The sequence below is a fragment of the Salvelinus namaycush genome, chromosome 23 (genome assembly GCF_016432855.1).
Source record: "Salvelinus namaycush isolate Seneca chromosome 23, SaNama_1.0, whole genome shotgun sequence".
NCBI classification, from domain to species: domain Eukaryota; kingdom Metazoa; phylum Chordata; class Actinopteri; order Salmoniformes; family Salmonidae; genus Salvelinus; species Salvelinus namaycush.
Window position 1 is genome coordinate 23,776,813 of NC_052329.1, and position 121,896 is coordinate 23,898,708.

At 42.5% G+C, this 121,896-nt stretch overlaps 2 protein-coding genes across 2 annotated transcripts; one reads left to right on the forward strand and one right to left on the reverse strand.

Annotated features, from left to right (window-relative positions):
• The first annotated feature begins 8,240 nt into the window (after positions 1 to 8,240).
• galnt17 (polypeptide N-acetylgalactosaminyltransferase 17) lies at positions 8,241 to 33,537 on the forward strand. The gene is made up of 11 exons (XM_038961772.1): positions 8,241 to 8,478; positions 8,814 to 8,997; positions 11,568 to 11,734; positions 15,861 to 16,035; positions 16,823 to 17,020; positions 17,224 to 17,341; positions 17,702 to 17,887; positions 18,364 to 18,501; positions 18,686 to 18,781; positions 19,611 to 19,772; positions 33,403 to 33,537. Exons 1-11 carry the CDS (start codon positions 8,241 to 8,243, stop codon positions 33,535 to 33,537), a joined length of 1,797 nt encoding a protein of 598 aa, XP_038817700.1.
• An 8,208-nt stretch (positions 33,538 to 41,745) lies between these two features.
• Positions 41,746 to 115,755, reverse strand: LOC120018002 (calcium-binding protein 8). Its single transcript, XM_038960951.1, has 7 exons — positions 115,733 to 115,755; positions 115,307 to 115,318; positions 111,852 to 111,976; positions 101,220 to 101,363; positions 90,642 to 90,754; positions 45,269 to 45,425; positions 41,746 to 41,873 (listed from the first exon to the last, which is right to left on the reverse strand). The coding sequence occupies exons 3-7, from the start codon at positions 111,967 to 111,969 to the stop codon at positions 41,746 to 41,748; spliced, it is 660 nt and encodes a 219-aa protein (XP_038816879.1). The 5' UTR covers positions 111,970 to 111,976; positions 115,307 to 115,318; positions 115,733 to 115,755.
• Between the last annotated feature and the right edge of the window lie 6,141 nt (positions 115,756 to 121,896).

Below are 121,896 nucleotides of genomic sequence, written 5' to 3' on the forward strand. Positions count from 1 at the left end.
CCACACTATCTTTAAAATCTTGTTCCTCAGTCATGTTGATGTCTTTTTATGAAGTGACTGTGGATTCGACTTTTCTGGACCCCTCTTCCTGACAGCTAAAGGTCCCGAAGCTTCTGCTCATGCAGGATTGTCTACTTTATGAATGATCTTTGCTCTACTCATAGATAACATGCTACTCTGGCGAAGGGTGCTTCTTTAATAATAAAGATCAAAGCTGAATCAATTTTTGCCAAAAAACATAATGAGGGTATTTTACATAACATAACTGAATATAATAGCATAGTATAACATTACTGTGAGATTTTAGGATTGTGTGAATGGTCATATTTCTCTCTCATGCGGCCAAAATTCAACAGTGAGTGCCACTAGGCTATGTGCTTTGATTGAAACTGAACACAGGTAGGCTATCCTACAGTTTGTTAACACCATCTGCAGTGGTTATAATTCAAAATAGAGGTCTGTGCGGTACTGATTTCTTCATACTGCTCCCGCCTGCTCCCGCAGATTTTCATACTACACCTGCCGCTCTAGCTGGCTTTTTGTCTTATTTCCACCTGCTCCCGCAAGAACTGGTTCCGAACCCAACTGCAGTCCCACAAATGTTATTTAAAAAAAGCCAGTGATGCACCTGCTTGGCAGCCATAGTCACAGCAATTTTGAGCCTTATAGGTAATATCAGAATTTGCAAAAATAACCTAATAAATAGGTTAAATTACCAGAGAATCTCACGTGACCTATTATATTAGGCTAACGTAACAGTATTGCTGGGCTATATTAGCCAATATATTAGCCTATATTAGCCAATATTAGCCTATATTAGACATAGTTTGAAGAGAGCGGCGTTGGAGCGAGAGCGGACTCGTGCACTTTCTATCTTTTCTACCTTTTAGGAGCGGGACGATATATGGTGATCAATATTTATTTCCAGGCAATGTAGTAAACTATAGCCCTTATCATATTTAGGAAATTAATGTCCTTGAAAAGATAACTGCCCCGTGCTTCTTCACCTATGCATGTAGCCTACTCTATTTAATTGATACCAAATGCACACCTGATTTCACACACCCAACTAGGAGAGGCGAGGTAGGCTACTGAACTTGAGCAGCACGAACTTGAGCAGCACGAACTTGAGCAGCACGAATGATGAGACCTGGACACTTGCACTTTCTCTTGAGCTACATTTTGAATATAGGGTCTAGCCTACCTTTTAGGAGCCGGACAATTTGCAGGCAGAGACAAATAAATGGCGCCACTCTAGCTCACAATGGTATGCCCATGTTGCGCCTTTTTCTTTTCAATTATGATATTTTTTTGGATTGCACCTTGACTCACGTCGGTTGAGTGCCCGCCACTTCTTTCCATCGTCAATATTTATTTACAGACACTAGTAGCCTAAACTAAATATCAAATAAAATGTTATTCGTCACATACACATATTTGGCAGATGTTATTGCAGGTGTAGCGAAATGCTTGTGTTCCTACTACAGTGCAGTAGTATCTAACAATTCACAACAATACACAAAAAAAGTAAAAGTAATGGAATTAAGAAATATATAAATATTAGGACGAGCAATGTCGGAAAGGCATTGACTAAAATACAGTAGGATAGATTACATTATTTACATATGAGATTGAGTAAAGCAGTATGTAAACATTATGAAAGTGACAAGTGTTCTATTATTAAAGTGACCAGTGATTCCATGTCTATGTATATAGGGCAGCAGCCTCTAAGATGCAGGGTTGAGTAGCTGGGTGGTAGCCGGCAGTGGTAAATAAAGTACCAAATTGTCATACTTGAGTAAAAGTAAAGATACCTTAATAGAAAATGACTCAATTAAAAGTGAAAGTTACCCAGTAAAATACTACTTGAGTAAAAGTCTAAAAGTATTTGGTTTTAAATATACTTAAGTATCAAAAGTACATGTAATTGCGGAACTATACTTAAGTATCAAAAGTAAAAGTATAAATCATTTCAAATTCCTTATATTAAGCAAAGCAGCTGGCCACATTTTCTATTTTTTTTAAATTAATTTACAGATAGCCAGAGGCCTTGTAGGCATCTCAAAAAGGCAAGTATTAGTGGTCTAGTGTTTTTCCTAAGCGAGTACTACAGTCAATGTGTTGATAGAACTTTGGTAGCGTTTTCCTCAAATTTGCTTTGTTAAAATCCCCAGCTACAATAAATGCGACCTCAAGATATGTGGTTTCCAGTTTACATAAAGTCCAGTGAAGTTCCTTGATGGACGCCGTGGTATCGGCTTGAGGGGGAATATACACGGCTGTGACTATAACCGAAGAGACTTCTCCTGGGAGGTAATACAGTCGGCATTTCATTGTGAGGTATTCTAGGTCGGTTAACAAAAGGACTTGAGTTTCTGTATGTTATCACAATCACACCATGAGCAGTTAATCATGAAACATACACCCCACCTTTCTCCTTCACGGAGAGTTCTTTATTCCTGTCTGCGCGATGAACTGAGAAACCAGCTGGCTGTATGGACAGGGACAGTATATCCCGAGAGAGCCATCATTCCGTGAAATAGAGGATGTTACAGTCCCTCATGTCTCTCTGGAAGGAGATCCTCGCCCTGAGCTCATCTACTTTATTGTCCAGAGACTGAATATTAGCGAGTAAAATACTCGGAAGCGGTAGATGGTGTGCCCGCCTCCTGAGTCGGACTGAAGTCCACTACGAATACCTCTGCTCCGCCGGCACCGTCTTGGAGCAGCCTCTGGGATAAGTTAAATTGCCCTGGGGGGTACGAACAAAGGATCCAATTTGGGAAAGTCGTATTCCTGGTAGTAATGCTGGTGAGTTAGCGCTGCTCTGATATCCAAAAGTTATTTCCGGCGGCATGTAATAACACAAAAACGTTCTAGGCTAATAATGTAAGAAATAACACACAAAAAACTAGAAGCAGAGCTGCCATTTCTGGCGGCGCCATCTTGCCATTTCAACCATAGCCTAATCATATTTGAGTTAATTTCTTTGTAAAGATAACTGCCATGTGATTCTTTGCCTATGCATAGGTAGGCCGTCATTGTAAATAAGAATTTGTTCTTAACTCACTTGCCTATTTAAATAAAGGTTACATACAAATAAATAAATAAAATAGGCTATAGCCTATAGAAAAGGAAAGGTAGACTAGAACTTGAAGCAGTGAATGCTGATAGTGTGTGAATAATGCGACAAAGATGTGCTTTTAATACAATAGGTAGACTAATGCATACAAAGCAGAAAGACAACCGTTTCCAAATAATCTGTGGGGGGGAAAAATGTATCCCAAAATTGTCTGTCTGGTTGAGAGAATGCCAAGAGTGTGCAAAGCTGTCAGCAATGGGTGGCTACTTTGAAGAATCTCAAATATAAAATATATTTGTCACGACTCCTACCGAAGGTGGCTCCCCTTCCTGGTCGGGTGGCGCTCAGCGGTCGTCGTCACCGGCCTACTAGCTGCCACTGATTTTTTCCTCCCCCTCCTTGTTTGTTTATTGGTTACACCTGTTTGTAGTTAGGTTGATTAGTGGGGCTTTATTGCGGGATTGTTTTGTGTGCTGTTTGTACATGCTTGTATGTCACGGTTCGTGTACGTTATATTTTTGGAACTATTAGTTCCCCTTGTGTGTTGGGGCATTTGGTTGTAGTGGCGTCGTGTTCACCTCTGTGGTGATTAAAGTTACGCACTCTGAACTCTCTGTCTCCTGCGTCTGACTCCTTCCTCCACTACACCCCGGGCATTACAATATTTAGATTTGTTTAACACTTTTTTGTTCACCACATGATTCCATATGTGTTATTTCATAGTTTTGACGTCTTCACTATTATTCTACAATGTAGAAAATAAAGAAAAACACTTAGATTAGGTGTGTCCATACTTTTGACTGGTACTGTATATCTCAAGAAGATCTAAACGCATCCCCATTAAACTGAGATAAAATGGTTGGTATGCAGATGCTGAATGTACCTTTCACCGCTAAAACTTTAAGATTTATCATTCACAATTTACAGTAGAAATGTGAAGGGAGGTTCTCTACAAGTAGAGCAGATATTGTGTAAAATAGAGAATCCTTGTCACGCCCTGACCACAGTTTGCTGTGTATGTTTCTATGTTTTGTTTGGTCAGGGTGTGATCTGAGTGGGCATTCTATGTTGTTTATCTAGTTTGTCTATTTCTATGTGTTTGGCCTGATATGGTTCTCTCTGATTGGGAGCCATATTTAGGTAGCCTGTTTTGTATTGTGGGTTGTGGGTGATTGTTCCTGTTCGTGTGTTCCTGTGTTTAGTGTTCACTATTTCGGGACTGTTGCGTCTTCGTTCGTTTATTTGTTATTTTGTTTGTTTCACGTATTTCTATTAAAATGGATACTCACCACGCTGCATCTTGGTCCGACATTTCTTACTCCTCAGACGAGGAGGACGAAGACTATCGTTACAGAATCACCCACCACCAAAGGACCAAGCAGCGTGGTAACGGGCAGCAGCAGCAGCAGCGATCGCAGGACTCCTGGACCTGGGAGGAGATTCTGGACGGCAAGGGACCCTGGGCACAGGCTGGAGAATATCGCCGCCCCAAGGCTGAGCTGGAGGCAGCGAAAGCGGAGAGGCGGTGGTATGAGGAAGCAGCACGAAAGCGCAGCTGGAAGCCAGAGAGGCAGCCCCAAAAATTTATTGGGGGGGGGGCACACGGGGTATGTAGCTAAGTCAGGTAGGAGACCTGAGCCAACTCCCCATGCTTACCGTGGAGAGAGATGGTCCGGGCAGACACCGTGTTATGCGGAGATACGCACGGTGTCTCCAGTACGTGTGCATAGCCCGGTGCGGTACATAGCAGCGCCTCGTATCGGCCGGGCTAGAGTGGGCATCGAGCCAGGTGCCATGAAGCCGGCTCTACGCATCTGGTCTCCAGTGCGTCTCCTCGGGCCGGTGTACATGGCACCAGCCCTACGCATGGTGTCTCCAGTACGTGTGCAATGCCCAGTGCGGCCTATTCCACCTCGCCGCACGGGCAAGGCTACGGTGAGCATTCAGCCAGGTAGGGTTGGGCAGGCTCGGTGCTCGAGACCTGTAGTGCGCCTCCGCGGTCCGGTCTATCCGGTGCCTTCTCCACGCACCAGCCCTCCTGTGGCAGCCCCACGCATCAGCTCTCCTGTGGCAGCCCCACGCACCAGCCCTCCGGTGGCGGCACCACGTACCAGGCCTCCAGTTCCTGCTCCCCGCACTCGCCCAGAGGTGCGTGTTCCCAGCCCGGTACCACCAGTTCCGGCACCACGCACCAGGCCTACAGTGGGCCTCCAGGGTCCAGTATGCCCTGTCCCTGCTCCCCGCACTCGCCCAGAGGTGCGTGTCCCCAGCCCGGGTACCACCAGTTCCGGCACCCCGCACCAGGCCTACAGTGCGCCTCGTCTGTCCTGAGCCGCCTGTGCCGCCCGTCTGTCCTGAGCCGCCTGAGCCGCCGTCTGTCCTGAGCCGCCTGAGCCGCCCTTCAGTCCAGAGGCGCCTGAGCCGCCCGTCTGTCCTGAGCCGCCTGAGCCGCCCGTCTGTCCTGAGCCGCCTGAGCCGCCCTTCAGTCCAGAGGCGCCTGAGCCGCCCTTCAGTCCAGAGGCTCCCCTCAGTCCGGAGCAGCCCCTCAGTCCGGAGCCGCTCCTCAGTCCAGAGCTGCCCCTCAGTCCAGAGGTGCTCCTCATTCCAGTGGGGCCCTTTATTAGGGTTCCCAGTTCAAGGTCGGCGGCGAGGGTCGCCGCTCCAAAGAGATCACTGAAGCGGGTAATGACTATGGTGGAGTGGGGTCCACGTCCCGCGCCAGAGCCGCCACCGCGGACAGATGCCCACCCAGACCCTCCCCTATAGGTTTAGGTTTTGCGGCCGGAGTCCACACCTTGGGGGTGGGGGGTGGGGGGGTGGGTACTGTCACGCCCTGACCATAGTTTGCTGTGTATGTTTCTATGTTTTGTTTGGTCAGGGTGTGATCTGAGTGGGCATTCTATGTTGTTTGTCTAGTTTGTCTATTTCTATGTGTTTGGCCTGATATGGTTCTCAATCAGAGGCAGGTGTTTATCGTTCTCTCTGATTGGGAGCCATATTTAGGTAGCCTGTTTTGTATTGTGGGTTGTGGGTGATTGTTCCTGTTCGTGTGTTCCTGTGTTTAGTGTTCACTATTTCGGGACTGTTGCGTCTTCGTTCGTTTATTTGTTATTTTGTTTGTTTCACGTATTCCTATTAAAATGGATACTCACCACGCTGCATCTTGGTCCGACATTTTTTACTCCTCAGACGAGGAGGACGAAGACTATCGTTACAATCCTACACATGCACAGAAGCTTCGGGAACTGTAGCTTTTGGGAAAAGGGGTCCAGAAAAATCCAATCTGTAGCTTCTGCTGTCTTTTTAAGCATGCAATAATTACATTTAAAAAGCAGACTAAAAACGATGTCAGTATTCTGATCAGCTTTGTAATTGTAAAATAGTGTCCTGGATGCTGATTGGCTGACAGCCGTGGTATACAGTATCAGACCATATACCATGGGTAAAAAAATACATTTATTTTAACTGCTCTAATTATGTTGGTAACTAGTTTATAATAGCAATAAGTTACCTCAGGGGTTTGTGGTATATGGCCAATATACCACAATATATAAACAATATATGGCCAATATACCACGGCTAATGGCTGTATCCAGGCACTCCATGTTGCTCTTGCAAAGAATAGCCCTTAGCCGTGGTATATTGGCCATATACCACACCCCCCCGGCCTTACTGCTTAATTATAAACTGGGTGGTTTGAGTCCTGAATGCTGATTGTCTGACAGCCGTGGTATATCAGACCATATAGCACGGGTATGACAAAACATTTTATTTTTACTACTCTAATTATGTTGGTAAACAATAGCAATAAGGCACCTCGTGGGTTTGTGGTATATGGCCAATATACCACACCCTATCGGGCCTTATTGCTTAATTATGTCACAGTTTTATGTTATTTCAAATACATTATTTCAACTTGGAACATAGGCTTACTGTTGCCTACAATAATCAGGGGAGGAAATTTTCAGTCAAAATATGATTTGAATGCAGTATAATTGCAGATAATTGGTGTGAGTTAATTCAACCTACCCACCCGCATCAACGATCTGCTTAATTCACTGTGTGACTGTTTGCCACACTCACCAGGAACGTTCAATACGAATCTCTTCCTAGGAATCCCATTCCGTGTTTTCCTGCGCGCCATTATTAAGCGCTATCTAGCGCATAGGAAGAATTTGGCTAAATTAAATAACAGGACATAATAAGAAATCGGCGAAAATAAGGGTACATGGGAAAAACGTTTTGCATTATTTTGAATAGTCAGAATATGAGAAGACACCTCGGATGGAGTTATTTCAGCCGCATTTCTGTGCTGCATATGAGGTGTCTTTCATTGGCGATGCTGCGTCCACTGACCGTTATATTTTAGGCTGACTGGTTGTGTAGCAGTCTACTCGTGCAATACACCACTCAGAACATCTCACAATTATTTTTCCTACACGTGGAGGATCAAAACTACACAGAGAATGCTTAAACATGGGATAGGCCTATGCGTTTTATGTGGTCAGTATTTATCTGCTACGATTTTGAAGATCCGCGGTCAGAGACAGACAGCGGCTCAGTACGCAGTCCTTCTCAATCGCGTCATAGCCCACTTCTGCTGAATGCAAAGAAAGACAGACTTGAGACTCTTTAAATATTTAAGGATATGGACTCTTCAAAACTGAAGATATGCTAGTCTTTTTGTCTAACATCTTCTATGCATGATCTTCTATCAATACATTTTAAACAGAGAAGTCACGGATGAGAGCCCATGACCAGGCTCCAAAATTACCCCGAACGAGGACGCAGCCTAAAAATTGCTCCAATGCGAAATGGTAGGTGGTTAAAGCTTATTAGTGAAATGTTGTAATTAGTCTACGTTATGTTACAAAATGAGCAATCGAAATATGTTTCAGCTTTGTTTCTCTGTCCAGCAGATAGCCTATCAATGCGCACACACAGTTCAATTTGACAATAGCAATTATCTACTGTTGATTTGCAGCACCAGCTTCTCCAGGTGGAATGTCGTCTACGGTATATATATATTTTAAAAATGCCTTCATAAACACAAATCTACATTGAACCTTATTGCGCATCGCAAAGAGGAGGACTCCTGAATTTGTCCTGAATTATTCCAAAAACACTTCTATTTGGATCCCGGACATCAACAACTTTAATGGCTTTTGTGTTCAGACGATGGAGAGTGTTATTGGTGCTGAACGTGATTGCGGTTGCGGGGTTCATGACACTTTGGACCAAGTGCACCCACAACCGAGTGACAAAAACCATCGGTCAGGACGATGTGAAAAGACAATCACGCTCTAACGGCACGACTCAAGGTTTGAGCATCAGTCATGAAGTATTACTAAAGAGACTCGGGTCATTGGAGGACGTGGTCTACAGACAGCTTAATGGTAGGCTATAACTCTAGCACTCTAGCCTACCCACCTAAAAACAATGACTATGGCTCATTGGTTATTTTTTATTTGCTGTAACTCAAAATCTACCATGATTGCTGTTATTTACATAGTCTGAGGCTTAGGATCCATCCAAAATGGCACTCTATAATTAGTGTACTACTACTTTTGACCAGGGCCCACAGGGTAGTGCACTATATAGGGAATAGGGTGCCATTTGGGACATAAGTTTAGTATACAGCTACCTCATTTGTTAAAAGTCAATGATTTTCAAAACAACTAAGCAAACGTGTTATAGCATAGTGACCTTTTCTTGACTGTGTGAACTACAGGTCTGTCCAAGTCCCTGGGGCTAATTGAGGGTTTCGGGGGGCGAGGTAAAGGGGGACTCCCCGCCACCCTAGCCCCAAAAGAAGAGGACGACGCGAAAGTACTGAGGGAGAAGTATGGATACAACGCTTACCTCAGCCAAAAGATATCACTGGATCGGTCCATACCAGACTACCGGCCCAGCAAGTAAGTTTTAGGCACCCTATAGTGCATTCTTTTTGGCCCGTAATGGCACTCTATTCCTTATATAGTACAGCATTACTTTTGACCAGGGTCGCCCTTACTGTAGCTCAGTTGACAACAGTGTTTCAGTACAATAGACCCACTACAATTTTCATGTGCTTTTATGTTTTTCCAAAGACCAATCCAAGCATTAGTGTGTGTGTGTGTGTGCACTTTATATTATTTGATACCCATATCTAGATCTCAGCCATATCTTGGGCTCATGCTCTAATCAGAACTGATAAGCATGGTAGTGTATACTTTGCTGTCTTAGTTGTTTCGCTGCTACTGGGTTGTTGCCATGGTCGGAGAGACTAATGATTAAAGCTATGTCAGCAGATGTTTTTGTTTTGGCACCACTTAGCTTTGTGGTTAAAAATACAATATTCTTAAAACCATCTATTAATATCTCTGTAGCCTAATCCCTCTTTCTTTGTTGTGCTTTTTTGTGGTCTTATTTGTTATGAAGTTGCAGTCTAATGCGCCAATTGACACGTGCACGCACTCTGGACACACGCACACACACACACACACACACACACACACACACACACACACACACACACACACACACACACACACACACACACACACACACACACACACACACACACACACACACACACACACACACACACACACACACAAAAGTAAATGTAATTGCTAAAATACAATTAAGTATCAAAAGTAAAAGTATAAATCATTTCAAATTCATTATATTAAGCAAACCAGACGGCACCATTTTCTTGTTTTTTAAATTTACCGATAGCCAGGGGCACACTCCAACACTTAGACAGAATTTACAAATGAAGCATTTGTGTTTAGTGAGTCCACTAGATCAGAGGCAGTAGGGATGACCAGGGTTGTTCTCTTGATAAGTGTGTGAATTGGACCCTTGTCCTGTCCTGCTAAGCATTCAAAATGTAATGAGTAACTTTTGAGTGTCATGGAAAATGTAGTGAATGTAGTGAAGTAAAACAAAAAGTTGTTAAAACTATAAACAGTAAAGTAAAGTACATATATATATTTTTTTAAACGTAAAACTTCTTCGGGATCGGTGTCCCGTCCACGGGACAGTTGAGCTAACGTAGGCTAATGCGATTAGCATGAGGTTGTAAGTAACAAGAACAATTCCCAGGACATAGACATAACTGATATTGGCGAAAGCTTAAATTCTTGTTAATCTGACTGCACTGTCCAATGTACAGTAGCTATTACAGTGAAAGAATGTCATGCTATTGTTTGAGTATAGTGCACAATTTTTAACATGAAAATTAGGCACATTTGGGCAGTCTTGATACAAAATTTGGACCAGAAATGCAATGGTTCATTGGATCAGTCTAAAATTTTGCACATACACTGCTGCCATTTAGTGGTCAAAATCCAAATTACACCTGGGCTGGAAATAATGCATTTTGGCCTTTCTCTTAAATTTCAAAGATGATGGTACAAAAGAAATACAAGAGAACGGTTGTTTTTTTCTTTGTATTATCTTTTACCAGATCTATTGTGTTATATTCTCCTACATTCCTTTCACAAGTGTTTCCTTTCAAATGGTACCAAGAATATGCATATCCTTGCTTCAGGGCCTGAGCTACAGGCAGTTAGATTTGGGTATGTCATTTTAGGCGAAATTTGAAAAAAAGGGGCGGATCCTTTTTAAGTAGTACTTTAAAGTATTTTTACCTAAGTACTTTACACACACACACACACACACACACACACACACACACACACACACACACACACACACACACACACACACACACACACACACACACACACACACACACACACACACACACACACACACACACACACACACAGTCTTGTACAGCTAACCTTGTGGGGACACACAGTTCAGTCCCATTCAAAATCACATACACACACACACCCACACCAGGGAACCACAGACTCACTTGCACTTGTCATTTAGTTTCTCTGTTTCGAGATCAAAGAGGACCATGATTCATGTTGGGTGTGATATCTCTTTGTGTGGTAACACAGTAGAATGGGAACTTGGTAACAGAACAGTACCGTCTAGCTACCTCCCAGAATGGGAGCCTTCTCTCTATTGGGTATCTCTCTCCATGCCATGCAGCAGAAAGAGCTAGGAGTTAGAGCCCTGAAATGTTGTAACATCGCCCAATCCTTTCCTTACTTACTGCGATGTACCGTATCACAATGTTTTGGGTGTATCTCAGTCGAAAGTGACTGCTGACTAGTTTACACTTGCTGACTTGCTCTCACCTGTCCAATTCTTTAAGACCAGCGCAGATGAGGGAAAGGCAATAACGCGAAGGATAGATACCTACACACTGTCGAAGAGTAAACACTCCAAAACTTATTACTGAACATTGAATGATGGACTCACTGTTTGCCTTTATCTGTTATATATAAGGATGTATTAGTGTTTGATGTAATTAGTGATGATAGCTAATGATGTGCGTGAATGATGTGTGTGTGTGTCTCTCTCTGTGTGTGCGTGTGTTTCTGCATATGTCTTTGTGTGTGAGTGTGTGTGTGGTCTCCAGGTGTAAAAAGGCCAGCTTCCCCAGGGATCTTCCAAACATCTCCCTTATCTTTATCTTTGTCAACGAGGCATTGTCAGTAATCCTCCGCTCGGTCCACTCAGCTGTCAATCACACACCGGCTCACCTCCTCAAAGAGATCATTTTGGTGGACGACTACAGCGATGATGGTGAGGAGAAATATACACGCACTCACGCACGCATGCACGCACACACAAACACACACACACACACACACACACACACATATCTCAAAGAGTGCATTTTGGTGAAGAAATGGAATGAAAACACACACACATCCAATATACACTACCGTTCAAAAGTTTGGGGTCACTTAGAAATGTCCTTGTTTTTGAAAGAAAAGCAATTTTTTTGTCCATTAAAATAACATACAATTGATCAGAAATACAGTGTAGATATTATTCATGTTGTAAATAACTATTGTAGCTGGAAATGGCAGATGTTTAATTTTTACATAGACGTACAGAGGCCTGTTATCAGCAACCATCACTCCTGTGTTCCATTGGCACGTTGTGTTAGGTAATCCAAGTTTATAATTTTAAAAGGCTAGTTGATCAGAAAACCCTTTTGCAATTATGTTAGCACAGTTGAAAAAGGTTGTCCTGATTAAAGAAGCAATAAAACTGGCCTTCTTTAGACTAATTGAGTATCTGGAGCATCAGCATTTGTGGGTTTGATTACAGGCTCAAAATGTCCAGAAACAAATAACTTTCTTTGAAACTCGTCAGCCTATTCTTGTTCTGAGAAATTAAGGCTATTCAATGCGAGAAACTGAAGATCTCGTACAACGCTGTGTACTAGTCCCTTCACAGAACAGCGCAAACTGGCTCTAACCAGAATAGAAGGAGGAGTGGGAGTCCCTGGTGCACAACTGAGCAAGAGGACAAATACATTAGAGTATCTAGTTTGAGAAACAGATGCCTCACAAGTCCTCAACTGGCAGTTTCTTTAAATAGTACCCGCAAAACACCAGTCTCAACGTCAACAGTGAAGTGGCGACTCCGGGATGCTTTTGTTTAAAAAAACAAGGACATTTCTAAGTGACCCCAAACTTTTGAACAGTAGTGTACATTGATACATATTCATATGATGTACAATTTGTTTATGCATTTAATGTAATGATATTATATTCTATGCTTTATAAAGACATCCTTGTCCAACATGCTGTTTTGCTGCACGGACAGAACAGTCAAATCAAGGCAAGAGAACATGTCTGTTTGACAAAATCCATCCAAGGAGGGGGACAGGAAGGGAGGAGAGGGACAGTTGTGAAGAAAGTAAGCAATGGGCAGAGAGAGAGGTGGTTAGAGAGAGGAAGACAGAGACAATGAAAGGTGCAAATAGAAATGAAGAGGGAGAGATGTGGGTAGAAGGAGAGAGTCAAAGGGTGGAAGAGAATTTAGTACAAAGTGAGGGGCAGAGAGGGAAAGAGAAAAAGGAGATATAGACTGGTCAATTTCCCCAACGTTCCTGGCACGGCGGGATGGCATAGGGCCAGCAATCCATCATGGAGGGGGGAAAAGAAGCTATTGCAGTGGTTGAGATGGAGAGGCATGCAAATAAATAACACACACCCTCTTACTGTCTGCATAACTCTTCTCCACTCGGCCACACATCCACTGCACACCCGCCAGCACATTTAGCAGGGTGCAATTGTGGCCTGCAATTCGGGGCATTCCTGCATGTGGGCATTCCTGCATCTGCAGGATCCCCTTTTTATACTTCTATTTGTAAATGTTTAACCTTTCTAGGACACACGTTCCGCTAGCGGAACCCCCCCCACAACATTCCGCTGAAAAGGCGGCGCGGGAAATACAAAAATATTTTTTAGAAATATGTAACTTTCACACATTAACAAGTCCAATACAGCAAATGAAAGATAAACATCTTGTTAATCTACCCATCGTGTCTGATTTCAAAAATGCTTTACAGCGAAAACACAACATATGATTATGTTAGATCACCGCCAAGTCCAAAAAACACAGCCATTTTCCCAGCCAAAGATAGGAGTCACAAAAAGCAGAAATAGAGATAAAATTAATCACTAACCTTTGATGATCTTCATCAGATGACACTCATAGGACATCATGTTACACAATACATGTATGTTTTGTTCGATAATGTGCATATTTATATCCAAAAATCTCAGTTTACATTGGCGCCATGTTCAGAAATGCCTCCAAAATATCCGGAGAAATTGCAGAGAGCCACATCAAATAACGGGAAATACTCATCACAAACTTTGATGAAAGATACGTGTTTTACATAGAATTAAAGATACACTTGTTCTTAATGCAACCGCTGTGTCAGATATTGCACACCATGCAATAATCTGAGACGGCGCTCAGACATAAAAACATTTCTCCGCCATGTTGGAGTCAACAGAAATACGAAATTACATCATAAATAATCCCTTACCTTTGATGATCTTCATCAGAATGCACTCCCAGGAATCCTAGTTCCACAATAAATGGTTGTTTTGTTCGATAATGTCCGGTATTTATGTCCAAGTAGCTACTTTTGCTAGCACGTTTAGTAAACATATCCAAACGCTCGCGCAGGTCCAGGCGAACTCAGACGAAAACTTCAAAAAGTTATATTACAGGTCGAATAAACTGGTCAAACTAAGTAGAGAATCAATCTTCAGGATGTTGTTATCATATATATCCAATAACGTTCCAACCGGAGAATTCCTTCGTGTCTGTAGAAGTAATGGAACGCAAGGCGATATCATGTGGAATGCGTGTGACCAGGAACTGGCAATCTGCCAGACCACTGACTCATTCCCCTCTCATCCGGCCCCACATCACAGTATAAGCTTCATTCAACATTCTACAGACTGTTGACATCTAGTGGAAGGCGTAGGAAATGCAAACAGATCCATATCTTACTGGGATTTAAACAGGCGATGAGTTGAATATCGACCAGCCTCAGAATTTCCACTTCCTGTTAGGAAGTTTGCCTGCCATATGAGTTCTGTTATACTCACAGACATAATTCAAACAGTTTTAGAAACTTCAGAGTGTTTTCTAACCAATAGTAATAATAATATGCATATATTAGCATCTGGGACAGAGTAGGAGGCAATTCAATTTGGGCACGCTATTCATCCAAAGTGAAATTGCTGCCCCCTATCCCTAAAAAGTTAAGCAAGGACAGGCGGGAGGCAGGGGCGCTCCAGTACAGTAGGTGGCATTAATGCACAATAACGTTGGATGCCACCCGTCGATAAACCCCACAGAAGAAGGGGCAGTGGTGACAACCGTAACTTGCTAGCCTTACACCGGTAGACAGTGTCCTTCGCCCCCACCTGTCGGGCACTGTTTTCCCGCAGTTCAGTTAACGACGGCGAGGGCAGGTGTTTGGCAGGTGGGAGCAAAGAACAATGTGTGCTAGCTTAGCCAGCTAGTCCGGTACACAGCAGGCAGGAGGCGGGGGTGACACTGTGTGCTAGCTAACTAGCAAGATAGCACACAGTGTCACTAACTCACAAGCTAGCTAGTTAGCTAGCATACAGTCCCCCCATCCTCCCACCTGCTGTTCTAGCGGTAGGCAGGGGGATACTCCGGTAGAGAGTGTCCTTTGACCCACCTCGGCACTGTTTTCTCAGCAGGCGGGAGGCTGGGGCGACACCGTGTGCTAGCTAACTAGCAAGCTAGCACACAGTGTTTCTAACAAGCTAGCTAGTTAGGGCTCCCGCCTGTTGGGCACTGTTTTCCCGCAGTTCTGTTAATGACAGTGAGGGCAGGTGTTCTGCAGGTGGGAGCAAAGGACACTGTCTGCAAGTGTCACTCCAGCTATCTAGTAAGGAGGACTCTGGGAGATGTGGGTGAAAAAACTCAGATAATACTTTTATTTCCCTTTTGACCCACATTCAAAGTGTCAAGGGCATGAAGATGTCGTGCTGGCTCATGCAGGAACCAATGGGCTGCAGTTGCACACTACTGAGCACATCCACCAGTGTGTGTTTCTGTGAGAGGAGTGGGGGTTCTGAGAGTGTGTCCAGGGGGGAAAAACTGATCAGTTGTGCGAGAGAAAAAAGATAGAGCAGAAGCCATAGCTCAGGAAACACCCAACTCCCCCTGGTGTTGTTGTGAGACTGTTAGAAAGCACTGGAGTGCTGGGGCCCATGAAAACAGATGCATCTCCTCTCTCTCTCTCTCTCTCTCTGTGTGTGCGTGCGTGCCTGTGTGCGTACATGCATGCTGATGTGTCTGCATGCATATGTTTGTCTGTGGGTATAGCTTTGCTTAGTTGTATTTGGTTGTGTCCTAGAACAACTGAAAGGGCCATTGGAGGATTATGTAAACAAGCGTTACCCAGGCCTGGTGAAAATGGTGAGGAACCAGAAGCGTGAGGGACTGATCCGTGCCCGCATCGAGGGCTGGAAGGCAGCCAGTGGTGAGGTGACTGGATTCTTCGATGCCCACGTTGAGTTCACACCCTCCTGGTGAGTGTATGTGTGCGTTTCAACTTGAACTTTGAGTTGTTGAGATCGATGGTTTAACAAACTTTGACTTAAAGGGTGGATCAGAAGGAATACTTGAATTTAGCAGTTGGTCACGCAGCAATGTGAGATTTTCCAGCTGAAGGAATTGCATACTACTACTAACCATCTAGCCATCTAGCATACTGTATCTGCATGACCATATTTGTGATGAAAGTCTAAAGAAGTGAATTTCCATAAGATTTTATGAACTGACGGTTTTAAAAGTATGCCTAGTAATCAAGTACTGTCACAGGGTTGGTATGTTCTTTATGTACATGTAACGGATGTGAAATGGCTAGCTAGTTAGCGGGTACGCGCTAGTAGCGTTTCAATCAGTTACGTCACTTGCTCTGAAACCTAGATGTAGTGTGCCCCTTGCTCTGCAAGGGCCGCGGCTTTTGTGGAGCGATGGGTAACGACGCTTCGTGGGTGACTGTTGTTGATGTGTGCAGAGGGTCCCTGGTTCGCGCCCGTGTCGGGGCGAGGGGACGGTTTAAAGTTATACTGTTACATACACACTAGAGTTGACCAGGGCCCACAGATAAACAGAAGAACTACCCACTACACAGGGAGCTGCTTCTTCATATGGAGTCGCAACCCTTTGAGTCGACTCAAAAATAAGAACTTATAAACCTAACTCAGAAGAACTAGGGGGACTGACTTTGAGGCTTAGGGAGGAAGAGGGGGAGGGAGAAGAGAGAAGGTCTTAAGAAACCTCCGACCCCATCTGTCAATCTCTTTATGTCAGGGCTGAGCCGGTTCTGACCAGAATCAAAGAGGACCACAAGAGGATCATCCTGCCCTCCATCGATAACATCAAGCATGAGACGTTTGAGCTGGAGCGCTATGAGAACTCTGGCCATGGCTACAACTGGGAGCTGTGGTGCATGTACATCAACCCCCCCAAACAGTGGTGGGATGACGGGGACACCTCCGCACCCATTAGGTAGGCTACAAACACACGGGCACGCATATGCACACAGGAACGGGCACGCGTACACACACACACGGCCACGCATATGCACACACACAGGCACACACACGGGCACGCACCTGCACGCGCACACACACAACTAAATAAACACTTGAATTTAGAGAACCCCCATTGACAAAATGAGGAAAACAGAACCCCCCTCTTTCCCCCCGCAGAACTCCTGCAATGATTGGTTGCTCCTTTGTGGTGAACCGGGAGTACTTTGGGCACCTGGGGCTGCTGGACTCTGGCATGGACGTCTACGGAGGGGAGAACATCGAACTGGGGATCAAGGTTTGTGTGGCACCCATTTTTCTGTGAAGGCTGAGCATAATTGGGTCCTGGTCAAAAGTAGTGCACTATAAAGGGAATAGGGTGCCATTTGGGATGCAATCATTCTATGTTAGGGTGGCGAGAGGCAGGGTGACTAGTGTGTGAATAGTGCATTCTGTACCCTGTATTTGTTGTGTGTCTTGTCCTATTTCAGCAAGTACGCAATTGTGGTTCTATGAGTAGAGCTAAGCATTGGGTTATGTTTGTTCATGTGTTTTTCTTCTTGCCTTCTTATTTGTGTTAGTCCTGCAGAACATTTGTTGTGTGTGAAGGTATGTGTTCTGTTCTCATAATATTTTCTCCACCAACATGCACTACCAGGTGTGGCTGTGTGGGGGCAGTATGGAGGTGCTGCCCTGCTCCAGGGTGGCTCACATCGCCAGGATGAAGAAGCCCTATCACAGCAACATAGCCTCCAGCACGCGGCGTAATGCCCTGCGCGTGGCCGAGGTCTGGATGGACCAGTTTAAGTCGCATGTCTACCTGGCTTGGAACATCCCAATGGAGGTGAGTTGCTCCTAAATTCTGATTAAAGTCAGTTTTTTAAAAGTTTTTTTGGGCATATGAAAATGTATGTTCAGATGGAACTCTAGGTCAGGGAGTCAGATGAAGTTGCCCCTAAACACTGATCTATGACCAGTTTTGAGTACATAAATTCAGATAAAACGCCTATTCCCCTACCTAGATTTTCACTAGTCTATTAAAATGTATCTATTCATTATCCTAACTACATTATACAGTATATGTACACCATACGTTTCATTGCTGATGTTACATATTTGTAATTGTGACTGTGTCTCAAATAGCACCCCATTCCCCATATAATGCACTACTTTTGACCAGAGCTCTATGAGGTTAGCCTCACGAGCCACCTGGAATTGCAGCAAACCATTATTGTAAGCTTGCGAGATCAGGATGGCTCGCGAGGCTACTTTGGAGTGCCATTTGGAACACAATCTGTAATCAACCACTCCCTGTTCCAGAACCATGGGATAGACTATGGGGACATCTCTCAGAGGGTAGCATTGAGGAAATCTCTGCAATGTAAGAACTTTGAGTGGTACCTGGACAACGTCTATCCAGAGATGAGGAGGTACAACAACACCGTCTTTTACGGGGAGGTGAGTCTGACTGATGACAGGGTCTACACAAAGTTTTACTAAACACTCATCAAACACTCATAAGATGCTTTTAGCAGCCAAGTAGCTTTCTCCATTCATAAACATTTTCCTACCTGTTCTCTCTGTCTTTTTCTCTTTCCCTCTCTCTCTCTCTCTCGCTCTCTCTCTTGCTCTTTCCCTGTAGATTCGTAGTAGCAAAGCGACCCATCTGTGTATGGACCAGGGAGAGAAGGTGAACCACACAGCCACCCTGCACCCCTGTCACGGAATGGGACCCCAGGTAACCTATTATACTAGGTATATGTCCCAAATGGCACTTTATTCCCTACTTAGTTCACTACTTTTGACCAAAAGTAGTGAACTATAGGAAATAGGGTGCTATTTGGGACACATTCTAGGTTCACCGGAGATGCACTGTGCCTGCAAGCTGTGAGAGCAAAATCAGCAGGGAAACTTTTTTATACCAGAATGCATTTTTTTTTATACCAGAATGTGTTTTTATACCAAATTACATGATGTGGTTCATACACAAACATAGACAAAACGTCAGCAAACTACCAGAATGTAGCCCTTTGCCCCTGTGACATACAAATGTAGCAGATATCATGACTGGTTCTACAGTCAAAACAGTATCAAAATCATATTATGTTAATGCTTTAGAGTTTTTTTAAGATCCACTTTGAATGAGAGCAGATATGATATGATATCATATAACAAATCATTTCAATTAATTTCAAAGAATAGAAACAGAAACAACTTGCTCTACAGGAAACACAATACAACAGACTTTTTAAAAAAATGTCTGAAAAGATTGTGTTAGCATTTGGGAAATACAAATATTTGATAACTTTTTACCATTTAGCCATGTACTACTGTAACTTGTCTCTGTGTCTTCCTCCCAGTTGAGGAGGACACACCTAGTTGTTGTTGATAGCCCTTTACCATCCACCACTTACTTAATTTTGTCTCCCTGTGCCTCTCTCCTACCAGTTGGAACACCAAAGAGGGTCAGGTCTTTCTGGGTGCTCTGGCCAGTACAGGGGAGAACACATATAGTTGTTGATAGCCCTTGACCAGCCATTCACAGTAGTGTCTCCCTGTTCCTTTAGTTGGGTCGGTACACCAAGGAGGGACAGTTTTTCCTCGGTGCTCTGGGCAGTACAGGGGAGGAAACACGCTGTCTGATGGACGACCAGGTCTCCAATTTCCCTCAGCTCCTCAACTGTGACAAAGTCTCCAACACCAGGCTGACCATATGGCACTTCTCTCAGGTCAGACTCATGTTGACATAGTTTTTTATTTTTAACTATGGCTCATTCTTTCCATTTAAGTTGCTCTTATAAGGTGTTACTTACTTACCTATTTACTTACTTACTCGTCTTCGTTTCCTGTAGCGCATAGGGCCGCAACAAGCCCCTGCCATGCCAGACCTGTGTAGGCTAACCCTTGTAGTAACACTGTAACAACACCACAATGTAAGGTCCTGTGCAGGCTAACCCGGTGTAGTAACATTGTAATATAACCACATTGTAAGGTCTTGTGCAGGCTAACCCTTGTAGTAACACTGTAATAACACAACAATGTAAGGTCCTGTGCAGGCTAACCCTGTGTAGTAACACTGTAATATAACCACATTGTAAGGTCCTGTACAGGCTAACCCTGTGTAGTAACGTCACATTGTAAGGTCCTGTGCAGGCTAACCCTGTGTAGTAACACTGTAATAACACCACATTGTACGGTCCTGTGCAGGCTAACCCTGTGTAGTAACACTGTAATAACACCACATTGTAAGGTCCTGGGCAGGCTAACCCTGTGTAGAAACACTGTAATAACATCACATTGTAAGGTCCTGTGCAGGCTAACCCTGTGTAGTAACACTGTAACAACACCTCATTGTATGGTCCTGTGCAGGCTAAACCTGTGTAGTAACACTGTAATAACATCACATTGTATGGTCCTGTGCAGGCTAACCCTGTGCAATAACACTGTAATAACACCACATTGTATGGTCCTGTGCAGGCTAACCCTGTGCAGTAACACTGTAATAACACCACATTGTATGGTCCTGTGCAGGCTAACCCTGTGTAGTAACACTGTAATAACACCACATTGTATGGTCCTGTGCAGGCTAACCCTGTGCAGTAACACTGTAATAACACCACATTGTATGGTCCTGTGCAGGCTAACCCTGTGTAGTGACACTGTAATATAACCACATTGTAAGGTCCTGTGCAGGCTAACCCTGTGTAGTAACACTGTAATAACATCACATTGTATGGTCCTGTGCAGGCTAACCCTGTGTAGTAACACTGTAATAACACCACATTGTATGGTCCTGTGCAGGCTAACCCTGTGTAGTAACACTGTAATATACCCACATTGTATGGTCCTGTGCAGGCTAACCCTGTGTAGTAACACTATAATATACTGTAACCACATTGTAAGGTCCTGTGCAGGCTAACCCTGTGTAGTGACACTGTAATATGACCACATTGTAAGGTCCTGTGCAGGCTAACCCTAAGTAGTAACACTGTAATAACATCACATTGTATGGTCCTGTGCAGGCTAACCCTGTGTAGTGACACTGTAATATAACCACATTGTAAGGTCCTGTGCAGGCTAACCTTGTGTAGTAACACTGTAATAACACCACATTGTATGGTCCTGTGCAGGTTAACCCTGTGTAGTAATACTGTAATATACCCACATTGTATGGTCCTGTGCAGGCTAACCATGTGTAGTAACACTGTAATATACTGTAACCACATTGTAAGGTCCTGTGCAGGCTAACCCTGTGTAGTGACACTGTAATATAACCACATTGTAAGGTCCTGTGCAGGCTAACCCTGTGTAGTAACACTGTAATAACACCACATTGTATGGTCCTGTGCAGGCTAACCCTGTGTAGTAAAACTGTAATATACTGTAACCACATTGTAAGGTCCTGTGCAGGCTAACCCTGTGTAGTAACACTGTAATATACCCACATTGTATGGTCCTGTGCAGGCTAACCCTGTGTAGTAACACTGTAATAACACCACATTGTATGGTCCTGTGCAGGCTAACCCTGTGTAGTAACACTGTAATAACGTCATATTGTAAGGTCCTGTGCACGCTAACCCTGTGTAGTAACACTGTAATAACGTCACATTGTAAGGTCCTGTGCAGGCTAAACCTGTGTAGTAACACTATAATAACGTCACATTTTAAGGTCCTGTGCAGGCCAACCCTGTGTAGCAACACTGTAATAACGTCACATTGTACGGTCATGTACAGGCTAACCCTGTGTAGTAACGTCACATTGTAAGGTCCTGTGCAGGCTAACCCAGTGTAGTAACACTAATATAACCACATTTTAAGGTCCTGTGCAGGCCAACCCTGTGTAGTGACACTGTAATAACATCACATTGTACGGTCCTGTGCAGGCTAAACCTGTGTAGTAACACTGTAATATACTGTAACCACATTGTATGGTCCTGTGCAGGCTAACCCTGTGTAGTAACACTGTAATAACATCACATTGTAAGGTCCTGTGCAGGCTAACCCTGTGTAGTAACACTGTAATAACACCACATTGTATCGTCCTGTGCAGGCTAAACCTGTGTAGTAACACTGTAATAACACCACATTGTATGGTCCTGTGCAGGCTAACCCTGTGTAGTGACACTGTAATATAACCACATTGTAAGGTCCTGTGCAGGCTAACCCTGTGTAGTAACACTGTAATAACACCACATTGTATGGTCCTGTGCAGGCCAACCCTGTGTAGTAACACTGTAATAACATCACATTGTAAGGTCCTGTGCAGGCTAACCCTGTGCAGTAACACTGTAATAACACCACATTGTATTGTTCTGTGCAGGCTAACCCTGTGTAGGAACATTGTAATATACTGTAACCACATTGTAAGGTCCTGTGCAGGCTAACCCTGTGTAGTGACACTGTAATATAACCACAATGTATGGTCCTGTGCAGGCCAACCCTGTGTAGTAACACTGTAATAACATCACCCTGTATGGTCCTGTGCAAGCTAAACCTGTGTAGTAACACTATAATAACACCACATTGTATGGTCCAGTGCAGGCTAACCCTGTGTAGTAACACTGTAATAACGTCACATTGTAAGGTCCTGTGCAGGCTAAACCTGTGTAGTAACACTATAATAACGTCACATTTTAAGGTCCTGTGCAGGCCAACCCTGTGTAGCAACACTGTAATAACGTCACATTGTACGGTCATGTACAGGCTAACCCTGTGTAGTAACGTCACATTGTAAGGTCCTGTGCAGGCTAACCCAGTGTAGTAACACTAATATAACCACATTTTAAGGTCCTGTGCAGGCCAACCCTGTGTAGTGACACTGTAATAACATCACACTGTACGGTCCTGTGCAGGCTAACCCTGTGTAGTAACACTGTAATATACTGTAACCACATTGTATGGTCCTGTGCAGGCTAACCCTGTGTAGTAACACTGTAATAACATCACATTGTAAGGTCCTGTGCAGGCTAACCCTGTGTAGTAACACTGTAATATAATGTAACCACATTGTAAGGTCCTGTGCAGGCTAACCCTGTGTAGTAACACTGTAATAACACCACATCGTATGGTCCTGTGCAGGCTAACCCTGTGTAGTAACACTGTAATATACTGTAACCACATTGTAAGGTCCTGTGCAGGCTAACCCTGTGTAGTAACACTATAATAACATCACATTTTAAGGTCCTGTGCAGGCTAACCAAGTGTAGTAACACTGTAATAACACCACATTGTATGGTCCTGTGCAGGCTAAACCTGTGTAGTAACACTGTAATAACACCACATTGTATGGTCCTGTGCAGGCTAACCCTGTGTAGTGACACTGTAATATAACCACATTGTAAGGTCCTGTGCAGGCTAACCCTGTGTAGTAACACTGTAATAACACCACATTGTATGGTCCTGTGCAGGCCAACCCTGTGTAGTAACACTGTAATAACATCACATTGTAAGGTCCTGTGCAGGCTAACCCTGTGCAGTAACACTGTAATAACACCACATTGTATTGTTCTGTGCAGGCTAACCCTGTGTAGTAACACTGTAATATACTGTAACCACATTGTAATGTCCTGTGCACGCTAACTATGTGTAGTAAAACTGTATAACATCACATTGTAAGGTCCTGTGCAGGCTAACCCTGTGTAGGAACATTGTAATATACTGTAACCACATTGTAAGGTCCTGTGCAGGCTAACCCTGTGCAGTAACACTGTAATAACACCACATTGTATGGTCCTGTGCACGCTAACCCTGTGTATTGACACTGTAATATAACCACAATGTATGGTCCTATGCAGGCCAACCCTGTGTAGTAACACTGTAATAACATCACCCTGTATGGTCCTGTGCAAGCTAACCCGGTTTAGTAACACTATAATAACACCACATTGTATGGTCCTGTGCAGGCTAAACCTGTGTAGTAACTCTGTAATAACACCACATTGTATGGTCCTGTGCAGGCTAACCCTGTGTAGTGACACTGTAATATAACCACATTGTAAGGTCCTGTGCAGGATAACCCTGTGTAGTAACACTGTAATAACACCACATTGTATGGTCCTGTGCAGGCCAACCCTGTGTAGTAACACTGTAATAACATCACATTGTAAGGTCCTGCGCAGGCTAACCCTGTGCAGTAACACTGTAATAACACCACATTGTAAGGTCCTGTGCAGGCTAACCCTGTGTAGGAACATTGTAATATACTGTAACCACATTGTAAGGTCCTGTGCAGGCTAACCCTGTGCAGTAACACTGTAATAACACCACATTGTATGGTCCTGTGCACGCTAACCTTGTGTAGTAACATTGTAATATACTGTAACCACATTGTAAGGTCCTGTGCAGGCTAACCCTGTGTAGTGACACTGTAATATAACCACAATGTATGGTCCTGTGCAGGCCAACCCTGTGTAGTAACACTGTAATAACATCACCCTGTATGGTCCTGTGCAAGCTAACCCTGTGTAGTAACACTATAATAACACCACATTGTATGGTCCTGTGCAGGCTAACCCTGTGTAGTGACACTGTAATATAACCACATTGTAAGGTCCTGTGCAGGATAACCCTGTGTAGTAACACTGTAATAACGTCACATTGTTTGGTCCTGGGCAGGCCAACCCTGTGTAGTAACACTGTAATAACATCACATTGTAAGGTCCTGTGCAGGCTAACCCTGTGCAGTAACACTGTAATAACACCACATTGTATTGTCCTGTGCAGGTTAACCCTGTGTAGTAACACTGTAATATACGGTAACCACATTGTAATGTCCTGTGCAGGCTAACCATGTGTAGTAACACTGTATAACATCACATTGTAAGGTCCTGTGCAGGCTAACCCTGTGTAGGAACATTGTAATATACTGTAACCACATTGTAAGGTCCTGTGCAGGCTAACCCTGTGCAGTAACACTGTAATAACATCACATTGTACGGTCCTGTGCAGGCTAACCCTGTGTAGTAACACTGTAATATACTGTAACCACATTGTAAGGTCCTGTGCAGGCTAACCCTGTGTAGTAACACTATAATAACACCACATTGTATGGTCCTGTGCAGGCTAACCCTGTGTAGTGACACTGTAATATAACCACATTGTAAGGTCCTGTGCAGGCTAACCCTGTGTAGTAACACTGTAATAACACCACATTGTATGGTCCTGTGCAGGCCAACCCTGTGTAGTAACACTGTAATAACACCACATTGTAAGGTCCTGTGCAGGCTAACCATGTGTAGTAACACTGTATAACATCACATTGTAAGGTCCCGTGCAGGCTAACCCTGTGTAGGAACATTGTAATATACTGTAACCACATTGTAAGGTCCTGTGCAGGCTAACCCTGTGCAGTAACACTGTAATAACACCACATTGTATGGTCCTGTGCACGCTAACCCTGTGTAGTAACATTGTAATATACTGTAACCACATTGTAAGGTCCTGTGCAGGCTAACCCTGTGTAGTGACACTGTAATATAACCACAATGTATGGTCCTGTGCAGGCTAACCCTGTGTAGTAACACTATAATAACATCACATTTTAAGGTCCTGTGCAGGCTAACCAAGTGTAGTAACACTGTAATAACACCACATTGTATGGTCCTGTTTAGGCTAAACCTGTGTAGTAACACTGTATAACATCACATTGTAAGGTCCCGTGCAGGCTAACCCTGTGTAGTAACACTGTAATATACTGTAACCACATTGTAAGGTCCTGTGCAGGCCAACCCTGTGTAGTAACACTATAATAACACCACATTGTATGGTCCTGTGCAGGCTAACCCTGTGTAGTGACACTGTAATATAACCACATTGTACGGTCCTGTGCAGGCTAACCCTGTGTAGTAACGCTGTAATAACACCACATTGTATGGTCCTGTGCAGGCCAACCCTGTGTAGTAACACTGTAATAACACCAAATTGTAAGGTCCTGTGCAGGCTAACCATGTGTAGTAACACTGTATAACATCACATTGTAAGGTCCTGTGCAGGCTAACCCTGTGTAGGAACATTGTAATATACTGTAACCACATTGTAAGGTCCTGTGCAGGCTAACCCTGTGTAGTAACACTGTAATAACATCACATTGTAAGGTCCTGTGCAGGCTAACCCTGTGCAGTAACACTGTAATAACACCACATTGTATTGTCCTGTGCAGGCTAACCCTGTGTAGTAACACTGTAATATACTGTAACCACATTGTAATGTCCTGTGCAGGCTAACCATGTGTAGTAACACTGTATAACATCACATTGTAAGGTCCTGTGCAGGCTAACCCTGTGTAGGAACATTGTAATATACTGTAACCACATTGTAAGGTCCTGTGCAGGCTAACCCTGTGTAGTGACACTGTAATATAACCACAATGTATGGTCCTGTGCAGGCCAACCCTGTGTAGTAACACTGTAATAACATCACCCTGTATGGTCCTGTGCAAGCTAACCCTGTGTAGTAACACTATAATAACACCACATTGTATGGTCCTGTGCAGGCTAAACCTGTGTAGTAACTCTGTAATAACACCACATCGTATGGTCCTGTGCAGGCTAACCCTGTGTAGTAACACTGTAATATACTGTAACCACATTGTAAGGTCCTGTGCAGGCCAACCCTGTGTAGTAACACTATAATATAACCACATTGTAAGGTCCTGTGCAGGCTAACCCTGTGTAGTAACGCTGTAATAACCACATTGTATGGTCCTGTGCAGGCCAACCCTGTGTAGTAACACTGTAATAACACCACATTGTAAGGTCCTGTGCAGGCTAACCATGTGTAGTAACACTGTATAACATCACATTGTAAGGTCCTGTGCAGGCTAACCCTGTGTAGGAACATTGTAATATACTGTAACCACATTGTAAGGTCCTGTGCAGGCTAACCCTGTGTAGTAACACTGTAATAACATCACATTGTAAGGTCCTGTGCAGGCTAACCCTGTGCAGTAACACTGTAATAACACCACATTGTATTGTCCTGTGCAGGCTAACCCTGTGTAGTAACACTGTAATATACTGTAACCACATTGTAATGTCCTGTGCAGGCTAACCATGTGTAGTAACACTGTATAACATCACATTGTAAGGTCCTGTGCAGGCTAACCCTGTGTAGGAACATTGTAATATACTGTAACCACATTGTAAGGTCCTGTGCAGGCTAACCCTGTGCAGTAACACTGTAATAACACCACATTGTATGGTCCTGTGCACGCTAACCCTGTGTAGTAACATTGTAATATACTGTAACCACATTGTAAGGTCCTGTGCAGGCTAACCCTGTGTAGTGACACTGTAATATAACCACAATGTATGGTCCTGTGCAGGCCAACCCTGTGTAGTAACACTGTAATAACATCACCCTGTATGGTCCTGTGCAAGCTAACCCTGTGTAGTAACACTATAATAACACCACATTGTATGGTCCTGTGCAGGCTAAACCTGTGTAGTAACTCTGTAATAACACCACATTGTATGGTCGTGTGCAGGCTAAACCTGTGTAGTAACTCTGTAATAACACCACATTGTATGGTCCTGTGCAGGCTAACCCTGTGTAGTGACACTGTAATATAACCACATTGTAAGGTCCTGTGCAGGATAACCCTGTGTAGTAACACTGTAATAACGTCACATTGTTTGGTCCTGGGCAGGCCAACCCTGTGTAGTAACACTGTAATAACATCACATTGTAAGGTCCTGTGCAGGCTAACCCTGTGCAGTAACACTGTAATAACACCACATTGTATTGTCCTGTGCAGGTTAACCCTGTGTAGTAACACTGTAATATACGGTAACCACATTGTAATGTCCTGTGCAGGCTAACCATGTGTAGTAACACTGTATAACATCACATTGTAAGGTCCTGTGCAGGCTAACCCTGTGTAGGAACATTGTAATATACTGTATGTGTAGGTGTAGTAACACTGTAATAACACCACATTGTAAGGTCCTGTGCAGGCTAACCCTGTGTAGTAACACTGTAATATACTGTAACCACATTGTAAGGTCCTGTGCAGGCTAACCCTGTGTAGTAACACTGTAATAACACCACATTGTAAGGTTCCTGTGCAGGCTAACCCTGTGTAGTAACACTGTAATATACTGTAACCACATTGTAAGGTCCTGTGCAGGCTAACCCTGTGCAGTAACACTGTAATGACATCACATTGTAAGGTCCTGTTCAGGCTAACCCTGTGTAGTAACACTGTAATAACACCACATTGTATGGTCCTGTGCAGGCTAACCCTGTGTAGTAACACTGTAATAACACCACATTGTAAGGTCCTGGGCAGGCTAACCCTGTGTAGTAACACTGTAATAACACCATATTGTAAGGTCCTGTGCAAGCTAACCCTGTGCAGTAACACTGTAATAACACCACATTGTAAGGTCCTGTGCAGGCTAACCCTGTGCAATAACACTGTAATATACTGTAACCACATTGTACGGTCCTGTTCAGGCTAACCCTGTGTAGTAACACTGTAATAACATCACATTGTAAGGTCCTGTGCAGGCTAACCCTGTGTAGTAACACTGTAATATACTGTAACCACATTGTAAGGACCCCTGCAGGCTAACCCTGTGCAGTAACACTGTATTGACATCACATTGTAAAGTCCATTTCAGGCTAACCCTGTGTAGTAACACTGTAATAACACCACATCGTATGGTCCTGTGCAGGCTAACCCTGTGTAGTAACACTGTAATATACTGTAACCACATTGTAAGGTCCTGTGCAGGCTAACCCTGTGTAGTAACACTGTAATATACTGTAACCACATTGTACGGTCCTGTGCAGGCTAACCCTGTGTAGTAACACTGTAAAAACATCACATTGTAAGGTCCTGTGCAGGCTAACCCTGTGTAGTAACACTGTAATAACACCACATCGTATGGTCCTGTGCAGGCTAACCATGTGTAGTAACACTGTAATAACACCACATTGTATGGTCCTGTGCAGGCTAACCCTGTGTATTAACACTGTAATATAACCACATTGTAAGGTCCTGTGCAGGCTAACCCTGTGTAGTAACACTGTAATAACACCACATTGTATCGTCCTGTGCAGGCCAACCCTGTGTAGTAACACTGTAATAACATCACATTGTATGGTCCTGTGCAGGCTAACCCTGTGTATTAACACTGTAATATAACCACATTGTAAGGTCCTGTGCAGGCTAACCCTGTGCAGTAACACTGTAATAACACCACATTGTATTGTCCTGTGCAGGCTAACCCTGTGTAGTAACACTGTAATATACTGTAACCACATTGTAATGTCCTGTGCAGGCTAACCATGTGTAGGAACATTGTAATATACTGTAACCACATTGTATGGTCCTGTGCACGCTAACCCTGTGTCGTAACATTGTAATATACTGTAACCACATTGTAAGGTCCTGTGCAGGCTAACCCTGTGTAGTGACACTGTAATATAACCACAATGTATGGTCCTGTGCAGGCCAACCCTGTGTAGTAACACTGTAATAACATCACATTGTAAGGTCCTGTGCAAGCTAACCCTGTGTAGTAACACTATAATAACACCACATTGTATGGTCCTGTGCAGGCTAACCCTGTGTAGTGACACTGTAATATAACCACATTGTAAGGTCCTGTGCAGGCTAACCCTGTGTAGTAACACTGTAACAACATCCCACTGTATGGTCCTGTGCAGGCTAACCCTGTGTAGTGACACTGTAATATAACCACATTGTAAGGTCCTGTGCAGGCTAACCCTGTGTAGTAACACTGTAATAACATCACATTGTAAGGTCCTGTGCAGGCTAACCCTGTGCAGTAACACTGTAATATACTGTAACCACATTGTAAGGTCCTGTGTAGGCTAACCCTGTGTAGTAACACTGTAATAACACCACATTGTATGGTCCTGTGCAGGCTAACCTTGTGTAGTAACACTGTAATATACTGTAACCACATTGTAAGGTCCTGTGCAGGCTAACCCTGTGTAGTAACACTGTAATAACACCACATTGTAAGGTCCTGTGCAGGCTAACCCTGTGTAGTAACACTGTAATATACTGTAACCACATTGTAAGGTCCTGTGCAGGCTAACCCTGTGTAGTAACACTGTAATAACACCACATTGTAAGGTCCTGTGCAGGCTAACCCTGTGTAGTAACACTGTAATATACTGTAACCACATTGTAAGGTCCTGTGCAGGCTAACCCTGTGCAGTAACACTGTAATGACATCACATTGTAAGGTCCTGTTCAGGCTAACCCTGTGTAGTAACACTGTAATAACACCACATTGTATGGTCCTGTGCAGGCTAACCCTGTGTAGTAACACTGTAATAACACCACATTGTAAGGTCCTGGGCAGGCTAACCCTGTGTAGTAACACTGTAATAACACCATATTGTAAGGTCCTGTGCAAGCTAACCCTGTGCAGTAACACTGTAATAACACCACATTGTAAGGTCCTGTGCAGGCTAACCCTGTGCAATAACACTGTAATATACTGTAACCACATTGTACGGTCCTGTTCAGGCTAACCCTGTGTAGTAACACTGTAATAACATCACATTGTAAGGTCCTGTGCAGGCTAACCCTGTGTAGTAACACTGTAATATACTGTAACCACATTGTAAGGACCCCTGCAGGCTAACCCTGTGCAGTAACACTGTATTGACATCACATTGTAAAGTCCATTTCAGGCTAACCCTGTGTAGTAACACTGTAATAACACCACATCGTATGGTCCTGTGCAGGCTAACCCTGTGTAGTAACACTGTAATATACTGTAACCACATTGTAAGGTCCTGTGCAGGCTAACCCTGTGTAGTAACACTGTAATATACTGTAACCACATTGTACGGTCCTGTGCAGGCTAACCCTGTGTAGTAACACTGTAAAAACATCACATTGTAAGGTCCTGTGCAGGCTAACCCTGTGTAGTAACACTGTAATAACACCACATCGTATGGTCCTGTGCAGGCTAACCATGTGTAGTAACACTGTAATAACACCACATTGTATGGTCCTGTGCAGGCTAACCCTGTGTATTAACACTGTAATATAACCACATTGTAAGGTCCTGTGCAGGCTAACCCTGTGTAGTAACACTGTAATAACACCACATTGTATCGTCCTGTGCAGGCCAACCCTGTGTAGTAACACTGTAATAACATCACATTGTATGGTCCTGTGCAGGCTAACCCTGTGTATTAACACTGTAATATAACCACATTGTAAGGTCCTGTGCAGGCTAACCCTGTGCAGTAACACTGTAATAACACCACATTGTATTGTCCTGTGCAGGCTAACCCTGTGTAGTAACACTGTAATATACTGTAACCACATTGTAATGTCCTGTGCAGGCTAACCATGTGTAGGAACATTGTAATATACTGTAACCACATTGTATGGTCCTGTGCACGCTAACCCTGTGTCGTAACATTGTAATATACTGTAACCACATTGTAAGGTCCTGTGCAGGCTAACCCTGTGTAGTGACACTGTAATATAACCACAATGTATGGTCCTGTGCAGGCCAACCCTGTGTAGTAACACTGTAATAACATCACATTGTAAGGTCCTGTGCAAGCTAACCCTGTGTAGTAACACTATAATAACACCACATTGTATGGTCCTGTGCAGGCTAACCCTGTGTAGTGACACTGTAATATAACCACATTGTAAGGTCCTGTGCAGGCTAACCCTGTGTAGTAACACTGTAACAACATCCCACTGTATGGTCCTGTGCAGGCTAACCCTGTGTAGTGACACTGTAATATAACCACATTGTAAGGTCCTGTGCAGGCTAACCCTGTGTAGTAACACTGTAATAACATCACATTGTAAGGTCCTGTGCAGGCTAACCCTGTGCAGTAACACTGTAATATACTGTAACCACATTGTAAGGTCCTGTGTAGGCTAACCCTGTGTAGTAACACTGTAATAACACCACATTGTATGGTCCTGTGCAGGCTAACCTTGTGTAGTAACACTGTAATATACTGTAACCACATTGTAAGGTCCTGTGCAGGCTAACCCTGTGTAGTAACACTGTAATAACACCACATTGTAAGGTCCTGTGCAGGCTAACCCTGTGTAGTAACACTGTAATATACTGTAACCACATTGTAAGGTCCTGTGCAGGCTAACCCTGTGTAGTAACACTGTAATAACACCACATTGTAAGGTCCTGTGCAGGCTAACCCTGTGTAGTAACACTGTAATATACTGTAACCACATTGTAAGGTCCTGTGCAGGCTAACCCTGTGCAGTAACACTGTAATGACATCACATTGTAAGGTCCTGTTCAGGCTAACCCTGTGTAGTAACACTGTAATAACACCACATTGTATGGTCCTGTGCAGGCTAACCCTGTGTAGTAACACTGTAATAACACCACATTGTAAGGTCCTGGGCAGGCTAACCCTGTGTAGTAACACTGTAATAACACCATATTGTAAGGTCCTGTGCAAGCTAACCCTGTGCAGTAACACTGTAATAACACCACATTGTAAGGTCCTGTGCAGGCTAACCCTGTGCAATAACACTGTAATATACTGTAACCACATTGTACGGTCCTGTTCAGGCTAACCCTGTGTAGTAACACTGTAATAACATCACATTGTAAGGTCCTGTGCAGGCTAACCCTGTGTAGTAACACTGTAATAACACCACATTGTAAGGTCCTGTGCAGGCTAACCCTGTGCAGTAACACTGTAATAACACCACATTGTAAGGTCCTGTGCAGGCTAACCCTGTGCAGTAACACTGTAATAACACCACATTGTAAGGTCCTGTGCAGGCTAACCCTGTGTAGTAACACTGTAATATACTGTAACCACATTGTAAGGACCCCTGCAGGCTAACCCTGTGCAGTAACACTGTATTGACATCACATTGTAAGGTCCTGTGCAGGCTAAACCTGTGTAGTAACACTGTAATAACACCACATTGTAAGGTCCTGTGCAGGCTAAACCTGTGTAGTAACACTGTAATAACACCACATTGTAAGGTCCTGTGCAGGCTAACCCTGTGTAGTAACACTGTAATAACACCACATTGTATGGTCCTGTGCAGGCTAACCCTGTGTAGTAACACTGTAATAACATCACATTGTACGGACCTGTGAAGCGGAAATACAAAATGCTAGAAGCTGCCTGGAGGGGACTGTTGCTGACACAGTGATCAGGGCCTGTATTCATAAAGCATCTCAGGGTAGGAGTGCTGATCTAGGATCAGATCCCACTGTCCATTCATTATAATTTAAAAGGCTAAACTGATCCTAGATCAGCACTTTTAGTCTGAGACTCTTTATGAATACTGTGAGGTCACATGAAGGTAGTAGCCTACTCAATTGAGAACATTTGATTTCCTCTGTCCTTCAGAACAACTCAATCATCAACAGAGCCACGGGTCGCTGTCTGGAGGTGATACAGGCGAACGCTTACTTCGGACACTCGCTGGTGCTTCAGACCTGCTCCGGACAGAGGTGGAACATCAAAAACACAATGAAGCAGTAGCCACAGCATGATGCAAAATTCTTCTTTGACCAAGATAGTGTTATTGTACTGAATTGAATCAGTTGTCATACTGTATTATTAAAATTCTTCAGTTGTTGTTTTCCAAGATTGTCTTCCAATAAACTGCTGGTCTGATGGTTTAAAAAAACAAAACAAAACATTTGTGTACGCAAATAACTATTACACCACATGAATAAGTTGACACCATATTAAGAAATCATACAGCCTTTACTGTAACAGATTTATTCAACTTTATTCAATCGATTTCAAAAGACTGTCAGCGGGCTAACCCAGCTGGCTAGCATCAGCGGAGGATACTTCTAGCAGAGCCATGAGAATGCGGCTGGTGTATGAATAGAACAATCACATTGACTATGTGGAGTGTCTGTGAGGGAGTAAAGGAGGAGGCAGCCATTAAAAACACGAGGAGGCAGTCAAGCAGACCAGGGCCCGTATTCATAAAGCTTCTCAGAGTAGTAGTGCTGATCTAGGATCAGTTTAGCCTATTTAGATCATAACGAAAAAGATTACATGGACTTGATCCCAGATCAGTACTCCTACTTTGAGACGTGTTATGAATACAGGCCCAGGACCAGGGCCTGGCTTCAGATTAGAAGTGCTGATCAAGAAGTGATGACCACGGAGTCACACCAGCGCTGACCCCCTAGATCCCTGGTAAGTGAGCCTGCTGTCCTCAGGTACACACTCACACCCAACAAGGTCCACACACTCATACTTCCATGTTAATGAACACACCTAGTCAGGTTACAGAACAATTAGGCAAGCCTAGGACCCCTAGACTCAGCGAGTATAGTGTAACAGTGGGCTGTATAATCGGTTCACCTAGTAACTAGGATCAGTTTTGCCTTTTAGATCACAATGAATAAGATTACATGGACAGGGGGGCTGATCCTACTCTGAGATGCTTTGTAAATATGGGCCCTGATCTATAACTTACAACCAGGTTTACAGCAAAGCTATTTACTGGCTTATACATTCATCTTGTTGTGTTCTCCTACACAACACTAGTCCTATCTGATGGAAGACAATGAGAAAAACAACCTTTACCAAAAAAGAGATGTTTTATTGCATAAATGCTTTCCATTTACTTTTTTTATTTTTATTTTTACAGATTTTAACATTTACATAGACAATATTCAGGCTATTCTTAATATTAACTTAAATCTGGACTAAAAAGCACTTTCAATGGAGATTTTCCATTAATCTTGCTTTTTAGTCCAGCACAAGGTGTCACGATCGTCGTTACGTGAAAGAGAGGAGAACCAAGGCGCAGCGTGAAATGAACACATATTTAATCAACGAAGACGAAGAACACTTACAAACTAAACAAAACAACAAACCGACGAACGTGAAGCTATATAATGACAAGTGCAGACACAGGCAACTTACACATAGACATAGAAATCACCCACAAACTACCTAATGACTATGGCTGACTAAATATGGCTCCCAATCAGAGACAACGATAGACAGCTGTCTCTAATTTAGAACCAATCTAGGCAACCATAGACATACATACACCTAGACTAGACACTGCCCCATAAACATACAAAAACCCCTAGACAATACAAAACACATACATCCCCCATGTCACACCCTGACCTAACTAAAATGATAAAGAAAACAAAGATAACTAAGGCCAGGGCGTGACACAAGGCTTAATCTGTGTCCGGGAAACTACCCATACATGTTTTAATGGTGTGCTTGAAAAGTTTACATGTGTACGTGTATGTACTGTATATATATGTATTTTATGTACAGTGTCCATACAGCACATACAGTGCCTTCGGAAAGTATTCAGACCCCTTGACTTTTTCCTCATTTTGTTACGTTACAGCCTTATTCTAAAATTGATTAAATAAATACAAATCCTTATCAATCTAAACACATTACCCCATAATGATAAAGTGAAAACAGGTTTTTAGAAATGTTTGCAAATGTATTAAAAATAAAAACCGAAATATCTTATTTACATAAGTATTCAGACCCCTTGCTATGAGACTTGAAATTGAGATCAGGTGCATCCCTGTTTTCATTGATCATCCTTGAAATGTTTCTACAACTTGATTGGAGTCAACCTGTGGTAAATTCAATTGATTGGATGTGATTTGGAAAGGCGCACACCTGTCTATACAAGGTCCCACAGTTGACAGTGCATGTCAGAGAAAAAAAACAAGCCTGGAGGTCGAAGGAATTGTCTGTAGAGCTCCAAGACAGGATTGTGTCGAGGCACAGATCTGGTGAAGGGTACCAAAAAATGTCTGCAGCATTGAAGGTCCCCAAGGTCACTGTGGCCTCCATCATTCTTAAATGGAAGAAGTTTGGAACCACCAAGACTCTTCCTAGAGCTGTCCGCCCGGTCAAACTGAGAAATCAAGGGAGAAGACCTTGGTCAGGGAGGTGAACAAGAACCTGATGGTCACTCTGACAGAGCTCTAGAGCTCCCCTGTGGAGATAGGAGAACCTTCCAGAAGGACAACCATCTCTGCAGCACTCCACCAATCAGGCCTTTATGGTAGAGTGGCCAGACGGAAGCCACTCCTCCGTAAAAGGCACATGACATCCCGCTTGGAGTTTGCCAAAAGGCACCTAAAGGACTCAGACCATGAGAAACAAGATTATCTGGTCTGATGAAACCAAGATTGAACTCTTTGGCCTGAATGCCAGGCATCATATCTGGAGGAAACCTGGCACCATCCCTACGGTGAAGCATGGTGGTGGCAGCATCATGCTGTGGGGATGTTTTTCAGCGGCAGGAACTGGGAGCCTAGTCAGGATCATGGCAAAGATTAACTGAGCAAAGTACAGAGAGATCCTTACTGAAAACCTTCTCCAGAGCACTCAGGACCTCAGACTGGGGTGAAGGTTCACCTTCCAACAGGACAACGACCCTAAGCACACAGCCAAGACAAAGTGGGAGTGGCTTTGGGACAAGTCTCTGAATGTCCTTGAGTGGCCCAGCCAGAGCCCGGACTTGAACCCGATCAAACATCTCTGGAGAGACCTGAAAATAGCTGTGCAGCAACGCTCCCCATCCAACCTGACAGAGCTTGAGAAGAAGTGCAGAGAAGAATGGGAGAAACTCCCCAAATACAGGTGTGCCAAGCTTGTAGCGTCATACCCAAGAAGAATCGAGGCTGTAATCGCTGCCAAAGGTGCTTTAACAAAGTACTGAGTAAAGGGTCTGAATACTTATGTAAATGTGATATTGTTTTTATATTTTTAATAAATGTGCAAAAATGTCTAAAAACCATTTTTTCTTTGTCATTATGGGGTATTGTGTGTAGATTGATAACGGGAAAAAACGATTTAATCAATTTTAGAATAAGGCTGTAACATAACAAAATGTGGCAAAGGTCAAGGGGTCTGAATACTTTCCGAAGGCAATTCAACCACCATGCTACTGAAGTGAGACTGTGTTAGTTGTCCAGCCTAATTCACCATCAGTTTTAATTATTAAGAAATGCATTGATTCTGTGAGGGCAGGTACAGCTCCATCACCTGTAACTGTATAATATACCCAGGCTAGAGCCTTTTGTGTGGGCTACTATGTATTTATTTCTTCACAAACATAAGGCTCTGACGATACCCTGGTATTACAGTGTATCGTGGGGTTAGGGCAGGGCTGTGTCCCAAATGACTCACTATTCCCTCTATAGTGCAATACTTTGACCAGAGCCCCACGGGCCCTAGTCAATAGTAGTGCGCTACATATGTATTAGGGTACCATTAATGAAGCGGACAAGGGTGACGGCTCAAAACAGCGAAATAAGGAACAAGCTCCAGTTTGACAGAATACATTATATAATGAATGAGGAGAGAATTTGCCATCTATTAGGCTTAAATTGGTGGTCTCAACAATATTAAATCCAGTGTGGCCTACTGTATCTGCAAGATGATATTGCACACAAATCAGTGCTTTTACTTTGACATCATAAAACAAATATGAAAACTTCACAGAGGAGCCATCCATCCAAGCATGATGTTAAAATGAACGGGGACATTCATTGATCATACTTAAATGCAAACCTCTTCAATGTGATTAGAAAGGAGATTTTCTGCCATGGGAAAGACATACATAATTCCAATAAATAAACTGCTATGTACAGTTGAAGTCGGAAGTTTACATACAACTTAGCGAATTACATTTAAACTCAGTTTTTCACAATTACTGACATTTAATCCAATTAAAAATTCCCTGTCTTAGGTCAGTTAGGATCAACACTTTTTCTTAAAATGTGAAATGTCAGAATAATAGTTGAGAGAATGATTTATTTCAGCTTTTTTTTCTTTCATCACATTCCCAGTGGGTCAGAAGTTCTCATACTCTCAATTAGTATTTGGTAGCATTGCCTTTAAATTGATTAACTTTGGTCAAACGTTACGGGTAGCCTTCCACAAGCTTCCCACAATAAGTTGGGTGAATTTTGGCCCATTCCTCCTGACAGAGATGGTGTAACTGAGTCAGGTTTGTAGGCCTCCTTGCTCGCACACGCTTTTTCAGTTTTTCAGCCCACAGATTTTCTATAGGATTGAGGTCAGGGATTTGTGATGGCCACTCCAATACCTTGACTTTGTTGTCCTTAAGCCATTTTGTCACAACTTTGGAAGTATGCTTGGGGTCATTGTCCATTTGGAAGACCCATTTGCGACCAAGCTTTAACTTCCTGACTGATGTCTTGAGATGTTGCTTCAATATATCCACATAATTTTCCACCCTCATGATGCCATCTATTTTGTGAAGTGCACCAGTCCCTCCTGCAGCAAAGCACCCCCACAACATGATGCTGCCACCCCCGTGCTTCACGGTTGGGATGGTGTTCTTCGGCTTGCTAGCCTCCGCCTTTTTCCTCTAAACATAACGATGGTCATTAAGGCCAAACAGTTCTATTTTTGTTTCATCAGACCAGAGGAGGACATTTCTCCAAAAAGTACGATCTTTGTCCCCATGTGCAGTTGCAAACCGTAGTCTGGCTTTTTTGGCGGTTTTGGAGCAGTGGCTTCTTCCTTGCTGAGCGGCCTTTCTGGTTATGTCAATATAGGACTCGTTTTACTGTGGATATAGATACTGTTGTACCTGTTTCCTCTAGCATCTTCACAAGGTCCTTTGCTGTTGTTCTGGGATTGATTTGCACTTTTCATACTAAAGTACATTCATCTGTAGGAGACAGAACACGTCTCCTTCCTCAGTGGTATGAAGGCTGCGCGGTCCCATGGTGTTTATACTTGCGTACTGTTGTTTGTACAGATGAACGTGGTACCTTCAGGAGTTTGGAAATTGCTCCCAAGGATGAACCAGACTCGTGGAGGGCTACAATTGTTTCTGAGGTTTTGCTGATTTATTTTGATTTTCCCATGATGTCAAGCAAAGAGGCACTGAGTTTGAAGGTAGGCATTGATATACATCCACAGGTACACCTCCAATTAACTCAAATTATGTTAATTAGCCTATCAGAAGCTTTTAAAGCCATGACAACATTTTCTGGAATTTTCCAAGCTATTTAAAGGCACAGTCAACTTAGTGTATGTAAACTTCTGACCCACTGGAATTATGACACAGTGAATTATAAGTGAAATAATCTGTCTGTAAACAATTGTTGGAAAAATGACTTGTCAGGGCACACTGACTTGCCAAAACTATAGTTTGTTAACAAGAAATTTGTGGGGTGGTTGAAATGAACTTCCGACTTCAACGGTATGTTCCACAAACATTGCAGTTAATCAAACTAACAATTATTTTGGTAGAACATTCACCATTTCATAAATCTTTCTATACAGATAAGACAGATAATAATCATAATATTATACTTCAACATTTCATGTTCTGATGATTATACATCTGAATACAAGGGATGGATAATTCAGCTGACATTTCCGCATAACTTTCGTGTAATAAATTACAGCACTACAGCATGCAGAGCGACACCATGTTGGCGGAGCACTAGCTCTGGTCCATGGCGTTAGTGCGGCCTGCTAACTCTAGGCTCAGGGTATATTAGGCTCTATATATCCCTCACTAACTTTAAACATCAGCTATCTGAGCAGCTAACCGATCTCTGCAGCTGTACATAGCCCATCTGTAAATAGCCCATCCAATCTACCTACCTCATCCCCATATTGTTTTTATTTGCTTTTCTGATCTTTTGCACACCAGTATTTATATTTGCACATCATCATCTGCACATCTATTACTCCAGTGTTAATTTGCAAAATTGTAATTACTTCGCTATTATGGCCTATTTATTGCCTTACCTCATGCAATTTGCACACACTGTATATAGACTTTCTTTTTTTCTATTGTGTTATTGACTGTACGCTTGTTTATTCCATGTGTAACTCTGTCTTGTTGTTTGTGTTGCACTGCTTTGTTTTATCTTGGCCAGGTCGCAGTTGTAAATGAGAACTTATTCTCAACTGGCCTACCTGGTTAAATAAAGCTGAAATTTAATTTTTTTTTAAAAGGGTTTGCAGGCTGCACTAACACCCTGGACCAGAGCTAGGAGAGCACATAAATTGTTACAAAAAATATCTGAATTCTGGAGCCAACCTCTAGATGGGGCTCTTGGACCAGTCTGTGATTCTACTCTCCTCTCTGCTCATGGGGATAGATGGAAATTATTATACAGTGCAAAAGGGTGGGTGAAGGAACCCACAAATTATGGACTGTTCCTACCAAAAATACACATTTGTAACAGAAAACAACACTCGTTTAGTGTTCTTCATTCAGTACATCTCTATTGAGTTCTATGGCTTTGGCCAGAGAGCTGTGTCTCTGTCTGTCTACCTGCCTGTGTATTGTGACGTGGAAGGCATTAGCATCTGGTTTCACAGTGCTCTCTCCTTCCCTCCACCTCTAAATCTGCTAGAGCAGACTGTACCAACAATCATGCACATAGAACACCGTCAACCAATACACTTAGACAACAACAACATGGGTTACATACATATTTACATATCGACGTTGGACTTGATCACATGCAGTACTGTAGCTATTACAAGCAGTCCTCTCAGCAAAACTGAAGGTGGTTTCAATATTACCATGAGAGTCAATACAATACAGGAGTTCAGACCTACCTACCTCAAGAGGAATTAGATCATAGGTACATTACAGCCCAGACTTTTCACAGCTATGGTCTTCCAAACACTGTTCTGTTTAGCACTGGAGAACCTTCCACAGAGAAAGTAAGCGTGAGGTATTTTTCAATTTTACATATTGGGAAAATATTGGCCACAAGAATACCAACCGATTTCACTCCTGAACTCCGGATGAAAGCTTCTAGAACAGCTTAAACACCAGCCCTACAGCAGACGACACCATCATTCCTGTCGCATCCAAAGCCTTACTGTATGCTCCAATGATGAGCTGGCTTCCACCTCCCCTCAGGAAACTAGAATAACAGGCCAATTATTTCAGTGTGTGTGTGTGTGTGTGTGTGTGTGTGTGTGTGTGTGTGTGTGTGTGTGTGTGTGCGTGCGTGCGTGCGTGCGTGCGTGCGTGCGTGCGTGCGTGCGTGTGTGTTAGTGCATGCATAAGTGCGTGTGTGCGTGCGTGCGTGCGTGCGTGTGTGTTAGTGCATGCATAAGTGCGTGTGTGCGTTGCCAGATTGCAGCGGTGCATCCTGTAGCTCCTCAGGCTCATCAGGCTGCAGTGCAGGAGGCATAACTCCAATCTTTCTCACACAGATACAATTGAGGATATGTCTCAATCCACAAGGATGCTGCCTTATACAGATACACTGAGGGCCTGTCTCAATCCACCATGAATTCTGCCTTCTGAGGCAAGAAGTTAAAATTGCCTTCTGAAGTACCTTCATATGAAGACTCTGGGTAGGGAAGGGAAGAGAAGAAGAGTACTGAACTCCTGTACTTGTGTTTTTATTGCATTAGGGAACAGAGACAGCAGAGTAAGCGAAAGTCAGCCCTTGAATGTCCCTGCCAGAGTAAAGGGGTTATGAGGGGTCTCGCTGGACTCCTCATGCTGGCTTCTCAGTGTCGTTGGATGTCGGACTGTCATTCACCCAGAAAAAGGTGGTTTCTGGTGGTTTATCAGTCAGTGTTTTTTGTTTGTATGTCACCATCAGTGAGGCATTTTTTAAGTCGTTTTTTTCTTGGAAATGACCTCACCCACTGTCATCATGCACATGCAGGTTTGTTTTTCCCGCTCACAGTGGGCGTGGCCGGGTGTGGCTACTCCAGGCCGTTCCGCAGCATTTGATTGGCTGCGATGAGCATGACACTGATGATGAAGGCCATGGCGAAAGCGCAGATCAGACTCTTCCTCACGCACGTCTGCCGGTTCTTATTTTTAGAATGGACTAATAGAAGAGAGAAAGGGGGAAAGGGAGAAAGAGAGAGAAAGCCAGAAAGAGAAAGATGCATAGAGGTTTATTACCAAATTCATTTCCAGCTGGCACATCACATTACACATCATATTTTTGCCATTTGCCATTCTCTGTTGTAAGAAAGGGAAAAAGAGAAAGCCTAATACAAAGTCATTTTCAGCAGTGTGGTGAGAAATTACTAGGCTCTCTTCTGAATCATATAGTTTAGGTGTCAGAAAGTGAGTAAGTGAATGAGGGAGGGATGGAAGAAAGAAAGGAAAGGAGTAAGTGGCAGGGAGAGTGACTCTGGCAGAGAGAAAGCAGAGGTGAGATCAATCCTATGCTTCAGGTGAGGCTCTGCTTTCTGTCAGATGATGTGTTTGTGTTTGTGGCTGCAGCACAGTGGGACCCGAGATGAAAATAGAACTGACACAAATATACAGTACAACTGACCAAATATGCATGCACACATTCACACGCACACACACACAAAGACACACACACACACACACACAGACACACACACACACACACACACACACACACACACACACACACACACACACACACACACACACACACACACACACACACACACACACACACACACACAGCTTGAAAGTCATAGATATTCGCGCAGTTTACCCGCGAAAAAAGATGGCGCCGAAGAACATGGCTGGCGTTTTACATTCTCCAAACAAATTGTGCTATTTTCTTAGTTTTTTGCGTTTTGTGTAACTTATTTTTAAAAATTATTTTGTACATAATGTTTCAGCTACTGTCTCTTATGACCGAAAATAACTTCTGGACATCAGAACAGCGATTACTCACCACGGACTGGAAAAAACTTTTAATGAACAATTAATGAAATCGCCACTAGACTATTTACATTGACTACCCCTCCCTTATGTATACTGCTGCTGCTCGCTGTTTATTATCTATGTATAGTCACTTCACCCCTACCTACATGTACAAGTTGCCTCGGCTGGCCTGTACCCCCGCACACTGACTCGGTACCGGTACCCCCGGTGTATAGCCTCGTTATTGTTATTCTTATTGTGTTACCTTTTATTATAATTTTTTACTTGAGTTTATTTGGTAAATATTTTCTTAACTCTTCTTGAACTGCACTGTTGGTTAAGGGCTTATAAGTAAGCATTTCACGGTAAGGTCTAGACTTGCATGTGACAAATACAGTTTGATTTGATTTGAACTTCAGGCCCAATCAGTGACCTGGAAACAGCGGAGCTGGTTTACAGGGCCGTGGTAATTGTGGTAATTAGATGGGCTGGGCCAATGACCTGCAGGTACAAAGTCCTGTGTAGGCTGCCCCCGCCTCCCTCTACATCTCACTCTCTCACAAGCTATTTACAACTCTGATGTCAGAAAGCACTGAACAAATCACTTTACTTACACAAAAGTCAACTTTAACAGTTTTTTTGGTTAAAATTAGTAATCAAAATGGCCTTAAATGTATAGATTTGTCATATCTGTATCATGAAGCATTTTACGATAACACAATCAATTGTGCCCTACAGTGACATCAAGTATTTATTTCTATAGGTCAGAACACATTCAAGTGTTCGTCAATAGCGGGTACTGTTCATTTAGACCTTGGAGCCTGATATTCTCTTCCCCTACGTGATTTAGCCCATAGTGGTGCTAACTGTAACTCCCAGTCACAAACCCAGTTGAAACATCCCATTCGCACAGAGGACACATTGTAATCTCTCAGTCTCACCTTCCGGTTTTAATACTCTGATAAAGCACCTTACAATCCATGTCCAGCCCTGATGTCTGTTGCCACTCTTACAGCAGTAAATCTACCATGACAGGCCATTTCGGCTCTGCTGCATCGCACAGCCTTTCCAGTTTCACAAGGAGCAGTGTGTCTCAGACTGCAACAGAGAGAGATTAATAAGGGAATGACCTCTGAGTGTCTATTTTGGCTCTAACCTGAAAGGCTACAGAACCAACAGCTTACTGGGGAAGGAGGTTCTAGTTGTACTCAAAGGATCTCAGGGGAAATGCTACATTTTATGTTTTGTAACTATTCACCTGAACACTGGTCTCCTGCTCCTGACGTTCAATTGTTGTATCATCTTCACTACAGACATAATAGGGTCATTCCAATAATTCAGTGCCTTTAGAGTGTAACTTGGTCAAAAAATAATTTTGATTCCACCTAATTTTAACATTCTGTCAAAAACAGCACATGTTCAACTTCATAAAAAACATGTTTTCCCATCTCAAGTGGATACATTTAAAATAGACTTTAGGAAGTGCCTATTGAATTCCAAATAAAGTAACAGGGTTGACGATTTCATCTTAAATCAACCATAAATCCCTTTGTGAATGAGGGAATGAAAGCTTATTGTGTGCAACAGTGAGTGGTAATTGAATGCAAGCTGCACCAAAACAATTAAATTGCTAAAACATTTCTAGCCTGTCTAACTATGGGTAACAGGGTTGACGTGTTATACTCAACCCACTCAGTTTTCCACCACAAAACCAGAAAAAGGCCAAAAAGAGTAGAGCCAGCTCACCTGCTTTGATACTATGATTTGACTATTAGATGTTCAATGTTTCTTTTGAAAACACATTTTAAAAGGAATAGTTTCAACATATTAAAACGAGTGTAATTCACTTAACAGGGTTGATCTTAAAATAAAGGACAGACGTAAATGAATCACTAATCACATTAAATAAATAAAAAGTCTTTAAAAATGCCTATGTCAAAGCAACAAAAAATAACTAGGTTTTTACAATGATGGTGAAACTTGGAGACATTTTTGGATCAAGTGGTTTGAAATCTTTCTAGAAGTGACACAGGGTTGATGGAGGGACATGTCAAAATTGTGCATTTTGGCACTTTAGCAAGCCTTTATTTATATAAGAAAATAGGATTTATAGAATTTTCCATGTGGTCTATATTAAAGGGCACTTCAATTAATATTGCAGGCTTTTAAAATTCTATATTGGTGCAACATTTGTCCTTAAAATATCAAAGGGACGCAAAAGGCATTATTTTCGTGGAACGACCCAATAACAAACAAAAAATAAAGATTCATATCAACCTAAACACCCTTCCCTGCTGCTATGGTATTCATAACTCCCTGATGACACCTTTTTTCATCATAGCCCAGGTGACCAAATGACTTCCTACACCATGAACACCATCAATCAATAAATCAGCAGGTGGAGTCTGACGATTATGGATCCTGATAGGTGGAGTCAGATTCATCCTGACGGGTGGACGGGCGTGCAGCGCTCTCTGCCCCACCGATGACAGCTAGCAGACTCTCTCTCTCCCACACATCCACCCTCCATCTCTTTCTCACATCCACCCTCCATCTCTCTCCACAGGCTACAGAATCTACTCAACTCACTTCCTTCAAAGTCTGCCTGACAGTGTCCCGAGTTCTCGTTGAGGCTCTCCTCCTCGTTGATGATGATGTTCTCGATGTCCTTCATGGTCAGGTGGTCTCTGAAGGCGTGGAACAGAATGTGTTTCAGCTCTTCAAGGGTGATACGCTGCATGTCAAACTGCAGGGGGGAGGAAAGGGGAGGAAAAGAGTAGTGAGGGAAAAGTTTTGAAGAGAGGGAAAGCAAACAACACACTTTAATTTGCTACATTGACACAGGGGGAATGGAATTTAGGTTCCCAAATCAATTGTACATTTCTTATTATTATTTTTAATTTTTACAAAAGGTGAATTTTTTGTTGTTGTAAAATAGTCATGATTACTCTACTGAGGTACCTTTTGTCTGATGGATGCACATCATGCAACTATTTCTGTAACATACTTCAATACAGGAAATCCAGACTAGGGACGCTAAAATAAATGTGCTCAAAAGAAAAAAACTCAAATTGATGCTATTTCAAAGTCTGATTGAAGGCCCAAGCAATAAGACAGGACTAGTAGAATACAACGCTTGCATTTTAGCTCCATGTGTTTTCTAGTTCATTCCTCTGTACATTCACACTAATGAAAGTAGCTACTGCAAGTGACTAGAGTTATAGCCTTAAAGTGATTGATCTCACCTTAGGTGTTGATGAATGGCTGATGCTTTTTAACCATTATCCAAAGCAATCCAATATAACAAGAAATAACACCCAGAGCCATATGCCAAAATCTTGGAAGATTCCCAAAGTCCTTGGCAACGTTTTGGAGGAGTTTAAAAGTTTACTTTGCAGGTATTTCTCCAGTTTTTGCCTCCTTACACTGGCTGTCTGTGGTATTAAGAATTCATTTCAAACTGATCGTTTTGGAGGAGTTTAAAAGTCCCCTACAATCAATCTGATGGTTCCAATTCAACAATATGCAAAGATCTATCAAACATGATTGAGAATGTATTTGTAGTGAAAGCCAACAGTGCACAAAGATACATTGATGCTGCTGACACAAAAGTGAAAGACTAGAATAATTTATCCTTCTTTTATTGAATTTTTATTTAACCTTTATTTACCCAGGTAATCTCATTGAGATATCTATTTTTCAAGAGAGACCCGGTCCAACCAAGACAGAGGCAGGGGAGAACAAAGTTTCAGACAAATCTCCGACATAACAACTTACAGACATAGCCACACCATGAACAAATTATAGACGTAGACACACACACATATCAAATTACATACAGAGACATACAAACATCATAGATAAAATCATGATCATCATCACCTTGTTAGAACCAAGTATTGAGTTTATTTGTTATAATTAATTGGTATTAGATTTAAAAGGTGATTGAATTGCTCCCAAATTGTAATGTTGTTAATGCATTTCTTTTTAATAAATATTTCTTTAATGTATAAGTGAATAGGTTGGTTTACTTTTAAGTTGTGATTTTCTGGATTTTTGTTTTAGATTCCGTCTCTCACAGTTGAAGTGTACCTATGATAAAAATGACAGACCTCTACATGCTTTGTAAGTAGGAAAACCTGCAAAATCGGCAGTGTATCAAATACTTGTTCTCCCCACGGTATGTTGCCTTGGTGGAGTCATTTACTGTTTCAATTTAATTTAATGCATGGGAAAGTATATCCTTATACAATAACAAAAACCTATAATCATTCCATCTGAAGTTAATACCCTATTTGTCATCACCCTAGATAGTTTACAATAGGGATTCTTATTGGAGATGTCCTTCTCACCTAACATCCCATGCTGTTGAGATACTCTATGTAAGTTAATATTGTGAGAGTCATATTAGAGCCTGGTGAGAGGGTTACATACCACTGTGTGAAATCCTTAATGACAATCACATTCATCAGTAAGACGAGTCAATCAACCTTTTAAACTCCTCCAAAGAAACAAGATCCTGGAGTTTCAAACTGGTCTGTAGAGCGTTCTAAGACCACGCAGCCGAGTAACTAAAACCCTTTTTAGCCATGGAACTCTTAGGGCACTTTCTCACACAGTTAGTTTGAATGCTTGACTTGCACAAAAGTTGTCAGTTTAGTTTGTTTGGAGCTATGTGAGACATATCAAACAGTGATGAAATGCTGGCCAAGGATCATACAAACCCCTTTGAGACAATAGGTCCTATGAGAGGGTTGGGCTTGGACTTCTAGTGAATTCTGGAGTGTTTGCTATTTTAGTTTTTTAGTGGAGAGCAATCAAGCTCAAGTGGAAAAAAGATAGAAAGGCCCTGAGACAATGGATATGCTGCCAGATACACCAGTTTACATGGAGTAAAGTGTTGGACTGAAAAAACACAACGTGAGCAACCCAGTAATCTATCCATACAATCAGATCCTCAGACAAGGCTACTATTTCCACAGTGGGAATAAAACTCCTTAACCTTTTATTGCAGTGGGCTAAATCAGGGTCACACAGAGTGTGTCTTGGTAGTCTTTAACAAATCTACTTTGAAACAAAAGTATACACCTCACACACATGGTTATGGGATTAAAAAAGAAGACACCTGTACCATGTCAGATATAGAGTTGAAATGTATTAAACTTTGAGTTTTCATACCAATATTGCACGTTATATACACTGAGTGTACAAAACATTAAGAACACCTGCTCTTTCCATGAAATAGACTGACAAGGTGAATCCAGGTGAAAGCTATGATCCTTTATTGATGTCACTTGTTAAATCCTCTTCAATTAGTGTAGATGAAGGGGAGGAGACAGGTTAAAGAATGATTTTGAGGCTGTTCTGAGAAGGTTGGGGGGGGTGCAATTTAATATTAGGAAGGTGTTCCTAATGTTTGGCATACTCAGTGTACATCACAGAGGACTGAAATATAACAAAACCAGATTTTTGTGGTGTTTTGTTTTAAATAATGTTGATTTAATTATGAAAAAATATGAATAACATTCCACCCATGAGGCCACTAGATGGCGATTTGGTCATTTGACTGCAAGAAAGGGGTACCACTTCAACAACGATTAACAATTCTCCAAGACAATGATAATATTTCTATGAACTTCCTGCCTAAGCCTACATTCTCTCTCTCTCTCTCTTTCGCTCTCTCTCTCTTTCGCTCTCTCTCGCTCTCTCTCTCTCAACATAAAATCAATACCATTTTGTTATCTCACAGACTCAGGGTAGGGTAATGAATAGTCATCCAATCATGCTTCACATTTGTATCCTGGTTCATAAAGATTTATTGGCCTGGCTAATTGAAGCTCCTGGATCTCAGTGTTGTTGCTTTGTTTGCAAAGCTGGTAATTTATGAAAAAAATCAATAGTCCGGTTGAAGTGATAGTAGAAAGATAAATGAGATGATGCATGACAACAGAGTTATACATCAAAGGCTTTTATGCGTACTGCAAATTAAGGGCTCAAGTAGCGAAGTATGACGGTAGTAATTCAATTTTTCACTAGTGTTCTTCTGTAATGAATGAAATGGGGTGCCACACTACACACGCCAGCCAGGGCAGGTGAGAATGAATGTCTAGACTCTAGATTACACTTTAGCGCTTTCAACTAGGAAGGAAACACTACGGTAACTACTGTGGCAATTTTTATGAGACTCATATAGAGTAGGATGAAAAAAACATAATATTTTATGAAAGTCGTACACTACAAAAGCCATCTTAACAAATTGCTTAATCAGTGTTATTCTGTGAGTTGAGTGGACTTCAAAAGGACAAGAACTTGAGCTAATGTGTTAGTGTGTTTAATCAACAAACTCTGCTCAAAGTCAGTTGAATTTGAACAAGGTTGTTGAGTAAAATTACAAATTCATGTTTGCTCAAAACAACTAAAAACTATGCCCATCATTATCATACTTCCCAGCATGCTCTCTTGCAGATAGATTTTTTCAGAATTGTTTGTTTCCATACCTGTGTTTTTGCATATACTTTGATTGGTTGATTAACTTTATGCTACACAAACATGAATAACATACATTTTTCTAAACTAATCCAATCTGTTAGTAGCTGGTTTTATTGCATCTTTTGCTGAGATGGCTGTTCCAGTTTAGGTATTTAGGTAGTCTCAATAATGCATTTTCCCTACCCTGGCAATTCTGAGTGCAGGATGCAGCTCCAACCAATCAACTGTTGTCAAGTCTGACACCTCGAACAAGCTCACGTTGGAAATGAAGGAAAGCCAGTGAGGGAAATAAGAATAATTGTTAGCTAGCCACTTAATATAACTTGTTTTGTCTAAATGTATTGGATATATTAGGAATATAACTGTCATCTGCTGTCGAAATCAGCAAACAATTTGAGAACACTCTGTGCTTAGTAGCTTTGGTTAGTAGCTTTGACTGCATGCACAGTGCAATCAGAGTCATTCAGTGGCTAGCCACACTACAAACATCATTTTACCAGATTCCTGTGAAGCAATTTTAATGACAGTCCTTCACAATATACCTGAGCATTTACTGATTAGCAAGGGGTCGTCTGTGTTTAATTTAATATTGAAAACACAGTTTGAGATCATTTTGAGGGGATTTTGCCAGTGGTTAAAAGGGGGAATTAGGCTTCACGGGGAAATGTTGTCAAACAGTAACCAAGGGGGGCTTAGTGAAGGGTCAATTATTGTACATCCTCACTCTGTCTGGATTCCAATTGGAATTACACATCACTTTGCAAGCCAGCATTATGTGACTTGCAGGTTTAATGTGGCCTGTAAAACAGGAGTTTCAGACCACTGTGTTAGGGTGTAACTAGGTCCTCAAAGAAGGACCTTATAATATATGTAGTGCATTGTCATAAAGTTTTTAATTTATAGATAACATATTCACATATACACTCATTTGGTGAAGGCAACAGTACTGAAAACCATTGAATACAACAACCATGTCTTTGTCGCTAACAAATAGTCATGGGTGGTAACTAGAATTCACTTCGAAAGGCAAGGCACTCTGGGTAATATGCAAATAAGGCAGAATAAATTATCAAGTTGAATTGCATGTTCACTCAACCTTAAATTTAAAGTTGTGTGAATATACAATTCAACTTGAGCATGTGTGTTGGTTCAGCTTATGCCCAAATGCTGAGTAAAGTCGCAATCCTATTGCAGCTGGTTGCCTAACAATTGTACGTTAAATTAACATATATATTTTACAGTGTAGGATGACAGAACAGGATATTACATTTGCTAGTTGCCTAATAAATCAGCCACTGTCTGGCTCAGGAGGTCTTTAACTAATCACAGACAATGATACAATATACTGTAGTATCTGTCATAATAGCCACACAATCATACTACTTCGAATTTAATCTTTGAATCTTAGACTGATTCAATGTATTGGGCTTGCATTTCTAAGCGTGTGCTAGTATATAAAGAGATGACATTGCTGAGGTATTAGTAACATATTAGTATGAGGAGCATGCGACAACAACACCTTTGTAAGGGAAGTGGAGCTCTCAAACCTTTAAACCACTTGACAGAAAGTTTGTGACAGTTTTAAATACCCTATTTCACAATCCCAATCAGGTATGTCACACAGCCAGTCACGCAGGCAGTGTTTCAATCCACCTGTTCCAAGATACTGCATTTTGAAAACACGAGTTGTATTAAGTCCATATTACCATTCATGAGCAGCACCAGTCTGAAACAGATGTTATAGAAGTGGCACAGAAAGACACTGCTTGTCTCCTTTCCTCCTCTCTCCTATCCCACTGGGCTGATAGGCTAATGGTGTGTGTGTGTGTGTGCGTGTGTGTGTGTGTGTGTGTGTGCGTGTGCGTGTGTGCGTGTGTGCGTGCGTGCGTGCGCGTGTGCGTGCGCGTGTGCGTGGGCACGTGCGTGTCAAAGAATTGTCAAAGACTCCAGCCACCCAAGTCATAGACTGTTCTCTCTGCTACCGCACTGATGTACCATGTCTGGAACCATCAGGACCTTGAAAAGCTTCTATCCCCAAGCTACAAGACTGATCAATAGTTAACCAAATAGCTACCCAGACTATCTGCATTTTGCACTTTTTGCACTTTTTTAAAACTCCTCACATATGCTGCTGCTACTTTTTATTATCTGTTCTGTTGACTAGTCACTTTATTCCTAGTTATTTGTACATATCTACCTCAATTACCTCATACCCCGGCACATCGACTCGGTACTGGTACCCCGTGAATATAGCCAAGTTATCGTTCCTCATTGTGTATTTATTATTACTTTTATTATTACATGTTATTACTTTTCAATGATTCTATTTTATTTCTCTCTGCATTGTTGGGAAGGGCCCGTAAGTAAACATTTCACTATTATTCTACACCTGTTGATTACGAAGCATGTGACAAATAAAATGTGATTTGATTTGTGTGCGTGCACGCGGACAGACCCACTTGGCTACACTCTGCCACACTAAAAGGAGAGCTCTCTCACTGGCTTTGTTTTGCTAGGACTGGTCCCAGACCTGTTTGTGCTAATGATGAATCTCTCTCTCTCAGTATATTTATACGCCACCTGGCAGAGTGAGTGACATTTAGGGGTGAGTGGTTACAAGGAAGGAAGAACAAGAGAGAAAGGGGAATGGGGATGGGGTTCTATGCAGTGTGGCCAGTGAAAATATATTGTCACTCTTCAACTGAATCCACTGTTTGGAGCAGAGAGGCTGTGTCAGTCACAGTGCAGTGGCTTATCGATGTACTCTGACCACCTTGCACATCAGTCCACCTAAAGGCAATTTGTGACACATTAACCTGATTTCTCCTGCTGGTCTGAACACCACAGGTTCAATATAGCCAGACTAGACAGAGTGAAGTTCACCCTGCACCCCCATGTGTACTGCTTCTACCTTATTCAAGGCACAGGAAGAACCATAAATGAAGTAGCAGCATATAATTAAGCAATATCTCATGAGGGAGTGTGGTATATGGCCAATATACCACGGCTAAGGGCTGTTCTTATGCACGACGCATTGCGGAGTGCCTGGACACAGCCCTTAGCCGTGTTTAATTGGCCATATACCATAAACACCCGAGGTGCTTTATTGCGATAAACTGGTTACCAACTTAATTAAAGCAGTAAAAATAAAAGCTTTGTCATACCCGTGGTATACGGCCTGATATACTACGGCTGTCAGCCAATCAGCATTCAGGGCTCGAACCACCTAGTTTATAATGGGGAATATTCTCCCATTCTTCACCAAACACAACAATCTTTTCCATATTCTTCCATCAAAATGTTTGCTCGACCTGTCTCCTCTTTCCCCTCCATGGCAATGTTATCTCTAACCTTCAAACTGTAGGTGTTTGAGTGAGAGCAAATATGGAAGCTGTACATTTGAATTCTTCAGCCCCTGAGTTCTTCTGTTTCTTTATTTGTCTACTTGCCAGGTAGCAGCAGTAGCTATGTCACAGTGACTGTTCTGGTACTCCCTGCATTACCTTGGTGATGGTTTCTCTCTGCTGTATATTTCTTCTGGGACACAGACACTGACAGGAATGCAAAGCAGTTACATCTCAAATATGAGCACCTGAGGAGAGGTGGCTGCCTGAACGCAGTGCATTCTCATCATCACAGGCAGATAGGGCGGCTTGGGACCCTAAGTAGGCCAACAGGGGTTTGGCAGTTGTTTAGTTGAGAAAACAAACAAACATAGAATCTGTCGGCTGCGTAATTGTGTATTGTCAGGAAGGGATGTAAACAAAGGTTGGTGGAAACTACATATAGTCTTAAATAAGTTAGTCTTACATGTTATAACAAAGTCTAGTCAAGACTCATCATCAAAATGGGTTATACCTGTAGGCTTTAATTTCCAAGCCATTAGAAAGGCCTCCAATCCTCAGGGCCAGACTGTTTCTTATCTAATTCCCAGAACCCATTAAGCAGGGGTGTCACGTCCTGACCTTAGTTACTTTTTTATGTCTCTATTTTGGTTTGGTCAGGGCGTGAGTTGGGGTGGGCATTCTATGTTCATTCTATGTTTTTCATTCTATGTTTTGTATTTCTATGTGTTTGGCCTGGTATGGTTCCCAATCAGAGGCAGCTGTCTATCGTTGTCTCTGATTGAGAACCATACTTAGGTAGCCTTTTCCCACCTGGTGTTTGTGGGTAGTTATTTTCTGTTTAGTGTTTTGTTGCACCTTGCAGAACTGTTCGTTTGTCGTTTTGTTGTTTTTGTTCGAGTGTTCATCTTTATTAAAAGTATTATGAATACGTACCACGCTGCACTTTGGTCCTCACCTTCTTCCTCTGAATGCCGTTACAAGGGGACACTGCATCACTGTTCCATTATAACAACGGTTACCCAACCATCAGTGTGCCATTATCACCACGGTTACCCAACCAGAACTGGAAGTATAGGAACCCTGTGAGCTGCTTCTCCAAAGTGTTATGACAACACCTGTTACAAAAATAACATTGTTTTACAGCTCAGTAAAATGTTAATATGGATCTCGGAAGGATGTGCTGCCCATCTTTAAGGTTTAGTAGTGTCGTGTCTTTGGTTATGCCGGATTAAGTGATATGACATGCTATTCTACAAAATCCTTTCTCTGTAATTAATATTACCTGATTGAGCTAATCATGTAAATGTAATTAACTAGAAAGTTGGGGCACCACGAAATAATATTTATAGAGCAGTTATCTTCCGAATAAACTCTTAAAGACCTCGTAATATTTTACATCAATAGCAGTCAATATTAATCGTCGCCTTATTTCAGTCTCATCTGAAAGTTGTAAATTCTTGGTTATCTTCACGAACCCTAGCTAACAAGTTGAATCAGCAATACAAAATTGGGTTTATTTATTTACTAAATACCTAACTAATCACACAGAATTACATATACACAGAATGAATCATACCTTGATTACAAATTGTCATAAAGGAAAACATCCCTAGCGGACGGAACAGATATGACAGTTGGTTCCACAAAGAAAACGGGGTTGGGTTTGAGTGAAAGAGCGGGAAGACTGAAGAACAAAGGGAGAAGCGATGTCTCTATCGGGCCGTAGGCAGCTACTCTATCGTAAATACAGAATCTTATGCATTCTAAATTACCGCCCATTTGGAAAAAGAAAATGCAATAAATATTTACTCTGAGCTGCGCTTCAATAGGTTGGTGGTAGATGGAAGGCCGTGTTGCCCAACAGAGTCCTTTGTCCTTTGAAGAGTGTCTCTGGTGGTGAACGGGAAACGTTGTAGTGTCGTTGTTGTGTGGTAGACGGGATACTCTGTCTGTCCTCTCCTAGCCCACGTTTACAGCGGCCGCTGCTAACTCAACGGCTAGGAGGTATCACTTCTGTAGCGAATAAGAGTTCAAAGTTCATACCATTCGCAACCAAAGCTCACGCTGAGGTTGGCTTCGTTCTGTAGTTATTATCTGAATCCTTCTGACATCGGACCGTCGTCCTAATGTACTCGGAACCGGAGATTACATTTTCGTCAAGGGCTTATTTAGTGGAGGGAGAGAAGGGTGTGTGTTTCATAGTTTATAACCCATGTCTCTTCACAGGGGCGGGCCACTGATTGAGCAGAGCCCTAACCTCATGAAAACCCAAATCTCTCATTTGGAAGCTAAAATTACATTTAATCTTTTCACAAATAATTTTGCACAACAATTCCATGTGAATCTGATAACTATAATGTGTAGACTTTTCCGGATATAGTTTAGGTCGTCCTGTTATCAGTCATAATGTCTCAGATGACAACCGAACTGACATCCTATTCCTTAACTACCAACGCATATTTTCAACTGGTTCTATTACCGAAATATGGTTCCTTTCCCTCCACTTGTTTGATGTTCCCAGACTCTCTATGTTTAACAAAGGCTATTCAAGAGTCCCTCTGTAGAGTCAAGAGAGCGGGAAGGGAGAAAGGTATTTATGGGGGGGGGTCATAAACGTTACTTACAGGCCAACGTCATGAAAGTAGTATTTTGGTATTTTTCCCAATTAGATGCTGACAAGGCAACGGCTACTCTTCCTGGGCTCCAGGAACAGGTACTAAACTGAACAGACAGTTTGGTACCTTCAACACCTCGCACAAAGACCAAAAGTGATGCAGTCAATCTCTTCAACTTTGAGCCAGGAGAGATTGACGTGCATGTTACTGACATTCGCCCTCCGTGTACATCTAAATGCAATACGCGCAGAACTGTTCTGGGCCAACTGCAATTGACCTATGTCCCTCTTTGCCGCACATAACCACACAACTGGGCAGTAGTCCGGGTGCGACAAAACTAGGGCCTGTAGGACCTGTCTGGTGGTCTGAGATGTCAAGAAAGTAGAGCAGCGCCTTATCATGGACAGATCTCTTCCCATTTTAGCAACCATTGAGTCTATATGTTTTGATAATGACAGCTCGCTATCTAGGGTTACACCCAACAGTTTAGTCTACTCAACTTGCTCAATCGCCACATTATTCAATAATAGATCTAGATGAGGTTTAGGGTTGAGCGAATGCTTTCAGTTTTTGAGATATTTAGCACCAGCCTATTAGTAGTTACTCATTCTAAAACTGACTGGATCTCTATGTTAATGGTGCCAGTTATTTATTTTACTGTGGTATGTACACTGTTGCGTCATCAGAATGCATAGCTACACAGGGTTTATTCAAGGTGATTGGAAGGTCATTAGTAAAAACAGAAAACAAATATTGGCAATTATTTAATTTAAGGTACTCCTGAGCTTTTTAATATACACTGCTCAAAAAAATTAAGGGAACACTAAAATAACACATCCTAGATCTGAATGAATGAAATATTCTTATTAAATACTTTTTTCTTTACATAGTTGAATGTGCTGACAACAAAATCACACAAAAATGATCAATGGAAATCAAATTTATCAACCCATGGAGGTCTGGATTTGGAGTCACACTCAAAATTAAAGTGGAAAACCACACTACAGGCTGATCCAACTTTGATGTAATGTCCTTAAAACAAGTCAAAATGAGGCTCAGTAGTGTGTGTGGCCTCCACGTGCCTGTATGACCTCCCTACAACGCCTGGGCATGCTCCTGATGAGGTGGCGGATGGTCTCCTGAGGGATCTCCTCCCAGACCTGGACTAAAGCATCCGCCAACTCCTGGACAGTCTGTGGTGCAACGTGGCGTTGGTGGATGGAGCGAGACATGATGTCCCAGATGTGCTCAATTGGATTCAGGTCTGGGGAACGGGCGGGCCAGTCCATAGCATCAATGCCTTCCTCTTGCAGGAACTGCTGACACACTCCAGCCACATGAGGTCTAGCATTGTCTTGCATTAGGAGGAACCCAGGGCCAACCGCACCAGCATATGGTCTCACAAGGGGTCTGAGGATCTCATCTCGGTACCTAATGGCAGTCAGGCTACCTCTGGCGAGCACATGGAGGGCTGTGCGGCCACCCAAAGAAATGCCACCCCACACCATGACTGACCCACCGCCAAACCGGTCATGCTGGAGGATGTTGCAGGCAGCAGAACGTTCTCCACGGCGTCTCCAGACTCTGTCACGTCTGTCACATGTGCTCAGTGTGAACCTGCTTTCATCTGTGAAGAGCACAGGGCCCCAGTGGCGAATTTGCCAATCTTGGTGTTCTCTGGCAAATGTCAAACGTCCTGCACGGTGTTGGGCTGTAAGCACAAGCCCCACCTGTGGACGTCGGGCCCTCATACCACCCTCATGGAGTCTGTTTCTGACCGTTTGAGCAGACACATGCACATTTGTGGCCTGCTGGAGGTCATTTTGCAGGGCTCTGGCAGTGCTCCTCTTGCTCTTCCTTGCACAAAGGCGGAGGTAGCGGTCCTACTGCTGGGTTGTTGCCCTCCTAAGGCCTCCTCCACGTCTCCTGATGTACTGGCCTGTCTCCTGGTAGCGCCTCCATGCTCTGGACAAACCTTCTTGCCACAGCTCGCATTGATGTGTCATCCTGGATGAGCTGCACTACCTGAGCCACTTGTGTGGGTTGTAGACTCCGTCTCATGCTACCACTAGAGTGAAAGCACCGCCAGCATTCAAAAGTGACCAAAACATCAGCCAGGAAGCATAGGAACTGAGAATTGGTCTGTGGTCACCACCTGCAGAACCACTCCTTTATTGGGGGTGTCTTGCTAATTGCCTATAATTTCCACCTGTTGTCTATTCCATTTGCACAACAGCATGTGAAATTTATTGTCAATCAGTGTTGCTTCCTAAGTGGACAGTTTGATTTCACAGAAGTGTGATTGACTTGGAGTTACATTGTGTTGTTTAAGTGTTCCCATTATTTTTTTGAGCAGTGTAGTTCTTTATATAATTTATTTTTGTTCCATAGTATATTTTCTTATTATTTCTGTTTAGTTTAGTTATATGACTTCTCAATTTACTGTATGTTTTCCAGTCTGCTGTGTTGTCAGACTTATTTGCTATTCCCTAACAGTTTGTGATGGACGGAGGATCCTGATAGGAAAAGGCCTTGACATCTTTTAGTCTGTCAACGTTAAAGAAGAGGCCTGATGAGCACTGACTGACTGCACAAGAATAGATGTCATGATGTAACTCTACAAGCCTTACAGTATGTAGCCTAACTATGCATGTTTCTGATCTTTCAAACCAATCTTTTCAGTCATTATGCAAGATTATAATCTCAACTGAAATTATTTCTACGCTCCAACCTGAAGAAGACTCATGTTTATTGATTCTGTTCTGACAGCTTGCTATTCTAGCCATAGGTTTATGTCCGAAATGTGGTAGTTGACGTGGTAGTTGCTGTTATTAAAATAGCAGCTCAGCAACAGTATCGATCTCAGCCTCTAAATAGCATATCCCCAGTAAAACGTATTCCTTTAGAAGATATGTAATGTCTTCATTATCACAGCTCAATGGACAACAAAATGTAACATTAGTTTGCGCTAACAATGACAATGGCGCACAAGAAAATGAACTGAGACAGCTAGGTCTGAACCAATTAATTTTATTTAACTAAGCAAGTCAGTTAAGAACATATTCTTATTTACAATGACGGACTACCCCGGCCAACTCTGGGCCAATTGTGCGCCGCCCTATGGGACTCCCAATCACGGCCAGTTGTGATACAGCCTTGAATCGAACCAGGGTCTGTAGTGACACCTCTAGCGCTGAAATGCAGTGCTTTAGACCGCTGCGCCACTCGGGAAAACAATAATTAGACTACAGCAGAGGGTGTTGACTGTGTGTGTGAGTGCGTGCGTGCGTGCCTGGTGTGTCCCTAAAAGTGTTGACTGTGCCTGACTGGGCCATTGGCCAGGTTCCATACAGGGTGTGAGAAGGACAACGGGTCCATGATCCACCAGGGGCACAGAGTGTACGATGACAAGCCGATACAACACTGGACACTATTGGCGGTCCAGAATGATCCGTAATAGGGCTATTAGGGCAACAACTCCAAAATGTCAGGAAGCCTTGCTGGACCTAGGGGTGAAGTGAGGTTCCTGTAGGGTTGTAAAGAAGACCCAAGTTTGAACCCAGTCAGTTACATCAGGAGGTTTGGACAGGAATGACAGATGGCTTCAGGTGACGAGGACAGCAGTCTGTCACATTACAAAGTGTCCAGATTTATTAACCAGGTTGAGCCATCGCAGGCCTCCGCTCTGTGCAGATCTCCCTTTCTCCCTCTCTGAATATGTCAAGAAAGTTCACGCCAGTCACGTGATTTCTCTCTAAAATATTATGGCTGAGACTCCTCTGATGTTGACCAGACAGCGTACACAATACCTTTATACAGTCCTGTTTACTCTGATAAACAAGTGTGTTGACTCCAATAACCTACCCTGGGTTATTGATTAGAGGAACCACACGTCTAAATGTACTCATACTTGCATAATCTCAGTGTATGGGTGGTGTGGGACTGGGACTTGCTCTTCCCTAATCCAGTGAGATCGTAAACTAACTTTTTGATTTGACCATTTTATTCAACAGCAAATATAAACAGTACATATTATTTGGACCACAAAGAGTAGACAACACAACGACAGTGACAAAGGCCGGGATTCAATTCATAGCGCAGCACACTGGACAGCAGACAATATGGCTTTTAAAGGCATTTTCTCCGACGTTCGCGGAGGTCACATTCACTGTAATTGCTGTGCATGTCGTCTCAATCAGAAATTCTCTTTAAATGTCAAGCAGGCTATAACGTGTATCTAGCGCAGATTGTATTGAATCCCGGCCTAACACTAACATAGTCACAAACACGGTTATGTTCCGTCTTCATAGAACACCTGTGGACTGCACAGCACAGGCATAGCTGTGATTATCAAGCAGCCTCAGATAAAAAGACTTGGATCTCACTAGGTATTCACTAATGTGAGGAAACCTGACAGGGAGCCATCGATAAACATTACAAGAAGCATTCAACACGCTCCATTTCCAGAGCCCAATTAAATACCAATTCCATTCACTTTCAATTTGCAGCCAGGAGATCTTACTGACACAATTCCTTTGTCACAGAGTGTATTCATTCACAAAGGACACCAGACCTCAATTATCTAAAAAAGCAAGCCACGGGTGAAGAAGGTAAGGAAACAAACAGATAACCTGCGGGCATGGCGTCAGTTATCAATAGGCAATTACTGCTGTATGATTAATCAAGGGGAGATTAGTTCCATTAACCCCAGTAGAAGAGAGGGCTGCCTGGGGGGAAAGGAGCTGGTTGGCTGGGGCTACCTGGGGCTCGTCACCCTCATTACTAGGGTTCAGTGGATCTATAACATGCCTGGTGTTAGTCATTACCTCTACCACAACAGGGAGAGGGAAGATAAGCTGAGATAAGATGAGAGGATAGATAATATAATAATAATACACTGTATATGTAATAGACAGAGAAGAGATAGAGGAGCAGATAATAGAGGAAGAGAGGGATGGAGGTGAAGGAAGATAATGAAATCAAACGTGTAGTAACTGAGTATGTGAGTATAATTGAGTCACATACAGTAGGGGAGAGTGGGTCTGGTTCTCACAATTTTAATTGTCTTTTATGAGTACTGTGACAAGTTTACCCCTGTCCCGAACTAACCCAGCCCAGCTCTCAGCTACATTGATACAGTGTCTCTGTTATCCAGCCTATCTGAGCCTCATAACGTTCAAAGAACTGACACACAAGATGAAACTGATGCATATGGCAAAACCTCACAGGAGGCTTTGTCTCTTCCTTCTCTCCTCTCTGCTCTCTCTGGGGCTGGCTGGTTATTGTGCCAGGCCTAAAAACAACCGCCTACACAGGAACAGACTCGACAGGAGGGGAGCGCTACATCACCACGTTTGGCTCCCGCCCTATTCCCATATCTGAAATTAAAATAATCTCCACTGAAACGTCACATAAAGCACTCCGTTTAAATATGCATGCTCTGTTGTCCAGGACTGCATTACCCAGCATTCCTAGTGTGCTCTCTGAGCCACAAGATGTATGTTAATTCATAGGGAGGTTGCACACATTTTAAAATGATATGCTACTCATTTTACTACTCATTTTATCTATCTATTTTATCTAACAATTTATTCAAGATTAGAATAAAAAAAAAATTATGTAACTTTACACATTTATTTTGTGATTCCACCCCTGTAAACATGATCTCTTTAATGATGCTCTCTTTCTAAAATTATCAGCCGAAATTGTTGCAACCCCTATTACTAGCCTGTTCAACCTCTCTTTCGTATCGTCTGAGATACCCAAAGATTGGAAAGCTGCTGCGGTCATCCCCCTCTTCAAAGGGGAAGACACTCTAGACCCAAACTGCTACAGACCTATATCTATCCTGCCCTGCCTTTCTAAGGTCTTCGAAAGCCAAGTTAACAAACAGATCACCGACCATTTCAAATCCCACCCTACCTTCTCCGCTATGCAATCTGGTTTCCAAGCTGGTCATGCGTGCACCTCAGCCACGCTCAAGGTCTTAAACGATATTATAATCGCCATCGACAAAAGACAATACTGTGCAGCCGTATCCATCGACCTGGCCAAGGCTTTCGACTCTGGTTTCTCAAATGACTGTCTCGCCTGGTTCACCAACTACTTCTCAGATAGAGTTCAGTGTGTCAAATGGGAGGGCCTGTTGTCCGGACCTCTGGAAGTCTCTATGGGGATGCCACAGGGTTCAATTCTACAAATTCTACAACTACAAATACCTAGGTGTCTGATTAGACTGTAAACTCTCCTTCCAGACTCATATTAAGCATCTCCAATCCAAAATTAAATCTAGAATCGGATTCCTATTTTGCAACAAAGCCTCCTTCACTCATGCTGCCAAACATACCCTCGTAAAACTGACTCTCCTGCCGATCCTTGACTTCGGCGATGTCATTTACAAAATAGCCTCCAACACTCCACTCAGCAAACTGGATGCAGTCTATCACAGTGCCATCCGTTTTGTCACCAAAGACCCATATACTACCCACCACTGCGACCTGTATGCTCTCGTTGGCTGGCCCTCGCTACATATTCTTCGCCAAACCCACAAGCTCCAGGTCATCTATAAGTCTTTGCTAGGTAAAGCCCTGCCTTATCTCAGCTCACTGGTCACCATAGCAGCACCCACCCGTAGCACGCTCTCCAGCAGGTATATTTCACTGGTCACCCCCAAATCCAATTCCTCCTTTGGCCGCCTTTCCTTCCAGTTCTCTGCTGCCAATGACTGGAACGAATTGCAAAAATCACTAAAGCTGGAGACTCATATCTCCCTCACTAACTTTAAGCACCAGCTGTCAGAGCAGCTCACAGATCACTGCACCTGTACATAGCCCATCTGTAAATAGCCCATCCAACTACCTCATCCCCATACTGTATTTATTTATTTACCTTGCTTCTTTGCACCCCGGTATCTCTACTTGCACATTCATCTTCTGCACATCTATCACTCCAGTGTTTAATTGCTATATTGTAATTACTTCGCCACTATGGCCTATTTATTGCCTTACCTCCCTTATCTTACCTCATTTGCACACACTGTATATAGACTTTTTTTCTACTGTATTATTGACTGTATGTTTGTTTATTCCATGTGTAACTCTGTGTTGCTGTTTGTCGCACTGCTTTATCTTGGACAGGTCGCAGTTGTAAATGAGAACTTGTTCTCAACTAGCCTACCTGGTTAAATAAAGGTAAAATAAAATAAATAAATAAATAATAATTTGCCTGATGACACGTGAGTGGAGAAGGAAACCCACATAAAATAATACTACAGTTTGCTAAGGAATACTACAGTACCTACTATAGAATTCTGTAGTAAACTGTAGTATACTGTAGAATACTATACTACACACTGTAGTATTATCCACAAAAAAATACTGTAGTAAATTGTACAGAAATGTCCACAAAAACACTACAGTATTTAATTAGCATATAACCTGCCCATTCCCTTCCCCCATGTCCCAATTTATGCCACCCGTAAGTAAGAAACCTACATGCCAAGTATAGATTATATATTGTGTTTCTTTACAGGCTAAAGAAAAAGGCAGAAGCACTGAATTCTTCTGTCAGAACGCAGTCCTACCTACAGTACCTACAGGTTATGGAAAATCTGCTATTTTATTATTTATTCAGTAGGTTTCCTCAAGGAGAAAGCCCCGCACTTCTATGTCAAACATAAATAAACAAAAACACTTTAGTAAATACTACAGTAATGTCCCCCAAAAACACTACAGTAAATACTACAGTATACTACAGTCTGCAAAAACACTACAGTAATAATTATAGTATATACAATTTTTTTTACTACAGTAGTTATACTATAGTAAACTGTAAATACTACAGTATACTATAGTAGATACTACAGTATTCCCTGTAATGTTTTTGCGGACTTCAATACAGTAAATACAACAGTAATTACTATAGTATATACTACTCTTTTTTGACCTACTTCTTTTTAAATTTAGGACTTCAATACAGTGAATACTACACTAAAGTCTGCAAAAACACTACAGTACATACTATAGTATTCCTATCACAGTATACACTATAGTATTTTTTCATGTGGGGAGTCATTTCATACAAACACATTTTTTTCTGCAAGTTTCCTCTCCTTGCGTTCACAACTCGATTACCTTTGACCTTTTTCAAAAAGAGGCGAGGAGGGGATGGAGGACGGAGGAAAGGAGGTGAGCAAAACCAATTGAGATTCTCCCATACAGACTTCCTTCTTCTCGCCGGCTCCAGCACTGATGGAACTTTGAGTACAGCAGTGAGGGAAAAGTTGGACCATCTCTCCAAAGAACAGGCAATGCTAACATGGAGGACTCTCCCTGTCAAAACAACGCATACTACGGTGACCTTAAAGCAAATGTTAACACCATAAACCATGATGAAGAATGTAATTTAATTTCAATGCCATATATCACTTCAAGAGTCTCTCCCACAAGAAATGTCATGCAAATTCAGTTTTTAATATCTATCTTACAGTTATAAATGGGATGTGTTTAGTGTGTAAGAACTGATGAAATACCCCAGCAATAAATCCAGAATCTCTGCCATAAAACATGCATAAATAAATGTATGAGACATCCAGATTGATTGATAACCATAGCATTAAGGTTTGGTTCACTTTATATATTAGCACACACTTAGAAATGCAAGCCAGTCCGTCTTTGATTCAATGATTTCATTCTAAGTAGTATGATTCAATTGTGGATATTGGGACAGAGACTACAGTATACAGTAATGTCAATAATGTCATTGTCTGCCATTAGTTAAAGACCTCCAGAGCCAGACAGTGGCTGTGTGCAAACTATGAGTGTCATCACGCCTTACAGTTGCTCTGATTTATTAGGCAACTAGCGAATATAATATCCTGTTCTGTCATCCTACAACTCTCATAAAATATTTAGTTTTTTTTTCATCCTACGACTCTCATAAAATAACCAGTTTTTTGTCATCGTAAAATATTTTGTTTTTGTCATTCTATATGACTTATCAAAATTTCCACATGCTACAGTAGTTACAGTAGTATTGATTTCCTAGCTGAAAGCACTAAAGTGTAATCCAGAGTCTACATTTTATTCTCACCTGCCTTGGCTGGCGTGTGCAGTGTGGCACCCCATTTCATTCATTACAGAAAAATACAAGTGAAAAATGGAATTAGTACCTTCATACTCACTACTTGAGCACTTAATTTACAGTACACATAAAAGTATTTGATTTATTTATCTGTTGTCATTTTTAAAAATCAATTAGCAGCTTTGCAAACAAAGCAACAACACTGAGATCCAGGAGCTTCAATTAGCCAGGCCAATAAATCTTTATGACGCGTGATAAAAATTTGAAGCATGATTGGATGACTATTCATTAGATTACCCTGAGTCTGTGAGATAACAAAATGGTATTGATTTTAAACTGTAATTTTATATATATATATATATATATGAGAGAGAGAGAGAGAGAGAGAGAGAGAGACAGAGAGAGAGAGAGAGAGAGAGAGAGAGAGAGAGAGAGAGAGAGAGAGAGAGAGAGAGAGAGACGCACTGTTGTTTCCTCTCTCTTTGTCAGAAAAAGTTTATTAAAAAGAAATATCACATCTCAAGCTGAGTGCTTTTGAGTGTATGATAGTGCTGCTTCTCAGCAGGAGGCGGAAGTTCTATCAAACATTGGAACCTCTGATCTGAGCAATGGACGAAGGAACAGTATTCAAATACAGTACAATGTTACCAAACCATGTTTCCAGTTCTTCAGACATACTAGTTCTTCCCACAGAAAACTGTGTTCATGTTAACTTTATATATAATAACAACAGAACTAAGTCACATCTTTTATGGCACATGTTGAGGAGTTTCTTGTGTCTGTCTCATAGGATCATTAGTTAAATGGATACTCACTCAGTGTGTCAAACTCAGTTTCACACACAGTTACACAGCTGCACATCAATCTCGTGCAGAGCTCACACAAAGTGATTATGATTATTCAGCATCTGACTGTGTGAAATTGTCTCTTCCATCAGCAGTAGCTAAAGACTTCCCACATGTTCTCTACCTCATGCTATTATCTTATTTCATTAATGAATATTACAGTCCGTTCCCTATTGCTGTCTGTGTTTTGGAAAGTTAACTGTCCATCCAGAGGTTATTGTCTGTACAATATAATCCTGAGAAAGTGCGGGAAAATGACAAGAGGGAATCTAGAATGCCACTGTGCCACAACCAGGGACTTTCGTAATGTCTCAAATGTGTGTGTGTATGTGTGTGCCTGCCTCTCTTTTTTCAGAGGAACTGTAATGATAACAGTTAGCAGGGTTTGGAGTGATTAAGATAAATTGAGTCATTTTTACAGCAATAAAAGCCTGTAATCCAGACTCCTGACCTTTAACACTAGCTGGAACCAAGGGATGAGAGGAGCACATTACACTACTGTAACTCAAAGTTGATTAGACTTGTTTAAAGGAGGGTGATTATGGATATGAGGGGTTGTGTGTGTGTGTGTGTGTGTGTGTGTGTGTGTGTGTGTGTGTGTGTGTGTGTGTGTGTGTGTGTGTGTGTGTGTGTGTGTGTGTGTGTGTGTGTGTGTGTGTGTGTGTGTGTATGTGTAGTCGATTAGCTGGCTATGTCTGCTGTGATGCAGTGTCTCTTCCTCCATTGGTATGCAGAGACACGTCGTTTGTCATGGAGGAATATTACGAAGATTTTTCTCTCTATTTTTTCTCTCTCCTTAGGCAGAGCAGGCAGGCACGTGGGATGACGCCCCCACAGTGCATTAACATCCTCGGCGCGGCGCCGGCCTTGAAGACATCAGAGACACAGTGGAGGGCGCGTGTCATTAACTGTCGCAGTGTGTCAGTCAGCACTGGAGAGAGAGTCAGAGAGAGGGGTAGACTGTGGGGACATATGGACCGGATTCACAAATAGGCAGTTGTCCCAAATGGGACCCTGTTCTCTGGTCAAAAGTAGTGCACTATAGTGAATATGATGCCATTAGGGACAAAGTCATAGTCTTCAAGTAGGAGTGTTGATATACTGAAGGATCCATTTGGACTGAAGATCAGCACTCCTACTCTTAGATGCTTTTTTAAATATGGGCCCAAGTATTCTTCCCTGACCACTCTCTCTTTATACACAGCATCATTTATAATCCCTCTCTTTATACCCAGCATCATTTCACAGCTGTATGGTCAGAGATGGTCTGAGGCTGAGATATTGATTTACAAAGTGCTTTGTTCGGACTGTGTTTGACCTCTCGGAATCCATTTTTATTTATTTAATCAGGCAAGTCAGTTAAGAACAAATTCTTATTTACAATGACAGCCTAGGAACAGTTGGTTAACTGCCTTGTTCAGGGGCAGAACAACAGAATTTTTACTTTGTCAGCTCAGGGATTCGATCTAGCAACCTTTCAGTTACTGGCCCAACACTCTAACCACTAGGATATCCATCTTTTATTTTTTTTATATCTCACCTTTATTTAACCAGGTAGGCCAGTTTAACCAGGTAGGCCACAAGTTCTCATTTACAACTGCGACCTGGCCAAGATAAAGCAAAGCAGTGCGACAAAAACAACAACACAGAGTTACACATGAGATAAACAAATGTACAGTCAAAAACACAATAGAAAAATCTATGTACAGTGTGTGCAAATGTAGTAAGACTTGGGAGGTAAGGCAATAAATAGGCCATAGTGGCGAAATAATTACAATTTGGCACTAGAGTGGTAGATGTGCAGATGATGATGTGCAAGTAGAGATACTGGGGTGCAAAAGAGCAACAAAAAAATATAACAATATGGGGATGATGTAGTTGGGTGTGCTATTTACAGATGGGCAGTGTATGAGTGTGGAAGGAGAGTTTACAGTCTAACCAGACACCTAGGTATTTGTAGTTGTCCACATATTCTAAGTCAGAACCGTCCAGAGTAGTGATGCTAGTCGGGTGGGCGGGTGCGAGCAGCAATCGGTTGAAGAGCACGCATTTAGTTTTACTAGCATTTAAGAGCAGTTCGAGGCCACGGAAGGAGTGTTGTATGGCATTGAAGCTTGTTTGGAGGTTTGTTAACACAGTGTCCAAAGAAAGGCCAGATGTATACAGAATGGTGTCGTCTGCGTAGAGGTGGATCAGAGAATCACCAGCAGCAAGAGCGACATCATTGATATATACAGAGAAAAGAGTCAACCCGAGAATTGAACCCTGTGGCACCCCCATAGAGACTGCCAGAGGTCCGAACAACAGGCCCTCCCATTTGACACACTGAACTCTATCTGAGAAGTAGTTGGTGAACCAGGCGAGGCAGTCATTTGAGAAACCAAGGCTATTGAGTCAGCCGATAAGAATGCAGTGATTTACCGAGTCGAAAGCCTTGGCCAGGTCGATGAAGACGGCTGCACAGTACTGTCTTTTATCGATGGCGGTTATGATATCGTTTAAGACCTTGAGCGTGGCTGAGGTGCACCCATGACCAGCTCGGAAACCAGATTGCATAGCGGAGAAGGTAGGGTGGGATTTGAAATGGTCGGTGATCTGTTTGTTAACTTGGCTTTCGAAGACCTTAGAAAGGCAGGGCAGGATGGATATACGTAGGTCTATAACAGTTTGGGTCTAGAGTGTCTCCCCCTTTGAAGAGGGGGATGACTGTGGCAGCTTTCCAAGCTTTGGGGATCTCAGACAATACGAAACAGAGGTTGAACAGGCTACTGGGATATTGTGTTTAACTAACTATTGTGATTCCCCGACTTGGATCCTAAAGGGTCACAGTTTACTATTGTTGGCAAACTAACTTTTTTGGAACTTCAAAACCCTAGCAGTATATCTGCCCCGACCTGTACCTCAGACATTATCTGTACCTTAGAGACTATCTGTACCTTAGAGACCATTTGCACTGACTCACCACACATCCAATTCATACACACAAGCACATACACACACACACACAATACCACTCATAAACACACATACACAAGCACACACACACTCACACACATAGACACAGTCAACGCTGCTGTTCTATTCTATACAGATCTACTATCTTAATTCTATCACTCTGTCGTCTCAGATAATTTTTCTACGCAGCAGGAAATTAAAATTGTAGAGCACTCAAGGTTTAAAAACACTTCTAAAGTTTGTAATATCCACTTAAAAAATGTCAGACTTGATTTGCCCTATCAAAAAATGTATCAGTCCTTACAAAAATGTCCATTAATTATAATCCATATAATAATTCCCATTTCCTGTTGCTGCAGGATTATTTTCCTGCTGTGAGAAGCAGAGTCAAATTAAGATAATGCATCTGTACTATTTATTCAACTGCTCGACCAAGACACTATCCACTATATATTTGTAAATATGTCATACTTGACATAGCACATTCATAATCTATACTGAATATCATATTGCGTACATATCATTTTATTACTATGCATATTACCTTCATCTAATTACCTGTTATTTTTATTTGACTTTGATTATCATTTATTTTGATTATTGTATTTCGCTGCACCTTTTATACCTGCTGTAAACTGTGTATGTGACAAAAACTATTTGATTTGATTTGATTTTGTGAGTCGGTCAGTCTCTAAAGCAACATCTCAATAGGACATGAAATACTGTACAGTATTTTCTGAACCAATAGTCTAATTTCAATGGCATAATTCTAGCCTGAGAGATCTGGAGGATATGTTTATTGATGCACAATATCAGATTATGTTTTATAACATTATCGTTGTCTTAGTTGCCCCGAGCAAATCGTTTTGAGTCTGTCTTTCTTCCCAAAGGTTGTAGGCTACCTTTCCTACCCCTCTTCATGTGAAGAAATAGGAAAGAAAATAATGTAATATCGAAAAGGACAACTCTGAGCCACTGATGTTCAGGTTTTCAAATTATAGTCCATCTGTCACCAGAGAGAATATGGCAGACATGCAGACTAACAAGGAATAGCTGTGGGCACTTGTGGGGTTCTTCTCATAACAAGGAAATTACTGCCATTCAATGTCCTGTCCATTTGTACATCACTATCAGTGCTGTGAGAGAAGCCTGTTAAATTATGTCCCTTCTGGCCTATAGCAAATCATAACACAGAGAAGCAATTATTATTAGTTAATAATTAACTCACCCAGTTAAAACATCCACTGTGTAACTGATGAGGCCCGGAATAAAATCAAAAGAAAGTATTTCTCTCTCTCTCTGTCTCTCCTCTCTTCTCTATCTCTCCTCTCTCTCTCTTCTCTCTCTCTCTCTCTCCTCTCTCTCTTCTCTACAGAAATATTGTTATGGTCCATGTATTATTCATCATATTTGATTTGCTTCAAAAAGAGATACCCCTGCACAAAGGGAAAGAAAATGAAAGATTAATGGAAGTTGTTTATAATGAGAGTAAAATATATTAGGCAGAGTGCCGGCTAACGCACAACACATTGCACAACACATCTTAAACTGTCTGAATACGGCTGGGATCAGCTATAGGCCTAGATTAGATACAGCACAAGATTCTTATTTTAAGGGAAAACAGTTTGTGTAAAAACATCAGCAAATCTACAAACAATGTATAGCTTCAGAATGTGTTAAAAACCACAATGGATTGTCAGTTCAATCATAGCTCAATGAATTGGAGAGTGGTACATTTCCCCAGCTTCATCCCTCAGCTTTATAGCCATTTGGCTGCAACACAATTCACAACTGTGCCTGAGGGAAAACAACAAACAACAAATTTGTGTGATATTGAAATCACTTAATCTTACTGGTTTGTGCGTTTCAGAGATTAATTTCGTACAAGGGAAATAGGAAATGCATTTCCGGAGAAAAAGTTTTGAACCTTCCTGACTGTAATAATAAGCACTGTTACAGACTGGTGTGGAAGAAGAAGAAGAAGAAGAAGAAGAAGAAGAAGAAGAAGAAGAAGAAGAAGAAGAATCAGTATGTGAGGCTGTGTGAATAATTAGAACGTTTCAACCTCTTAATAATAGTCTCACCCATGCTGTGCTCTGTCAAAGCTTTTCTAGGCAGGTCCTAATCAGTCATCTCACCTGGCTGTCAATTATCTCAGCTACAGGAAAAGGTCTTGTTGTGTTAGGCACAAGCCAAAAAAAGACTAAATATACTTTATTTCCCAATATCTGGAGATGACGCAGACAGACATTCTGTTTAACATTAGGTTAGTAAGAGTACTGCTGCCTGCCCCTCAGCCCATTTAACATCGGACAGATCAGGTAACTTGACCTGTCCCACTGGGCACAGAAAACCATTCAACATCTATTCCACATCGGTTCAATGTCATTTCGTTGAAATGACATGGAAACAACGTTGATTCAACCAGTGTGTGCCAGTAGGGTGCTAATTATTCAAAACAAGTAGGAGTTTCCAGAATAACATAGCCCATAATTATAAAGTATCTCAGAGTAGGATTGCTGTGCCCATTGTCCATGTAATCGTACTCATTATGACCTAAAAGGCAAAACAAATCCTAGATCAGCACATACTCTGAGAATATTTTTGTATATGGGCCCTGGGGGTGAGATGATCTGAAACGAGATGGGTTTAGGTGACTTTGTAGGGTAGGCTAATGTAAACTGAACTGTTCCAGGGGTAATGCATGTCATCTTTAAGATGGAAGCATTATGGAAACTTTATGAGGCCAAGGTCTGTGAGTTCCTGACCAATCAGTCTGGCTTGATCTGTATTCAATAATTATTACATTTTCAGAACAGCCAAAACTCTGGTGTGAGGGAAAGAGCAACCTTTTACATTTTTAATAGGAATGAAATGAATCCCAACTTGTGTATTCCTCTCAGACAGGCTGACTCTGAATTCATCACAGTAAACATTGTCTCTCTCTCTCCCTCTCTTTTTAAGAATTCAATTGACTTAACATAAATGCCTGAAGTTGCCCATTAAACAGTGTTTGTTTAAATATTTCAGGATGTATAACAGTCCAGCAAAATGTCATGCCTAAATAATGAGTAGTGATTTGCAGGCGTTGTTTATTTTTTGAGAGAGAGAGAAAGAGAGACACTGACTGACTGCCTGTGGACTGTGAGAATAATGCAATGGTAATGTATCTTACACAGATTCAGTTCACTGAGGCTGTATGAAAGCAGCAGCTCATAAAAAGGTTTGGTGATGTGTTCTGGTAATATGAAATAAATGAGTAGACTGGTAATGTGTCTAGAGTTCATTAAGGTTTCACAGGCTATGAAGCCCAGAGAGAAAGGCCAGCATTTTTTATCATTAAAGAGACTGCATATTGTGCATATGTAACAGATGGGGATCTGAGAAACTCACTCCTCAGCCTGACATGTCAGGATGTTTGCGAGGCAGAGGTCCGAGTTTGATTGTCGGTATGAGGTGTATCGGGGAAGAAGTACAGCTAAGCCAGCACAGTGAAGCATTTTAAAATGGTGAGCTGAACCACTGGGTTTGTTGTGGAGTACGTTTGGGGAGTGAATGTCGTAGATGGGGATCTGTGAAACTCATTCCTCAGCATGAAGTATCGCCACTTGTGCCACTGATTTGTGGCCTTTTTCAGTAGCGTGATTGGTTAGGACGCTTCAGAAGGTTGATCACGTTTGTTTGCGAGGCAGACGTCCCAAATTCAAGTCTCGGTATGAGCTGGATCGGGGCTAAGCAAGCAGTGTGACGTTCTTTACATATAATCATTTCAAATATGGATTTAGAAAAGTAACTTGAGGTATAATCTATCGTGGACAGATATATGTGCGTAACTGTAGAATCTGTTGCGAAGGGATTGGATGTGTGGGACAATGAGCAGCGATTTACTGGTTATTTTGACTTATCAAGATCGGATAAATGTGGTGCTTAAAGTGCTTTGCTTCGACTGCTTCACACATGTGCCCACATGGGCTTTGGTTGAGAGTTTCATTTTGCATGGGTGGAGACCTCGCAAACCAGAACTCTCAATTTCTAACGTATAGACCCAGAATTGAATCATGCAGCTGACCAAATTATGCAAGATTTTAGTTCTGGGTTAACCAAGATTACTTGAATACATTGGTTGTATAATGTGATGAATATGATCTGGTTAATGGTTGCTAGGGGCTTATAAAAAAACTGGAGAGGACAAACAGGTTGCATATTGACACTAGGGTTGTAACAGTTCACCAAACTGTTCAGTATGTATTGCAGTTTTGGGGTCACGGTTCGGTTCAGTTTCGGTACAGCAGGAAAATTAAATGCCATTCACAATGTTCACCATTCACAATGTTCACCATTCACAATGTTCACCATTCACAATGTTCACCATTCACAATGTTCACCATTCACAATGTTCCTTGCATTGTCTGTTGTGACCGGATTGATATGTTGGGTCTCTCAAGTTTCCACTCTGATGCTGCCTTTTTAACTGTGTGGGAGATGGTACCGGCAGACATGGCAGCTCTGCTTCCAGGTCCTAAGCAACTTTGTAGTATTCCATTTTTTGTGTGTTATTTCTTACACTATTAGCCAAGAACGTTTTTTGTATTATTACATACACCCGGAAATAAGTTTTGTATATCAGAGAGGCGGTAACTCACCAGCATTATGACCAGGAATACAACTTTCACGAATTGGATCTAAGAATGGACAATCTGACAAAGCTCTGAGTTCACGAACGCCCAGAGCACACTCTGGCACTCCAGATAAAATTTACGAACACACCCATAGTATCCTTAAAGAGATTGGTGGGGCTAAAGCTTAAGAGGGTGTGAACTATGCTGAATGGGTGTAGACAAAGAAGAGCTCTCCACTAGGTACCAACATTTTCAAGGGCCCTGGCCTGCCCTGGCCTGCTAGCCTGCTAGCTGTCTGAATCGCCAGCCACCCTAATCTACTCACTGGACCCCTATGATCACTCGGCTACACATGCCTCTCCCTAATGTCAATATGCCTTGTCCATTGCTGCTTTGGTTAGTGATTATTGTCTTATTTCACTATAGAGCCTCTAGTACTGCTCAATATACCTTAGCCAACCATTTAGTTCCACCTCCCACACATGCGGTGACATCACCTGGTTTAAATGTGTTTAGAGACAATATCTCTCTCATCATCACTCAATGCCTAAGTTTACCTCCAATGTACTTACATCCGACCATACCTTTGTCTGTACATTATGCCTTGAATCTATTCTATCGCGCCCAGACTCCTTTCACTCTCTGTTCCGAACGTACTAGACGACCAGTTCTTATAGCCTTTAGCCGTACCCTTAACCTACTCCTCCTCTGGTGATGTAGAGGATAATCCAGGACCTGCAGTGCCTAGGGGCTTATAAAAAAACTGGAGAGGACAAACAGGTTGCATATTGACACTAGGGTTGTAACAGTTCACCAAACTGTTCAGTATGTATTGCAGTTTTGGGGTCACGGTTCGGTTCACGGTTCGGTTCACCTATTCACCAGGTGCTCTCATTTGTTGACTTCTGTAACTGTAAAAGCCTTGGTTTCATGCATGTTAACATAAAAGCCTCCTCCCCAAGTTTGTTTTATTCACTGCTTTAGCACACTCTGACAACCCGGATGTCCTAGCCGTGTCTGAATCCTGGCTTAGGAAGACCACCAAAAACCCTGAAATTTCCATCTCTAACTATAACATTTTCCGACAAGATAGAACTGCTAAAGAGGGCGGAGTTGCAATCTACTGCAGAGATAGCCTGCAGACTTCTGTCTTACTATCTAGGTCTGTACCCAAACAATTCGAGCTTCTACTTTTAAAAATCCACCTTTCCAGAAACAAGTCTCTCATCGTTGCCGCTTGCTATAGACCATCCTCTGCCCCAAGCTGTGCCCTGGACACCATATGTGAATTGATTTCCCCCCATATATCTTCAGAGCTTGTGCTGCTATGTGACCTAAACTGGGACATGCTTAATACCCCGGCCATCCTACAATCTAAGCTTGATGCCCTCAATCTCACACAAATGGTCAATGAAACTACCAGGTACAACCCCAAATCCGTAAACACGGGCATCCTCATAGATATCGTCCTAACCAACTTGCCCTCCAAATACACCTCTGCTGTTTTCAACCAAGATCTCAGCGATCACTGCCTCATTGCCTGCATCCGTAATAGGTCTGCAGTGAAACGACCATCCCTCATCACTGTCAAATGCTGCCTAAATCACTTTAGCGAGCAGGCCTTTCTAATCGACCTGGCCCGTGTATCCTGGAAGGATATTTACCTCATCCCGTCAGTAGAGGATGCCTGGTTATTCTTTAAAAGTGCCTTCCTCACCATTTTAAATAAACATGCCCCATTCAAAAAAAATTGAACCAGGAACAGATATAGCCCTTGGTTCTCTCCAGACCTGACTGCCCTTGACCAGCACAAAAACATCCTGTGGCGTACTACATTAGCATCGAATAGCCCCCGTGATATGGAACTTTTCAGGGAAAATAGGAACCAATATACACAGGCAGTTAGGAAAGCAAAAGCTAGCTTTTTCAAACAGAAATTTGCATCCTGTAGCACAAACTCAAAAAAGTTCTGGGACACTGTAAAGTCCATGGAGAATAAGAGCACCTCCTCCCAGCTGCCCACTGCACTGAGGCTAGGAAACATTGTCACCACCGATAAATCCACTATAATTGAGAATTTCAATAAGCATTTTTCTACGGCTGGCCATGCTTTCCACCTGGCTACCCCTACCCCGGTCAACTGCCCTGCACCCCCCACAGCAACTCGCCCAAGCCTCCCCATTTCTACTTCACCCAAATCCAGATAGCTGATTTTCTGAAAGAGCTGCAAAACCTGGACCCCTACAAATCAGCCGGGCTAGACAATCTGGAAACTAAAATTAAAATTCAAAAATTATCTGCCAAAATTGTTGCAACCCCTTTTACTAGCCTGTTCAACCTCTCTTTCGTATCGTCTGAGATTCCCAAAGATTGGAAAGCTGCCGCGGTCATCCCCCTCTTCAAAGGGGGAGACACTCTAGACCCAAACTGCTAAAGACCTATATCTATCCTACCCTGCCTTCCTAAGGTCTTCAAAAGCCAAGTTAACAAACAGATTACCGACCATTTCGAATCCCACCCTACCTCCGCTATGCAATCTGGTTTCAGAGCTGGTCATTGGTGCACCTCAGCCACGCTCAAGGTCCTAAACGATATCATAACCGCCATCGATAAGAGACATTACTGTGCAGCCGTCTTCATCGACCTGGCCAAGGCTTTCGACTCTGTCAATCACCACATTCTTATCGGCAGACTCAACAGCCTTGGTTTCTCAAATGACTGCCTCGCCTGGTTCACCAACTACTTCTCTGATAGAGTTCAGTGTGTCAAATCGGAGGGCCTGTTGTCCGGACCTCTGGCAGTCTCTATGGGGGTGCCACAGGGTTCAATTCTCGGGCCGATTCTCTTCTCTGTATACATCAATGATGTCGCTCTTGCTGCTGGTGATTCTCTGACCCACCTCTACGCAGACGACACCATTCTGTATACTTCTGGCCCTTCTTTGGACACTGTGTAATGTAAAACCTCACAGCACAATAAAAAATATATAGGGCATATGGAAACCAAAAGAGAATGGTCTATTGTGATAGGTGGGATGGGCTGAGAGTGGCTGAGGGAGGGGTGGGATTAAGAGCATATGTTCGGTAATGTATTATTGTTATGTATATAAAAGTACCATGTATGTCAAATGTATATGTAAAATGTATGTATATGTAGCAGAAATGCTGTAAAAACAAAAAAAGGTATGTGTCCTCTGAAGAGCGGGGGTGGGGTGGGTTAATAAAATTAAAATTAAAATAATAATAATACATTCGACATTCACAAGACAGGGACATCAAGGGAACTGTAGACTACGGTTCAGATGGGTTAAATGGAAACTGAAATCTGAACACTGACCGTGGGTCGATAACCTCTCACATAGCCATAATATTAACTCCTGCAGAATTAAGCATTTCTTGCAGTAACATCAAAATGACACACCAAATGTATGCAAAATCTTTACTCGAGAACAGGAGTGGAGAGATATGATTTCTTTCTTTCAGCATCTTTAGAGAATGTGAATGCGCAGTTACATACTCCCTGTTGAGGTGCTATTTATGTCATCATCATAAATGCTGATAGTATTTCAACCACATAAAATATGCATCTAAGCCAAACTGAAATCTTATCAGGAACATGTTGGGTCGTTTTCACAGCTTTCTATTTCCTTACAACCGGTCAAACTGATGTCATTCAGAATTGTTTTTTTACACAGAAAATCTTTCCTCTTTTTTGGGGGGGGGGGATTTTCTCCCCGTTCCCTAAACATCTCGCACCACAAAAGAAGCAGAGGTGACAGAGAAAACTTTACTAATGTCAAATAGATTGAAGAATTCATTCTATTGATTTATGACAATATTCTGGTGAGCAAGGGTTTATTTAGTCTTCTAGGGCAACAAGTAATGACAGAAGAGAAGCTGCATGTATCTAATCATACAGTACCAGTCAAAAGTTTGGACACACCTAATCATTCAAGGGTTTTTCTTTATTTTTACTATTTTCTACATTGTAGAATAATAGTGAAGACATCAAAACGATGAAATAACTTATATGGAATCATGTAGTAACCAAAGAAGTGTTAAACAAATCAAAATATATTGTATATTTTAGATTCTTCAAAGTATCCACCCTTTGCATTGATGACAGTGTTGCACACTCTTGGCATTATCTCAACCAGCATCATGAGGTAGTCACCTGTAATGCTTTTCCAACAGTCTTGAAGGAGTATCCACATATGCTGAGCACTTGTTGACTGCTTTTCCTTCACTCTGCGGTCCAACTCATCCCAAACCATCTCAATTGGGTTGAGGTCGGGTGATTGTGGAGGCCAGGTCATCTGATGCAGAACTCCATCACTCTCTTTCTTGGTCAAATATCCCTTACACAGCCTGGAGGTGTGTTTTGGGTCATTGACCTGTTGAAAAACAAATGATAGTCCCACAAAGCGCAAAGCAGACAGGATGGCGTATCGCTGCAGAATGCTGAGGTAGCCATGCTGGTTAAGTGGGCCTTGAATTCTAAATAAATCACTGACAGTGTCACCAGTAATGCACCCCCACACCATCACACCACCTCCTCCATGCTTCACGGTGGGAACCACACATGCGGAGATCACCTGTTCACCTACTCTGCGTCTCATAAAGACACAGCGGTTGGAACCAAAAATCTCAAATTTGAACTCATCAGACCAAAGGACAGATTTCCACCAGTCTAATGTCCATTTCTCATGTTTCTTGGCCCAATCAAGTCTCTTCTTATTATCGGTGTCCTTTAGTAGTGGTTTCTTTGTAGCAATTCGACCATGGAGGCCTGATTCACACAGTCTCCTCTGAACAGTTGATGTTGAGATGTGTCTGTTACTTGAACTCTGTGAAGCATTTATTTGCACTGCATTCTGAGGTGCAGTTCATTTCCAATTTCTGAGCCTGATAACTCTAATCAACTTATCCTCTTCAGTAGAGGTAACTCTTGAATGGTTCTGTTGTTGACTAACAAATAGTCTACCAAAATGTTGGAAATTATTTATTCCGCTATCTCTGGCTATAGCCTACAGATTATTTTTTATATTTGTAAATTTGTGTCTGGTGCGGATTTGAACTTTATCACATATAGTCGTGGTTGCGAATGGGTTATTCGCAATTGTGGGCGGGTGAACAAACACCTGACCCGCGCACCACTGACGTGTACTGTTACACCCCTAATTAAACTTTATTTAGTTCTGTAGAAAAACTATTAAAAAACTATTTGTCAAAAACAAAACAAAAACTTTTTCCAACGGTATATTTGTTGCTCTTACATAGGCCTATATAATGCAAATAACATTGTCTTATCACGTAAGAAAACCTACAATTATTAAGTAACCCCTGTGGCCGTAGGGGAGAGAATAAGACTGAAGTGTAGATAGAACATGCTGTGACTTTGATGCTTCTAATATTCTCCTTATGTCTGGTTCAGAGCTGCAGTTGATCTATCATTAGCCTACTGAGCTTGTTGGGGTCTGAGAGAGAGAGTGAGAGATAGAGAGTGTGGTAGAAGTGTTGCTCCTCTTCCCTCCCCTTCTCTGCTTGGGGACTAATTAATATAATCATTTGTCAGTAATGGTGAAAGTAGCAAGAGCCTTGCATTAGATTACTTGCAAGGCTCTTGCAAGGCTCTTAGCAAGTCCCCCACACCTGCCTGCAATTGCTAATAAACCTGCCAGACTATAGCCTAAGTGATAAAGTTTATCTGAGAAAAAGTGTATCTGAAAAAAACCCGAAATGTAGTCTATAGATAAAACTTGCACAAGAATGATACATTTATGGATTTTTTAAGGTACTGTTTTCTGTTTATTCAACCCGCCCGCCACTCACCCGCCCTTCATCCACACAATATTTAATGACCCTAAACCCACCAGTGGTGACCGCGGGTTATGAGACAACCTGTACATCACTATTCTGTTGACAGTCTTTTGTATTCTGCAGTACTAATGAGAAACAGAGTAAAAGAAGTAACACAAAGCTCTCATAATGCTTGTTTAATTTGGATCCTCACTATCTTTGTGTGCTGGTCAGAGGCAGGGAGAGGAAGAGGGAGAGTAATGCCTTTTATGCTCTCAGGAATACTGATGGAGACTTACTCAGAGTGTAGAGAATATCAAAGCAATGACACTCAAACCCCAAACCACATGAAAAGCTGATGAGGTGCGCTTGTAATTGTGGTATCATTAGAAAAACCCTCTGAAAGCGAGAGGCAGATGATTAACATTACCATCGACACGAACATGAGATGTTGCTGTTGTTTAATTACATGCACATAGTCACCCCAATAGGATAATTAGGTACATTAAGAACTGCTACAGCACAGGTGAGTGAGTAGGTAGGTAAGAGCCATGACAGAATATTAAATCATTTCTTACTGAACCAACCAACCTCCAACTGGGAAGGATGTGAGTGTGACACCATCACCTCGACATTAGTAGATTTAATTGTTTATCTACCCAGCGAATCATAAACTTAAATTTAAGCTGCATTTTCACTTACTCCATTGACCTCAATGTATGACTAAGCTAAAATTTGACTTGAGGAAATTCACTTAGATTGAGTGTTACAGTATGTCATGGGGTTCTGTAGTCTATTGCTAAAAAGATGGTTGACTAAGTAGCTTTCAGATAACAGAAAAACAGGACTCAGAAATGGCACTGGTCTTAAGAACTCTTCTGCTGCGGCACCAGTTGCAGAACCGCTGAAGACCTCTAAAGTCTAAAGTGTCTAATAATGCCTTGTGTCTTCTTCAGCTTGCGTCTTAGAGTGACTGAGCTGAGGAGCCTTAAAACCTGTTGAGGATAGAGGGCGCTATTTTCACTTTGGGGAAAAATCGTGCCCAATTTAAACGGCCTCGTACTCTATTCTTGCTCGTACAATATGCATATTATTATTACTATTGGATAGAAAACACTCTCAAGTTTCTAAAACCGTTTGAATTATATCTGTGAGTAAAACAGAACTCATTTTGCAGCAAACTTCCTGTCAGAAAGTGAAAAATCTGAAATCGAGGCTCTGTTCCAGGTCCTCCCTATTAATTTGCTTGAAATTTATGACTATACATGCACTTCATACGCCTTTCACTAGATGTCAATAGGCAGTGAGCGGTGAAATGGGGTGTCTAGCTTTATCTGAGGTCAAAAGAGAGGTCTTGGAATGACATGACCCCAATTTCCTTTGTTCAGGAAGGCACGGGAAGGACATCAGCATTGGCTTCTGAAAAGCTTTCGTTATAGACGGCTAATATCTCTTTCTCTTTGATTTTATTTGATAAATGTGATAATATCATCGTAAAGTATGTTTTTTCAATATAGTTTTATCAGATTATTGAAAGTTTTTCGGGAGTTTTGGCGTGTTCCGTTCTCTGCGTTTGGTGACGATGGACAGCTTCGCGCCACTTGGCTAGTTTTGGTTGCTAATTCAACAGACGAAGAGGACATTCTAAATCCAAACAACGATTATTCTGGACAAAGGACCCCTTGTACAAGATTCTGATGGAAGCTCAGCAAAAGTAAATGTTTAGTATTATTTTCCGCCCAGATTTTGGGCGCTGTCTCGCTATAACGTAAGCTGTATGTCATACTAAAGTTATTTTTAGAATTCTAACACGGCGATTGCATTAAGAACTAGTGTATCTATCATTTGCTGTACAACATGTATTTTTTAGTAAAGTTTATTATGAGTTATTTGGTCAGAATAGGTGAGTGTCAGAAATATATCCGGAGATTCTGGAAAAAAGTTGCTACGTTTTCACAATGTATAACCACGGATTTCAGCTCTAAATATGCACATTTTCGAACAAAACATAAGTGTAATGTATAACCTGATGTTATAGGACTGTCATCTGATGAAGCTTATCAAGGTTAGTGAAAAATTATATATCTTTTGCTGGTTTTTTACGATCGCTAACTTTTGCTGCTGATAAATGGGTTGTGTTTTTGGCTATTGTGGTAAGCTAATATAATGCTATATTGTGTTTTCGCTGTAAAACACTTAAAAAATCTGAAATATTGGCTGGATTCACAAGATGTTTGTCTTTCATTTGCTGTACACCATGTATTTTTCATAAATGTTTTATGATGAGTATTTAGGTATTTCACGTTGGTCTCTGTAATTACTCTGGCTGCTTCGGTGCTATTTGTGAAGGTAGCTGCAATGTAAAACTATGATTTATACCTCAAATATGCACATTTTTCGAACAAAACATAGATTTATTGTATAACATGTTATAAGACTGTCATCATCTGTCATCAAGTTTTTTCTTGGTTAGTTTGGTTGGTTCTTGGTTAGTTTGGTTGGTTTTGTGCAAGCTACCTGTGCTGTGAAAGAAATGTCTGTGCTTTTTTGTATTTGGTGGTGAGCTAACATAAATATACGTGGTGTTTTCGCTGTAAAACATTTTAAAAATCGGACATGTTGGCTGGATTCACAAGATGTTTATCTTTCATTTGCTGTATTGGACTTGTTAATGTGTGAAAGTTTAATATTTCTACAAAATATCTTTTGAATTTCGCGCACTGCCTTTTCAGTGGAATGTGGGCGGAGTTCCGCTAGCGGAACCCCTGTCCTAGACAGGTTAATTATTTATTTATTATTTTATTTCACCTTTATTTAACCAGGTAGGCCAGTTGAGAACAAGTTCTCATTTACAATAACACAATAGAAAAAAATCTATGTTCAGTGTGTGCAAATGTAGAAGAGTAGGGAGGTAAGGCAATAAATAGGCCATAGAGGCAACATAATTACAATTTAGCATTAACACTGGAGTGATAGATGTGCAGATGATGATGTGCAGGTAGAGATACTGGGGTGCAAAAGAGCAAGAAGATAAATAACAATATGGGGATGAGGGAGTTGGGTGTGCTATTTACAGATTGGCTGTGTACAGGTACAGTGATCGGTAAGCTGCTCTTAAAGTCAGAACCGTCCAGAGTAGTGATGCTAGTCGGGTGGGCGGGTGCAGGCAGCAATCGGTTGAAGAGCATGCATTTAGTTTTACTAGCATTTAAAAGCAGTTGGAGGCCATGGAAGGAGTGTTATATGGCATTGAAGCTAATTTGGAGGTTTGTTAACACAGTGTCCAAAGAAGTATACAGAATGGTGTCGTCAGCGTAGAGATGGATCGGAGAATCACCAGCAGCAAGAGCGACATCATTGATGTATACAGAGAAAAGAGTCGGCCCGATAATTGAACCCTGTGGCGCCCCTATAGAGACTGCCAGAGGTCCGTACAACAGGCCCTCCGATTTGACACACTGAACTCTATCAGAGAAGTAGTTGGTGAACCAGGCGAGGCAGTCATTTGAGAAATCAAGGCTATTGAGTCTGCCGATAAGAATGTGGAGATCGACCGAGTCGAAAGCCTTGGCCAGGTCGATGAAGACGGCTGCACAGTACTGTCTTTTATCGATGGCGGTTATGATATCGTTTAGGACCTTGAGCGTGGCTGAGGTGCACCCATGACCAGCTCTGAAACCAGATTGCATAGTGGAGAAGGTACGGTGGGATTCGAAATGGTCGGTGATCTGTTTGTTAACTTGGCTTTCGAAGATTTTAGAAAGGCAGGGCAGGATGGATATAGGTCTTTAACAGTTTGGGTCTAGAGTGTCTCCTCCTTTGAAGAGGGGGATGACCGCGGCAGCTTTCCAATCTTTGGGGATCTCCGACGATACGAAAGAGAGGTTGAACAGGCTAGTAAATGGGGTTGCAACAGTTTCGGAGGATAATTTTAGAAAGTGAGGGTCCAGATTGTCTAGCCCAGCTGATTTGTAGGGATCCAGAACATCAGCGATCTGGATTTGGGTGAAGGAGAAGCAAGGGGGGGGGGGGGCTTTGGCAAGTTGCTGTGGGGAGTTTAGAGCTGTTGGCCGGGGTAGGGGTAGCCAGGTGGAGAGCATGGCCAGCCGTAGAAAAATGCTTATTGAAAAGATCGATTATCAGAGATTTATTGGTGGTGACAGTATTTCCTAGCCTCAGTGCAGTGGGCAGCTGGGAGGAGGTGCTCTTATTCTACATGGACTTTACAGTGTCCAATTAGTGCTACAGGATGCAAATTTATTTTTGAAAAAGCTAGCCTTAGCTTTCCTAACTGACTGTGACACACACGCACGAACACAAACAGCCTGGTGTCTCTCAGAGAGACTGAGCTGAGGAGCCCTGCACCTGCTTGGTGACACACAAAGACCCTAATGGAGAAAGACCCTGCCACAAGATGCCACAGAGAATAAAAACCAGCACTGTCCCCTCGGAGGGGAGGATGGAGGATGAGGACAGTGCTGGTTTTTATTCTCTGTGGCATAAGAGATTTATAAAATGCCAGCGGAAGCATTGACAGCCAGAAACTTTCGTAAGGTTACTCTCATCTCCCAGCTAATGCTTTCAGTGTCGCAGAATTGTTGTGTGTCTGGCCCGTCATCCTGATTCATGTATGGGACAAGTTGGCTATTCAAATGTATTCAGATTTCACCTCGGATGTGTTCTGCCAAGAGGCACAGTCATAACGCTGTGATGTGAAAGCTTTGACGGTCTTGTTTGATGATGGCCCTTATAGCACTTTATTACTTTGTTCTTGTTCATCATAGCCACTTTCTTGTTTTCATTCCATCAATCACTCAAAAAAAAGTATTTATATAAAGCTATTTTTACATCAACAAAGTGCTTTAAAAGTCAACAACGTAAAGAAATTTCCAAAATGTTTGTATTTTTTTAACCCAACAACATGCTTCAAATGTTTGTTTATTTCATGTTGAATTCATATTAGTTACCAACTCAATGAAATATAAATCAAAACTGGACATTGAAATGAGGTCTGTGTCTAGCGGGTAGCGAGTACTATATTCATTAAGGTTAAGTGTTTGTACTCTATTTACTGTAACTGAAACACATCAATATGGAATGGAAGTTGGGATAGCGTCCATATGGTTGTTGTTTGCATTTACCATGAATGATAATAAGCTGTACTTTTACCCTTTGATTGGCAAAAAACAACATTTCAGGTTGTTTTTTGATGCAGTCTTAACTTAGCCTGGGTACCAATCTCTTTAGCTAATCCCCTCCCTGTACTCCATGTGCCAAAGAGACTGGCCTTTCTGCCATTTTCAAATATGAATGTTCTATCATTAATGAGCTCAAGGAGAGCAGAAGATTTGATCATGTTTCGATCACCCTCACAGCTATCCTCCAATCACAACGATTATTCAAATATTGGAACTCTCACTTTTTATTCTCTCCACAGAACAACTTGTTATCCGGTTGTTAAGCAACCATTTTTTTTGATTGTCCAGATGAAACCAGTCTGTCAAATGTTGCTAACTCACATCTAAATTCTCAAACTAAATAAATACTGCAATTCCAACCACAAAACGTCTTAGTTTTATTTTAAGCCTCAAAATACAAAAACTTTCCTAGCTAATAGCTAAATGTTTGTTTTTGACTTTGTTACTAATTCTATTTGAGGCTCCACGTTTTCATGCCATGGAAAATATTTCCAACAAACAATGAGCAACTCCGTGGTAAATCCAACGCATATTGAAAAAGCCTATTTGGCAATGACAAGGAGTGGCAAGGAGTGGAATGTTAGCTAAAGAGACTGGTACTCAGACTAGTCTTAACTACAGGACATGTTGGTTCAGCATTCTTCTCTCTAACTCTTTCTCTCCACCTACTTAATTGGAGGATTCCTCTGAAGAGGAGACTTTTTAGACCCTATAATATCTGCTTAGTGGTCTGGTTAGGACAACACTTGGCTGAAAACACAGAGTGTTGCAAGTTCAAATCCCAAAGAGTACCTCTGTTTTTACACCTCCCAACAAGCCCCTTAACGTAAATTGCTATGTAGTCTAAGTAAATATAGATTAAGTGAATTTAATTAACAATTCAAGTTACTGAGAAGCAAAGAAAATAGAAAAGTCTGTTTTTTGTTCGACTTGAATGGAGAGACGTTAAAGTAAAAAATATATAAAAATGATTCTGTTAAACTCATTCAGAGAGCAGGGAGCTTAGGTGAATGAATAGTCAGCTCTCAATTCAGAAAGAAATACTACCAAATACTACACACAAAAGGTTTCTGACTCAGAGAGACAAGCTACTGTACGTAAATAAGAACCAGTAAACAGGAAATGGGCAGGAAAACCATTGAGCAACAAAACAGGTGTCACACACACACTTTTATGCAAGTTAATGCAGGAAGCCGGACATCAACATGTAAAACTGTAGGCTACAATACATCGACCATGAAGAATGAGGAGGGATTATCAGGATGGAATCACATTAAGATACTTTTTTCTGAAGAGCAAAGATATATACTGTATATCCTCACAAATAAAATTAGATTAGCAAGATTATCAACCAAGCGCCTCTGGATATTCATTTATCAAACAGCGATAAATGTGAGCATGAATGTGAGGGCACCAATTCCTCCAGAGACACAAAACCAACTCTAGCCCCCCTCTTTGGAGGACAGCTGTAGACACAATTTTGAAAGTAGTAGCTAGAAATCATCTGAGCAACTCCAATTCCCTGATTTCCCTCTTTTTTTGTTGTTGAAATATAACACTTTTCAGACAACCACACGCCCTGATCTCCATTCTCTCTTCTCATATCAGCAAGCCAAGGTCAGAGCAGGTCATCTCAGTCAAACAGGGTTGGCACGGAGACCACAGTGTCTGCACCTGCAGCACCAGAGAGCATGTCCTCACAATGTAAACCAAGAGCTCCTGCTCACCAGAGACAAACCGGGTCACAGCCATGATAGCATCAGAGAGAGAAACCTGCCAAGTGTGCTCCACGGAGCCAAATGTCCCTCTCTTTCTCTCTCTCTCTCCCCTCTAGTGTTGTTCTTATAGGGGTGCTGAGATTTTCTTGTCATGTTGGGTAAAAAAAATATATATATATTGGTCGGCTAATACAGGACTAGTAAAGGCCCAGCGCACTACTTTTGTGAAAATTTATTTTTTCAAAACATATACAGTACCAGTCAAAAGTTTGGACACACCTACTCATTTCAGTGTTTTTCTCTATTTTTACTATTTTCTACATTGTAGAATAAGAGTGAAGATATCAAAACTATGAAATAACACATATAAATTATGTAGCAACCTAAAAAGTATTAAACAAATCAAAATATATTTTAGATTTTTTTAAAGTAGCCACCCTTTGCCTTGATGACAGCTTTGCACACTCTTGGCATTCTCTCAACCAGCTTCACCTGGAATGCCTTTCCAACAGTCTTGAAGTAGTTTCCACATATGCTGAGCACTTGTTGGCTGCTTTTCCTTCACTCTGCGGTCCAACTCATCCCAAACCATCTCAATTGGGTTGAGGTCGGGTGATTGTGGAGGCCAGGTCATCTGATGCAGTACTCCATCACCCTCCTTCTTGGTCAAATAGCCCCTACACAGCCTGGAGGTGTGTTTTGGGTCATTGTCTTGTTGAAAAACAAATGATAGTCCCATTAAGTGCAAACCAGATGGGATGGCGTATCGCTGCAGAATGCTGATGTAGCCATGCTGGTTAAGTGTGCCTTGAATTCTAAATAAATCACTGACAGTGTCACCAGAAAAGCACCCCCACACCATCACACCACCTCCTCCATGCTCCATGGTGGGAACCACACATGTGGAGATCATCTGTTCACCTACTCTGCGCGTCACAAAGACACAGCGGTTGGAACCAGAAATCTCAAATTAGGACTCATCAGATAAAAGGACAGATTTCCACCGGTCTAATGTCCATTGCTCGTGTTTCTTGGCCCAACGAAGTCTCTTCTTATTATTGGTGTCCTTTAGTAGTGGTTTCTTTGCAGCAAATCGACCATGAAGGCCTGTATCACGCAGTCTCCTATGAACAGTTGATGTTGAGATGTTTCTGTTACTTTAACTTTATTTTGGATGCAATCTGAGTTGCAGTTAACTCTAATGAACTTATCCTCTGCAGCAGAGGTAACTCTGGGTCTTCCTTTCCTGTGGCGGTCCTCATGAGAGCCAGTTTCATCATAGCGCATGATGGTTTTTGCGACTGCACTTGAAGAAACTTTCAAGGTTCTTGAAATATTCCGGATTGACAGACCTTCAAGTCTTTAAAATAATGATGTACTATCGTTTCTCTTTGCTTATTTGAGCTGTTTTTGCCATAATATGGACTTGGTCTTTTACCAAATAGGGATATCTTCTGTATACCACCCCTACCTTGTCACAACACAACTGATTGGCTCAAACGCATTAAGAAGGAAATAAATTCCACAAACCTCACTTTTAACAAGGCACACCTGTTAATTGAAATGCATTCTAGGTGACTACCACATCAAATCAAATCAAAATGTATTAGTAACATGCGCCGAATACAACAGGTGTAGTAGACCTTACAGTGAAATGCTTACTTATGAGCCCTTAACCAACAATGCAGTAAAAAAATAAAATAAAGTAAGAATAAGAAAAAAAAGTTACAACTAATTAAAGAGCAGCAGTAAAATAACAATAGCGAGACTATACAGGGGGATAACGGTACAGAGTCAATGTGCTGGGGCACTGGTTAGACGAGGTAATTGAGGTAATATGTACATGTGGGTAGAGACGGGGGGGGGGGGGGGGGGGGGGGGCAATGCAAATAGTCTGCGTAGCAATTTGATTAGATGTTCAGGAGTCTTATGGCTTGGGGGTAGAAGCTGTTTTGAAACCTCTTGGACCTGGACTTGGTTCTCTGGTACTGCTTGCCGAGGGGTAGCAGAGAGAACAGTCTATGACTAGGGTGGCTGGAGTCTTTGACAATTATTAGGGCCTCCCTCTGACACCGCCTGGTATAGAGGTCCTGGATGGCAGGAAGCTTGACCTCAGTGATGTACTGGGCCATACGCACTACCCTCTGTAGTGCCTTGCAGTCGGAGGCCGAGCAGTTGCCATTCCAGGCAGTAATGCAACCAGTCAGGATGCTCTCGATGGTGCAGCTGTAGAACCCTTTGAGGATCTGAGGACCCATGCCAAATCTTTTCAGTCTCCTGAGGGGGAATAGGTTTTGTCGTGCCCTCTTCACGACTGTCTTGGTGTGCTTGGACCATGTAGTTTGTTGGTGATGTGGACACCAAGGAACTTGAAGCTCTCAACCTGCTCCACTACAGCCCCGTCGATGAGAATGGGGGTGTGCTCGGTCCTCTTTTTCCTGTAGTCCACAATAGTCTCTTTTGTCTTGATCACGTTGAGGGATCTCTGACCTCCTCCCTATAGACTGTCTCATCGTTGTCGGTGATCAGGCCTACCACTGTTGTGTCATCGGCAAACTTAATGATGGTGTTGGAGTTGTTTCTGGCTGTGCAGTCATGAGTGAACAGGGAGTAAAGGAGGGGACTGAGCACGTACCCATGAGGGGGCCCTGTGTTGAGGATCAACGTGTGCAATAGAGATTGCATCATCTGTGGATATGTTAGGGCGGTATGCAAATTGGAGTGTTTCTGAGATAATGGTGTTGATGTGAGCCATGACTAGCCTTTCAAAGCACTTCATGGCTACAGACGTGAGTGCTACTGGTCGGTAGTCATTTAGGCAGGTCACCTTGTTGTTCTTGGGTGCAGGGACCATGGTGGTCTGCTTAGAACATGTTGGTATTACAGACTCGGACAAGGAGAGGTTGAAAATGTCAGTGAAGACACTTGCCAGTTGGTCAGCGCATGCTCGCAGTACACATCCTGGTAATCCGTTTGGCCCTGCGGCCTTGTGAATGTTGACCTGTTTAAAGGTCTTACTCACATCGGCTGCGGAGAGCATTATCACACAGACTTCAGGAACAGCTGGTGCTCTCATGTGTGTTTCAGTGTTATTTGCCTTGAAGCAAGCATAGAAGAAGTTTAGCTCATCTGGTAGGCTCGTGTCATTGGGCAGCTCTCGGCTGTGCTTCAGTTTGTAGTCTGTAATGGTTTGCAAGCCCTGGCACATCCGACGAGCATCAGAGCCGGTGTAGTACGATTCGATCTTAGTCCTGTATTGATGCTTTGCCTGTTTGATGGTTTGTCGGAGGGCATAGCGGGATTTCTTATAAGCTTCCGGGTTAGAGTCCCGGTCCTTGAAAGCGGCAGCTCTAGCCTTTAGCTCAGTGCGGATGTTGCCTATAATCCATGGCTTCTGGTTGGGGTATGTACAGTACGTATGGTCACTGTTGGGGGAACGTCATTGATGCACTTATTGATGAAGCCAATGGCTGATGTGGTGTACTCCTCAATGCCATCGGAGGAATCCCGGAACATATTCCAGTCTGTGCTAGGAAAACAGTCCTGTAGCTTAGCATCTGCTTCATCTGACCAACTTTTTATTGATCGAGTCGCTGGTACTTCCTGCTTTACTTTTTGCTTGTAAGCAGGAATCAGGAGGATAGAATTATGGTCAGATTTGCCAAATGGAGGGCGAGGGAGAGCTTTGTATGCGTCTCTGTGTGTGGAGTAAAGAGTTATTTTCCCTCTTGTGCACATTTAACATGCTGATTGAAATCTTACCAAATTTCTGTTTCCCTGCATTAAAGTCCCTGGCCACTAGGACCGCCGCATCTGGGTGAGCGTTTTCCTGTTTGCTTATGGCGGAATACAGCTCATTGAGAGCGGTCTTAGTGCCAGCATCAGTCTGTGGTGGTTTGTAGACAGCTATGAAAAATACAGATGAAAACTCTCTAGGTAGATAGGCGAGCAAAACCTTGAGACTTCTTTAGATATTGTGCACCAGTTGTTATTTACAAAAATCACCAGACGCTGCTGTTCTATCCTGCCAATACAGTGTGAAACTAGCCAGCTGTATGTTGATAATGTCGTCGTTCAGCCACGACTCCGTGAAGCATAAGATATTACAGTTTTGAATGTCCCGTTGGTAGGATAATCTTAACCGTAGGTCATCAATTTTATTTTCCATTGATTTGCACATTAGCAAGAAGAACGGATGTCAGTGGAAGCTTACTTGCTCGCCTACGGATTCTCAGAAGGCTGTCCGATCTGCGGCCCCTTTTACGGAGATCTGGGCCTGTTCCAGTGAAAGCAGTATATCCTTCTCGTTGGACTCGTTAAAGGAAAAAGTTAATCTTCCGCGTAGGTCAGAGATTTTATTTTCCTCATGAAGCTGGTTGAGAGAATGCCAAGAGTGTGCAAAGCTGTCATCAAGGCAAAGGTTGGCTACTTTGAAGAATCTCAAATCTAAAATATATTTTGATTTGTTTAACACTTTTTTGGTTACTACATGATTCCATGTGTTATTTCATAGTTTTGATGTCTTCACTATTATTCTACAATGTAGAAAATAGTAAACATAAAGAAAAACTGTATATTTATTTTGTATAATATATATAGATTTTTCAGATTTTTCAGGGGCTGCTGCAGCACCCTCATTACCCTTACTTCCCGTGGCTATGGTTGTTCTCTCTCTCTCCCTTACACTCTACTCTCTAACTCTTTCATTCATTCGCTTTCACCCCCGCTTCTTTCACTCGCTCGAATCTTCTCACCTTGTCAATTCCACTCACTCTGTTACTTCTCTCTCTCTCTTTCGCACGCACGCACGCACGCACGCACGCACGCACGCACGCACGCACGCACACACGCGCGCGCACACACTTACACACACACACACGCGCGCGCGCGCGCACACACACACACACTATAATTGTGTTCCCCTCTATTACACAATCATGCCATCTTAGTCATCCACTCACTACTCTGACCCCCTCGCTAGCTATCATCCTCTCCCCCCTCCATTATGGTTCAGTGCAGGAACATCTGGCCAAATGGCACATAGATTATGTCCTGTCAGCATCTCCAAGGCAGGAGGCACTGCCACCAGACAAGACAACATCTGTCCATCAGGAACTGACACACTACACTCTTTGCTGCCTCTACACTGATCGTCATTGTGCAAATCAAGATGAATAAACGTCTTCGATTTCACTGCCAGCTATTGCACAACTTGGCCATGGCTGCAGCTATTGCAGGCCACTGCTTGGTAAAGGAAAGGTGATAGAAGATAGAGGTGAAAAGAGAGAAGTCCTTACCTGCCAGAATATGCTGTCTATCGTGCTCCCAAGGAAGCCCTCCCTGGTTTCAGACGACAGGAGCTTGGGTCCTAGGATCGTCATGAACTCATCGAAGTCCACCTGCCCGTCTCCTAAGAAACACAGTCAGACACACAGTATGACATGTCTTACTCACAAAAAAAGTTTTATTTCAAATCAGTAAAAAGGACAATAACTGTATTTTATACCAAGTCTTCATTTGAGTATGTGTTCCTTCCCTTCAATACCTATTCTTCTTCCTCCTTCATCTTCTTAATTTCCCTGCAGAAGAGGTTGTGTGCTGCCCATGCAGGGCAACTCAATCTGCCCCTTCACTCCTCCTCTCCTCCCTCTCCCCTGACAGGGGTGAACTCCTTAGTCACGCTGGCACTGTCACATTTGATGCCATCGATTGTCCCTCTCTGTGCCCATGCATATGCAGAGTGGCATCCTGCCTCATCACTGGGGACAGTCAGGCAGTGCAGCCAGTGCAGTCAGGGCCCCTGAATTATCATGATGGATGGATGAATGGATGGATGGATGGACGGATGGATGTGATTTAAACCAAAACACTTCCTAACAAAAGCAGCTGATGCCAGGCATCATGTATTATGAGCTTAACACCCCTATATAAAGCAACGGGAGCGATTGCAATACTGAGATCTCCAACAAAGACCACAAGCTCCTAAGCAATCCACCAAGGGCATTCTGCTGAGCTGGATAACAATCTGAGGGATCGTTCTGACAGTGGAACAGATTATCAGATCAACTCAATGAGTCCATCCATATCTTATAGAGATCAGCTGGACTGTTGCAGCTGCTGCTCAAACAGAAATAATCAATGGCCATCCGTGAATGTGTCACGTGTCTCTAATTCACCTTGCTGCTAGCTTGGCAAAGACACAATAAACACCCTCAAATCCCATTCATCTGGTAATGTACCTGGCTATGGATACCTCCTCCATTTGATCACCATGATCTTTTGTGTTGCGTCTATCGACAAGAAAATTAAACGAGATTGAGGCAAATTGCTTTGAACAGAACACAAATTGATGTTTTGAAACATCTCTCACTGTAATGACAGAGATGTAATAGCAACAACAATCCAGCCAACCCTTCTTATCTTGGCCAGGGTGTCCTCATTCAGTCACAGCAAGTAAAATCAATTTCAAAGGCATCGCAGATGACAAATGGTCCTTCAGTCCTCCCCCTCTACCAAACCAACAGGAACTCATACATTGATTGCTGTCACACCTCAGAGTGTACAAGCAATATATGACAGATAGGTGCTCCTAGATGTTCTAACTTGTCAAAGCAGGAGACGAAAGCGGTATATCAAGCAAACCTTCAATTTGACAGCAGGTATACTTTAATAGTAGGGGAGGATAAATCGTTTCACTAATCATTCTTATCTGGAGTGGAGAGGCAATAGGAAGGAGTCCACAACTTTGAACATTCAGTTATGACTTTTTGATCTTCCTGAGACCAGTCCACTACAGTTTTTCTAGCAATTCTGCCCCAAAAAACAAAAACAAACAAACAACAAACATTTGAGTGGAGAATACAAGCTAAAAAAGAGACTAACGGGTGAAAAACGTTTTGAACATTTCTCCAATTATCCAGTGTTTTGACACATCTAATTATTCCACAGAAGGTTTATTTCCAAAACGCTTTATCCACCAATTTTTCAAATGTTTTCATCAAAAATGATTGCTTATGGTAACTTCATGTGTACCCATGTGTTATTGTTTTCAGTAATTGGAATTGCAGTAGGCATGAACATATTGTTGCTTCAGGTTTAATTGAAGAGTTTGACAGAGATTTTAGATGTGTATGAAAATGTGTTGTTAGCAAAACGCTAGCCTATTTTCATTGTTTAGCTGGAATGGAATGTTTGTATCTTGTATATTTGACTGTGATATGTGGTTGTCTCAGCTAGCTATCTTAAGATGAACACACTAACTGTAAGTCGCTCTGGATAAGAGCACCTGCTAAATGACTAAAATGTCACATGTACAGTTGAAGTCGGAAGTTTACATACACTTAGGTTGGAGTCATTAAAACTCGTTTTTCAACCACTCCACAAATTTCTTGTTAACAAACTATAGTTTTGGCAAGTCGGTTAGGACATGTACTTTGTGTATGACACAAGTAATTTTTTTCAACAATTGTTTACAGATTATTATTATTATTATTTCACTTATAATTCACTGTATCACAATTCCAGTGGGTCAGAAGTTTACATACACTAAGTTGACTGTGCCTTTAAACAGCTTGGAAAATTCCAGAAAATTATGTCATGGCTTTAAAAGCTTCTGATAGGCTAATTGACATAATTTGAGTCAATTGGAGGTGTACTTGTGGATGTATTTCAAGGCCTACCTTCAAACTCAGTGCCTCTTTGCTTGACATCATGGGAAAATCAAAAGAAATCAGCCAAGACCTCAGAAGAAAAATGGTAGACCACAAGTCTGGTTCATCCTTGGGAGCAATTTCCAAACGCTTGAAGGCACCACGTTCATCTGTACAAACAATAGTACACAAGTATAAACACCATGGGACCACGCAGCCGTCATACCGCTCAGGAAGGAGATGCGTTCTGTCTCCTAGAGATGAATGTACTTTGGTGCGAAAAGTGCAAATCAATCCCAGAACAACAGCAAAGGACCTTGTGAAGATGCAGAAGGAAACAGGTACAAAAGTATCTATATCCACAGTAAAACGAGTCCTATATCGACATAACCTGAAAGGCCACTCAGCAAGAAAGAAGCCACTGCTCTTAAACCGCCATAAAAAAGCCAGACTACGGTTTGCAACTGCACATGGGGACAAAGATTGTACTTTTTGGAGAAATGTCCTCTGGTCTGATGAAACAAAAATAGAACTGTTTGGCCATAATGACCATCATTATGTTTGGAGGAAAAAGGGGGAGGCTTGCAAGCCGAAGAACACCATCCCAACCGTGAAGCACGGGGGTGACAGCATCATGTTGTGGGGGTACTTTGCTGCAGGAGGTGCACTTCACAAAATAGATGGCATCATGAGGGATGAAAATTACGTGGATATATTGAAACAACATCTCAAGACATCAGTCAGGAAGTTAAAGCTTGGTCGCAAATGGGTCTTCCAAATGGACAATGACCCCAAGCATGCTTCCAAAGTTGTGGCAAAATGGCTTAAGGACAACAAAGTCAAGGTATTGGAGTGGCCATCACAAAGCCCTGACCTCAATCCTAAAGACAATTTGTGGGCAGAACTGGAAAAGCGTTTGCAAGCAAGGAAGCCTACAAACCTGAGTCAGTTACACCATCTCTGTCAGAAGAAATGTGCCAAAATTCACCCAACTTGTAATCACGTGTGTTGTGTGTGTTTGTTTGTGTGTGTATGCGTGTGTTTGTGCGTGCATAGTGCGTGCATGTGTGTGCGTGTTAGCGTAAATATGTGCAATACAGTTCATTAAGATGAAAGGAAGCAAGGGACCACAGCCAACATTTTACATATAGACAGTTTAGAGACAGATATTGCTACTATGGGATGTGTTAAGTGCTCTTCTGGTGTGTGTTTGGATAGTAGGATCCTTCATGCTTATTTAAAGTGTAAAGTGGAGGTTGTGATATGAAAGTATGGTGCGAATGAGTGCACATTACTGTGTGCATGTAATGTACTGTATGTACATGCACATGTGTGTGCATAATGGTGAATGAGCACTCATGTCAATGTATTTATTATGTTTGTGATTATGTAGTCATACTGTGCCTTCGGAAAGTATTCATTACCCTTGACTTTTTCCACATTTTGTTAGGTTACTGATTTATTCTAAAATGTATTAAATCGTTTTCCCCCCTCATCAATCTACACACAATACCCCATAATGACAAAGTAAAAACAGGTTTTTAGACATTTTTGTAAAAGTATTACAAATAAAAACTGAAATATCATATTTAAATAAGTATTCAGACCCTTTACTCAGTACTTTGTTGAAGCACCTTTGGCAGCGATTACAGCCTTGAGTCTTCTTGGGTATGACACTACAAGTGTTACGGATACAAGTATTCTGTGTGTATCCTGTGTGTATTTCTTTTCTCTCCTTCTCCCCTACTGACAGGTGACAATCATCATTCCCCAATCAGTCATCAATCAGTCGCTAATCGGAAGGCACCTGTTCCTTTTCCCTTACCCAATCACAGTCCCTTTCCCTTGGTTTAAAAACCCTGTCAGTTGTGTTCTCTAGAGCTCGATCTCTTTGTGTAAAATCTCTCTGTAAATGCCATATGTTTGTAGATCTCTTGTGTGGTTTAGGATACATGTCACTTTGTCCCCACCTGTGAGTATTGTGTTTGGTTATGGTGTTTGTTTGCTGGTGGGAAAAGGGGGTAACCAAGACAGTTCGCCCATGGGCATACACTACCCGTAGGTAAACTTTGTTAAAAACACTAGTTAGGACTGGGCGGACCACCCACTGTATTTTTGGTTAGTTAGCTGTTGGTGAAGTAGGCTAGTCTAGCTTAGGGGTGTTTGTGGATACTTATTATTTCTTTCCTTGGGTCCAGCTCAGCCCCTTTTTCCTGCCCCCCTTTACCGTGTGTTTAGAAATAAACCCTGAGTCTTTGACGGTAATTAAGTTGTCTGTGTTATTTCGTTCTCACTGTTACTTTGTCACTGTTACACTTTGCATGAGTTGTTACGGGTCCCATTACCATCCCCCCTAGACTGTCGGGCCAAAGGGATTCGTAACAACAAGCTTGGCACACCTGTATTTGGGGAGTTTGTCCCATTCTTCTCTGCAGATCCTCTCAAGTTCTGTCAGGTTGGATGGCTGCCGTGTTACGGGCTCCTAACCAATTGTGTTTGTTTGCGTTATTGAAACGTATTTTGTACATAATGTGTCTGCCACCGTCTCTTATGACCAAAAAGAGCTTCTGGATATCAGGACAGCAATTACTCTTTAACATCAGCTGCTACTCGCTGTTTGTTTGTTACCTATGCATAGTCACTTCACCCCCACCTACATGTACAAATTACATCAATGTCACGTTCTGACCATAGTTCTTGTGTTTTGCTTGTTTTAGTGTTGGTCAGGACGTGAGCTGGGTGGGCATTCTATGTTGTGTGTCTAGTTTGTCTGTTTCTATGTTTCTATGTTTGGCCTAATATGGTTCTCAATCAGAGGCAGATGTTTTGTGTTGTCTCTGATTGGGAATCATAGATAGGTGGCTTGTTTTGTGTTGGGGTTTGTGGGTGGTTGTTTCCTGTCTCTGTGTTTTCTCTGCACCAGATAGGGCTGTTTCGGTTTGCCATGTTTGTTATTTTGTTAGTTGTAAGTGTTCACAGTTTCGTCTTGTTTATTAGTCATGTTGAACACGAGCTACGCTGCGTCTTGGTCCGATCCCTGCTACACCTCTTCAGATGAAGAGGAGGAAGCCTGCCGTTACAATCAACTAGCCTGTACCCCCGCACACTGACTCGGTACCGGTGCCCCCTGTATATAGCCTTGTTATTGTTATTCTATTTGTGTTACTTTGTATTATTACTTTTTATTTTAGTCTACTTGGTAAATATTTTCTTCTGCTTGAACTGCAGTGTTGGTTAAGGGCTTGTAAGTAAGCATTTCACGGTAAAGTCTACACTTGTTGTATTCAGCGCATGTGACAAAGTTTGATTTGATATTATCCAACGTCAAATCATTGGATAATAAAATGGAAGTGGCTGAACGACGACATGAATAACATACAGCTGGCTGGGTTTTCGGTCCATCGGCAAGATAGAACAGCTGTGGCGGTCTGTGGGGTGGCAGTCTGTGTTTATTTGTTAATAACAGCTGGTGCACGAAATCTAATATTATTAAGGAAGTCTTGAGGTTTTGCTCACCTCAGGTAGAGTATCTCGTGATAAGCTGTAGACCACACTATTATTTACCAAGAGTTTTAATCTATATTTTTCGTAGCTGTCCATTTACCACAAACTGATGCTGGCACTAACACGGCACCCAACGAGCTGTATAAGGCCATAAGCAAACAAGAAAATCCTCATCCAGAGGCAACGCTCCTAGTGGCCGGGGACTTTAATGCAGGGAAACTTAAATCTGTTTTACCTCGTTTCTATAAGCATGTTACATGTGCAACAAGAGGAAAAAAACTCCAGACCACTACTCCACACACAGAGACGCATACAAAGCTCTCTCTCGCCCTCCATTTGGCAAATCTGACCATAACTCTATCCTCCTGATTTCTGCTTACAAGCAAAAAGTACCAGCGACTCGCTCAATAAGGAAGTGGTCAGATGACAAAGATGCTAAGCTACAGAACTGTTTTGCTACCACAGACTGGAATATGTTCTGGGATTCTTCAGATGGCATTGAAGAGTACACCACATCAGTCACTGGCTTCATCAATAAGTGCATTGATGACGTAGTCCGCACAGTGACCGTACGTACATACCCCAACCAGAAGCCATGGATTACAGGCAACATCCACACTGAGCTAAAGGGTAGAGGTGCCGCTTTCAAGGAGCGGGACTCTAACCCGGATGCTCACAAGAATTCTCGCCATGCCCTCCGATGAACTATCAAACAGGCAAAGCGTCAATACAGGACTAAGATTGAATCGTACTACACCGGCGTTGATGCTCGTTGGATATGGCAGGGCTTGCAAGCTATTATGGACTTAAAAGGGAAGCACAGCTGCAAGCTGCTCAGTGAAACAAGACTATGCTCGCTTCGAGGCAAGCAACACTGAAGCATGCATGAAAGCATCAGCTATTCCAGACGACAGTGTGTTCATGCTCTCCGTAGCCGATGTAAGACCTTTAAACAGGTCAACATTGACAGATTACCAGAATGTGTACTCCGAGCATGCACTGACCAACTGGCAAGTGTCTTCACTGACATTTTCAACCTTATCTTTGACCGAGACTGTAATACCAACATGTTTCCAGCAGACCACCACGGTCCTTGTACCCAAGAACACTAAGATAACCTACCTAAATGACTACCGACCCGTAGCACTCACGTTTGTAGCCATGAAGTGCTTTGAAACGCCTGTCTTGGCTCACATCAACACCATTATCCCAGAAACCCTAGACCCACTCCAATTTGCATACCTCCCCAACAGATCCACAGATGATGCAATCTCTATTGCACTCCACACTGCCCTTTCCCACCTGGACAAAAGGAACACCTATGTGAGAATGCTATTCATTGACTACAGCTCGGACCCTGGGACTAAACACCTACCTGCAACTGGATCCTGGACTTCCTGACGGACCGCCCCCAGGTGTTAAGGGTAGGCAAAAGCACATCTGCCACACTGATCCTCAAAACAGGGGCCCCTCAGGGGTGCGTGCTGTCCCCTCCTGTACTTCCTGTTCACACTTGATTGCATGGCCAAGCATGACTCCAACACCATCATTAAGTTTGCCGACGACACAACAGTGGAGGCCTGATCACCAACAACGATGAGACAGCCTATAGGGAGGAGGTCAGAGACCTGGCAGTGTGGTGCCAGGACAACAACCTCTCCCTCAACGTGATCAAGACAAAGGATATAACTATCATGGTCCAAACACACCAAGACAGTCGTGAAGAGGGGACAACAACGCCTTTTCCCCCTCAGGAGACTGAAAAGATTTGGCATGGGTGCTCAGATCCTCAAAAAGTTCTACAGCTGCACCATCAAGAGCATCCTGACCGGTTGTATCACCGCCTGGTATAGCAACTGCTTGGCCTCCGACCGCAAGGCTCCACAGATGGTAGTGTGTACGGCCCAGTACATCACTGGGGACAAGCTTCCTGCCATCCAGGACCTTTATTGCAAAAGACTCCAGCCACCCTAGTCATAGACTGTTCTCTCTGCTACCACACAGCAAGCAGTACCGGAGCGCGAAGTCAAGGTACAAAAGGCTTCTTAACAGCTTCTTCCCCTAAACCATAAGACTCCTGAACAGCTAATAAAATGGCTACCCGGACTATTTGCAATGTCCCCCCACCTCCATTTTTACGCTGCTTCTACTCTCTGTTTATTATCTATGCATAGTCACTTTACCTCAACCTACATGTACATATTACCTTAATTACCTCAACTAACCTGTGCCCCTGCACATTGACTCTGTACCGGTACCCCTTGTATATATGTCACGAACCGGCTCAAAGCCCGTAACAAAAGGGAGACAACGTGGAGATAAGGAATAACAAAATATATTTATTAACTAAGTACAATATACAATGGTGTGTGTAATCAGTAATCAGTAGTGTAAGTGAGTGTTTTGCATGCATGAATGTGATAATGCAGGGTGTTGAAAGGTGCTAAAGCAAACAACCAAAAACCACCAAGATACACAACAAAATCTGTAAAGGTGTCTGCATGGAGAGAGTCTCTTCCATGAATGGGGAAGTGGTGTATTTATCCTATGACACAGCGGGCCCAGGTGTTTCCCATGTAACTCACGACGACTCCCAACTACGCCCACCGGCATCCTAATAAGGAAACAAGAACAAAGAGAGAATACGGCAGACAGAGTGGGAGGGTCGTCACATATAGCCTCGCTACTGTTAGATTCTTCTAAAAAACTGTTACTTCACTTTATTCTAATAAATACTTTCTTAACACTTATTTTTCTTTAAACTGCATTGTTGTGTAAGGGCTTGTAAATAATTATTTCACTGTAAGGTCTAGACCTGTTGTATTCAGCGGATTTTATTATTATTTGATTTGATTTGAGAGTTGTTGCACAGCTATTTTCAGGTCTCTCCAGAGATGTTCGATCGGGTTCAAGTCCGGGCTCTGGCTCGGCCACTCAAGGACATTCAGAGACTTGTCCCGATGCCACTCCTGCATTTTCTTGGCTCTGTACTTATGGTCATTGTCCTGTTGGAAGGTCAACCTTCGTCCCAGTCTGAGGTTTTGAGGGCTCTGGAGCAGGTTTCCATCAAGCATCTTGCTGTACTTTGATCAGTTCATCTTTCCCTTGATCCTGAATAGTCTCCCAGTCCCTGCTGCTGAAAAACATCTCCACAGCATGATGCTGCCACCACCATGCTTCACCGTAGGGTTTCTTTCAGACGTGACACTTGGCATTCAGGCCAAAGAGTTCAATTTTGGTTTCATCAGACCAGAGAATCTTGTTTTTCATGGTCTGATAGTCCTTTATGTGCCTTTTGGCAAACTCCAAGCGGGCTGTCATGTGCCTTTTACTGAGCAGTGGCTTCAACCTGGCCATTCTACCATAAAGGCCTGATTGGTGGAGTGCTGCAAAGATAGTTGTCCTTCTGGAAAGTTCTCCCATCTCCACAGAGGAACTCTAGAGCTCTGTCAGAGTGACCATCGGGTTCTTGGTCATCTCCCTGACCAAGGCCCTCCTCCTCTGATTGCTCAGTTTGGCCAGGCATCCAAGTCTAGGAAGAGTCTTGGTGGTTCCAAACTTTTTCCATTTAAGAATGATGGAGGCCACAGTGTTCTTGGGGACCTTCAATGCTGCAGACATTTTTTGGTACCCTTCCCCAGATCTGTGCCTAACAAAATCTGGTCTCGGAGCTCTATGGACAATTCCTTCGACCTCATAGCTTGGTTTTTGCTCTGACATGCACTGTCAACTGTGGGACCTTATATAGACAGGTGTGTCCCTTTCCCAATTATGTTCAATCAATTGAATTTACCACAGGGGGACTCCAATCAAATTGTAGAAACATCTTAAGGATGATCAATGGAAACAGGATGTACCTGAGCTAAATTCTCATAGCTAAGGGTTTGAATACTTATGTAAATAAGGCATGTGTTTTTTATTTGTAATACATTTGCAAAAATTTCTAAACTTTTTTCGCTCTGTCATTATGTGTATTGTGTGTAGATTGAGGAGTATTTTTATTTAATACATTTTAGAATAAGGCTGTAAAGTAACAAAATGTGGAAAAAGTCAAGGGGTCTGAATACTTTCTAAAGGAACTGTATGTAGGAACATGTGTATGAATGTGTGAAAAGGAAGAGCGGGATCTATTTATGTATATGTGTTACGACTCTCGTCGAAAGGAGTGGACCAAAGCGCAGCGTGGATAGTGTTCATGATATTTATTTTCAAAAAACACTAACAAAATAACCAAAGTGAAAACGAAAGCACACAGTTCTGTAAGGCAAATAAACTATACAGAAAACAAGATCCCACAAAACCCAAAAGGAAAATGACAACTTATATATGATCCCCAATCAGAGACAACGATAGACAGCTGCCTCTGATTGGGAACCATACTCAGCCAAAAACACAAAGAAATAGAAAACATAGATTTTCCCACCCGAGTCACACCCTGACCTAACCAAACATAGAGAATAATAAGGATCTCTAAGGTCAGGGCGTGACAATATGTGTGTTTCTGACAGTGTGTATATGACAATGTCCATGTCTTTGTGTAGGCGTGATCGTGTGTAAACAGGAGGGAAGGGATCTCTTCATGTTTAAATATGTGTGTGTGTGTGTGTAACAGAGTGGGTTCCTGTCTCTCACTGGACTCGGACATGGGACCTTCTGTTACATGTGCAACTGCATGTGTCTGTGTAATGTAAATGTGTGAAATGGGTACTGAAGGTGACTCACCATCCATGTCTAGTCTCTGCATGATGATGGCCAGCTCCACCTCACTGGGCATGTATCCCAGGGACCTCATGGCCATGCCCAGCTCCTGCTTGGAGATGAACCCGTTCCCATCCCGGTCCAGCACTCTGAATGCCTCCCGGATCTCTGTCAACACAAGGAGGAGAAGAGAGGATCCACCATGGTTAGGAATTATTTTAACTCTGTGCCTAAGCTCAAGAACAATGCAAATGACATCTGCAATAACCTGCAGGCAACTTAGATGGTGGTGACAAATAAGCTTGCTCTGTGTGTACGACAAGCCGCTATACTGTGTCTGTGCTACTCCTTCCCTTCAGTTTGAAAGATACCCATCAGCGTCAAGCCTAAAAGTCAGCAGGCTCCTCTGTGCTTTCATGAATTCATATTTTATTAGTGTGTCTACAGAGAAAATTGGGCTTATGGCAGGGAGAGAGAGACAGAGAGAACTAGAGAGAGAAATAGAGAGAGAGAGAGAGAGGGATAGAAGGAAAGAGAGAGAGGGGAAAGAGAGAGATGCAGCGAGATTGTAAGAGAGAGAGAGAGAGGCAGCCAAGGATGTTTTTAAATAAATCAAATAAAATGTTATTGGTCACATACACATGGTTAACAGATGTTATTGCGAGGTTACTGAAATGCTTGTGCTTCTGGTTCGCACAGTGCAGTAATATCTAACAAGTAATCTAACAATTCGACAACAACTACCTAATACACACAAATCAAATTAAAGGAATGGAATAAGAATATATACATATAAATATATGGATAAGCAATGACCAAGCGGCATAGGCAAGATGCAATAGATGGTATAAAATACAGTATATACATATGAGATGAGTAATGCAAGATATGTAAACAGTATTAAAGTGGCATTATTAAAGTGACTAGTGATCCATTTATTAACTTCTATGGCTGAAGTCCCGTTAACGGGATCGATATGACAACAGCCAGTCGAAGTGCAGGGCGCTAAATTCAAAAAACAGAAATCTCATAATTAAAATTCCTCAGACATACATGTGTCTTATATCATTTTAAAGGTAATCTTGTTGTTAATCCCACCAAAGTGTCCGATTTCAAATAGGCTTTTCAGCGAAAGCACTACAAACGATTATGTTAGGTCACCACAAAACCACAATAATCACAGCCATTTTTTCCAGCTAAAGATAGCTTCACAAAAACCAGAATAGAGATAAAATTAATCACTAACCTTCGATTATTTTCATCAGATGACACTCATAGGACTTCATGTTACACAATACATGCATGTTTTGTTTGATTAAATTCATATTTATATCAAAAGATCTGAGTTTACATTGAGGCGACTAGATTCACTAGTGGCAAAAACATCAAGTGACTTTGCATAGCCACATCGTTTCAACAGAAATACTAAATATAGATGATAATACAAGTTATACACATGGAATTATAGATATACCTCTCCTTAATGCAACCGCTGTGTCAAATTACAAAAAAACTTTACGGAAAAAGAAACCCACGCTATAATCTGAGACGGCGCTCAAAAGTAAAACACCACAGCCGCAAAGATGGCGTCAACATAAACAAGAAAATATATGATAAATATTCCCTTACCTTTGATGATCTACATCAGAAAGCACACCAGGAATCCCAGGTCCACAATAAATGTTTGTTTTGTTCGAAAAAATCCGTTATTTATGTCCAAATACCTTCTTTTGTTAGCGCGTCTGGTTTACATATCCAAACGCTAATTCTGGTCAGCGTTATATCGGACAAAAACTTCAAAAAGTGATATTACCGGTCGAAGAAACATTTCAAACTAAGTACAGAATCAATCATTAGGATGTTTTTAACATATAGCTTCAATAAAGTTCCAACCGGAGTATTCTTTCTTGTCTTCGTGAGCAATGGAACGTAAGTGACTTCCATGAGGAAAAAGCATGATCAGAAATGGCTGCTTGATGGACACCTGACTGATTCTGCTATCATTCTCTCCCACAACATCATAGCAGTCTCATTATAATTTCTATTGATGGTTGACATCTAGTGGAACCCCTAGGCAGTGCACAATCATTCATATCTCAAGGGGATTTCATTAGGGACTCTGGTGAATACATACAAGCTCAGATTTTGATTTCAACTCAGGATTTTGCCTGCCAATATGAGTTCTGTTAATCTCACAGACATAATTCAAACAGTTTTAGAAAACTTTAGAGTGTTTTCTATCCAATACTAATAATAATATGCAAATATTAGCAACTATGACTGAGGAGCAGGCCGTTTGATATGGGCACCTTTCATCCAAGCTACTCAATACTGCCCCTTCAGCCATAAGAAGTTAAAGTGGCCAATGATTTCAAGTCTGTATGTAGGCAGCAGCCTCTATGTTAGTGATGGCTATTTAACAGTCTGATGGCCTTGAGATAGAAGCTATTTTTCAGTCTCTCGGTCCCAGCTTTGATGCACCTGTACTGACCTCGCCTTCTGGATGGTAACAGGGTGAACAGGCAGTGGCTCGGGTGGTTGTTGTCCTTGATAATCTTTTTGACCTTACTGTGTATTTGGTTTTTGGTATTTGTTTTTTTATTAGGATCCCCATTAGTTGTTGCAAAAGCAGAAGCTACTCTTCCTGGGGTCCACACAAAACAAGAAACATTACATAATACAGAACAGCAATAGACAAGAACAGCTTGTAACGGCTGTCGTCTTCCTCCTCATTTGAGGAGGAGAAGTTTGAAGGATCAGAAGACCAATGCTCAAAATACAAAAACAACAAAGTGAAAACTGAAACAGTTCTATCTGGTGCAGACACACAAAGACTGAAAACAACCACCCACCAAACCCAACAGAAAACAGGCTACCTAAATATGGTTCCCAATCAGGGACAACGATTGACAGCTGCCTCTGATTGAGAACCATATCAGGCCAAACACAGAAAACCAACACAGAAATAGAAAACATAGATTACCCACCCAACTCATGCCCTGACCAACTAAAACAAAAGACAAAACAAAGGAACTAAGGTCAGAACGTGACAGTACCCCCGCTCCCCAAGGTGCGGACTCCGGCTGCAAAACCTGAACCTATAGGGGAGGGTCTGGGTGTGCATCTGTCCGCGGTGGTGGCTCTGGCGCTGGACGTGGACCCCACTCCACCATTGTCTTTGTCCGCTTCAGTGACGTCCTTTGAGCGGCGACCCTCGCCGCCGACCTTGGCCTGGGAACCCTAATAAAGGGCCCCACTGGACTGAGGAGCGCCTCTGGACTGAGGGGCGGCTCCGGACTGACGGGCGGCTCCGGACTGAAGGGCGGCTCCTGACTGGCGGGCGGCTCTGGCGGCTCCTGATTGGCGGGCGGCTCTGGTGGCTCCTGACTGGCGGGCGGCTCTGGCGGCTCCTGACTGACGGACGGCTCTGGCGACTCAGGACAGACGGGCGGCTCTAGCGGCTCGGGACAGACGGGCGGCTCTAGCGGCTCGGGACAGACGGACGGCTCGGGACAGACGGGCGGCTCAGGCGGCGCTGGACAGACGGGCAGCTCAGGCGGCGCTGGACAGACGGGCAGCTCAGGCGGCGCTGGACAGACGGGCAGCTCAGGCGGCGCTGGACAGACGGGCAGCTCAGGCGGCGCTGGACAGACGGGCAGCTCAGGCGGCGCTGGACAGACGGAAGACTCTGGCCTGCTGAGGTGCACAGTAGGCCAGGTGCGTGGTGCCGGAACTGGTGGTACCTAGCTGGGGACACGCACCTCTGGGCGAGTGCGGGGAACAGGAACAGGGAGTACTGGACCCTGGAGACGCACTGGATGCCTGGTGCGTGGTACCGGCACTGGTGGTACCGGGCTGAGGACACGCACCTCAGGGCGAGTGCGGGGAGGAGGAACAGGGCGTACAGGGCTCTGGAGACGCACAGGAAGCCTGGTGCGTGGTGTTGGCACTGGTGGTACTGGACTGGTGCGAGGGGCTGCCACAGGTGGACTGGTGCGTGGAGAAGGCACCGGATAGACCGGACCGTGGAGGCGCACTACAGGTCTCGAGCACCGAGCCTGCCCAACCCTACCTGGCTGAATGCTCCCCGTGCGGCGAGGTGGAATAGCCCGCACTGGGCTGTGCTGGCGAACCGGGGACACCATGCGTAGGGCTGGTGCCCTGTACACCGGCCCGAGGAGACGCACTGGAGACCAGATGCGTAGAGCCGGCTTCATGGCACCTGGCTCGATGCCCACTCTAGCCCGGCCGATACGAGGTGCTGCTATGTACCGCACCGGGCTATGCCTGCCTACCGGAGACACCGTGCGCATCTCTGCATAACACGGTGCCTGCCCGGTCGCTCTCTCTCCACGGTAAGCACGGGGAGTTGGCTCAGGTCTCCTACCTGGCTTAGCCACACTTCCCGTGTGCCTCCCCCCCCAAGAAATGTTTGGGGCTGTCTCTCTGACCTCCTTAATCGCCGTCCCAACTCCATTCGCCGGTATCCCTCCTCGCACTGCTCCAGAGAATCCCAGGCGGGCTCCGGCACTCTCCTTGGGTTGATCGACCACCTCTCTATCTCATCCCATGTTGTATAGTCCAGACTTTCCTCCCAGGTCCAGGAGTCCTGCGATCGCTGCTGCTGCCCATTACCACGCTGCCTGGTCCTTTTTTGGTGGGTGGTTCTGTAACGGCTGTCGTCTTCCTCCTCGTCTGAGGAGGAGAAGTTTGAAGGATCAGAGGACCAATGCGCAGCGTGGTAATTGTTCATCTTATTTAATGGAAGTGAACAACTCAAAATGCAAAAACAACAAAGTGAAAACTGAAACAGTTCTATCTGGTGCAGACACACAAAGACTGAAAACAACCACCCACCAAACCCAACAGAAAACAGGCTACCTAAATATGGTTCCCAATCAGGGACAACGATTGACAGCTGCCTCTGAGAACCATATCAGGGCAAACACAGAAAACCAACACAGAAATAGAAAACATAGATTACCCACCCAACTCACGCCCTGACCAACTAAAACAAAAGACAAAACAAAGGAACTAAGGTCAGAACGTGACACAGCTCAAGGACAGAACTACGTCATATTTTTTAAAGGCACATGTAGCCTACATATCAATACATACACACAAACTATCTTGGTCAAATAGGGGAGAGGTGTTGCTATATGTGTTTTTTTAAACCAGGTTTGCTATTTATTTGAGCAATATGAGATGTATGGAAGTTCCATGCAATAAGTGCTCTATATAATACTCTACGCTTTCTTGAATTTGTTATGGATTTGGGGACTGTGAAAAGACCCCTGGTGGCATGTCTGATGGGGTAATTGTGTGTGTCAGAGCTGTGCGTAAGTTGACTATGCAAACAATTTGGTATTTCCAACACGTTTGTTCTAATGTTTCTTTTAAAAAGAAGTACTGATGCAGTCAGTCACTCCTCAACTCTTAGCCAAGAGAGACTGGCACGCATAGTATTTATATCAGCCCTCTGATTACAATGAAGAGCAAAATGTGCCGCTCTGTTCTGGGCCAGCTGCAGCTTAACTAGGTCTTTCCTTACAGCACTGGACCACACGACAGGACAATAATCAAGATTAGACAAAACTAGAGACTGCAGAACTTGCTTTTTGGAGTGTGGTGTCAAAAACGCAGAGCATCTCTTTATTACGGACAGACCTCTCCCCATCTTTACAACCATTGAATCTATATGTTTTGACGATGACAGTTTACAATCTAAGGTAACACCAAGTAATTTAGTCTCCACAACTTGTTCAACAGCCACACCATTCATTACCAGATTCAGCTGAAGTCTAGCACTTAAGGAATGATTTGTACCAAAACAGACTGCAACTCTTTGTTAAAGCATGTAATAGAGATGGAATGTCAGATCTCTAAAGAACACTATGATTGCATGGTATGCTTCAGCACACTATTGAAAACTGAATAGTTTGAGGCTGGGTACTTTTGGAATACATAGATTTAACTCACCAGGACCAGGGAGACAGAGAGGACACCCTGTGGCCTTGTAACAATGCAACAATGTATTAGACAGGACTGCCCCTCACCCATGTGCTGACAAGAAAATGAATCTTATGGGTCCAGTCTTGCAAAGACCATGTCAATAAACAAAACATAGTAGTGGTATAGTTCTTCAAAGAAACAATAAGAAGTAGCAAACAACAGGTTAACTGATACTTATTGTAGTCCAAAGATAACCCAAGCGTGAAGTAAAGTTTCATGCTAGAGGAGGCCTGCCCATGCTGCCAATCTTTAACCTATCCTTGGTCAATCACCTGTCAATCATGTGCTGAGAAGCTGTCATTTATTCATAGCCAGTCAGGATTAGTATGAGTGATTTATTGCTCTGAGCTGCCAGGAGGACAATGGTGTGTAAATGTAATGGTTTTTCTCTGCATTTAAATCACCTCGTAAAATCTGAAATGATATTTTGGATCATAAAAGCACTCAGATGTTACTGAGGGTTCAGGTTAGTCGTTGTACTAGCCTCAAAGTATTTTGTCCTTCTCTTCTTCCCAAAACATCTGGCCCGAGCAAACACACTCAGCCATTATCATTCATAACAGAGTACAAAAGCTTGTTCTAACCAGAGACACTCGTTTTAGCAATGTGTTTGTGAAAGAGAACACACACACACAGCACAACAAAACAGAGAAAAACACAAGCACATCAAAGGTGTATGGATTTATTTTGGTACATTGAAATTAGCGCCTCATGAATAAACCCATCAGGAGGATCACAGCAGAACAGAACAGTGAGTGACTCAGGCCTTTGTAGAGTAGGTTCCTGTGTGAGGGCTCGGGCCCATTTGAACACACCAACAACATTCAGACCACAGGTCGTATATTCATACAGCTCTCTCCCGCTTTTTCTCTATTTCACGCACAACTGCTCCCATATCCATCAGGTGCTCTGATGCTCTGTAAACCAAAGCTTTACAGGGGAGAATAATTTAACATCCTGTATGACAAAGTAATACCAAAGGAACAGGAATACCCAAGGAAAATGTCAGACGGAGAAATGAATCAGAGTAAAAAAGACTTGAATTTAGAGTCATTTTAACAGCACCCTGCTTTGCAATCTAGGCCAAGTGCATCAGCACTCATGTTCAGTAGGGCACACCATAGTAAAACTTTTTACAACATAAAACTTCAATATTTGTTTTAATTGGACAACTTCAAGTAGTAGCTCCTGGTTAGAAAATAGTGTCTCCCTACTGAACACTACTTATCCCTACTTTCTCAGTGTATCAAATGTGTGATATGTGCTTTGTGATATGAAGTTAGTGCTGTCGGTGCTGTATGTGTCTATAAATTACAATCTCATATCCACATCTTGCCTGACCTTTCAGACACAGCAGCAGAAGCAGTAGCAGCACAGATCGGCCTCGACGGAGGCAAGACTACCTGGTACACAAAGCTCTCTACCCACACCAACATCTATTCTACATGCTGCAGCGCTCAGAGCACTACACACACACACATACCAACCACACACAAATCAAACAGTCCAAACCACGCAAGTAGAATAAGACACAAAAGGAAACTACATCCCCTCCAACAGGCTGAGAGGTTAACAATGTGTACCTGTACTAAAGCTGACTGATGACAACGTGCTGTATGCGGTGAGTCAGCTAGTTCAACGCAGTACAGTAACATTGTTTCACTTTAATGGCCATAGATAAAGACACTTACAGGTAGCTACACCAAATTTCCTCAGTAAATATCCTCATGGTAGAAATGGTGAACATGGTTGAAATGGTAGCTGCCTGTGTATGCTACTATGGATAAATTAATAAGCCAAGGAGATGATTGCTAATCATTACTGTAGTGTAGTGTGTTACAGTGCATTCGGAAAGTATTCAGACCCCTTCTCTCTTTCCACATTTTGTTACGTTACGCTCCCGATTGGCGCAGCGGTCCAAGGCACTGCATCTCAGTGCAAGAGGCATCACTACAATCCCTGGTTCGAATCCAGGCTGTATTGGCCTAGCGTCGTCCGGGTTTGGCCCGGGGTAGGCCGTTATTGTAAATAAGAATTTGTTCTTAAAACTTCTTGTGAATAGGGGGGGGCGCTGTTTTCACTTTGGAAAAAATTGTGCCCAAATGAAACGGCCTCGTACTCTGTTCTAGATCATACAATATGCATATTATTATTACTATTGGATAGAAAACACTCTGAAGTTTCTAAAACTGTTTGAATTATATCTGTGAGTAAAACAGAACTCATTTGGCAGCAAACTTCCATACAGGAAGTGAAAAATCTGAAAACGAGGCTCTGTGTCAGGGCCTGCCTATTCAACTGGCTTTTATTTATGGATCTGTATGCACTTCATACGCCTTCCACTAGATGTCAACAGGCAGTAGAAGGTTGAATGGGGTGTCTAGCTTGATGTGAGGCCGAATAAGAGCTTTTGGAGTGACAGGTCCGCCCTATCGTCAGTATTCAGCTGCGCGCCGGGGAACCTCACATTGTCTTCTGAAAAGCGTTCGGTATACACGGCGAATTGCTCCGGCTCTGATTTTATTTGATACATATGAGAAAAACATCATAAAGTAGGATTTTTCAACCGAGTTTGACCAGTTTATTCAACGTTTATTGGGACTTTTGGAATTTTTTGTTCTTTGCGCCAAGAGATGATGGACACGTGCGCTCCACAATGCTAGCCAAAGTTGCTAATTCGACAGAAGAAATGGACATTCTAAAACCAAACAACGATTTATTCTGGAAATAGGACTCCTTGCACTACATTCTGATGGAAGATCAAGAAAGGTAAGAGAATATTTATGATGTTATTTCGTATTTTTGTGGTAAATGTTGGCTCCAACAAGGCGGAGAATATGTGAGCGCTGTCTCACAATACTGCATGCTGTATGTTCTACTAAAGTTATTTTTACAAATCTAACACAGCGGTTGCATTAAGAACCAGTGTATCTTTCATTTGCTGTACAACATGTATTTTTTAGTAAAGTTTATGATGAGTTCTTTGATTAGATTAGGTGACTGTCCAAAATATCTCCGGAGATTTTGGTGAATTGTTGCTACGTATTCACAATGTATAACCACGATTTGCAGCTCTAAATATGCACATTTTTGAACAAAACATACATGTATTGTATAACATGATGTTATAAGACTGTCATCTGATGAAGTTGTCCAAAGGTTAGTGATTCATTTTATCTCTATTTGTCGGTTTTGTGAAAGCTATCTTTACGGTGAATAAATGGCGTTGTGTGTTTGGCTATTGTGGTGAGCTAATAGAAATATATATTGTGTTTTCGCTGTAAAACACTTAAAAAATCGGAAATATTGGCTGGATTCACAAGATTTTTATCTTTCATTTGCTGTACACCATGTATTTTTCATAAATGTTTTATGATGAGTATTTATGTATTTCACGTTGCTCTCTGTAATTATTCTGGCTGCTTTGGTGCTATTTGTGATGGTGGCTGCAATGTAAAACCACGATTTATACCTCAAATATGCACATTTTCGAACAAAACATAAATGTATTGTATAACATGATGTTATAAGACTGTCATCTGATGAAGTTGTTCAAGGTTAGTGATTAATTTTATCTCTATTTGTGGGTTTTGTGAAAGCTACCTATGCGGTGGAAACATGGTGAAAACATGCCGTTGTGTGTTTGGCTATTGTGGTTAGCTAATATAAATACATATTGTGTTTTCGCTGTAAAACATTTTAAAAATCGGAAATGATGGCTGGATTCAATAGTAAAAAAAGTTACATATCTTGAACATTTTGTGACGATTTCAACAATGGACAATTGAAACAAATACCAAAAGATAGTTTTGGGGTGGAATTTTCCTTTAATGTGGCATCATTGTATTAATACAGTATTTGTGGTCTGAGAGCAGCTAGTGTAGTTATTCCCCCCTCCACTATGAGCACTGTGATGATGTTGTTGTTTCCAGCAGAGGATTGGATAATATCGATCAGGCCTGGGCTGGGTCCCACCGCCGGCCTGGCCAGTGGGGTGATTAGTTTCAGAGCAATGTACAGAACACACACACACACACACACACACACACACACACACACACACACACACACACACACACACACACACACACTCACACACACACACACACACACACACACACACACACACACACACACACACACACACACACACACACACACACACACACACACACACACACACACACACAGAGATAAAAGCATTCATAAACACAGACTCAGCTACTTCCTCTAATTAATGCCAAGAGAGAGCAAGAGCCCATTAATCAAATTCTACTTGTGTGATAAGAAAATGTTGTCATAGTTTATAAAGCCAACGCTTTGTTGGTTCCAGCAACAGGGGCAAGTGGTGTTTGTAAATAAATGTTTTGACTGGTCCAACCTCTGTGATTCATGGCTCAGAATACTGTCTTACTACTTATCCCATATCTAGCCTACTATTTATCCTGCCCATATCAAACACGCAAACCCCAGCCTAAACTCAATCTCTCTCTATGACCCTCACCAGCCAAATCCACAGTCCCAGTCCTAATCTCTATCTCCTCTCACCAGAAACAACCAAGCCCAACCCTACCCAACCAAACCAAACCAAGCCCAAACCAACCTAGCCCCAGTAGTACCAGCCCAAGCCCTGAGGAGACTCACCATCTAGCTCCTCCACAGAGATGCTGGCCAGCTGGTCACTGTCGTTGTCCTCAGACAGAGAGTGACTCAGGTAGTTCCCCTTGTACAGCAGTCCTGCCGTCACATGGTGGAATGGCATCTTGTCCCTGTGAGAGAGAGAAAGGGTGGGCTGATTAGTTTAGGATCAGTGAGATCTGAACATGACAGAGAGAGAGAGAGCAATCAGGGGAGTGATTGAAAAAGCTTCTTCCACTTTCTCCAACGCACAAGTGGTTATCTCCACCCTGCTACCACGAAAATACTTTCACCCTGCCACCATACAGCGGGTGAATGCAACCATTTCGCGAGACTGTGTCTCAAAACCTAATGTATACCCGGCCCACCACTCCACCCTGCCTTTACAACCAGGTCCACCTCTACAAGGCAGCAATCTCAGCTTTTGCCAGGACCCTGAAGGACGTCACCATCAACCGTAGCCCCAGCACCTCACACAGGAGCAACAGGGCAATGTACACCCCGCCCAGACCAACGAGACACCCTCCCAGACCTGCAAGACCCCTCCTGAAGGCCCTGCATCGAGAGAACCCACACCAAGAGGACCTACACCCAGACCACAGCATCACCAGCCGCACCCCAAACAGCTAAGACCACCCCAAGCAACCCTGGCCACAGCCTATATAGCCCCCCCCCCCATTTCAGACCTAGGCCCCTTCTGCCCACCCCATGCCGCCCGTCCCTGTGGCAAGGATCTCAACATGACAGCAGGACATATGCCCAAGCCATGAGAAGAGCAACAGGCCTAACCCCCACTATTACACCTGCCCAAGCCACATCCTGCAACCTAAGAGGTATGTATCAGATGTTCAACATGCTCTGCTCACACCTACTTTGATGGTCCGAGCCTAAACCACACAAAAACAACACTAGACACTATGGAACACAAAGCTTTTACTATCACATCCTGGAATATACAAGGTCTGAGGTCATCTTCCTTTGGCCTAAAGAGCAGGAACCCAGACATTGTCATCCTATAAGAAACACGGTATAAAGGAGACGGACCCACTGGGTTAGGTTACAGAGAGCTGGTAGTCCCATCCACCAAACTACCAGGTGTGAAACAGGGAAGAGACGCAGGGGGTATGCTAATTTGGTATAGAGCAGACCTAACCCACTCTGTTGAATTAGTCAAAACAGGAACATTTTGCATCTGGCTTGAAATTAATAAGGATATTATCTCAACAGAGAAAAAATTCCTCGTGTGCTACCTATGTCCCCCCAATAAAATCCCCATACTTTAACGATGACAGCTTCTCCATCCTAGAGGGGGAGATCAACAATTTCCAGACTCAGGGAAATGTACTAGTCTAAATACCAGAACTGGACAATAACCGGACACCCTCAGCACATAGGGGGACAAACACCTACCTGGAGGTGACAGCATTCCCGCCCCCATATGCCCCCATAGAGACAACTATGACCAACAAAATGGGTCACAGCTCCTGCAGCTCTGTCGGACGCTGGGTATGTACATAGTCAATGGTAGGCTTCGAGGGGACTCCTTTGGGAGGTACACCTATAGCCCATCTCTTGGCAGTAGTACTGTAGACTACTTTATCACTGACCTCAACCCAGTCTCTTAGGGGACTGACTGTGAACGCTCTATCAGATCACAGCAAAATCACACTCTAAATAAACAGAGCTATGCTCAATCATGAGGCATCAAAGCCAAAGAAAATAAATAATATTAAGAAATGCTGTAGATGGAAGGAAATTAGTGTGGTAATCTACCAAAAAACTATTAGGCAACAAGAAATGAAATCCCTTCTAGACAATTCCCTGATAAAAAGGGTTTCACTGTAAAAATGAAGGTGTAAACTTGGCAGTAGAAAACCTAAACAGTATATTTGACATCTCAGCTTCCCTATCAAATCAAAAAATGTCAAGCAGACAACCTAAGAAAATTAACAACTTTGACAAATGGATTGATGAAGAATGCAAAAACCTAAGAAAGAAATTGAGAAACCTATCCAACCAAAAACATAGAGATCCAGAAACACCTGAGCCTACGCCTTCACTATGGTGAATCACTAAAACAATACTAAAATACACTACGGAAAAAGAAGGAACAGCACGCCAAAAATCAGCTCAATGTAATTGAAGAATCCATAGAATCTAAACACTTCGGGGAAAATTTGAAAACTCAAAACAAACAACAACATGAAGAGTTATCTATCCAAAACAGAGATGTATGGATAAACCACTTCTCCAATCTTTTTGGCTCTATAACAAAGAACAAACAGCAAAATAATATACATGATCAAATACAAATCTTAGAATCAACTTTTTAAGGACTACCAGAACCTACTGTATTCTCCAATTACATTGAATGAACTACAGGACAAAATACAAACCCTCCAACCCAAAAAGACCTGTGGGGTTGATGGTATCAATGATAAAATATACAGACCACAAATTCCAATTGGCTATACTTAAACTCTTTAACATCATCCTCAGCTCTGGCATCTTCCCCAATATTTGGAACCAAGGACTGATCACCCCAAGACAAATTTGACCACAATAACTACCGGGGGATATGCATCAACAGCAACCTTGGGAAAATCCTCTGCATTATCATTAACAGCAGACTCATACATTTCCTCAGCAAAAACAATGTACTGAGCAAATGTCAAATTGTCTTTTTACCAAATTACTGTACGACAGACCACGTATTTACCCTGCACACCCTAATTGACAAACAAACAAACCAAAACAAAGGCAAACAAAGACATGCTTTGTTGATTTAAAAAAAGCTTTCGTCTCAATTTGGCTTGAGGGTCTGCTTCACAAATTGATGGAAAGTGGTGTTGGGGGAAAAACATACGACATTATAAAATCCATGTACACAAACAACAAGTTTGCAGTTAAAATGGGCAAAAAACACACATTTCTTTCCACAGGGCCAGGGGGTTGAGAGAGGGATGCAGCTTAAGCCCCACCCTCTTCAACATATATATCAATGAATTGGCAAGGACACTAGAACAGTCTGCAGCACCCTACTAAAATCTGAAGTCAAATGTCTACTTTTTGCTGATGATCTGGTGCTTCTGTCCCCTACCAAGGAGGGCCTACAGCAGCACCTAGATCTTCTGCACAGATCTTCTGCACATACCTGAGCCCTGACAGTAAATCTCAGTAAGACAAAAGTAATGGTTTATATTATTAGTTACTATGCTGTTGCTAAGCAGTAATGTATTACGGCAGTGTTATGTTACTACACCTAAAAGAAAATGCACACGTGCACTTGTAACATTTTTCGTCGTCTGAAGAAGAGTAGTCGGACCAAAGCGCAGCGTGGTAAGTGTTCATGCTTTTTTATTAGAACAGAACACTATAACAAAATAACAAGAGAATAAATGAAACCGAAACAGTCCTGTAAGGTGCAAAATACTAAACAGAAAATAACTACCCACAAAAACCATGTGGGAAAAAGCTACCTAAGTATGGTTCCCAATCAGAGACAACGATAGACAGCTGTCCCTGATTGAGAACCATACCCGGCCAAAACAAAGAAATACAAAACATAGAAAAAAGAACATAGAATGCCCACCCAAATCACACCCTGACCAAACCAAAATAGAGACATAAAAAGCTCTCTACGGTCAGGGCGTGACAGCACTATTGGGCCGGGGCTGTATAGCACGAGAGGTTTTGACTAAGCGAAACAAACTGTACTCCCGTCTCCTGCCTGGTCATTTCTCCACAACACAAATTCTACACCCACCTAAAAGGAAGCGATTCTCAAACCTTTCATGACATAGCTATCACCTACAGAGAAATTAACCTGGAGAAGAGCCCCCTAAGCGAGTGTCACGACTTCCGCCGAAGTTGGCTCCCCTGCCTGTTCGGGCGGTGCTCGGCGGTCGTCGTCACCGTCCTACTAGCCGCCACCAATCCTTTTTTCGTTTGTCTGTTTTGTCTAATTAGTTTCACCTGTGTGTCTGTTGTTTGGTTTAATGAGCTTCCCTATTTTTAGTAGGTGGACCCGCCCTTGTTTTGTGCGGGATTGTCTTTATGTTACGTGTGTGCGTTTTAGGTAGAGGTTGTTTTATTTTCTATTTACTTGGCACCCTGTGTTTTTGGGTTGTCACGTTGTTGTCTGCGCCCTGTATGTTTGGGCTTATCATTTTGTGTGCCGAAGTAAAAAGCACTTTTCCCCAGCGGAACTCTCTGCGTCTGATTCCTTCATCCACCTAGTCCCGCGTGACAGCGAGCTGGTCCTGGGGCTCTGTTCACAAACACAAACATACCCCACAGAGACCCAGGACAATTAGACCCAACCAAATCATGAGAGAGAAAAAAAATACTTGACACATTCGAAAGAAATTACAAAAGAACTGTGCAAACTAGAATGCTATTTGGGCCTAAACAGAGAGTACAGTGGTATAATACCTGACCACTGTGACTGACCCAAAATTAAGGAAATCTTTGACTATGTATAGACTCAGTTAGCATAACCTTGCTATTGAGAAAGTCCGCCGAAGGCAGATCTAGCTCTCAAGAGAATAAAGGTTATGTGCACACTATCCACAAAATGAGGTGGACACTGAACTGCACTTCCTAACCTCCTGCCAAATGTATGACCATATTAGAGACACATATTTCCCCCAGATTACACAGACCCACAAAGAATTCGAAAACAAATCCAATTTTAATAAACTCCCATATCTATTGGGTGAAATACCACAGTGTGCCATCACAGCATCAAGATCTGTGGCCTGTTGCCACAAGAAAAGGGCAACCAGTGAAGAACAAACACCATTGTAAATGCAACCTATATTTATGTTTATTTATATTCCCTTTTGTACTTTAACTATTTGCACATCATTACAACACTGTATATAGACATAATGACATTTGAAATGTCTTTATTCTTTTGGAACTTTTGTGAGAGTAATGTTAACTGTACATTTTTTATTGTTTATTATCTATTTCACTTGCTTTGTCAATGTAAACATATGTTTCCCTTGCCAATAAAGCCCCTTAAATGAGAGAGAGAGAGAGAGAGAGAGAGAGAGAGAGAGAGAGAGAGAGAGAGAGAGAGAGAGAGAGAGAGAGAGAGAGAGAGAGAGAGAGAGGAGAGAGAGAGAGAGAGAGAGAGGAGAGAGAGAAGAGAGAGAGAAGAGAGAGAGAAGAGAGAGAGAAGAGAGAGAGAAGAGAGTAGAGAGTAGAGAGAAGAGAGAAGAGAGAGTAGAGAGAAGAGAGGGAGGAGAGAAGAGAGAGAGGAGAGAGAGAGAGAGAGAGAGAGAGAGAGAGAGAGAGAGAGAGAGAGAGAGAGAGAGAGAGAGAGAGAGAGAGAGAGAGAGAGATCTAATTTTATGTGTCACATGCTTTGTAAAACAACAGGTGTAAACTAACCGTTCAGAGAAAAATAGAAAAATAATTGACAAAAGAATAACACAATGAATAAATATACAAAGAGTAACTTGGGTAATTGATATGTACATACAGGTAGGGACTAGGCGACATGATCAACAGAAGCAGCAGCGTATGTGATGACAAAAAAAAGGGTCAATGCCGATAGTCCGGGTAGCTATTTCGTTAACTACACCGAACAAAAATATAAACACAACATGCAACAATTTCAAAGATTTTACTGAGTTAAAACAAGGAATCAGGAATCAGTCCATTTAAATTAATTAGGCCCTAATCTATGGATTTAAAATGACCGGGAATAAAGATTTGCATTTGTTGGTCACAGACACCTTAAAAAAAGTTACGGGTTTGGATCAGAAAACCAGGCATTACCTGGTGTGACCACCATTGCTGGATATTGACTGGAACGGGAATATGCTGTCGTACACGTTGATCCAGAGCATCCCAAACATGCTCGATGGGTGACATGTCGGGTGAGTATGCAGGCCATGGAAGAATGGGGACATTTTCAGCTTCCAGGAATTGTGTACAGATCCTTGCGACATAGGGCTTATGCTGAAATATGAGGTGATAGCGCCAGATGAATAGCACGACAACAGGAAAATTCCCTTCGATAAAATGCAATTGTGTTCATAGTCCGCAGCTTATGCCTGCTCATACCATAACCACAACACCATCATGGGTCATTCTGTTCACAACGTTGACATCAGCAAACCGCTCGCCCACACGACACCATACACACATGGTCTGCGGTTGTGAGGCCAGTTGGGTGTACTGCCAATTGCACGCTCCCTCAAAATTTGAGACATCTGTGGCATTGTGTTGTGTGACAAAACTGCACATTTTAGAGTGGCCTTTTTAATGTCCCCAGCACAAGGAGCACCTGTGTAATGTTCATGCTGTTTAATCAGTTTATTGATATGCCACACCTGTCAGGTGGATGGATTATCTTGGCAAAGGAGAAATGCTCACCAACAGGGAAGTAAACAAATGTGTGCAAAAAATTCGAGATAAATAAGATTTTGTGCGTATGGAAAATTTTGGAATCTTTTATTTCAGCTCATGAAATATGGGACCAACACTTTGCATGCTGCGTTTATAATTTTGTTCAGTATATTTAACCAACTATTTAGCAGTGTTATGGCTTTGGGTAGAAGCTGTTCAGGGTCCTGTTGGTTCCAGACTTCGTTCATCGGTGCCGCTTGCAGTGTGGTAGCAGAGAGAACAGTCTATGACTTTGGTGGCTGGAGTCTTTGTCAATTTTTGGGGCCTTCCTCTTACAACGCATGGTATGGAGGTCCTGGATGGCAAGGAGATTGGCCCCTGTGATGTACTGGACCGTACGCACTACCCTCTGTAACGGCTTACAGTCAGATACCAAGCAGTTGCCATACCAAGCGGTGATGCAGCCAGTCAAGATGCTAATGGTGCAGCTGTAGACATTTTTGAGGATCTGAGAGCCCATGACAAATATTTTCAGCCTCTTGAGGGGGAAAAGGTGTTGTCGTTCCTTCTTCACTACTGTGTTGGTGTGTTTGGACCATGATAATTCCTTAGTGATGTGGACACTGAGGAACTTGAAGCTCTTGACCCGCTCCACTACAGCCCTTTCGATGTGGATGGGGGCGTGCTCAGCTCTCCGTTTCCTGTAGTCCACGATCAGCTCCTTCGTCTTGCACCCCTGAGGGGCCCCCGTGTTGAGATAGAGAGTGAAGAACAAAAGAGAGAGAGGAAAGAAAGGAAATGAGAGAGAGAGAGGAAAAGAGACTAGAGCTCCTGTCTGTCTGCCCGAGTGCCCAAACAACAAGCTGTAACACAAACATGGCTGACCTCTATCATTAGCCTGCAGTACATGGTGCTGAACGTGATGGAGAGGGAACACTGGCACTGCCAGTTCATCTGAATAGCAGTAATTATAGCAGGTTAGGGGGAGTGAGGGCTGGAGTTACTGAGGCTTCTCTGAGCCTGCACCGTCTACATCAGATAGTCTGTGAGCTTAGAGACTCAGAGTTCTATATGCTGCTGCTCACACAAGCCTACCGATGGTCTTCAACAGTGAGTTAGTGGGATATGTTACTCTTTGAAAACGAATGGGGAAATGACATGAGCATGAGACCCTTACATAATCCTTACATAATGTTACAGTATGTCCACACAGTAATTATGCACATTTGGAATACCTTTATAATAGAAAGATAAACAACATGCTGAGTCAAAAGTTGACCCTTACTTGGAAACTGAGATCTACCTTGAGTTATCTTTTTCCCACGTGATATAATCAAAAAACACAATACAAAACAAACGAACAGAAAATTACGATATTCAGATCCCAAAGTAGTAGTTACACTCTCCCACTTGGTCGCAGGTTCAGGAATGGCTGAAGAATTGCAACATTTACCTGGAGCTAACTCTGCAAATAGCACTGCTGGTTGACTTGAAAAACCATAGTAAGTCGATCAATAATATAATAATAATCTTAGCAAAAATGTTTATCTTCAATTTACAATCTGTAGAAACTATGAGAATAGAAAGATTCAGAACTTTTGTGAAACATCACAGCACAATTGAAAAAATATATGGCAATTAGAAATCAAAACTGGATGGTTTTCAGAGATAGATGGGAGGTGTTGAGGGTAGCTAACAAAAAAAACAAAAAAAAGATTACTAATGTAAAATATACTGTGTCTGTAAAAATGTTATATACTGAACAAGAATATAAATGCAACATGCAACAGTTTCAATGATTTTACTGAGTTACAGTTCATATAAGGAAATCAGTCAATTTAAATAAATTCATTAGGCCCTAATCTATGGATTTCACATGACTGGGCAGGGGTGCAGCGACCCACTTGGGAGAAAGGCCCACCCACTGGGGAATCAGAATGAGTTTTCCCCACAAAAGGGCTTTATTACAGACATAAACACTCCTCAGTTTCATCAACTGTCCAGGAGGCTGATCTCAGACGATCCCGCAGGTGAAAAAGGCGAATGTGGAGGTCGTGGGCTGGCGTGGTTACACGTGGTCTGCGGTTGTGAGGCCAGTTGGACGTACTTCCTAATTCTCTAAAATTATGTTAGAGGCTTATGGTAGAGAAATTAACATTAAATGATCTGGCAACAGCTCTGGTTGACATTCCTGCAGTCAGCATGCCAATTGCACGCTCTCTCAAAACTTGAGACATCTGCATTGTGTTGTGTGACAAAACTGCACATTTTAGAGTGGCCTTTTACTGTCTCCAGCACAAGGTACACCTGTGTAATGATCATGCTGTTTAATCAGCTTCTTGATATTTCACACCTGTCAGGTGAATGGATTATTTTGGCAAAGGCGAAATGCTCACGAACGGGGATGTAAACAAATCTGTGCACAAAATTTGAGAGAAATAAGCTTTTTGTGCATATGGAACATTTCTGGGATCTTTTATTTCAGCTCATGAAACATGGGACTACACTTTACATGCTGCGTTTATATTTTTGTTCAGTATAGTATGTATAAACTGGAAATGGAAGCCTAAGTATTGTTGTCCATTAGTTTTCTTCAATTAGCGGAGGGTTGGTAGGATTAGGGGAAAATAATAAAGAAGGAAAATATATTTAATAATAAAATACAGTATATATTTAAAATAATATATATTTACAAAAAATATATATATGGGGGATTGGAAATGGTGCAGACAACTACATTGATAGAAGCCACAATCTTTGCACTTTGAGATATCAGCTGATGTAAGAAGGGCTTTATAAATAAATTTGATCTGATTTGAATCTATCTGCAATAATAATGCTGAAATACTCCCCCATAAAAAAAGTAATAATAAATCATCTCTCCCACTGTGATGCTAGCATAACAAGGGGGTGTGTTTTCCTATTCATTATTGAATAAATCGAAGCCCAGGGGTATCACAGAACAGAAAATAAAAACAGGGAGCGAGAGAGAGCGCAGGGGATTTGGGCGCAAGCACTTCCTTGCTCTAATTGGCTTCTGTTTTGATTAGACACTGAGAGGAGGATGGGGGGACGCCTCTTGAAACTGAATGAGGAGTTGAAAGAAAAAGAAAGAGGCTATGTGTGATATAAACATTTTAAAATCCACTGTACCACTCAGAACCATGTAGCTCATAGGCCAAAGGGTAAGGTGGGCTACACTTTCTCAGCTGAACACTCTCCCAACCAACACTCTCAATTGAGGGACATTTGTCATGGTTTGGTTTGCAACCACTCTCCAGCTGAGCAATGTGTGACATGCTCTGTATGGTTTCCAGCTTGAGAGCCATCCACCCCACTTAAACGTATAGCTACCTCCTACATCTATACCTTACTTCCCTAACCACACAGTCACCTCATTTTCTCTACGTCCTGGGTTCAGATACGTATGACAGTACAAGCAGTGTTGTTGCACTCATTGGAACGAACAAGGCCCTATAATTGCAATAGCTATGCTCGTCATACCAGCACCTTAATGGAACACACATCCCCCCTCAGAATGTAAAGTTGAGGTAAGGATCTGGAACTCAAAGCTTAGACTGATAAGTCTCGATCCATTTCTATATCACTTCGGTATGTGTTATTGATCACTTCCTCTGTTAAAAATGTTGACAACAACAAAAACACACTGGGAGTGACTCGTAAAACT

Coding starts and splice junctions, on each gene's coding strand:
- galnt17 (XM_038961772.1), top strand. CDS start 8,241: ATGGCTTTTGTGTTCAGACGATGGAGAGTGTTATTGGTGCTGAACGTG. Junction 8,998..11,567: donor CCAGACTACCGGCCCAGCAA/GTAAGTTTTAGG, acceptor TGTGGTCTCCAG/GTGTAAAAAGGCCAGCTTCC. Junction 18,502..18,685: donor ACACCGTCTTTTACGGGGAG/GTGAGTCTGACT, acceptor CTTTCCCTGTAG/ATTCGTAGTAGCAAAGCGAC.
- LOC120018002 (XM_038960951.1), bottom strand. CDS start 111,969: ATGCCATTCCACCATGTGACGGCAGGACTGCTGTACAAGGGGAACTAC. Junction 101,364..111,851: donor CTCTGTGGAGGAGCTAGATG/GTGAGTCTCCTC, acceptor TTGTGTTGACAG/AGATCCGGGAGGCATTCAGA. Junction 90,755..101,219: donor GCAGAGACTAGACATGGATG/GTGAGTCACCTT, acceptor TGTGTTTCTTAG/GAGACGGGCAGGTGGACTTC.